We start from the raw sequence: 123,795 nt of genomic DNA on the forward strand, positions 1-123,795 counted from the left end.
AAAGAAAGCATAAGCAGCTCTCATAAGTACATCTCAATCACAAAACAAAATAAAATAAAATATAAGTAAAATAAGCAACACTCAAACACATACACAATAGACCGGCGTCAGCCATCCTCCAAACTAATCAAAAGCCTCTTTAAAAAGCAAAGTTTTTAGCTGACTTTTAAATTTTTCCACACAATCCAAGCAGCGTATTGAAGGAGGCAAAGCGTTCCACAACCTGGGTGCAACAACTTGGAATGAACGGTCCCCCCTAGTTTTAAACAAAGGGTGACAACTTTGAAGATTTGGATTTTGTTTAGTCACAACATAATTCCCATAGTTCCATTTATGTTATTCCAGTTTTGATGACTTTACTATTATTCTAAAATGTGAAAAAAATTATAATAAAGAATGAGTAAGTGTTTCAAAACTTTTGAATGGTAGTGTCTATCATAATTTTACAGTATGTCAACTTCAAAGATCTGAATTTTTCATAGAACTGGGAGATCTAAAATAGTTTTGTGTTGAACACCTGATCAAAATTGTCTTTATTGTTAATGTGACTGTCTTTGAGTTTATCTGTAAACCTCCTAACATGTGAGGGCTTTCCCCCTTTGACATACTTGCTGATTAGGAGAACAGTGTTCTTAGGGTGATGAGAGGTTGTTATGACAACCACAAGGAATGTACACACTCACCTGCCCTCAGCAAATAAAAATGAACCCATCACAGGAATTCATTTCAGCTGTGCTGAAAAAATTTGACTAAATTTGATTTCAGAGCACAAAGAATGTATATAAAAATTATAATGAGATTTAGCAGACATTAGATCTCAGCGTCAATAGAATGCAACAAGTAAAAAAAAAAATGATATCCTTTGTTTATTTGTCAGAGAAATATGATTGTGTTGACACCATTCATGTCGAGGAAAAGTCTGCATGTTTCAAAAATTTTTCAAAATATCTATGCTTCTGTATTCACTCAGTACAAACTACACAACAACATATGGTAAGAGGCGTTTGCTGAAAGTTTGTTAAAGCAATATTTTGTATCCTGTCAGAAAAGGTTCTTCATCACTTTCGCAGAATTTTTACTTCAAGCTTTAACCTTCATAAAAAGGAATACCTCCAAAAAGAAACCTTCCAGGAAGTTCGTCAAGCGATGATTCCTTAACAACAACAACAACAACAACAAAAAGAAAGAACAGAAATTTCTTCAAGGAACCATGCTATATGAGCCACATCTGTTGAACTTTCTTGGGATATCTGAACACCCCTTTGACAGCGACACATAAATGATGTCAATATATATAGATTTACAAATGCTTTTTGACACCAACCAGCATTCCAAAACCTCTTTCTATTAGAGATGCACCGATGTATCGGCCAAACATCGGTATCGGCTGATTTTCACCTTGTTGACTGACATCGGCCTATCTGCAAATATGATGTCATGCACCGATGACAGTGGCCGATGTTTATCTGTTTATATGTCTTGTTTATTTGCAGTTGACTTGGACAACTGTTGCCTACCCAGCTGCAGTTTCGGAAAAGATCCAACAAGTGATACTATAAAACCACCCACAGCCACAGGCTGGACACAACTCTGGCATGACGTAAGAGGGCAACAGATGCCATGCACACGTGTGGTTTGATTTCAAATAAGTGCAAAAAAATATCGGTGTCTGAGCTATAAAGTGCTTATATATATATATATATATATATATATATATATATATATATATATATATATATATATATATTTAATAAAAAATATTCAGATAATTAAAATGCATTACATTCTTGTAGCAGAAGAGTTAAGTGTATAAGACAATACAAAAACTGCTTTAGAATACAATGTATTGTTTACTACCATATTATTGAACATACGACAATCATTAGCATAAAGTTCACAGCAATCCATTTCACAAGTGAATTTGTCAATCAGTTGGAGATTTATTATGAGGGCTTGTTTAAGGACCCGTCAATTTACACCTGCATCAGACATGCTTGTGTAGCGTCTCGGGTGCTTTGCGTCATAATCATAAATATAGTTAAATATAGTTTAATACTCCATATTTAAATACATCTTGAGATCCATTAGTCCCTTAATTGCTGGCCGGGTTTGGTCAGTCGCTCTGGGGCGGATAGTCCATGGCTATTTTTTAGTCCCAGTTTTTTTTCATGGTGGAAAGCAGACATGCATTTCAGATGAGAGGGGTAAACTTTTCAGAAACATTCACCTTAATGCTTTTTCTGAATGTTTGATATGATACAGTGTATAAATATTTAAGTGTATGCATTGAATTAGGGATGACAGGATTAAACAGTTTTACTATTCACCACGATTAAAAATATCACGATTAATTTAACCAGAAGAATTTAGAATCCATGGTTAAAAAACATGAAATGCTTTATTTACACTTTGGCAAAAATATAATATATAATGTATAAATATATATTATAAAAAAGTTTTTCAAGCCAAAATGTGAAAACTCTGTGTGTGAGTGTTGGAGCTGTTGCTATGGTTACGAACGGTGACCATGTGGTGCTTTAATTGCCAGGTGTAGCGAACAGAAAGTGAACTTTCAATTCACGTGAAACTGAAGCTTAATCACACGAATTCCAAAATATAACCGAGGAATTCTATCTACCAGACTCATATCCATAAAAAAAATTACTTCAATTGGTTGTTTGACAACATGTAAATGACGGAATGAAGACAACGGATGTAAAAGAAGTCCTAGAAAGAAACACATTTTACAAACTGGACAGTATGCTCCACTAGTCGTCCTACAACAAAGTTTAAGATTTTAAAGTGATGAATTAAAGATGCCACTTGACGTAATGTTTAAGTGTGCTGACTGCTTGTGGTGCATTTGTGTGTAGTTCCTATCAGCCAGTGAACTTTGAAAAGTTGCATCTTTAATCGTCCTCAATATTTAAAGCATTGCTTCTGTACAATTTCACCGCATTCAACAATAAATGTCAATTTATAGTCCAAAGGTTTATTTGTAAGGTGTGGACAGTATTTCGAGTCTGTTTTCAATTGTTTATGTTGGGGTGTCTGACAGAACAACGGATTGCTTTAATAAACTGATGCAGAAGAAAAAAACTGTTTAATGCTGTGAACTACATGTTGCACATGCACAATAATCTTACATTTACTCACTTTTGAAGCACTCTGTTTACACTTAAGCGCATCGCTGAGCTCGGGATGCACATAAGCGGTGTTGTGCCCTACTGTAGATTCGAGTGTCACTTATGAGTGTGTGTGTGCGCGCTTTATCAGTTTTCTTATTATAGGGCTTCCCTTAGTGTCTACATGTCCCCCAGAAATACATCCACTTAGACAATTGTTAAATGATATGCATTTTTTGCAGCAGTGCTGTTGCATAATAAGAAAATGTGCATATAATTGTAAAACCGGTCAACCACAAATATTTTCTCAGATGGTAATCCAACCGTCAAAAACTCACACCGCGGCATCCTTACATTGAATATACTTTTTTACTTATCTGTGCATTCATTTGAACCATTATTATGCATTGTGTATTGTAATGAAACATTACAACCTCATTCAAATGAATTATTTATGAGGAATTCCTAAAGCAGGACTTGGTCATAAATATTTAATTAGATAACACTTTCATTTATTTCTATTGCTTTATTTTACTCAAGAGTTTACTACTCACAAAATAAATGCAGAAATGTAGCTGGTGTTTTAAATTTTTAAGTTGCCATGTGTAGCAGGTTTATTTGCATACTTATGAATTCCACCAAAAGAAATATTTCTTTTTGTATTACTGGGAGTTTCGTTTTGGGTTCATTCTGCCTGCGCGTCGGGTTAGTGCAGTGCGTGCGTGTGACGTCATCAGACCGGGGACTTGCGTCGCGCAATTTTGACCTCAGTCGGAGCAATGCTGGATTTGACTGAGATGTTAACCTGATGTCACGCAACACTCATTGTCATATTGTTTATGACCGCAGATAATAAACTGCATTGTGACTGCCCGAGCCTCTGAGTCTACTTGAGAACAACCCAGAACACAACGCAGAAAGACAAGACGGGTTACACATGGCAGCCACACAAAAGCATGGAGCGCTGCACCCTATTGCCCAATTCAGAGCAGCATACACCAGCCTATTGTACTAGATTTTCTATGCCACTTGTTCTCTGTGGTCTCTGTTTTACAATGAGTCACACACGAATGTGATACTGTTATTTGCTCTTGAATGCTTCATAGAGATGCAAAGCAATGAGTTTACACAAATTTAGGGCTGTTTTCTTGGTGGTCCTTGGTCTGTTACACCACTGGTTAGTATACAGTACATTTTAGCCTTTCCGATGTACGTAAAATGGGAAGATAGATTTTTGGATATTGTTTAAAGAACTTTCTGGCTTCTTGGTTACTGGTAAAGAACAAGGTCAAGCATGCTCAGGGGTTTAGCCACTAAAGTCAATATTTATACCTTTAAATCTAAAATAACGTAATTCTGATCTGGCCTCTTAAAACTCACTGTGAAGCTAAAAATATGTTTTGTGTAATTATGCAAATATTGTTTATTCATAGATAAAGATTCGGCAACTTCTTCCGAAAAACTTGTTGTACATACAAACATAACATCACTGCCCTCTATAGGATACTCTTCAAAATAATACAAGGATGTGGATCTAAACACAAAACAAGAATGTCAAATAGAGAAGCAAGATAAATAAATAAACGAATGAATGAATGAATAAATAAATAAATAAATAATTAAAGAGTGACACATGTAAAAACTAATAAATAATACATAGGGAGGGAAAAAAATGTTATGTTGTGAATGGCAGACACATATTTAGCAGCTTGTGGGATTGTGTTGTCATCTTCACCAAGTACATAGGCGAGTTTCTGATTTCAGACAGTTTATGGAATGAATGATGAAATGTTTCAAATTGGTTAAAGAATTTTGCTCTAATCGTCTGGTATTTTGAGCAAATAAAAAGGAAGTGCTTCCCATCATCTATTTGGTTTGTATCACTCAGTTTGCATATCCTCTGCTCTCTCAGTAACATGACCTGTGATGTCTTCCTCACTCTATTTCTAGATTATGGTCACTTAGTCTATAATTACACAATCTTTCTTTCTTTTAATTGTTTAATTGATAAGTAATTTGCAAATTTGGTAGTTCTATTTAGGGACGAATAGCATTGAAGTTTGTTGTGGATGTCAAATAAATGTTTTAATGTTTCATAGTCATGCAGGTTTTTGTCAATTTCTTTAACAATAAGTTTAGATTTGTGATTGGGGTTGATATCAAATTTGGTTACATTAAGAAGTTTCAGAGCAAGACTATTCAGAGGGTGTGTACAACAGGGGTTTTGTTTGTAAGGAGGGCTTTATATTTGATTGATTCTAGATTAGACTGTTTGAAGTGATTCAAGAATTGTATAGTAACAAAGTTGGCAGGCATTGTCACAGGAACAGACAACGAGGTGATGACGAACCCAGGTGCAGTTTATTTACATATGTGAAATCTAACAACCATAAATCAAAACGTGAAATCAAAAACCAAACAAACATTTACAACTTGTCTTGTACTTGGAACAAACATTACATTGACAATACTTCACCAAGACAATGGCAAACATAAGGGCTATAAATACTCTGATATGGGTAACAAGTTAATAAGACCACCAAATGAAAATACAAGACTGAAAACAATATAACAAGACAATGAATCATGAACCAATCACATAACAGAACTGATAACAAGTTAACAAGACAATAAACCATTGAAAACAAGACATCACGTGACTAGGGAAACAGGAACTAAACTTTTCATAATAAAAGACATGAAAAGCCAGAACCATCAGAATAAACATGACATGTGACTCTTTTCTGAATTTCGATGTTTAAAGGGTATACACCTTAATCAGCACAACATGCACTGTTTGAGGTGCGTCAATGTACACATACATATAATAATATTGGTTTTATAACTGAATGATATAATTTTGTCCAAAATGTAATTGTAATTATAAAATGCCCTCCTAGCCTTTTCACTCAATGTTTTTACAGCCATAATTAATCCTCCACTTATTTCGATGCCCGGATAGGCCTATCTCTCTCTCTCTCTCTCTCTCTCTCTCTCTCTCTCTCTCTCTCTCTCTCTCTCTCTATCTATCTATCAATCTCTCTTTCCTTCTTAGGGCCACATTATCATTTATATGGCCATTCTTTAAAGGACCAATATGTAACATTGGCATAAAGCATTTAAAATGGCTACAGCGGTCCAAATTCAAAATATTGGCTAGAGTGTCTCCCCCACCCCCACCTCCCCAGTCTCGAAGCTCACCTGTGTTGCCAGGTTGAGGACACGCAACAGGAACCAGCAAACTGACAATAACTAAATTTCAATTTTCCTCAATTTTTGGCGAAAAAGGTTTTAGCGCATCAAGATAAAGCTGATGGAAATGCATGTTATCGCTGTCGACATAATACTTTTCTATTTAACTCTAGCACATAAACTCTAATTTGGAAAAACGTTTTGTCGATAAAATTAGTATTAACACAAAATATAGTGCCGCATGGCAGAATTTACCTCAATGGTTAGCCTGTGTTAATCATGACGACAAGGTATACATCCTTGAAAGACAATTTATTATATGTGATTATGGATTGTACAGATCCGATGCTGCAAACACTTCCATGAGTGCCAAGATATCCATTTATTTATAAAAGTTTCTTTTCCACACCATTCAAAATAATAGATGGCAGTCATGGAATTAGCCCATAATAATTATTATTTATTTATTTTTTTTTTAAAACAGCATTTCTATGCACAAAGATGTTTTAAATAAAAAATAAATACACAATACTAGTAGAAAAGCATCGGTGTGCTTTTTTTGGAGCACTAACATAGACAAATTCGATATAATTATAGTTTAGCTTTGGGAAAATGCCAGCAAAATTCCCTGTATTAAATTAAATAAATTAGCCTACCAAATGAAGTAATTAATGAATTACCAAATGAAAATAATTATATTGTTAGGCCTATAAAATTGCAATTTCTTTACACATACTTAAATTAATTGTACCCCGTTCTGTAGATGAAAAAATTCGGCTGAATGACATTCTCAAAATGTTCTATACTTTTTTCGAGAATATAAACTATCAGAACTATTTGTGCAATGCTGATTTCACTTTAAGAAAACGAGAATTTGAACATCTTAAAACTTCTTTTAAATATTTTAAATCTAACCCTCTTTACCTCGGATCACATTTGCTGAGCTTCTTCAGAAAATGTAAATTGCATTATGATGCTAAAATTAATTTGATATGACAATCAAGTTCAGTTGGTCATTAAAAGTTGCTGGACAAATATGCAGGACATAATGCAGTTGTGATGGCGATGCTTTAGATTAGATGGTAAGATGGAGAGGAAAAATACAATTTAAAATCATTCATAAACCATGAAAAAGAAGGCTTCGAATATCTCCACTACTTCAATGAATATGATATTTACCCATGAGAGCAATCATATTAACCAAATCAGATAGGGATGAATCTACATTATCCATATAAACGAGGATGTGTGATAAGTCAAACGTCCGGATGTCATCAATCGTAAATGAAAGCCAATTATGTAAATCAGACCAGAAGCTTTTAGCCATAGGACATAAATAGAACAAGTGTTCCAGAGTCTCACAATACACAAGGCTCTAATTCAAATCTGATTTTTCTAAGAAAGTCAGCAACCGGATGTTTTTTATCAATTATTTTAAAGTGAGTCTCTTTGACTTTTGGGGAGATGGGCCATTTGATGAATTTGAAATGTGGTTTATCTATGGACAAGGCATTCATATTTGGAACTTGTACACACAATCCTCTATTATAATCCAAAAACATTCAAGATTTCAAAAAATCATTAATACATGTATTATTACATTTACTGTCATATAAATTACATTCATTAATTAGATTAGGTAAGGTTGGTGAAAGTCGTATTCTCGAATACATCAGTGTGTTTTGGATTAACTGTAATAATGGTAACGGGATTGCTTTACACATCTTATTATATTCTCTATATATGCGGTTAAGATTATACTTGAGCAAGAAGGCAATATGTTCCAAGAAGTTACCATTATCATCTAATATATCATTCACAAACATAATATCCTTCTCATACCAATCACTTTTAAATAATGATTTCCTATTAATTGTAATGACCCTGTTATTCAATAGGGTGGATCCATGGGGAGAAGAGTTGAGGGTAAATATAATTTTACAGTATTGGAGAAGTTGTTTGTGGAAGTTTGATAATTTAATAGGAATCTTAGTTACCTCAAAATCACATTTTAATAGAATTCAAGCCCGCCTATTTTATTAAATAAAGATCTAGGTGAAACCACATAGAGTAAGTTTGTGATAAGTATGATTTCAATCATTTAATCTTAAAGGCCCCAGACATTGGTTCAAAGTCCAAGGCTTTGATACCACCCTTATCATTCTCTTTAACTAGCTGTGATTTCCTAATTTAATGGGTTTTATTCTTCCAAAGGAACTGGAAAATAATTTAGTTTTTTTTTTTAAACATTATTAGTAGAGACATAGAGGGAGTGACGTTTTCCCCACTACTTGGTGCAGGTTGCCAGCTTGAACAGGGCCATGACGATTCGCTTTCAGGTCGGAACCGGTGACAACCTGTGATATGTGCAATTTTGAACATATTGCATTTATTCTATGTATAAAATTACATGAATATGGTATTTATATTGGGGAGTGGGCAATATCATTAGACTACATATATTTGAATTTAGTTGTGTGATTTATTTGAGATTTTAAAGAATTGAACTCATATCAATTGTAGACTATGATAAAACATAAACAATAAATAGTCATGAGTGGTAGGAAAGGATGTGTGAAATCTGTCTGTCTATCTATCTTAATTCATTAATTTGTTTTGCTTATATATAAGCTCAAAACTCTAGAAGGAGTGTTAGCTACCATGTCTTAATGTACAGTTAAAGCACAGTGTTACATCTGCTGGCCAGGTCCCCCGCTGGCCATCTTGTATGTTTGCCTGATTTTATAAGTGACCTTCAATCCTAGAATTTCCCAAAGGATGTTCATTTTAAGTAGACAAATCCATGATGAAAATAAACTTTGATTGTTATAATATTTACAACAATCAAAGATTACTTTCATGGTCAGTAAAGAGTATGAAAATGTCAAATGTACCAATGTGGGCTACTAAGTCCTTACATTTCCCACGCAGAGAGAGTACTGATAATGTGCACACTGATAAAGACAGTTCATTAATATAACTTGCATGAGAAGACAAATATACAATGTTACAATTGTCCTCCAACTGTACCCAGTCTACTCTACCACTAGGTGGAGTTAGACACGAGGTACTGTCAGGCTACTACTTAAAACATGCAACTTTGCATTTTTTATTCATCTTTTCTCTTTCAGCACATTCTTCACAGTCTAGCCTTTCTGATGCGGAAACTGTTTTAACCAGCACACATTTTTGTAAAGACTTAAGCTGTGGACAATCAGGTTAATGGTTTTCGTTTTGATAGCTTTACAGTAGGCCCACCCCTATATAACTTTCACTTGTTTTATCTATATTATCCTTTATCATTATTGGCATGCTGATTTATACCATAGTATTCATAAATTTCCCCCAATGCTGTGAAGGCGGTGCTTAAATTTTAACAAATCACGGTTAGACAGTGGTGTCACGTGGTACCTGTTACTTTTCTCAGCAGTGGCCAGGACGTATACACTCAAAGTCATTTATTATTACTGGATGAGAATGTTTAAAAATGCTTTTCTAGATAATGCTGAGGCGAATTTTCATTCACAGGTATGAAACCTTGCAATTATCAGTTTTTATAAAAATAAAAAAAAATAACTATCCAGTGTAAAATGTCTCCAAATGGATATAAAGCATTCTTAGATTTAAATGCGAATGTAGAATTCGGTTTTGAAGGGTCAAGCGCACCCTGCAGATATAAAACTCACAAAGAGTTTTTTGTTACCCACACAAAACTTTCGTATGAATTTAGAAAACTGGAAATATATCACATGTGTCATGTGGAGTCAGTGAAGATGTTAAAGGTGTCCAGAAATGATCAGTTGTTTTTCATGGTGGAAAGCAGACAGGCATTTCAGATGAGCAGGTAAGAATTGTAATTTTCTGAAACGGTACATTTATTTCTGAAACATTAACCCTAAATCTTTTTCTGAATGTTTGATAAATGATACAGTGTATAAATATTTAAGTGTATGCATTGAATTTGGGATGACAGGATTAAACAGTTTTACTATTAACGCGATTAAAAATGTCACTGTTAATTTAACCAGAAGAATTTAGAATCTACGGGGGAAAACCGTGAAATACTTTATTTACACTTGGCAAAAATATAATGTATAAATGTATAATATAAAAGAGTTATTAAGCCTAAATGGGAAAACTCTCTCTCTCTGTGTGTGTGTGTGTGTGTGTGTGTGTATACCAGAGCTGTTGCTATGGTTACGAACGGTGACCATGTGGTGCTTTGCCAGGTGTAGCGAACTGAAAGTGAACTTTCAATTCACGTAAAACCAGGGGCGAAAATTTCATCAAAATGTTGGGGGGGACAATAAACATAACAATTCTCAAGAGCAATTTTTGAAGGGGACACCAAGGTTTTTTTTGTTGTTGCCCCATTTGCATTTGTATTATTTTTATTTCTTAAACAATTATTTACAATACACATATTTTAATGATATTTTAGGGGGGGACAACCCTCAGATGGGGGGGTCCTGACCCCCCCGACCCCCCCGCGATTTCCGCCTATGCGTAAAACTGAAGTAATCACACGAATTCCAAAATATAAAAGAGGAATTCTATCTTCCAGACTCATATCCATCAAAGTGACTTAAATGGGCTGTTTGACAACATTTAAATGACTGACTGAAGACGACGGATGTAAAACAATCAGACAGAAGTCCTAGAAAGAAACATTCTACAAACTGGACAGTATGCTCCACTAGTCGTCCTACAACGAACTAGTAAATGTTATATTTTTAGCTGTGGTGATTTTAAAGTGATGAATTAAAAATGCCACTTTATGTAATGCATTGCTTTTGTACAAATTCACCGCATTCAACAATAATTTTAGTCATGATCGAACTTTAAAGGGTAACTAAACCCTAAACCAACTTTTTTTAGTTAATGATCTGTAAGCATGGGGTTTTATTAGTACTGGTCATTGATTCAAGTAATTGTTTTGACATTTGTGTATAAAGTGTTTTAATTCTACAATATATGGTGTAAAAACGTCTGAGTGCTGCCCTCTTCAGGTTGAACGGTGGCTACTGCAGTTGAATTTTCCTATTGGCTGTTGCGGTACTTCGTGACGTAAGTGGTGACAGCTGACGTAAGCAGGTTCCAGCTCACCACGCCAGATTCATGTACATGTCGTCTTGCGACCGTGTGAGGAATAATAATAACATAGAGTCTGACAACAGCTGTCAATTAATCCGTCACTACGAGTCTCAGGTGCCCCTGATGCAGAAGAAAAAAACTGATGCAGAAGAAAAAAACTGTTTAATGCTGTGAACTACATGTTGCACATCCACAATAATCACTCTCTCTCTCTCTCTCTCTCTCTCTCTCTCTCTCTCTCTCTCTCTGTGTGTGTGTGTGTGTGTGTGTATCAATTTTCTTATTATAGGGCTTCCCTTAGCTTCCGCATATCCCCCAGAAATACTTCCACTTAGACTTTTAGACAATTGTTATATGATATGCGTTTTTTGCATCAGTGCTGTTGCATAAAATGGAAATTCTTATCTTCAAATGTTTTACAACAGCTGTTTAGAGTTGTTACATTGTTGCTCTTAAAAGGGAGATTATAGAATTCTCAGAAATTGATGAATAGAATCTTCTAATAACAATGGAAATCAATGGTCATAATATACACTAAATCAAAAGGTGTGTTCGAATTCATGCAATACTGTGCAGACCGATCGGCTCTGGACTTGAAGCAGTGCCTGTCAGTTAGAAATTTTGTCTGACTTGACACAGTGCCATCAAATTACCGTGAGAGCGATTTTTATTACATTTTTTCATATATAGCCTATATTGTTATTTTTTTTATTTATTTTGCTAATGCAGTCTCCCTGCCATCCCCTGCAGCTGGACACTGGATCCCCTCCAATTCCTCTCATCCTTGCCTTCCCATCCAGACATCCTTCAAAAATTACATGCAACCAGGGTTCTATATGTCATAATACCTCGACGCGACCTTATGTGTAAGCCTGTTGGCCAACTGGCACCGAAATGCATACTTCGTACCCTACTGGCACTGGCACAGTATCTCTCGGTAACTCAGTGCCACCGGTTCTGTATGGCATACTACCTCAGCACAAGCCCTCAACACATATCACCCAGGTTCCCTATTCCTCAGTTTCCTATTTCCGACCAAACAAAACATGTTTTGCTAATGGTTCCAGGGCAAGACAGAACAATAATGGGGAAAGAGGGCAACCTTGCTGGGTGCCCCTATCCAGAGTAAAATAATCTGAAATTAATCAATTTGTTTGTACTGCCGCTACCTGGTGTCTATAAAGTAACTTAATCCATTCAATAAGTGTATTTCCAAACCTGTATATTTCCAAAACCTTTAAACGTTTATCCCATTCTACCATATCAAACGCCTTTTCAGAGTTGGACAGTAACTCTTACACTCACTTGGATCTTTGTCCGTTTTAAGAATCAGACTGATCCAGGCTTGAGTCATGGTTGGCGGAAGCTTTCCATTCTTTAATGATTCCATTTAAACTTCTAACAAAAGTGGAGCCAGTTCCGTAGCAAAAGATCTAAAAAATTCAGTGGCAAAGCAAACTTGCCCCAGAGCCTTGCTTGTAGGTAAGGCCTTAATTACCTCATTATTATCTCCTCCAAGGTTATCGCAGAATCAAGATAATTTTTTTGCTCAGTCTTCAGTTTAGGGAGATCTAATGGTTCAACCATGTTTCTTCATAAGTAGATGAAGACATGGAACTATTAAGATCAAGATAGAATTATTTTAAAACATTATTAATATCAATGGCGGAGTTAAATATTTCACCACTAGTACAGGGAATGGCAGAAAAAGACTCTCTCTGCTTTGTATATCTAGCCAGTAACTTATCCCTCGACTCAAAGTATGACTGTCTTGTCCTGAACAGCTAAAACTCCACCTGCTGTGACAAAATAGAATTATATCTGTATTTCAATCCAGTCAATTCTCTGAGGCCATCAGACGACATTCAGCGCTTCAGCTCTGCCTAACTCCCTATGCCCTTTAATATTCGTGCTTTGGACTTTTTGCTGAATGAGGCATACTCTATGATCCGACACCTAAGAACCACCTTAAGTGCCTCCCAAGCCACGCCCACAGAGGATACCGAGGACCAGTTGGTTTCCATATAAACATTGATTTCAGCCTTTAACATTTGTTGGAATGTTCATACATTAAAAGCGCCAACTATATGATTTATTTTTCTATGGATGTGGCAACACCTCCAAATGACCAATCAACAACAGATGAAATGAGGGACTTATATATATATATATATAAAATCTATTCTAGAATAAATCTTATGGACTGATAAAAAAATGTATAGTCCCTACCATATGGGTTCAAAAGTCTCCAATATCTGTAAGACCAAGACTTTTACACATCCTGTGAAGCATCAATGTTGCTCTAGTGGGCTTACACACTTTTGCTTCAATATGATCAAGGATTGAGTCCATCAAAAGTTTAAAGTCTCCTCCCCATATTATATCATGAGGGGTGCCAGTAGCTTGCAACATCCCTTCAAGATCTATAAAAAAGCCCCGATCATCAGTGTTTGGTGCGAAATATTAGTCAAAATAAGACTTTGCCCCTGAATTTCTGCTAAAACAAAGACTCTGTAGAGCGGAGGAGGGTGGGGCCGGGCTGGAACAACGCACGCCCGGTTCCCAATCAGTCTGATGGGGGCGCGCAAGGGATAAAGGCGGCCAGTGACAACGGTTCGAGAGAGAGAGAGAATGACATGGAGCAGCTCTGTGTTTATGTTTGTGTGTTTTTTGTTCAGTTTATTATTAAAACTATTATTTATTACAACAATTCCAACTTTTCCCAGACACGCTGCAAATCTGCCTGGGTCGCTAGCGGGTTAGCAGATAATTCCCTCTCCGATGACTTCAGATAATCTGTTTCTCGATGTCCCCCATTCTTGTAACCAAATCAGAGAATTTCGTCTCCATTGTAGTGATTGATCGACATATTATTGCAAGATCCTCCAAGTCCGCAACAACCTTTGCCAGCATTGCCGACACGCTCGACATTTGACACAGAATCTCTCCCGCCACACCGTCCAAACTGAGTGCCGATCTGCGGCCCTGTCAGGGGTATAAGTTTGAGCATGTAAATGTCTTTTAATGTCTCGAGAGCCCGAGGATTTTTAATTGTTTGACATATTGACTTCATAGAACAGTTATGGAACAGGGTGTATCGAATCTCACCGGTTTATGACACAGAAAATATAAAAAACTAGCAAAGTGCGTAGAGCTCGCCGTTCACACGTCCGACCTTCACATGGCACCATTCGACTCTTTTTTCCATTTATTTTTGGTACATGAAGGTCACATTAAAATGATCTTGACATAGCAATCTGTCTATGCCATCCCAGATGTGTATGGCTTTCTTTTTTCTGCAGAACACAAACAGATTTTTAGAAGAATTTATCAACTCGGTAGGTCCATACAATGCAAGTAATTGGTGTCCAGAAATTTGAAGCTCCAATATGCACATAATGGCAGCAGTAAAGTAATCCAGTAAAAAATAAAGACTGCAATGGCAAGATGTTCAATAAAAGGAGTTACATTTTGGTCTGTTCTCACCCAAAATCAAATAGATTGCTTTAGCAAAAATGTATTAAACCACTGGAGTCATTGGATTGCCTTTCTTATGCATTTATGAACTTTTTGGAGCTTCAAAGTTCTTGTCACCTTTCACTTGAATTGTATTAACCTACAGTGCTGAGATATTCATCTAAAATTCTTAATTTGTGTTCTGCAGAAGAAAGTATGTATTTACATCTGGGGTGGCATGAGGGTGATTAAATGATGAGAGGAATTTCATTTTTGGGTGAAATATTACTTTAACAGAGTTTAAAAAAAAAGTCTGCAGGGTCAAAAGTGACCATAGTTGAAGAAACTCCTTTATTTTCATGATTATGGATCAGATGACTTAACAGTCATCTGGAATTTTATTTTACATGTCCATGAGTTAAGGGATAGCAAGATACGTAAAAAAAAAAAAAAGAAAAAAAAAAAACGGAAAGTATTCAGACCCCCTTAAATTTTTCACTCTTTGTTATATTGCAGCCATTTGCTAAAATCATTTAAGTTCATTTTTTCCTTCATTATTGTACACACAGCACCCCATATTGACAGAAAAACACAGAATTGTTGACATTTTTGCACATTTATTAAAAAAGAAAAACTGAAATATCACATGGTCCTAAGTATTCAGACCCTTTGTTCAGTATTTAGTAGAAGCACCCTTTTGATCTAATACAGACAGAGTCTTTTTGGGAAAGATGCAACAAGTTTTTCACATCTGGATTTGGGTATCCTCTGCCATTCCTCCTTGCAGATCCTCTCCAGTTCTGTCAGGTTGGATGGTAAACATTGGTGGACAGCCATTTTCAGGTCTCTCCAGAGATGCTCAATTGGGTTGAAGTCAGGGCTCTGGCTGGGCCATTCAAGAACAGTCACAGAGTTGTTGTGAAGCCACTCCTTCGTTATTTTAGCGGTGTGCTTAGGGTCATTGTCTTGTTCGAAGGTGAACCTTCGGCCCAGTCTGAGGTCCAGAGCACTCTGGAGAAGGTTTTCGTCCAGGATATCCCTGTACTTGGCCACATTCATCTTTCCCTCGATTGCAACCAGTCGTCCTGTCCCTGCAGCTGAAAAACACCCCCACAGCATGATGCTGCCACCACCATGCTTCACTGTTGAGACTGTATTGGACAGGTGATGAGCAGTGCCTGGTTTTCTCCACACATACCGCTTAGAATTAAGGCCAAAAGTTCTATCTTGGTCTCATCAGACCAGAGAATCTTATTTATCACCATCTTGGAGTCCTTCAGGTGTTTTTTAGCAAACTCCATGCGGGCTTTCATGTGTCTTGCACTGAGGAGAGGCTTCCGTCGGGCCACTCTGCCATAAAGCACTGACTGGTGGATGGCTGCAGTGATGGTTGACTTACTACAACTTTCTCCCATCTCCCGACTGCATCTCTGGAGCTCAGCCACAGTGATCTTTGGGTTCTTCTTTACCTCTGTCACCAAGGCTCTTCTCCCCCGATAGCTCAGTTTGGCCGGACGGCCAGCTCTAGGAAGGGTTCTGGACGTCCCAAACGTCTTCCATTTAAGGATTATGGAGGCCACTGTGCTCTTATGAACCTTAAGGGCAGCAGAATTGTTTTTGTAACCTTGGCCAGATCTGTGCCTTGCCACAATTCTGTCTCTGAGCTCTTCAGGCAGTTCCTTTGACATCATGATTCTCATTTGCTCTGACATGCACTGTGAGCTGTAAGGTCTTATATAGACAGGTGTGTGGCTTTACTAATCAAGTCCAATCAGTACAATCAAACACAGCTGGACTCAGCTGAAGGTGTAGAACCATCTCAAGGATGATCAGAAGAAATGGACAGTACCTGAGTTAAATATATGAGTGTCACAGCAAAGGGTCTGAATACTTAGGACCATGTGATATTTCAGTTTTTCTTTTTCAATAAATGTGCAAAAATGTTAACAATTCTGTGTTTTTCTGTCAATATGGGGTGCTGTGTGTACAATAATGAGGAAAAAAATTTACTTAAATGATTTTAGCAAATGGCTGCAATATAACAAAGAGTGAAACATTTAAGGGGGTCTGAATACTTTCCGTACCCACTGTATATATGTCAGTATTTGTCATTTATAATGTATCACTGAAAGGAACGCCCTCAAACACCTGTGTATCCTAGTTAAGAAGCCCCTGATACTCTCCACCGTGTGAGACCACGTGTGTGCACTGAGCTGTAGAGAGCACATGTACGCTCATGCGAGAGACGAAACCATTGCAGTCCACTACACGGGTGACAACATAGTCGTACTTCTGTAAAGTACACGCACATTTCTATTGTAACACATGCCGTTTTTGGTTAGAACGTGTTGTCCATATAGCTGGAATTATACGTAGTTTATAAATTATTTCAAAATATAAACTACAAAAACTGTTACAAACAGTTTAATATATATATATAAAAAATATATATTTTTGTATCTCTTTATGCAGTTCATTCGCTTAGCTATAAGTGTATATATGGTTAAGGCAAAGTAAGCTGAAACAGACAGCTTTAAAAGCAATTAGGCCTAAACAAATGATTACACAAGAGAAGTGGCGATTGTGTCATTTGGTTTACCTCAACATTTGATGGATTTGCCACCAGAAGCGTTTACTTTTATATGCGCACTCATAGGTCAAGAATCCCCTTGCCCAGAGAAGTGGGATGTTCCAGTCAAGTTCTCATTTCATTCAAGGTTCATGCAGTCCACACTAGAAGCTTGACGGTGATTGAATAACGGTACTTCAATATACGGAGACAACAAATAGTGTCAGTGAATATTTGAGCGTTGTTTAAAAGTATCCAACTTCCTTAAGCTCAAACCCGTTACGCAGAAATATGAACGCGGAAGAAATATTCAAACGCACGGACAAAACGTGAGGAGGCGCGATGGATGCAAAAGACAGAGAGCGGCAGCGGACACGGGACGCTTGCAAGAGAACCGGTGCGCAAACAGAAAGCGCCAATGTCTTGCGCTCGTTCGATAATGAGATCATGGGAGACGATTTGGACCATCTGAAAAAATTTAGTAATCTTGAACGACGGCTCATGGCACCGCGGTACAGCTTGATCCGTGAAGTTGGAAGGGGCAGCTATGGCGTTGTGTACGAGGCGGTCGCGCGGAAATCAGTAGCGCGAGTGGCAGTGAAGAAACTGCGCTGTGACGCGCCAGAGAATGTGGAGTTGGCACTGGCCGAGTTCTGGGCTTTAACCAGTCTGGAGAAACGCCATGAGAATGTGGTGCAGCTGGAGGAGTGTGTGCTTCAGAGAAACGGGATGGCTCAGAAAATGAGCCATGGCAATAAGCGATCAAAGCAGTATTTGAGGTTGGTGGAGACCTCGTTGAAAGGTAATAGTGATATTTATCCAAGCACTGCCATTTCATGCAAGTTTGCACACAAGTGAATTCTGTGAGTTCTAGTAGGTCAAGGCATGTTTTGTCATGATCTGTCCTACTTAAACAGTTTTGTGTGAGCCTCTTTTTTGTTACTTTGTGACAGTTCAACCTTTAGCAGATAGATATTGATCCCTCACAATGTAAACAAGCTATATTTTGCTGTTATATATTTCGAATTTGTCATTTGAAAATATTGGGTGAGAATCTATTATTTGGCAGTTAATCATATTTATGACGCTTCATCCATGACGCTAGGCGTTCTTGACGTTTTTAATTGCGCATGTCTGTGTGCGACATTACAATGGTTTACATTTTATGTAAGAATGTGGAAATTTTCAGTCAGATTTGTCCTCCTCCATCCCCATCATTGTTATGAAACTCTGAGGTTGGGGGGTGTATGAAGGTAAAATATTGCTAAATAGTTTGCATGCCCAGAGATTTGTAAAAGTTTAAATCAAATTGCAAGTGTAAAAATAAATTGCATGATCACAGAACGTTTTGTGAAGGTGTAAATCAAGTTGCAAGCATAAGGAAAAAATATTAGCAATGCTTTGCATAAATGTAATTCATGTGTTGTGAATCTGTAATAGGGTTGCAACGGTATGAGATTTTCACAGTACGATAACCGTCTCAGAAAATATCACGGTATAGAGTATTACACAATTATTATTATTATATCAGTTACAATGACCCTTAAAGTAGTGAAAACAGAAGTTTTATTATAATTGAAACTAGAAACCATTTTTTAATGGAAGTATGTGTAAAAAAAGTCTCCCTTTTGAAAATAAATAGAATAAATAAGAAAGCTAACAGAATTATAATATTAAACCGAATAATAATCATGATAAAAAAATAGCATGTAACTATAAAATGTTATATAACTAAAGCATGTTAGTTTACATGTCAGCATAGCATGTTAAATTAACTACTAAATGAAAAATAACATACGCTGTGTGAGCTTTTAACGAAATATCCTATGAATATTAACATACTAGGTGCGTGACAGCACAGAAAGACTGCTCCTGTCTGTACCTTTTCTCAGTGGTTCAGGGCCCAGATTTTACATTGGAAATCAAGTGGCAACCCACCGTAGTAAAAACATAACCTGTATTTAATGTATCCTGGGTCACATTTCCTTTTATGTTGCATAGTTTTGTTCATGGTTTTCACATGCATCAAGTGACATTATGTTGTTGACGTCAACAACAAAAGCAATAGGAAGTTTTATCTGCATTTATCTAATGCTTTAAACTAGAAAATTCTCACTAGAATTGAAACTGGTAACATCAGTTTTGAGGTCTGCACTCCGCAATAACAATGGAAGCCCGGCTGTTGCACACATGCGCCACAGAGAAGAGCAGATCATGATTGCTAACTGGTTCTGTTACACTCGTGCGAAAGTGCAGATAAGAAGCCTTTAGCTGATTGCGAGATTATCATTAAATCTGCCTTGGGAGTCCTAAATAGGCTATCACTTGGGCGGCCGATATGTCAATACCGTAGATAAGAAAATGTATGTAATATGAAAAGTCAAGTCAATTTTATTTGTATTGCGCCTTTCACAATAGTTTCATAGCAGCTTTACAGAAGATCAGGCATTAACATAAGATAAAACTGTAATGTATATAATGTTGATGAGTCATCATTGTGTAATTAGATAAAATAGGATTGTTAATTGTGTATAAAAATAAGTAATTAAATAATAATTGTATTAATATCCCCAGTGAGCAAGCCGAAGGTGACTGTGGCAAGGAACACAAAACTCCATAATATGTTGGTTAATGGGAGAAAAATAACCTTGGGAGAAACCAGACTCACTGTGGGGGCCAGTTCCCCTATAATGCCAATATTACTTATGTATAGTGCAAGTCATGGTTTAAAATTATTAAACTAAGTAAGTGTTAAGGGACAGTTGTTAAACATAGATTTTTTATGAACTGTAAGAGTAATGACCAATGTCTTTGAAATCCATCCTGGATTAACTGCAATTGTCCTTGTTAATTGGCTGATGAAGGCTTTTGTTGGCAATTGATAGTCTATGTATTCCATTTCAAGAGCGTAGTCCATCAATAGGCCGAGGTGATGCAGGCAGAGATCAGTGAGGTGCATCGCAGTTCAACCTGGCCAGTAATTTTGGTGAGGTTCGGCGTGGTCCATCCTAAGTACAAGATTCAGACAATGGCATATGAAGTATCTCATGTCTTATGGTTGGAGTTGGCATCAATTCATCCTCTGAAGTCTATCATAATAGACTTAATTGATGTTTGGATGGCACCAGCTGCATTTATTCATCATCAAACAGCAACACGTAGCAGGAATGGAGCTGGATCCAGCCTGTTCTGGTGACCTCAGGATAGGAGTCCCGAGGTTGAGACAGGGAAACAAATAAAATAATATAAGCATAAATGCAATTCAATTTATTGTAGATTTATAGATCATGATCAATGTGTCTGGTTTCTGGTTCCGGCAGACTAAACTAAAGCAGCCTAAAACCGTCAGTTTTCATACTGTGGTATTCCGTGAAACTGGTATACCGTTGCAACCCTATTGCGAATTAACACAAAGTAAATTTGGTGTGTATTCTTCTGACTACTTTTTTTTACACACTTACACTTTTTGCACTGTTTTTGCCCTAAACATGTCCAAAAACATTGCAAACCTGCAAACAGTGTTATGCAAGCGAATAAAGGGTATCTTAAACAGCTAAACAGATTGACAGCATAGATTCAGTCTATGTGTAAAATAAACTACTGCAAACATGTAAATGACTTGTGTTTGTGGCATAATTACTTTCCAGAAATAATCCAATATACTCTGTTCTGTCATCCCTTTGTTGCGATCACACTTTTGGCATGAATTTCTCACTGAAAAGAGTTTTGCAAGCGTGAGGGGGAAGGCTGGTCTACCTACTTCTAGTAACTAATCAAATGAGGTTTTCGTTGACCAGTTTACTTTGATTGGTTTAATAACGTGACAGACAGCTTCTTCTTCATATGGCTGAGCGTCATTCTTGTATCTGTTCTCTCTTAAATATTAATAAATACACATTGTTTTATTATGAGAGTAAAGTTGAGCCAACACCGTTTATTGATATATACATGAATCTCAATCTTTATTTTCTAGCATGAGTCCAGTTATACCAGCTAATTCTATCTATTCACCAAAATGCCTTGCCAATGATAATTAATGGTAATTATATTTAAATCGTGTATATATATTCATATTTCAGTTTAATATATAATAGAGGAGAGAAACCCAGAGGAATGATGCTGAGCCATATGAAGAACAATTAATCTGTCACATTATTAAACCAATCAAAGAAAACCTAATTTGATTAGATACTAGAAGCAGGTAGACCTGCCTTCCTCTCATGCTAACAAAACTATTTCAGTGAGACATTCATGCCAAAAGTGTGAGCACAACAAAGGGAAGATGGAACAGTGTATATCTGATTATGTCTGGAAAATATTTATGCCACAAGTCAATTAAACATTTGCAATAGTTTATTTTACAAGTGCAGATTGAGTCTACACAGTCAATCCGTTTTGCTGTTCATGACACAATTTTCTTGCTTGCATATCGCTAATTGCCGGTTTGCAATGTTTTTGGCCACGTTTATACGAAAAAAAACAGCGCCAAAATTTAAGCACGAAAAAAAGGAAGTCAGAAGAATACACACCAAATTTGTTTTGTGTTAAAACGCAATAACAGATTCACAACTCATAAATTACACTTATGCTAAGCATTAAAGGGGATAAATGCCCCTTTTCAGCTCAAAATACCTCACAGATCTACCATGCCTTTATACCCATTTTGTAGCCCTGTTCCAAATGGGCTGTTTTAGTGTCTGTAGCTTTAAATATAAAGGAGCTGCTGCTCCCTACATCTCGTTCTGGAAAGTGCCTTTCCTGCTGATGGCATGGATACCCCCGCAACAACAATACAGGAGGACCAACATGGCTGCTACTGAAAACACAGGAGTTCAGCTGTACATGTTTGTCACGAGTCGGACCCTGAACAAGGAGAGACTCCGGCAGAAGTCACAATAATAGTTTCGGAATTGTTAGTTGGCGAATTTGTGTAAGTTTTGTAGTGTTATTTAAGCCGTTTTTCTACGATGGATGATGTGTTGTTCAGTGTCTAATGCCAACTTTAGCTTTATCCACTTTCCATTGTAGGAAACCAGGGCTGGACTGGTAATCTGGCATACAGGGCATTTTCCCGGCCATGGGAAGAACCGAGCGGTGACTGAATGGGCCGCGATAAGCTAAAATTAGTTATTCAGAACGGACCACAAAATGGCTCCGCGATATGCAGAAAAGGACGGTGAAAATGGTTTGCACAAACATATATTGATTTTCAAATTGCTGTTGGCACATTGCCATCAAAAACAAAACTAATCCACTGGGTCTTCAGTGGATTCTCAGCGAGAAGATAAATATGGCGGACTGTGTGCTGCTCCCTCAGGTTTTAATTAGGGCAGATCTAAGCAACTCTGGCAGATCTCTTCGCCAGCTGTGGACAGTATCTTTCCTCTTTTGACGTCATAAGGGGCTGAAACCTGAACGGCTTGTTCGAAGACATTGTTTTTTATTGATGGGGAAAGGAAAGAAACAAAGGGATGGTATTTAACCATATTTTGTGGTTGTGTACACACACTGGGGACACATAATTATGTTATATGGATTTTGCATAATATGTCCCCTTTAAATTATTGCTAATATTTTTTCTAAGCTTGCAACTTGATTTACACCTTTACAAAAAGTTCTGTGCGCATGCGATTTGATACGCTTTCACAAATCTTACACTGTGCTTGCAAATTATTTAGGCACTATCTAACCTTCATGGGGTGTGGTAGAGTTGCTGGTGTGGAGGGCCAAAACCTCCCAACTTTCAATGTACTTAGTAGTGTACCACATAAGAACAATAAAGTTAGTTTGATTCTCCATATTACAACTGTGTAAAATGGAGAATACTCAAAACCCATCAGACAGTGGTTATTTAGTACCGATAGTTGAGTCTAATTTGATCACATACACCTTATACTTATTGGTTTGTCCTCTTTGTGTGACAGCTTTTAGATCTGAATCATGAAGGTTGTTGCACTGTAATATGCAAAGTGTTGCTAGAGGCATATTGTGCTTGAAAGCTGTTTCTCCAGTTTATATTTAGTCTACATGGAAGTAAAACAAGGAAGAGATAAGATGTTCACTTTGTATATGGTCAATAGCCTAAATCAAATATTAATATGAGTTTAACTACAATGACTTAATATCTAGTGAACAAAACAAATGGTCCAATGATACAGTTGTGCAGTCCCTATGGAATTCCCTTCACACTGTAGAATGTTGCTGTACTCAAAGTTTTACATCACATGTCTTAAAATGAATTGCAGCAGTTCTGATCGTCAATGTTAGTACGTTTTTAGACAGTGACAGGTGTTATTATGGTAACTTTGGAAAAGTTGTTCACACAGTTGTGTGTCATTCAAAGTAATGGTGTGTTCCATTCAGAAGTGATCATCCCTATGCCCTATTCCCTTCGAAGCCTTTACCATCCACTACGAGAGCTTTGGGCGATTAAAAGGTGTGGGGCTCCAAAATAAGGGTCAGTCGGAACTCACTTTTTAAGTCATTTTTATTGCCAATTCTGTTTGGAGCAATCTTACAGCATGACACTCATGAGAGTTCTCCCTTCAAAGTTCCCTTCTGAGGGTGATTTATCCTGTTTGGAACACAGGGAAAGTGTTATATTTATGACTAAACAGAGCATGTGCAGTTTCAAATAATGCTTGCTCAACATAAGACAACAGGATAAAAATAAAGCCCCTGAAATTGCAGGGCCAAAATTATTAATTACTTTGATGCCTTTTGGTTTGTACAAGGGGATAAACGTAATGTTCTGTAATATATTTGACCTGGTTTAAACCCTTCACATGAGCTAGTGTTTGTTGTTCATATTGGTGCCAGTCCAATCCAGTGAGAAGACACTTTAACAGCTTAAAACTGGTTACACGGCAATCCAGCAACAGTAACTGATGACTCGTCCCTTAACTGTTTCCATTATTTGTAATCCCCTCCATCAATTCTCACCTTTTTAAATACGCTGTGCAAGGTTTCCTTTAAACATGATTAGGGCTGGGTATTGAGTTTGATACATTTTAGGCACCAACCGAATTGCCTCTAAACAATCGAGTATCGAAAAATGTCTTGCCGTTCAGTACCAAATTTTGATACCTAAGGGGTTAATCTCGTCAATGTCAGTGATGAACATCTAGCATGCTAGATGTGCCCAAATCTAAAAGTGCTGGTGATTGGCTGTGTTTAGGCATCAAGGAAAAACACTAGTATCAGAAAATGGTTTGAGTTCCAGGGCTGAGAAAGAATGTTATAAGTAATATTGTTAACACTGTTCTACATTACAGGAAATACTAAACCGTAATAATGAGCCTTTAAAATAGAATTTTTACAAGCGCACGCACGAAGCTCTATGTGCATATACGACACACTAATACGGAGGCGTGCAGTCTCTTGGATCACGTGCATCTAAAGATCTCACACTTTGTTCACTTTTATTTCCACAGAGCAGCTTATTGTGAACGCAACTCTGCAGCCTGTAAAATAATACAAACTATATAAAATAATACAAAATGTAGAAAATAATACAAAAACACGTTCACCTCGAACTATGATTTATATTTCAATCATTATTATCATCATTATAATTATTATTTTTACATTTTACATTTGTATAAGTAATTTTCCGCCTTCATGTTTAGACTGATTCTTGCCTGACGGTAAATGGAAAGGTGGTTACTTATATATATAATTTTATCACTGTACGTTTCGTTTTGTGTGCAATTTGAATTTAGAAATGTATTTGATTTTAAGTTTTTCGTTTTTTAAATAATTATTTAATTTTCAATGCTAAATCAATAAAGCAAGAACATTCATTAATCCCTCAGCCCCGAGATTTCCGATGTAATTGGATATATATATTTATTGTGAAGGAGGGAACTAAACAAATGTATTCACACACATGATATATTTTCCTGGATAGCAAAATACCCGACGGTTAGAGAATGCACGGATGAAGCTTCTTTGCCAGAGAGATGTTCACAACTGTTGTGAAGTCATCTTTAAAAAAGTTGAATATCACATTTTAACATTTAGTTGAAGTTTGAAATCAAGGTGTCTTGCTTTATTGTGTAAGCTAAACCCTAACCATACCGAAAATGAACCCATAGTACCACCTAGCATCAAACGTCTAGGTTACGTATGTAACCTCCGTTCCCCGATGGAGGGAACGAGACGTTGTGTCAGAGAAGCGACACTAGGGGTCTCTCTTGAGCGCCGATATTCACCTCTGAACTATGAAAAAAGGCCAATGAGAGTTGGCAACCAGTATTTGCATGTCCCGCCCCCGGACATATGGGTATTTAAGCGGCGCAAATACGGGAGTTCATTCAGGATTTTTCTGAGGAGCTGGAAATGGTCTGGCCACAACAGTGGCTCGGCTCAGCGACGTGGCAGGGGAGACACAACGTCTCGTTCCCTCCATCGGGGAATGGAGGTTACATACGTAACCTAGACAAGGTGCTGGCCACCAACCTGGGAACAGGCCAAGCCTGGCCGGGCCTCTTTTCTCTCTATGTTTCTCGCAAAAAGCAACTAAGGCCGGTGCCCTTACATGCATTGAGGGAAGGGGGTCTTAGCCCTTATTCAGGGCGGAGAAGACCCTGCGGACGCCACGCCTACCCGAGAGGGGAGGCAAGTTTAAGTGGCAAAGCCATCAGAGGCCTGACTTAGGGCCTATGTGGAAAAGTTGGTGCGGTGGTGGATCCAGCCTCATAGATGGGGAACATACAGCACGGCAACCGAGGAAGCCGTGACTGCCTAAGGGAAACACGGAGTCTGCTCGCCAGAGGGGACAGAACCGTGGTGTTACACACAGGGGGAGTCCGAAGGAGGCCTTACCTGTGGAGCACCTATACCAGTACAGGGTAGCTTGCGGTACCCGCAGTGGCTTGGGTCGGCGAGTTCCTCCGCTGAACTGCGACCCACGAGGGCTAGGGAGGAATCAACCAGTGTCCCAAACCTGGGATCTCCTGGGAATGAAGGCGCACTGTTTACCCTGGTTAGGGGGAAGGGCGCTAGGTGCAAGCGATTCACCCGGTCAGATCGTGGGCATGCTACCGAGTTCTACGGGCTCGGTACCTGAGAAAACACGGGACGATACTGACTCAACTCGGAGATTGTAGAATCTCGCAAAAGTGTTAGGTGTTGCCCAGCCCGCTGCTCTACAAATGTCTGCTAGGGCAGTGCCCCTAGCCAGTGCCCATGAGGATGCAACACTCCTGGTGGAGTGGGCTCGGACCCGCAAGGGGGGGGGGGCACGGCCTGGGTGTGATAAGCCAGGGAAATGGCGTCGACAACCCAGTGGGCGAGTCTCTGCTTCTAGACAGCGTTCCCTTTCTGCTGTCCCCCAAAGCAGACGAAGAGCTGCTCAGAGCGTCTGGTGCTCTGTGTGCGGTCCAGATAAATATGCATAGCGCATACTGGACACAGCAGTGAAAGGGCTGGGTCTGCCTCCTCCCGGGGCAGCGCTTGCAGGTTCACCACCTGATCCCTGAAGGGTGTGGTAGGAACCTTTGGCACGTAGCCCGGTCACGGTCTTAGGATCACGAAAGTGTCTGCCGGACCGAACTCCAGGCAAGCATCGCTAACAGAGAACGCATGCAGGTCCCCGACCCTCTTGATGGAAGCGAGCGCGATCAGCATGGCGGTCTTGAGAGAGAGGGCCCTGAGTCCAACTGAGTCAAGCGGCTCGAAGGGGGGTCTCTGGAGTCCCGTAAGGACGACCGAGAGATCCCAGGAGGGGAACAGGTTAGGCCGGGAGGGAGTTATCCTCCGGGCACCTTTTAGGAACCTGACGATTAAGTCGTGCTTACCAAGAGACTTGCCGTCTACCGTGTCGTGGTGGGCCGCGATAGCGGCGACATACACCTTGAGGGTGGAGGGGGACAGCCTCCTCTCCAGCCTCTCCTGAAGAAACACGAGCACTGACCTAACTGCGCACTTCTGAGGGTCTTCGGCTCGGGAAGAACACCAGTCCGCGAACAGATGCCACTTTAGAGCGTAAAGATGCCTGGTAGAGGGGGCTCTGGCTTGATTGATTGTATCTATGACGGTCGATGGTAGGACGGCTAGATCTTCCGCATCCCGTCCAAGGGCCAGACGTGGAGGTTCCAGAGGTCTGGGTGCGGGTGCCAGAGCGTGACCCGTCCCTGAGAAAGAAGGTCCTTCCTCAGGGGAATGCGCCAGGGAGGGGCTGTCGTGAGGAGCGTGAGGTCCGAAAACCAAGTCCGGGTGGGCCAGTAAGGGGCTACCAGAATGAATTTCTCCTCGTCCTCCCTGACATTGCATAGCACCTGTGCAAGAAGGCTCACTGGGGGAAATGCGTACTTGCGCAGCCCCACAGGCCAGCTGTGTGCCAACGCGTCTGCCCCGAGGGGAGCCTCTGTCCGGGCATACCAGAGCGGGCAGTGGGAGGTTTCTTGGGAGGCAAACAGGTCTACCTGAGCCTTGCCGAACCGGTCTCAAATCAGCTGGACCGACTGGGGGTGGAGCCTCCACTCTCCGCCAGGCAAGCTTTGTCTTGACAGCGCGTCCGCTATCACATTGAGGTTGCCGGGGATGTGAGTGGCGCACAGTGACTTGAGTCGCTGCTGACTCCAAAGGAGGAGACGACGGGCGAGCTGTGACATGTGGAGGGAGCGTACTCCGCCTTGGCGGTTTATGTAGGCTGCGACCGTGGTGCTGTCTGTCCTGACTAGGACGTGTTTGTTCCGAATTAACGGGAGAAACTTCTGCAGGGCCAGAAAAACAGCCAGAAGCTCTAGGCAGTTGATATGCCAGCGCAGCGGGCCTCGGCCTGCGGCTGCGCGCCCGTTGCACATGGTGCCCTAACCCAATTTGGAGGCGTCGGTTGTGACCAGAACGCGTCGGGACACCTGCTGCAAGGGTACTCCTGCCCTTAGAAAGCAGAGGTCTGTCCAGGGTTTGAAGGTTTGGCGGCAGGCAGAGGTAACTTTTACGTTGTGCGTGCCGCGGTGCCATGCTCGTCTTGGGACTCGAGTCCAGAGCCAGTGCTAAAGTGGTCTCATATGCATCAACCCCAGTGGTGCGGCCGCCGCGGAGGATGCCATATGCCCCAGGAGCAGTCGAAGCGCCCAGGGGCAGGAAGTGCACAGCCGTGCAACAGGAGAAAGCCGCTGTTGTGCGCTGTAGAATCCAGCAGCATGCAGCAGAGGGATAGCAGGAACTCGGTGTGTACACGCAGCAGTTGCAGACACGACCATCGGCTCCGAAGAAATTTTCTGAATGAACTCCCGTATTTGCGCCGCTTAAATACCCGTATGTCTGGGGGCGGGACATGCAAATACTGGTTGCCAACTCTCATTGGCCTTTTTTCATAGTTCAGAGGTGAATATCGGCGCTCAAGAGAGACCCCTAGTGTCGCTTCTCTGACACAACGTGAAGAGAGCGACAGAAGGGGAACCAGCGGTAATATCGGTGTTGTCGTTTTCTGACCAAAGTATCGAAATATTATCGTTTAGGAACCGGTAAAGATATCGGTATCAATATCGAACATTTTGGAACGATACCAAGCCCTAAACATGATATAGTATAATCTAACTAGGCTAACTAGTCAAAGACCAGCTGTTGCTTGTTTAAACCATAGTATTTATTATGTCGAAGTAGACTAATTCATGGTTAATGTTAGCCAACCATTTAGATTCTCACAATTAAAATAATACTTGATCTCGCATAAAAAAAAAAAAAATTGTTGTTGAATATGATTGTAGAGCACTGCAGTCTAAAATGGCCACCAAAACCAAAGCAAATGCATAAGAAATGTTGAAAATCTGTGTGCGTCGTTAATGTATTTTTGTGTTCTTTCAGGCGAGCGTGTATTGTCATGTCCCGATGGACCATGCTACCTGTGGTTTGTCATGGAGTTCTGTGAGGGAGGGGATCTGAATCAGTTCATCCTGTCTCGCCGGCCCGATCCCCACACAAACACCAGCTTCATGCTGCAGCTGAGCAGTGCTGTGGCATTCCTGCATCAAAACAACATTGTTCACAGAGACCTTAAACCTGATAACATCCTCATCTCAGAGTGTTCTGGTGTGCCTGTGTTGAAAGTGGCCGATTTCGGCCTGAGTAAAGTGTGTGCGGGTCTGGCCGCTGGGGTTCGGGCCTCAGAGGAGGGATGGAACAAAAAAAAGAACAGTGTTAACATCAACAAGTTCTGGCTCTCATCTGCATGCGGCTCAGACTTTTTTATGGCACCAGAGGTGTGGGAAGGACATTACACGGCCAAAGCAGACATTTTTGCTTTAGGCATTATCATCTGGGCCATGATTGAGAGGATCACATTCATTGATGCCGAATCGAAGCGGGAGCTGCTAGGGACATATGTGCGACAGGGTTCTGATATTGTCCCGGTTGGGGAGGCACTTCTGGAAAACCCAAAGATGGTGTTGAGTATTCCTCAGCGCAGGCGTTCGCATATGTCGGAGGCACTCAGAAAACTTTTGCAGGACATGTTGGCCGTCAACCCTCAGGACCGACCAGACGCATTGGAGCTGCACAACAGAATGGGACAGGTCACCTGCACGCTGTAAACTCTGACCTCTTGTAAATGCACACAAATGCACACAGGTATGCTCTTTTCAGTGCAGTTTCTGTGTACATACAATAGTCGACCATACCAGGCTGCGATGTTTGTAAATGTGACCAAAAATAATTGATTGCGACAATAATTTTAAATATAGTTACCACTGGTGACAGTCAGGTTGTGTGGGTTCAAATGCGGTTTTGTCAGATATTATCTTGTGAGTTATTGAATACATCTTTAAAATGTGCACCAGTGTGTCTCGTTCTGTTGTGATGACAAGCTCCCTGCACCACATGCAACAATAAACCCACCTCGATAGAGTTGTGAACAAATTACTCTTTTGAACAGGGTCTTAATAAATCACCTGAAAAGAACTGATGATTTGAACTCTGGAGCTCAAGTTAGCAGTTTGAATCAGAGTCACTTTCTCAGCAAATAAGCTGCAGTGTCATTAAGTTCACAACTAGGAGCTCAGACATTTCAAAATAAGAGTCCCATGTGTTTTTCTGGCATCTTTATAATTAAAAGTCTCGCATTATGAACCAATTTTTTAATTATAGATTGGCATTGGAGTTGCACAATAAACTTCATCTGGGATTTCATTCAATTTGCACTCTTGTAGTCTCTGTGTCTGGGAAATTGTTAACAGTAAAGATAAATTATAACTATATATATATCAGCCACAACATTCTTTTTTTTTTGCCCTATTGTAAGATAATTGTCATCAGTTGATACTTGCTGCCGATTGGTCATACATCCTAGTGTCAGTTCCAAATTCTACCTACAGCCTTGTCAATGCATAATGCACATGTTCAGTTTTAAAATATCTTTTGTGGAATTTTGTGTATATATTGTGTGAAATTTTAATTCAGTAATGTTGTGTATATTGTATTTGCCATCATTAAATAGTATTTCACATATAGGCATTTTATATCAACATTTTATATTGGCCTACCTGCTGCTGTCTAGATATTGTATAATTTGAAAAATCAATATTGGTCGATCACTGGGACACACAGTACAATCAAATATTGATTATTTAAATAAGTCTGATTGTGTCATGATATGACTCATTTAATGATGATTTTTTTTTTTTATTCTGAGAGCCCCTACATGTGTGCTGAGAGAGTGTCTTTTGTTTTTTTATGTGCATGCTGGGATAGCTGTTACACAACCACACCCATTAACTACCACCCCCTCCTCTAACAATCCTCATCTCATCCCTGGCGCTCTCTCTCTCTCTCTCTCTCTCTCTCTCTCTCTCTCTCTCTCTCTCTCTCTCTCTCTCTCTCTCTCTCTCTCTCTCTCTCTCTCTCTCTCTCTCTCTCTCTCTCTCTCTCTCTCTCTCTCTCTCTCTCTCTGATATGCTCTTTGCCCTGGGGGACAGCCATCATCAGGCAGACCAGGTTACTGGGAGTTGTTCCTAGTCCAGAAATTAAAAGATTTTGTTTTGACATGCCACACAAAACTGACAGTTCCTTGCAGAGACCAGAATGTACTCTAATCTTTCACCTTGAAGCACTCCCTTTAGGAACAACATACTCTGGTCAAAACAAAACAAAAAATCCAACTTGTGTTTGAATTGTTTTCAAACAATTGTGCAATTCATAGAATTATGTAATTAGGGATGGATTTTAGAGTGGAATGTCTATCACTAAAATATTTATTTGTGAGTATTTCTGTATAAAAACTGAAATTTAAGGCATGCATTTAAAAAGAATGTGAATGTATATGAAAGGAATACAGGGATCATGAGTTAGATGAGGGAGCCATAATGAGGACTTTACAGCTGTCTGCATCTCCAGTCTTTTGTTCACCATCCCCCTTTACTCCTTACATTGCTACGCTCAGATAGAAAGTGAATACTGCAAGGAGCCTATTGGTTAATTTGTTTCAGACAGTGGTGTACATGTTGGATATGAGAGAGGGGGGGGGTTGTAACAACGTACGTTTTTTTATTCATTGTGACTGCAGCGTGCTGTTTGGTAGCTATTCCTGACTCAGCACATAGTTTGAGCAGCAGAATGGGGGGTTTATACTCTATGCAGCTGAGAGGCTTAAAGATTAAGCTGCAGATGTTGAAATGCTGACTCATGACAGATAACCTGCATAGATGTTTCTGTTTGTGGTGTTTGTGTCTGTTTTCCAATGCTTGTAATATGGTTACTCAACGGGCAATCTGATGAGATTCTGACCCTTTTGCGAGTCAAGTATTATGCAACACCACCAAGCATGATGACATCACCGCTCTGCTTTCTTTCAGCCCCATCACTCAAAATACTAGGCTAGAGATTACATGACTCCTCTTTGCTTTTTGTATTTCCAGTATTGTTCTCTTTTTCTCTTGCATTTTCTGGTCTTTTATTTTTATTCTGTTTCACTTTGAGCCTTGATAAATTAATAGATCACCCAAAATGGAAAATTCTCATCATTTATTCATCCCCATGCCATTCCAGATGTGTAAGACTTTCTTTCTACTGCAGAATACAAAGATTTTTAGAAGAATATCTCAGTTCTGTTGGTCCTCACAATACAAGTGAATAGTGGCCAGATCTCAGAAGGTCCAAGAAGGACAGCATAAAAGTAATCCATATGACTCCAGTGGTTTAATAATCTGTGTCTTCAAAAGCGATTTGATGGGTGGGGGTAAGAGACAGATCAATATTTAAGTCCTATTCTACTGTAAATCTACAGTTGTACTTTAAAGCCAAAAGTATACTTCGAATGCTCAGCGTATATGCACAGTCAAACTCAAGCCTGTCAAAGTATACTCCATATGACTTTGTACACATTCACAGGCGTTTATGAGACTGGAATATTTCTCTTCTGGAGTTTAGACCCATAAAAATGACTTATAGTCCTTTAGACTCGAGTTATACAAATGCAGGTATCTCCTGATCTCATCACACATGTGCTGTTGACATGCCCATCCACTGTTGTTGATTTTACCTTTGTATCCTGTTATTTAGTGGTGATTAGATCATCATCTAGTGCTTCTTAGTGAAAACAATGACTCAAATGTGAGTGTTTCCACCCTGTGGACACACTAATTAGTGCAAATAATTTGAGGTGCGTGAATGTTCAAAGACACATGGTTAGAAAAATCGGGCTGCACGCGTTCAGTGCTTGCACACTCTGCTGATTACGAGATTTGCATCACACGCTCTGTACGCATCTAATTGAAATGTTCTTTGGGCTTAACTTCCACATTCTGATGTGGAAGTGACTTTCACATTCAGCCACCTACTGGTTAGGGCTGGTCAAAGGTAGAGATTTATATCTTGTTTCTCACCCTCACCTATTATATCTCTTCTGAAGACATAGATTTTATCACAAGTTGTAGGGATTACTTTCATTCTGTATTTATGTTCTTTTTGAACCTACTAAGTTCTGGTCACCATTCACTTGCATTAAATGGCAAAACAGAGCTGAGATATTCTTCTAAAAATCTTCATTTGTGTTCTGCAGAAGAAAGTCAAAACACATGTGGGATGGCATGTGGGTAATGATGAGAGTATTTACATTTTTGTATGAACTATTCCTTTAATGCTTATGCTGTAAAAAGTCAGTCAATGTCAGTCAACGTCAATGTATTCCTGGCCCAGGTGGAATCTGCAGATTTGAAGACTTTTTACATGTTTTTTGTGCTGATTTTTGGGCAAAAGTCATTTAGACTAGGAATGTTTATGATTAATCGAAAATCGATACATTTTCGTTAATTTGATTGACCAAGTTTATCGATTGTCGATGAATTTCAAGACAATACATTCAGTTATCATGACAGCAGACGTTGAAAAGACTGTCTGTACAGTCAACCGCAGCTAGAGGATGCTTGCGTGCTGCATGTCTTATCTCCTCCACAGAAGAAGAGACACAAAGATGCACAGATTAGAGATGAAGTGGGCTCAATGTAAACCATGTTGTAGCGTTTCTCTATAAAGGAATATTAATGTTTTTTGTACACACTGTGATAGAAAAAGTACAACATGACAACAAGCACTGTTGATCTCCTTGATTCATCCTAACTTACAATTACATCTGAGATCATGGGGAAAGCACGAAGACCCATTCAGCTAACATCGCACCATCACCAGCCTGTGTTATGTACTGTTTTCGCAGTGTGTTATTTTATTTGAAGTCCAAAGGTTCGAAATATCCCACAATAAAACAAAGTTTTAATTAACTAAAATATTTTATTTTAAGGGCGTGCCATTGTACACATGTTTACAATGTACACAGATGCTTTTGGAATGTCATATTTTGGTTAAGATGTATCATAAACAACGTTTTAGTTTACTCTGTCAAGTTAACCTTGGCAGATCAAGAGCTTCAAAAGGTTAAACGTAGTTTGATTGAAAACCTGGCTCGGAATTGCACTCAGTCCAGCTGTGTTTAAATGAAGAACATGTCTATCCTCGTGTTGTGCTGTCGCTAGTGTCAAGCAAGCCTGAAGGCCTTTTCACACCAAACGTGAATCTTCGGCACAATTTCTCGCCGCGATAAAGTTTAAATATGAATAATGAATTCCTAACAAGTAGGGATGGGATTATATTGTCATCTTACGATACGGTTCGATATACAATATAGAAGTGGGGGAAAATATCGATATATTAAATTATTATATTTTTTCTCGTGATATTATTATTTAAATTGTTCCACATTATTATGGTGATGGGGAAAAAATTTGGCCAAATCGATCTAGAAATTTAATAACAGTCCTTTAGAAGGTGCAGTTGTCATGCTTTACACAATCACCCTCCCTTACTAAAATTTATTACGATTTTACAGTAGTAACATTAACAGAGTTATTTTGAAAATCATGTTAGTATCATATTAAATAGGCTAACCTTTTAGGTGAAATCATTTATACGTTTTTGTATTGAAACTGTGTTGCAATAAATAATGTTTTTTAAGTGTTTTGACTGTTTTTTACTAGTTCATTTAAATTTCGATGTCATTTTGATATGAAGAATGAATGTTTTTACTAGTGCAAACTAAATTACTGACTTGCATTTTCATTTGCAGTAATTCCATCCTGATATCTAGAATTTGCATTTTATCTAGTGCAAATTCAATTGTTATCTATAATTCATATCCTTCACGTGATTAAATGTTAAACAGCTTGCGATGGTGGGTAATGTTTGAAATGTTGTGTGAGTGACTGGCATTTCAGCTCAGCGGAGTTCACGTGTAGATTCCGCGTGGGTCTGCTAGTGACGGATTATTTTAAGTACTCATTTCTGTTTGTCATTACAAAAATATGGAGTGTGATTTATTTACTTGTATTTTTTTTTATTAATTTCAGGCTTTCCCTTTCCACAACAGAACACAAGGGACCGTGGTACTTGGAAAACTGAACCTTCATCGCTGATTTGATGTGAAGAGTGCAAAGTACTCGACATACAGATTTACATATTTTTTGCTTCAAATAGATTTCAAATTCAACTGACGTTTTGCTTTTATTTTACAGTAGTGATTTAAACAAATCATTCACAAAATGTACCTTATCAGCAAGTCCATAAGTGTTCAGCCTAACTCAATCCTCAATTGCATCACTAAGAGTGAAGTACAAATAAACAAATTTGTGATATAGTGAGTACAATCTTGTTAAAACAAGCAAGCTCTTTATTAGTCTAACTGGGTGACTGGGACTTTACATTTATTTTCGTAGAGCTTCTCTAGTTGCACATCTTCTAAAACAATCATTTGGCATAAAAGTATTTTAAGATATTTTGTTACATTTTATGAGTAATGAAGACTTCAGTTTAGTAAGCAATTGTAATTACTTGTCAATTTAAACCAGTCATATTTCTAGGTTTCAGATGTTTTTTTAATTAAATTTTTATGAATTATTGCATTCTGCTGAACAAGTAGTCATGTTCAGTTGCTTACTATGAAAGAAATCTCTGCTTATTTGCCAAAAACTATTAACAGTACAAAGATGTTCACTCAAGGCACTTCACTTCATTTTGAGCCCAAGGATATATATGCATGATCATTTTTCACTGTGTGGTTGCGTCCACCAGCAAACATGCTCATAGTCTTACACGTGGGTCCAACGAGTTGATCTTACTTAAGTAAAAAAAATCATAGAACAGCTCAATTGAATGTCTTCAGCCTTGCTGTTACACCACTATTAAAGGCTCATTTTTAAACCGTGGTTTTAATTTGCCATTCAAATTTGAATTAATTTGAAGTTGTCCAAGTACAATATTGAGATTTCCTATTAATGCAGAATGACCCTGGTGCCTTAAAGTCTAATAAAGTGAGTTTTCCTTTAGGTTTTGTTTTGTTTTCAGCCTTTTTTAACATGCAGTACATTCACCAAGCTTTTAATATTTGAACACTTTTACACCTGTTTTACACAATGAGAGATTATTTCTTGCCCAAAAAGATTGATTAATTGATTCTGGTGCCCTTTTAAAGTCGTTGAACCATTGGTCTCCAAGGATAAGCAGTGTAAACATCCCTTCTACAGAAACACACTCAGTTTTTTGAGTGTTGGTAGATTTTGCTGAAGTATGATTAAGGGAGCTGTTAAAGAGGACAAGAGTTATTTTTGTTTTACATTATAAATTAATATCTTATTATTTGTACTAATGCATTTCCAATTGCAGTGGATTTCTTTTATTTATTTATTGTGAAATCCCATGTTTCCTTTTTGATAGCTTTTTACTTGAAGCTCAGTAGAGTTGGTAATGTTCCTCAAAACAGGCTGGGATCTTCATAGAGGTACCATTGCTCTCTTACCTTCAGTCATATCTTGACAAGAACTAAATGATTCATAGAGTGTGTTTGATTGTTATTGAGGATATATTTTTTGCCTGTCAGTTTGTGTGTGCTATAGTTCTACCTCAGCACTCTTGTGTTTTAGTAACTAATTCACTAAATAAACTAGCAGTGCTTTCTGTTTTTGTGCTTTAGATGCTTTTATTTATTATATCATATTTTTTTATTGTAATTTTTGAATAATAAATCTAAAGTCTCAAACTGTTTGACCAGTATTTTTAAATTAATGTTTGGATATCTGTCTCATTTGTAACTATTATTTGCTGTCTGCTGTAGAAGAACCTTGAGGCTTATGAAATCAAGAAAAATGAATCACCCTCAAGTTTTAAGTTCTTTTGAGTTGTACTGGACTGTATTGTTCTTTACCTTATCTTAACTTACAAAACAAACATTTGGTTACACTTTTGTAAGGAAATGTTTCTGTTTTCTTTATAGGATAATGACTATTTTCTTTAATTGATTGCATTTCTTTTTCCCCGAATTACATTTAAAAAAACTGTAACTTTCATTAGGCTCAAACTCAGTCCAGAGTTGGAAAAATGTCATTGCATTTTTACTTTAAATGTATTTTTTTTTTTTTTTTGTCCTCTCTATTACTACTGTTTTTTGGTTTTAATGTTTTAGAGTGCTTAAACACTGAGAATTTTGTCATAGCATTCAGAAGAAACAGTATTTGACTGCACTTGCACTGAGGATGAGTCTCCTAAGAGTAGACAGCGTAATAGAAGCTCACTTTCCTGCATTTTCACCTCTTAGACTTTATCTTAAGTTTTTCTTTGTATTTCTTGTGGTCCAGATTTAACTGTGAAACACACTCGTCTATGCAAACTGTCCTCTAACACTGTGTGACGCTGCACTGCTAAACTAGCCTCTTCAGACCTTCGTGGCTTTCTAGTCTCATGTTGATGTTTTTTTGTGGGTCACTTTGTGCTTTTTGTGAAAACTGAAATGATTTTAATAGATTTTTTTTCCCCTTTCTGTTTTGACGTTGATTTTATTCAATAAACCATGAAAACATAACCTTCTTATGTGTTTTTCATATTTATAAGACTTAAGCTTTGCGTTTCCTTATGAACACTCCTTTTTCCACTTGAGATATTTCATATTTAAAGTTGTTGTAAAGAATACTGATTACAGGGTACCCATGGAAAACCTGGAAATGTTTTTTTAAATTTGAATTTAAAAAATTTGTATTTCTCCAGAAAAAAGTCATGATGTAAAATATCAAAAAAAAATGTTTTTTTCGTGAAAATTTTTTTACATGGTCACTTTACTCTTTCATTTTCTAGATTGTGCCCTTTGTAAGTGCTTGTGTAGTCTAGAACCTGCTAGAGTGGTGCAATCAAATTAATCACTGGCTTAGTTACAAACTAGCTAGTAGTTACTAAGCCCTTTAGCTGCGTTCACACTGCCAACGACACGCAGCGACAAAACAACCTCATCTCATTCGTTTTCAGTGAGAGCTGGTGACTTTCGGCAACAAGAGCGACATTGACCGTTGGCGTCCAGGAATGCGACAAAGTTGAGAAATGTTGTACTTTATGCAAATTAAAGCGACTTTCGGGAATGACAACCAATACGAGAGAAGATGGTAGAGCTCATGTGATCCCAATATTTTAATAATAATATTCATTGTAATGAAACAGTGCTGTTTAGACTCTCCATACACACCACTATAGCGACCTAAAGCTGCGTTCACACTGTCAGCTGCATGTCGCCAGTAGCTACTTTGTCACTGCATGTTGCAAGTGGCTGGCGGTTAGGTCGCTAGTGGTGTGTATGGAGAGCCTAAACAACACTGTTTGTTTAAAATATATATTATTATTAAAATATTGGCATCACATGAGCTCTACCATCTTCTCTCATATTGGCTGTTGCTCCCGAAAGTCACTCTTCATTTGCATAAAGTTAAACATTTCTCAACTTTGTTGTGTCGCTGGACACGCCCACATCCGGTCGCCATCGCTTGTGTTGCCGGAAGTCGCCAGCAGGGTCATTTTGTCCCTGGCAGTGTGAGCGCAGCTTAAGCTCTCCATAAACGCTACTAGTGACCTAACCGCCAGCCATTGGCGACATGCAGCGACAAAATAGCTGGCAGTGTGAACGCAGCTTTCATGTGAACTTTATGTAATAATTTACGTGAGAATTTACGCACAGCTTTTGCAACCCTGCCCAGTGGTGTTCGTTACATTGATCGCTATAGCAAGACAACCACTTGTTGGTTGATCTAGATCAGAGGTCAGGAGCCACAAGTGTCTCTCACCATTCACCAACACATGATCGTTTAAAACTTTCTAGAGATACTTTTCCAACAGAAAGTGTGGGTGCGATTGCAAAGCTTGAAGTCAATGACTCTGTTTTGGTTTCCTTTCTCCCAAATTTTACAGCCTACTCCTGGTGAACAAGGTTTGAAATGAACATCCGCCAAATGCAGATAGTTTGCTGATGTACCAGCCACTGTGGAAGGCGACCTGAAAGACTTGTCGGAGATATATACAACAAGAAATTAGACACAAAGACACGTGTTTGATGAAACGTGATTATATTTTGAAGACCAGAGAAAGAAAAACCGCCAATGCACGTCTGATTTGATGTGTGCACAGTGATATGTGTGCAATGAAAGCACTTCTACAAAACACACACATTCATAGAGTTCTGGGACTGGTTTCCCAATAACTATTGAGCTGTTAAGACAATTTTCTACGAGCGATTTTATGAACATTCGTTATTTTTAATGTGCAATCAGGGTGTGATAGCTATATCATCCGCAAAATGTTAGAAAATTTAGAAATGTCTTTTGTTAAAGTTTTTCAATATATTAATTAAATAGCCTATTAAAGCAAAATCAGTAAAGCAAAAATATTCACCGACCTTGGGGATTGATCATATAATTGGATATTGATATTTTAAATGCGATTATCATTCAAATGTTTTTATATATCGCCCAGTCCAAAAGGGAAGTAAAATGTTTCATGATGTAATTTTATGGAGACCCGCACAAACACGTGTACTCAATTGTCCCCTTAGTGAAAAAAGACCTCTAGATCATCTAGATAAAATATAAAATATTGACTTTTTATTTCCTGACATCTGTACTGTAGCTTCGTTTTGATTGACAGGCGGATAATGTTTGTGCGCTAATGCGGATACGCGACAAAATGGTTAAATACAATTTATAATTCCGCCAGTGTCCGTCAACAGTGGGACAAAAATCGTCTTTGCATAAAAATGTCGGACTTGAAGGGTACATGTATCCGAATTGAGCACTGTCTAGTAGGCTATGTCATATAAAGTTTATTAATCAAACAACAATAACAAGGAAACGAGAAAACCACTCTGAAGAACTAGCTTTAAAAGGATTCATGTAATAGAATGAAACAGTGAAATTTTTTATGATAATATTTTTAAATAATATTGTTAGTTTATATATATATAAGTATAAGTGGTCATATATATATAATACTGACCCGTGATGTAGAGATTGTATTGATTTGTATAGTAAATTACCAGGAAAGTAGAGATGATAAAATATTTTAGAATTATGTTCGGCCTTTATAACGTTTTTTCTAATGCCTGATAGAAAAGTATCAACAATTGCCGAGCAATACTTCAGGCAGAATGTTCCACCAGTCACAAACTTCAGAAAATTGTACATCATACATTAGAATGAGAACACAACTATTTCTGGGCTTAAAAGATACAAGAACTAAATAAATGTTGAACATTGTATCTCAAAAAGAAGGACAATGTGGCCCCTCATGTGCTACTTAAAGAAATAGTTAACAAAAAAATGAAAATTCTCTCATCATTTACCCTCATGCTATCCCAGATGTGAACAAATTATCATGCCATCCCAGAAATAAATAAATAGCAATAAATTATGCCATCCCAGAACACAAATTAAACATTTTAGAAGAATATTTCAGCTCTGTAGGTCCATAAAATAGTGAAAATGTCAAAATGTTGACGCTCCAAAAAGCACATAATGGCAGCACAAAAGTAATCCATATGACTCCAGTGGTTAAATCCATGACTTCAGAAGACATATGATAGGTGTGGGTGAGAAACAGTAGATGGCGATATGATTGAAGAATGTGAATCACCAAAAACAAAAGAAGAAGAAAGTGCAAGTTAAAGTGGAGATTGACTGAGCGGGGAGGAGAATTTATAGTAAATTTACTTAAATATTGATCTGTTTCTCACCCAACCTACAGTATCATATCTCTTCTGAAGACATGGATTTAACCACTGGAGTCACATGGATTAGGCTACTTTTATGCTGACTTGTGTGATTTTTGGAGCTTCAAACTTTTGGCACCCATTCAGTTGCATTGTATGGACCGAAAGAGCTGAGATATTATTCTAAAAAGCTTGATTTGTGTTCTGTTGAAGCAAGTCATACACATCCGAGATGTCATAAGGGTGACTAAATGATGAAAGATTTTACATTTTTGTGTGAATTATTCCTTTAAAGCCCGATGTGGCCACTGTACCAAACAAATGATCTACCCTCTCTATTGTGCAGGATATGACACCCCAAGTCACCCTATTTTTTTTGTGGGAATTGTTTTTTTTTTTTTACATTCCGTGTATTGTTTTAAACATGTATTATGTGAAACAGTACCTCTCTCTGTCTGCATTAAGGGACATTTAGACATTACACACAAACTGATTTTAATGTAATTGAGGATCATTGTATTGAACATAACTTTTTCATCTTTTCATTTCTGTAATCATGTCACCCTTTTATTTTATTTTTTTTAAATCAGATTCATGAAGTGTTTACATTATCATAGATACGTGATGTATTTTAAAAGTTGTCAGTCACAAACACCTATAAAATACCTATACTTTTTATTCTTTCTGGCAAACGAAAGGGAATGTAAACTATGGTATTTGTGCTACATTTTTAAATTGCAGCATAGAGTTTTTATTATAAAGGGGCATAGATTTCCCAACTCAGTACTCAATACTCACAACTTATGAGTACTTTTAAATGATCTACTCTTTTACTTTTACTTGAGTAGATTTAGGACAGGTAATTTTACTTTACTTAAACTACATTTTTAAGATATAACAGTACTTTAACTTGAGTATTATTTTTCAGCACTCTTTCCACCCCTGCCAGCTACAAAGTACTTGTTTGATTTTTTTTCAACTGATATTACAAAGGGCACATTATACTAATCTGTCCAGACAAGATAAATCCACTCTTAAAACAAAGTGATCACCCTCTATAGACTGCTGTTATCCCTTGTATTAGGCATTCATGCATAAGAGGACATTTGGTTCCCTTACATCAGGACCCAAACACTTGCCTATGTTCTCAAACCAACAATATCAGCTCTGACATTTTAGATGTAATCTACTGTCAGATCTAAGAATAAAAAGCACTAACATGTGCATGTGTATATATAAAAAAAATACAGTATTCTGGCTCTACCCAACAAGCCAAACAGGTCAAATTGCTGTATGTTTTCTGTATACTGTACAGTATTTAAGCTTGGAATGAAGTGACAGACAGAAAGTGGATTGAAAAGAATAAGAAGACATAGGGGATGGGGAATGTTCAGTCTATGGTTATGGTATGTTCTGGGGGAGAGTCCCCTGTTTGTGTGTTAGTAGGATGGATGTGTTAGGGAGTCTTAATACCCAGAAGAAAGCGGGGAAAAAACTTTACGATGGAGTTCATTATGTAACCACATGTGTGTGTATTGGTTTGTTGGTTGCTGCAGAACTAAATATCTCTATTTTGTAAATAACATATTTAAATTTGTCTAGAAAATAAAGTAAATATGAATATGTTTCCCAATTTATTCATGAATATCATTTTTAATAGATGCATATAGAAGACTGACCTTCATAGGTCATTATCATCTTTGATATATTTAATTGATTTTAACTATAGAATAATTATATGTTGTTGGTCATACTTCACAATTCTCTAAACTATTTAACTGTATTTTTGTGTAGGTTTTTGAGTAGTGGGGTGCCATGATTGTGCTTCAGATTGTGTGACAGTCAAGCGACTACACAGTGAAGAAGTAAATATAGGATAGACTTTAGCTCATGTAGGTCTTCTATATATATATTGACAGTGTTGATTTGTTTGTGTTTCTGTATTTCAAACCATACAATTGCACCCACTAGCAAATCAGAATATTGACAGAATATTTTGAACGTTTAAACATAAAATCATCTACAAAATGTTGCCTTTCATAAGGTTCATAACCTTTAACAAATCAGTATATAGTTACCCGTTTACTCATTTTGCAGGTCTTTTTTAAGAATTTGAGACAAAGTTAAAACTCATTGGTATTAAATGGAGACTCCAACTTCATTTGATGGCAGTTCTGAATTGTTAACGGTATAAATGGGTGTATCTGAACCATATTTGAACTCTAGGCCCTGATTCTAGTGGCGCAGCATGGAGGATAATGCAAGGTAAGTCCACAATTACATGTAGCCATATCAACAGATTAATGAAAATGAAAGACATTTCAATAAATAATAATATTAGATAAATGCGCAGGCATTTTGTCGGGTGTTTCCATGTCATTCACCACTACCTTATTAGACACATGCACTAAAACCTGTTCTTTATGCACAAGCAGGTAATCTGGCAGCTACCTGAGTGTTTTGTAAGTGGCCCAGGCTGTGTTGTTAGGGGATGAACGGAGGAAGGGTAGTGTTTAAATAGGGTGTCATATAGGGATTACTCTGCATGGAAGTTAACATGAATAGCATTAAACATTGCTAAACATGCATTGCTCAGTTAGAGGTTCTACTTAACTGTGTTTCCATTTTAAAGGGTTAGTTCATGCAAAAATGTTAATTCTCTCATCATGTACTCATGTACAAAAAGTGATATTCACCTACAACCCCAATTCTGCAAAGGTTGGAACAGTGTGAAAAATGCTAATAAAAACAAAAACGAGTGATTTGTAAATTATAATCAACCTTTGCTATATTGAAAGCACTACAACTACACATTATATGATGTTTTACCTTGTGAGTGTTTTTTTTTTTTTTTTTTTTTTAAATGTACAGTAACATAAAATCAGATGATGCAGGCCAATCTAGCACCCACACTCTCTGCTTAAACAGTCATGCGCTTGTAATCCGGGCAGTTCGTGATTTGAAGATGTCCTGCTGGAAAATGCAGGTACATCCCTGCAAAAGACAGTGCTGGATGGCAGAATATGATGCTCCAAAATGTTTACATATCTGTCTGCATTCAGATTTGCGAGGTACCCATGCCATGAGCACTGACACACCCCTGGCCGTACAGACACTGGCTTTTGGACCTGACCTTAATAACAGTTTGGATGGTCCTTTTCCCATTTGGCCCGGATAACATGATGGCTGTGTTTTTCAAAAACCTTTTTAAATGTGGACTCTTTGGACCAAAAAACAGTTCCACTGTTCTACTTTCCATCTAAGATGAGACCAAGACCAGAAAAGTTGGCAGCACTTCTGGACAGTGTTGATGCAGGGCTTCTGCTTTGCACAGTAAAGTCTTAACTTGCATCTGTGGATGCAGCAGCGAGTAGTGTTGACTAACAACGGTTTACTAAAGTTATCCCAAGCCCATGTTCATGATTTCCATTACAGATGAATTACATTTTTTAAGACAGTGAGAGTCTGAGGGATCAGAAAAAATGTGCATTCAGAAGTGGTTTTCGTCTTGCCCTTTACGCACCGAGATTCGACCAGATTCCTTGAATAACTTTTTAGGAGCGTGTTGCAATCATCTTATCTAAAATAAATGTACATTAAAAAATAATCCCAAGGTAAAATATCATAATGTATAGTTGTGGTACTTTCAATATAGCAAAGGGTGAATATAATTTACAAATCAATCCTTTTTGCTTTTATTAGCATGTTTCATACTGTCCCAACATTTTCGGAATTGGGGTTGTAATATTGACAACAGAAATTGACAGAATTTGAGGATCCATCCAAGCTGCAGAGTATTTGTGTTTGTTAAAGTATTACAACAGATTTTAATCTCCATTGAAGCTACAGGTTTGTAGGTCCCTTCGAACAATTTCTGGGACTAAGAAACAGTATTTACATTGTTATGGTCTATCTGCTTTGGTAAAAATGTTTCTGGAAGCTTGCAGGAGAATGCAGCATCATGAATGATGCTTCACCGGATTTAGGTCAGTCTAAATGAAGCATAAATGCGTCAGAGAGTGTAGAGTCAGTAGAAGAAGGTCCTTAACACTGGGATGTGTCTTAAAATAACACTGTTTAATCCATGGACACTTTTCCAGTTAGCATCTAAATTATATTGTGCTGATGAATAATGAGTCTGTTTTGGATGATTGACTGCATGCAATCAGAGCAAGTTCGGGTTCAAAGTTTGGGATTTGGTGTAAATATATTATCAAATAAATACATCTGTATTTATTTGAATTTTTACATCGATTCTGGTTTAGTGTTTAGGTTTAGTGCTGAACATAGTGAAATTAAGTATAGTAACAAGGATGAAGGCTCTGCACCTACAAGATGATGATTGAAAGCAAGGTACTTACTGACCATATAATGTTAAAATGACAAAGGTTACAGCATGACCTGTTTGCAAGTTATAAGGGGCTTTGAGTGAACACATATTTGTATTCTTCAGGCAGAGAATGGTTTATGATTTGCTGTTTGAGAGCCTGAGCATCAAAATACCACAAGGAAACACAAAAGCAGCCTTGCCGAGACAAATATCTGGAATAGTGTGCTGACTCATCCTCTCTGTCTCACTTCTTGAAAGCTTCTACACAATTGAGACATATCATCTAATTCAGTAAATGGACACTTAAAGTGATAGTTTACCCAAAAATGAAAACTCGTATAAATTGAAATCCTCTGTGGAACACCAAAGGAGTTAAAGGGATGAAAATGTCCTCATCATTCACACTCACCCTCATGCCATCCCATAGGTGTATTAATTTCTTTCTTCAGCAGAATACAAATGAAGATTTTTAGATGAATGTCTCAGCTCTGTTGGTCCATACAATGCAAGTGAATGGTGATCAGACCTTTGTAATTCCAAAAATCACAAAAAGGATACATAAAAGTAATCCACATGACTACAGTGTTTAAATCTTCAGAGGTGATATAATAGGTGTGGGTGAGAAACAGAACAATATTTAAGTCATTTTTTTAATGTAAATCTCCACTTTCACTTTCAGATGTGAATAAAGTAAATGGATAAAGTAAATGGTGACTGGCGCTAACATTCTACCCAACATCTTTTGTGTTCCAATGAATCATAATTAATACTGAAAGCATAACAAAAGAGACTAAAATAGGTTTTGGTGTAAATATATGATTGTTTCCACGAAATACTTAAATAGATAATACAATTCAAGACAAAGTAGAACACACTCGATTTTCACATCGTGGTTATGATAAATAAACAACTATTTGAATTAAGTATTACAAGCACTGCCACCTTGTGGTAATGTAAGAGAATTGCTAAATGGTGCGTTTGTCAATGTTGGGTGAGGTGGTAATTTTAAGAGCCATATTAACTGTAAATGTAGGGTAAAGACTTACAGAGGCACTATGCTGTGTCATATCAAATTAAGATATAAGCCCTGAGCAGTTTAAAGAAAGGGCTGGATATACAAAAGGATTATATAGTGCTGTTTATGTAATTCAGATGCAAACAGGTCTCACCAGCCATTATATCACTCTCATAAATAAATGATTTTTTTTGTACTAATATGGAACATTCATTTGTATTTGTTATGTTTAATATTAAGATGATTAATTATTTATTTTGACAACAATATTCTAATATTGATTTGTTAATAATTTAAGAATTCAATTCAAAGCTTTGAGATGCAATGATGGGGAATGTAATGCAATGTGACAGCAACTGATTTGCAATGCAAAACAAACATACAGTGTTTGTTTTCATACCTTTGTCAGAACAACACAGACAATGTTATCGGTGCAGTGCAGTAAACAGCAGTCAACACAAGCGTGAAGCAATTTTTTAGATTGGGGGAAGATATCCCCTTTAAAAGTGTGCATATATAGCTAAAATGTAACATATTTAGAGATGAGTTTAGCATGTGCAGGATCGTGATGCGTCATCCAACATATTATTAGTGGAAACAAATGGAAACGTTTGCTAATTTAGTTCTTATAGCACAAAATTACAAATCATGAAAAGGGGTCATCTTACTTCAGGAGTCAAAATAATCTTTTCACTTTGAAATTAAAACTTTTTTTTTACTCAACAAATCTAAATGTGTTACTGTGTCCATAAATCCCCATTTATAAATAGACATAACTTTTAATAACCAACGTAAAATAAATTCATAAATCACCAACCAATGACAAAAAATAGATAATTATAAGGGGTGCCGTTTGAAAATTTAACGTCACAAAAACTGGTTCAATTTTGTCAGATTTTACAACAAAATCTGCTCAATTTGGCCATATTTATGTAAATGAGCATTTCATATTTTTTCTCTATTGTTTTATAAATTTATTGTGTGACACATACTTACAAATAAATATTGAATCTAAATGTTAAAACTAAATGTAAATTTTAAATGTTTTATATAAATGTTAAATATAAATATTAATCTTAAATGTAAATGATAAATCCTAAATGTAAACCTTAAATCTAAATCCAAAGGTAAATATAAATATGAAATATACAAATTAAATATAAATGTTAAATCTACATTTAATTCTTGAATTAAACATTTAGAGGACATGCAAATAATTACGTCCCTGGTCTGTCGTGACTGATGACGTAATCAGTGGTATTACCGTTTTTGGACATATTCAAAACAATGTTGAAGAGGTCAGAATAGAAGCAGTAGAGAATAAAGTAAGAGTATGAGAGAAATGAAAAGAGTGATAAGACAAGAAAAAGTTTAGAGCCCTATATATACAAAAAAAAAAAAAGACTGTGCCTTTACCAGATTAATACCATGGCACTGAATGATTATATTCATATTTCATGATGCTGTCATAGTATCAAAGATACCATGGTTTTACTATGACACATGTCAAAAACATGGGATTATCTCAGACCATGTCTGAAAGAAAAGAAATAAGCGTAAAATATGGTTCTTTTTGTTAGGAATAAAACGGAATAGGCTATTAGTCAAAAAGGAAATAATAGACTAATTATGTTTATAATACAAAACAAATGCTTAAATACTCAAAAAGCAAATAATAAGTTAAGTATACTCTTTAAAAAATAATAAAATCAGTTCCCTTTTTTAACCTTTCACCCCTGTTCCTGCTGAGATCTTTGCAAGCCATCGGTAAACAGCCACATGCTTTCTAAGATATCGGCATCGGCCATCAAAAAACCTCATGTCGGTAGACCACTATATTTTTTATTTACATTTTTTGGGGAAAACAAAAATTCCTATTGCATTCACTGCCCTCAGTCTATTGCTCAACTGAGATTTCAAAAGAAAAGACATCCAAAATTTTGTGTATCAAATAGCAAATAGTGTGTATCAGGTGTGTCCAATCCTGCAAACTTCGTGTGTTGGAGCAGGTTGGATATAAACTCTGCAAGAAGGCTCATTGAAGACACTTCATGAGTGAATCTGCCAATGCATTCCATTCTGAAGGGCTCATCCCTATGCCCCAATCCCTTTAAAGGTTTTACCTTCCAGAGTGAGGGCTGAAGGGTGTAGGGTTCAAAAATATTGGTAATTCGGAATGCACTTCAACATAGCCAATGGACCCGCTGGCATCTACAAAGGCTGACACTAATGAACATCACCTGCACCAATCAGAACTATTTATAGGCCTACATGATTTTGCCTCGATAACAGCTTTCATTGCAAACCAAAAATGTATAATTTAAAACATGATTTGAAATCATGAAGAAGTGTAAGCTCCATGTGTAAAAAGTTGTATTTTAATAAAACATTTACTCGTAAACAAATGTGCAACAGTGCATGTTCAATTATTAAATAAAATGCCACTTCGTATAATTATTTTATTTAAACTTTTTTTAAATAACAGATGCAGTGAATTTACAGTAAAAAACACTAGCATTTGCCAGTTTCAAAAAGAAAGCCAGAGGGGCCAGGGTAGCTCAGCAAGTAAAGACGCTGACTCCCACACCTGAAGTAGCAAGTTCAAATCCAGGGCTTGCTGAGTGACTTCAGTCAGGCTTCCTAAGCAACCATTTGACCTGGTTGTTAGGGTGGGTAGAGTCATGTTGTGTTAACCTCATGGTTGCAGTGAATAGCGTGAAGCCTCCACACCTGCTCTGCTGTAACGCACTCAACAAGCCACATGATAAGATGTGTGGATTGATGGTCTCAGACGTGGAGGCAGCTGAGATTCATCCTCCACCATCCAGATTGAGGTGAGTCACTACGCCACCACAAGGTCTTAGAGCACATTGGGAATTGGGGAGAAAAGGGAAGAAAAAAAAGAAAGCCAGTAGTTAAAAATAATTTAAGAAGTTCATTATAATGAATAACAGGTTTTATAAACCATGGAGATGAAGGGAGTTTACATGTTTTGTGTATAGAACCAGATTGTGATTGTCATTGCAGCTGGTTTAATTTACATTACAATTGGCAAACTTGCAGATTTATATAGCCTGGTTCCGGTTGGCAGCGAAGTGTCCATCAGTTGAACCCAAAGGAAAAGCTATTTTTGAAGGGCCCTTCGAAGCAGATATTTATGAGCCCTTAGGTTTGGAACAACCCTTCAACATTGCAGCCACGATCATTCCCCCTTAAGTGCCCTTCAGGGGCGGATTTATCCTGTTTGGAACGCAGGGTCATCTGCCACTGTCTGCTGCTGCCTTGTCACACTGCTTTAACGTCATCAGTCAAGACAGCCCAGGGGCGTTATTAATTTACATGTCCTCTAAATGTTTAGCTCAAGATTTAGATTTAGATTTAACATTTAGCCTACATTGACTCCAGCCAGGTCTCCTAAGCAACCAAATAGGCCCAGTTGCTTGGGAGGGTACAGTCACATGGGGTATCCTCCTTGTGGTCACTATTAGCGTTTCTCGCTGTGGGGCGCAAGGTAAGTTGTGCGTGGGTCGCAGAGAGTAGCATGACCCTCCACATGTGGAATCTCCACAGTGCCATGCACAATGAGCCACGTGATAAGATGCGTGGATTGACGGTTTCAGAAGGGGAGGCAACTGAGACTTGAAAAAAAATGTTTTTTGCCTACATTTAAGATTTACGTTTAGGTTTAACATTTAGATTTAGATTAAAGATTTAGATTTTATATTTATTTTTAAGTATTTGTTACACAATAAATGGCTAAACATTTTTTGGAAAATATCAAATGCTTATTTACGTAAATCTGGTCAAATTGTGCAGAATTTGTTGTTAAATATAAATTGTAGCAGTCTTTTTAACATGTTTTATTTTACAACTGGCACCCCATACATTTAAACTCAATAATGTTCAGATGGAAAAAATCTCACAAAAGTTGATGTTCACCTTGAGCATATGGCTGAACCCAAAATGATGTATTGTAAGTAATCTTTCTGCTGGTCAGAGTAGATTGTGAGGGAGGTTGATACGCTCGATGACCTATATAAGAGTGGAGAGTTGAGATCCTTTGAAAATATGGTTCAACATTTTGGGATTCCCAGGTCTAAGTTCTTTAGGCATTTACAGCTGTTGTGGGGGATGTTTGTTGAATGGAATCAATAAAATGGTTAATCATTTATTTTTTTGTTCAGATTTGTTCAGATCTGAACATATTAAGTTGTTCAGATTAAAAGTCATGATTAATAAATGCATTCAATAAATGTGTTTAGATGAGATTTAGTGACATCTATATATTCCCTGTACACCAACGTCTGCATCGCCAAGGACCCTTCTGTCAAGCTCCTGAAGTTTGCAGACGGCACAACTGTCATCGGTCTCATCCAGGATCACGATGAGTCTGCAAACAGAAGGGAGGTTGAGCAGCTGGCTGTCTGGTGCAGTCAAAACTTCCAGAGTGATGAAAAGGGCTGGAAAATCACTCTGGACCCCACTCACCCTGCCCACTACCTTTTTGAACTGTTGCCTTCTGGCCGGCGCTACAGAGCACTGAGCACCAGAACTGTCAGGCAAAGGTTTTTTCCCTCAGGCTATCCATCTCATGAACAGTTAAAACTACCCCAATGAGCAATAATTATGTGCAATACATATTTATCCAACATATCTTACCTCTTCTGCCATTACATTCACTTGCATCTGAATATAACAGACTTGTATTTGTATATATTGTTTGCCTTATTGTGTCTTATTTCTATATATACTTATATTTTCTATTCTCTTTCAAATGTTATTCTATTTTTTTTATCTCTGTCTTGTTGTTGTATTGTTTGTGCAAAGGAAGATTCTGTCACCAAGACAAATTCCTTGTATGTGTAAGAATACCCGGCAATAAAGCTGATTCTGATCTATAGTCAAGAGGAAAATTAAAGGTGGGTGTGTGTGTGTGTGTGTCTCAGTCAGTCAGTCAGTCACAGAGCTACGTGTAATTTGTCAAGAAATGTATTTCAATGTCATTATTTTGAGCGGTGTTTAAAAAAAATCGCTCAACATCAGCTTTAATGTTTCTTTAGAATGTGTTTTCAAAGGAAGTCCAGCAAAATATTGTTATTTATTTATCATTTTAAAAACTGAGTGACAGTTTTTAGAAAGGCCATGTTGTATCGCCAAATCGTATAGCTAAATACACAGGCGTGCCGCTAGTTGACTTCTTGTTGATGCCGCATTGCCGCCGTCGCCAAACACGTTGGGGCTCGCGACCGGAGAATGTTGCTCGTTTAGTCAGTGAAGCGCCGTGACGTTACGCAAACTAACAAGATTCACTTTATTGAAGAGCATTTGGAGTGGGAAACTAACTGCAGCACGCTTTGCACTCCTCAGTCTGTTCACTCCGCCCAGGAACCGTAAGTTTATAGAAGGAAGCGCAGAGGCAGAGAGAAGAAACGCCGTTGTGCCAGCTTATTAGAAGTGAAGATGGCTGAGGGAAAAATAGGTGCCAACCTCGGGGGCAACATTGGCGCGGGAGCGGGCATCCTGGCTAAACGCTTTCAGAAATCAATGAACCGAGCTCAAGAGAAGGTAGGTGGGTCACTGGAGTTAAGTACCTTTTCTCTCGTGTCATGCTGTTCTTGGTGTGTATGTATTTGTGTGTGTCTGTCTTTGCGCCTTCATATTTACAGTCCTAAAGAAACAGGCACACATAGGATTTACTTGTCATGGATGTGTTTTAGTTGTAGTGCTGTTTCAGATGCAGTTGTGTAAATGCAGCACAATGACTGCCACTTCCTGCCCTCAATCACTTCCTCCATAGGCTATGTCCTCTCACCTCCTCCACAAGTTTGCACTTGGTTTTAACAATTATTTCCTCCCTAACTTATAAACAGTTTTCAATATTTTTTTTTTATGGAATTTAATTGTTGCTAAATAGTTCCCACGACCATTTCTGACCTTCCTCATTGCAAACAAAAATGTGGAACCGACTGGCGGGTTATGTTTCAGTAGCAATACAGTGACAACTATTGATCCTCTGTCTGATATCATGTCTTGAGTGTCTGAAATCATTGACCATGTATGCCTTTATTACAGGTCCTGCAAAAGTTGGGGAAAACCATGGAGACTAAAGATGAGCAGTTTGAAGAGAGCTCTGCCAACTTGAACAAACAGCAGGTACTTGAATATTGTGTCTGAAAGTGAGACACTAAAAATGAGCGTGAATCATCAAATCTACTATAGGTTTACAGCAGATTTACAAGCAAGACACAATCTGTGTTTACTGGGGTGTCCACTCAATTATGGTATAATGTTGCTATTTAAAGGAACAGTAATTGGTGAGTTGTATTGAATGAACACTGATAGAATCATTACTGAACTAAAGTAGCACAGGAAACTCCACCTTAAGGTGGTGTTTAAATTGTGACTCAGATATCAATGCATCTCTCCCTAGCTTTGCACATGCAGCTCTAAAGCAACTGCATATCATATGACCCATGTATTTTCTGTTTTAAGAATGATATACTGCACATTTTCCATTTCCCAATGTTAAGTGCCTATTCAATCAGAATAAACATAAATAGTATTTCTTATAAGTGTTTCAAAATGCAATGGACTGTAAAGGTGACCTTTAAATAAACAACAGTCTGTTTGCATGATGTGTTTATTTTCTTGTTCTGACCAGGCAGATGGCATCAGGCTCTATAAGGATGTTAAGGCTTACTACAATGCTGTTAAAGGTACTCTCTTACATTATAACAGCAGCCATCAGCTACTGTATTTGATAAACATTTTGAAATGTACAGTATTTTAGGCATTTTGGTTTACTGATTGAAACTTTTGAAACAATATAAATAATTTGAATCTGTTTAGCCACTTCTATAGAGCTGTTAATTCCACTTGTTTTATAAATAGAAAAGATTTCAGATGAATTTAAGATCAATGTGCAGTTCATATTTATCTCAAGTTCTCAGGAATCAAGATAAAATTTATGAAAATTTTCCTTCTTCAATTTGGTCAGCTTTTGGCCTCTGGGTGAGAGTGAAAGTGAGATGGTGGGTTGATCTGATCATGATGAGATGACCCAGATGGTCTTAGTTTCTCTGATCAGCTTTTGGGGAAGTGAATGTTTGTTAATGGAACTGAAAACGCTCATTGTGTAAATTTCTACAAGAATAGTCAACCTTCCCTCTTAAAGTACTGGTAGATGTAGAGAAGACTGATATGAAAAGGAGACTGAGTTTGGGGAAGATAATGGTTTTATTGCTCAGAAGACATGCATGGTTTTGATTTAAAATGAAAGAAAATTTGGTTTCCTCAGAGACATAAGCAATGGTATTTGATTGTTATTTTCCCCCCTTAAATGGATAGTTCACCCCTGTTTTGTTATTATAACCTCATAATGCTATCCTCCTTTTTCTTAAAAGGACAGTACACTCAAAAATGAAACTTATCTCATCATTTACTCTACTTTCATGCCATCCCAGATGTGTATGACTGACTTTCTTCTATAGAACACAAACATAGATTTTTAGGAGAATATCTCAGCTCTGCTGGTCCATTCAATGCAAGAGAATGGTTCCCAGAACTTTGAAGGTCCAAAAAGCACATCAATGCAGCATAAAAGTAACTCTTATAATATTTAAATATCCACTTTCAAACAGCCCTCCTAAGCACTTTTCTCACTTAAAGAGTTCTTTTTTTTTTTAAGTGATTCACATTCATTGTGTATTTCACCACCTCTTGGCAGGAAGAAGACTTAAATATTGATCTGTTTCTCACCCACACCCATCATATCACATCTGAAGACATGTATTTTACCTCTGGAGTGATATGGGTTACTTTTATACTGCCTTGATGTCTTTTTTGGCCCTTCAAATTTCTGGTCACTATTCACTTGCATTGTGAGGACCAACTTGCTTGTGCTTCATTTTTGGGTGAACAGTCACTAACTCAAAAGGGAGAAATTTTGAAGAAATGCTCAGTGTTGACATACAATGGCAGTTTATGGTGACTACCTCCTCAAGCTTCAAAAGAATAATTCAGAAGTCTAATAAGTTACTGTATGTCTTGTTCTGAAGGCATAAGATATAGTTTGGTGAGAAACAAACAAAAATGTATTGTATTATTTCGTGAAAATCTTCACCGACTGTTGGATTTCTCTGGCCCACGTAGACACTGCAGATAAATACGGTTGTCAGTTCACCTTTTAGTGCTTAATTCTGTTCTGTACACACACAGTTCAGTAATTAAAAGGATTGACAACCTCATTCTACAACTGAATTAACACCCAAAAAATTCAGGCAGTGACAACTGCATTTAAATTATCCTTTTAAAATTGTTTTTAGGAAGCCAGTGGTAACTAAAATCATAATATTATTTCATATTATTTCAAATGCATATTTTGCATTTAAATATTCTTCTAATTATTTTTAAATGTATATTTTGAAATGTTATGATTTTTCTATTACTAAACATGTTTAGTTTGGACCAAAGAGCACAGTTTCATTAAGCAGTGAACATGTTGTGATTTTGGCATACTGGGAGATTCAAATTGTCAATGTTTTCCCTGCCAAACTTGTTGCTGTGAGACATTACATGATACATTTCTGCTGTTATATGTAGTTTTAACCCATATTTAGTGAAATATATATGAGAGAGAGAGATATAAATTAAGCAAAAAAAGAAACTTTCCTTTTTCAGGACACTGTATTTTAAAGATAATTTTGTAAAAATCCAAATAACTTTACAGATCTTTATTGTAAAGGGTTTAAACAATGTTTTTCATGCTTGGTCAATTAATGACCATGCACATGTGGAACGGTTGTTAAGACACTAACAGCTTACAGACGGTAGGCAATTAAGTTATAAAAACTTAGGACACTCGAGACCTTTCTACGGACACTGAAAAACACCAAAAGAAAGATTCCCAGGGTCCCTGCTCATCTAAGTGAACGTACCTTAGGCGTGCTTCATGGAGGCATGAGGACTGCAGATGTGGCCAGGTCAATAAATTGCAATGTCTGTACTGTGAGACGCCTAAGACAGCGCTACAGGGAGACAGGAAGGGCAGCTGATCGTCCTCGCAGTGGCGGACCACATGTAACAACATCTGCACAGGATCGGTACATCCGAATATTATACCTTTGGGACAGGTATAGGATGGCAACAACAACAACAACTGCCCGATTTACACCAGGAACGCACAATCCCTCCATCAGTGCTCAGAATGTCTGAAATAGGCTGAGAGAGGCTGGACTGAGAGCTTGTAGGCCTGTTGTAAGGCAAGTCCTTACCAGAAATTACCGGTAACAATGTCGCCTATAAGCACAAACCCACTTTCACTGGACCAGACAGGACTGGCAAAAAGTGCTCTTCACTGACAAGTCGTGATTTTGTCTCACCAGGGGTGATGGTCGGACTCCCGTTTATCATCGAAGGAATGAGTGTTACACAGAGGCCTGTACTCTGGAGTGAGATTGATTTGGAGGTGGAGGGTCCGTCATGGTCTAGGGTGGTGTATCATCGCACCATCGGACTGAGCTTGTTGTCATTGCAGGCAATCTTAATGCTGTGTGTTACAGGGAAGACATCCTCCTCCCTCATGTGGTACCCTTCCTGCAGGCTCATCCTGACATGACAATCCCATCAGCCATACTGCTCGTTCTGTTCGTGATTTCCTGCAAGACAGGAATGTCAGTGTTCTGCCATGGCCAGCGAAGAGCCCGGATCTCAGTCCCATTGAGCACGTCTGGGACCTGTTGGATCAGAGGGTGAGGGCTAGGGCCGTTCCCCCCAGAAAAGTCCAGGAACTTGCAAGTGCCTTGGTGGAAGAGTGGGGTAACATATCTCACAGCAAGAACTGGCAAATCTGGTGCAGTCCATGAGGAGATGCACCGCTGCACCTGGTGGCCACACAAGATACTGTTACTTTTGATTTTGACACCCCCTTTGTTCAGGGACACATTATTCCATTTCAGTTAGTCACATGTCTGTGAAACTTGTTCAGTCTTAGTTGTTGAATCTATTTATGTTCATACAAATATTTACACATGTCAAGTTTGCTGAAAATAAAAGCAGTTGAAAGTTTCTTTTTTTGCTGAGTTATATTATTGCTTGAAACTCTCATTGCAGTGTTGCAGTAGTTGGTATTACCAGATTAATGGGAGGATTTAATAATTTTTGTTTTTCAGTCACACCTTTATTACTTGCTACAGCTTGTTGGGGTTAAACATAAACTGCTGGGATAACTTTCCAATTATGTATAATCTTCAAAAGAATACACAGTCACCACAATGTATTGTTTTATTCTCCTTTCTTCCCAGTGATGCATGAGTCATCTAAGCGTTTATCCCAGACTCTCAAAGATATCTATGAATCTGACTGGCATGGTCTAGAAGATCTGCCTGTCATTATGGAGGTGAAATAGACCTTTTACTAGTTTATAGTTATGCTTGAAAATTTTATTTTCCTTACCTGTCGTCTTCATCTCTCTGGCTTTACCTTACAGAGTGAGGATCTCCTGTGGAATGACTATGAGGAGAAGCTGAGCGATCAAGTTGTTAGAACAATGGAGAATTATACTGGACAGTTCCAAGATGTCAAAGTTTGTACATTAGAGCAATCAGTCACAGCACACAACCATGATCTTCCAAGTTATTTTTCCCCCCTTTCAAGCTATATATGCTGTACAATGTGTTTTTGAAAGGTTGTCAATCTCCGGGTGCAAGATTATTTTATTTTTATTTTTTCACATTTATTGGTTAAAGCCCCGTACAGGAGCCCTGAGTTATTACTGGCAGCCTACTCATCTTCACAGGCAATATGATAAGGATTAGGAATGGTTGCGAGGTTAGGGCCTCTCCTGCCTGCCGGGAACAATTCCAGGCACCTTTTGAACAATGGGCTCAGTGAAATGTAACTATAGCTTTAAAAGTCTAAGTATACTGTGTTCTTGCAGGAAAGAGTGGCTAAACGAGGAAGGAAGCTGGTAGACTATGATTCAGCTCGACACCATCTGGAGGCACTACAGAACTCCAAGAAGAGAGACGAGGCAAAAATAACCAAGGTGAAAACTGTCATTATTTAAACATGCTATAGCTTCAGAAATGTTTATTTTTCATGTGGAGTTTTCAAAAAATAGCTCTTTGTTTGAGTGGCCCAAGATGGCACCATTGGCTCAACTAATGGTGTGAGTTTGGGGTGGGAACCCAAATGTACCCCAACCACAATGCCTGTTTTACAGAGCAAAGGGAGGAGTGTTTGGGGAAACCTTTAATTTTGCAATTTCATTTGGTGCTGCAGAAATTACACACTTCCCTGGTAATATCACTAGTTAATAGTTTATAGTTAAAGCTCACTAAATCATATGACCATGACTGGTGCTGATCTCTTCTCAGGCAGAGGAGGAGTTCAATAAAGCCCAGGAGGTTTTTGAAGACATTAACAAGGAGCTGAGAGAGGAGTTACCTGTTCTTTATCAAAGGTTGGTACAACTTTTTCAGCCAAGATAAAACATTTGGCTAACTGTATTCAGCTAGTCACAAGTCACTAAAATGATTACTAATACTACTCTACTTAATCTGGGCAAACTCTTCCTGCTTTCAGCCGTATCAGCTGCTATGTCACCATGTTTCAGAACATCTCAAACCTGCGGGACGTCTTCTACAAGGAAATGAGCATGGTAAGAATGAGATGATTTTTTGGTTTGTGTGAATAATAAATGATTGTGCATTGTTTCTCATACATCAAAATGTGTCTAGTACAATAACAAACAATAAGTACGCTAACTGTAAAGCACTTTAATGTACTTGTGGGATGCCCATCTGTATGCATGCAATTACAAATATTTTCTGTTGAACTGGAGGTGTTTTAATGATTGCAAACTGTACAGATTGTATTTGAAGGAATATTCTAGTGTAAATGGTTATAACAATTGAAGATCTGTTAATCATAAACAGAGAAGCTATGTTGATAACCAAAATAATTTGATCCATGTTATGCATGTATGATGGAAGACTTATATGTCAGATTGGATCACTTTCAGAGAGGCAGACAGTGAGTTACGAGTTGAATTGTTTAGCTTTTCCTCATTAACTCAAAACATTTCCTTTTGATTAACACTGTTGTCTTAATTTTATAACTCAATTTCAGCTTTCTTTTTCTGTCAGTCCCCATGTGATTTTCAAAATTATTACAAAACATGAATACGTGAGACTATAAGAAAAAAGATTGTGCAGATGGGAGTTGAATGTAGCTGAGTTATGGAATTCGGTTTCATTTTTCAGTTGAATCATGACATTTATAATATGATGAAGAAGCTTGAGGATCAGCACTCAACCAAGCCCTTCATTGTCAAAGGCCTTAACAGGTAAAATCTCTTATTTACATAGATTCATATTTCTGTTTTTGTATTTTATTTGTTTCTTTGACAATTTAATTTCCAATAATTGGCAATTTCCTGTTATTGGCTAAACTTAAATATTTCCAGAGATCCAAATGTACCTTAGTGGTCTTTATTGTCTTTGATATGCCTTTTTTCCTTCCCCTGTGATTAGCACGAAATCTAAGAAAAGAAAATCTGTTACTATCTCTGCTCCCATCCCGTGTAACACTGCCTTCCCTTCTGATCATCCTGCCATGAGCAAGCTCAGCATGCCTGACACTCTCACACACAAAGACACACACTCAGACATTCCTTCAAAGAGCACAGGGAGTGCATCATCTGAAATATCAGACTCTGAATCCAACTCCTTTGACAGTGAACCCAATACACCCAAACGGCAGTCTTTGTGCTCAGAGGGTGAAGGGGTTAAGTCTGAGGGAGCCAGTGAAACTGAATCAAAAACTAGCACTGATGAATCCATACACACAAATGGCCAGGAACATCTGACACAAAGTTTGGCATCCACTGAGCAGGCTGAAGAGGATGAGAGAAAATCAGTAGCTTCATCTGAAGACTGTCCTATATCAGAAGACACCCAGCATGCATCTACGGATGGCGACAATGAGTTTAAGCGCTTATCTGCTGATGAAGACAATATTGTTCCTGTCCCCACTCCTCGACTACCCAGCACCTCCAAGAAAACTGAGGAAGGGATGGATGAAAATACGACAGGAGGTAGTGAGTTGGAGAAAGCAAATGAAGTCGTCTCAGGCCAAAAGGCAGAGTACGAAAATCCTCCCGGTTTCCTATACAAGGTACAGTGCCTCTTCCCAAAAAGGGTTATGACAGTGTCATGTAGTCATTGATTTGTATTTGTGTGGGTAAGCATTTCGTGTTTTTGTTTTTGCAGGCTGTTGCCCTGGAGAGTCAGGACTCCGATGAAGGTGTGCTTCTGCTGTTTGAAAAGGGAGATGTGATCCTTGCATATGTTGATGAAGAAGATAAGGTGAGGTGTATGGAGTGGGAATGCAATGTGGTTAAGGTTCGTCATCATTGTGCCCTTAAGCTCTTAAAGGAAAAGTTCTTAAAGCAAGAATGAAATTCCTTCATGTCGATCCAAACACAGATTTATTTATTTTTTACTTCTGTAGAACACAAAAGGAGATATTTTGAATGTCTGAACTGTTGTTTTCCATACAACAAAACATATAGGGTCCATGTGCTATCAAGCTCCTAAAAGGGCATACAAAACACAATAACACAAATGAAAACACCATAAAAGTAATCCAGATTGTTGTTGTGTGCTTTGTTTCTAGTCTTCTAAAGCCATACTTGTGTAATGAATAGACCAAAATGTAATCATTATTCACTGAAATTTAGGAGTTCCGTGACTACTTATTTTTAATAGTCGACTAGTTACACCCATTAGTTGAATGGAATTCGACTAGTCGTGATGTCATTCAATCCCAAACCGCACACCTGACGGTAGGCATACAGTACATCGAACTGTAATGTTGCTAAAAGTGAACAAAAGTGTCTGAACCTGGATTACCTGTGATGCCAATGGACTCGAAGTCAGATGTCCCAACCCACAAATTTCACTTTCGGGATGTATTCTGTCAGGTCATCGGACTCCAACTAAAGGCGGTTTTCTAACTGACACAGAATTGTGTTCTTGAAGGAGCAAACGGCATCCAGATCAACGTATCGCTAATATTTTGGTTATATTTTAAGGACAATTTACATATATTGCAGAATGATGTAGCATGTCATCTTTATCCAAGTAGCTTTTGTAATTTTCTCAACATTATCAGTGTTGATACAATTCTTTGCGCATGTGCAACACAGATACAGAGAATACGAAAGATTGTTGAGCAGAGCAACACTGTAACCAAACACCAGTTCTGAAATCAATGGCATAGATTTGGTTTCAACTAGATGTCTTCACGGGTCCAGCCTGACCCAAGACCTGACCTGGGACCTGTTCAGGTACGGATCCACGTTTTTATTCGGTCAGCTGGGTCCGGTCGGGTCCCATTCTAGTGCTGTGTCCCGGGTCTGTTTAAGATTATGTGTAATACACGAGTCAAGCCGGGAAGACCCAGCCATGATCAGACCGTGCTGATGTTGATGACTTGCAACACTGTAAAATTAGTATGAGAAAGTGCGGGCCAGGAAATAAGGTGAAAAATGGAGCGGAGCCACAATGAGCTAATTGACGGCAGAGCGGAGTTAAAGATCACAAATTAGCAATACTAAAGTTAGCAGCCGTGGCAATGCGCGAGCAATCGTTATTATAGTTCAAAAGTGCAAACTGCAAAGCTGATTCTAAACAAGTCACGTTTGTCATCCGTCACCATGACAGCAAGTGCACTTATGAAGCTGAAATAATCAGTAGATTAGCTATGCTGTTTCAATCAGCAAGAGAGGAATCTGGATGGATTATATGCATCACGGCCAGGCAGAGGGGAGAAGGCTACTAACGTTACATTAGGTAAGACACAAATCTTTTGCTTTCACTACTTGTAAATTAACTTGTTAATAGCAATCAGCTGTGATATCGGTGTCGATCGGGTCTGTGTATCCCGGCCAGGTCCGGGTCTCAGCTTTCGAAAAATTGACTGGTCCGGGTCCGGCATTTCTCAGTTCTGCATGGGTACGGGTCCAAGCTTTCAAATAATGGGTCCAATTCAGGTCCATGTAGTATCTTTCCAGGTCTCTTTGTGTTCGGGCACAAATTTTGGACCTGTGAATACCTCTAGTTTGAACATTGATTGGGATGTAATGTTTCATTACAATACATTACACAATGTATTATGACATTTAAAATGAATGCACAGATAAATGAAAAAAGTATATTCAATGTAGGGATGCCGCGGTGTGAGTTTTTGATGGTTGGATTACCTAAATTTATCTGAGAAAAATTTGTGGTTAACCGGTTTTACAATTATATGCACATTTTCTTATTATGCAACAGCACTGCTGCAAAAAAATGCATATCATTTAACAATTGTCTAAGTGGATGTATTTCTGGGGATATGTGGATGCTAATGAAAGCCCTATAATACGAAAACTGACAAAACACGCGCACACACACTCACACAAAGGAGGTAATAAGTGACACTCGAATCTACAGTAGGGCACAACACCGCTTATGTGCATCCCGAGCTCAGCGATGCGCTTAAGTGTAAACAGAGTGCTTCAAAAGTGAGTAAATGTAAGATTATTGTGGATGTACATGTAGTTCACAGCATTAAACAGTTTTTTTTTTTCTGCATCAGTTTATTAAAGCAATCCGTTGTTCTGTCAGACACCCCAACATAAAGAATTGAAAACATACTCTAAATACTGTCCACACCTTACAAATAAACCTTTGGACTTTAAATTGATTGTTGAATGCGGTGCAGAAGCAATGCTTTAAATATTGAGGACGATTTAAGATGCAACTTTTCAAAGTTCACTGGCTGATAGGAACTACACACAAATGCACCACAAGCAGTCAGCACACTTAAACATTACGTAAAGTGGCATCTTTAATTCATCACTTTAAAATCACCACAGCTAAAAATCTTAAACTTAATAGTTTGTTGTTGGACTTCTAGTGGAGCATACTGTCCAGTTTGTAAAATGTGTTTCTTTCTAGGACTTCTTTTACATCCGTTGTCTTCATTCAGTCATTTAAATGCTGCCCACAGCCAATTTAAGTCACTTTTTTGATGGATATGAGTCTGGTAGATAGAATTCCTCGGTTATATTTAGGAATTTTTGTGGTTAAGCTTCAGTTTCACGTGAATTGAAAGTTCACTTTCAGTTAGCTACACAAATCCAGGCAGCTATATTACAACATCAAGTTCCAAAATAGAGGAACATGTTCTAGCAGCAGAGTTGGAATAATCCCTATAGTTTATAAGTTAAATATTCAGCAAGCATGTACAAAATGTTGGGTGTCCACAATATGTATATGTTGGCCATATAGTGGAAGTTTTGTAGGAGTTTATTCTGTAAATGTGTTTTCATTATAGTCTATGCACATCTCTTGTTATCAATAAAAAAATGTATTACTATGCATTGAAATAAATGTCGATGGAAACCTAGCTATTGACGGGCAAGATTATCAATAAATAGTTACTTAAATTTCATTCATATGGACTACTTTTATGGTGCTTTATTTGTCCTTTTTTTTTTTTTTTTTAAATGTATTATGAATTTTTTGCTTTAATAACTTAATTGTTCATCATTATGAATTAATACTACTATTTAACATTCTTGTAATGTTTTGTAAATTCTATGTTACAGCCGGTGGGCACTGTCTGGGCTGTTAGAGAGCAGGACTGGATCCAGTACAAGGACCTAACCCTTCTCTCAGGCATCGTCCAGGAGACCTTGATGCAGTGCATCACCTCTGACTAAAACATGTTCTGAAGTCGCAACTTTGGATGTAGGATGGCATCAAATGAACCAGAACTCCCCAAACAGCCTGCTGCAACACTGTCTGAGTGCCCTCATGACTGGATGTTGTAATATGAGCTCCGTCTAACCTTTCCTCTAGACATGATAGACAATCTGTTTACTTAAGGATATGGTGTCCTTACAACTTCCTGTTGCCTCAAGACAGCCACACACTCTGTTTTCAGATTTTTGATGGTACTTTGTGTCTTTCTTTTATAGATTATAGATTAATATTGATAACTGCATTTGTGTTGTTTGTGGTTTGGGAATTTTCAGTGTCTCATTTGCATAAATGTAGCCACTGATTTTGAATCAGGAAAAAATGTTGTTTGGAGACACTGAAGATCACAACAGTGTGTATGTACTATGCAAAAAATATTTCCAAAGCATTTTTAAGCATTGAGTATTAATAGATTTTCTGGGGTTTTGTTGAATTTGATGTGGTTGTTCCAAAGGTCCTGTTTCCATATGTATTTTAAGATTGAAATGATGTGCTGTAAGTTGTTTCTGATAAAGTTCACAGTGCTAAATATATATATATATATTTAGCAATTATCTACCAGGCTCTTCAGTGTTTACAGGACCAAAAAAATGTGTTACTGTAAGTATGTGTCTCATGAATGTGAAGTAGGTTTCTTGTATGAATAACAGACAAAATATTTAGTTTTACTACAATAAAGTTGACCGTTGATAAAAGAAAGTAGTATAATGATGCTTTTATTGATATAAGTGCTAAGTATTTTTGTTGGCATTGTCATTTGAATAGCACAGTATTATTCAGGAAATCATTCGCCATTACATTTTTAACTAAAACAAACTGTAATGTAATGTTTAAGATGTAAGTGACATCTAGTGGAAGTTTACATACATTTCCCGTGCCAGTCTTCATGCGTATGACACTGTTTTTCTCTTACAGTTTTTCTCAATCGATTTAGCAAATTTACTGAAACAAACGTAAAATGGTCAAAAGTATAATCCACACATCACATGATACATTTAGCACACCGCTCTCTGTGACATGTAAAAGGTGATTACTCAATCAAAAGAATTAACTCATGTTTTAAATGTATATAAATCCAACAATTAATAAATCATTGACATCAAAACAAAAGGTTCCTTTATCATTGCTTTGACCAAGACAGTCAAAATAAAAAGACATCTTGTCAAATGACAGTGTACCTACTCTGAAAGTGTGATTGTTACCCACTATGTAATATTGTCCAATTGCTAACATTGTATATGTAGGCAGCTGAATAGTATTGATGTCAAACAGTCATGGCACACACACTATCAACAAAACATTTATTCAAACATTTGTCATCGTATGTGCACACTTTACAGCCAACCGAAAATACGTGAAGAAAGCTTGTACAGAAAAAAATACATTCAACAGCAAAATTCAGGAACTACAACATCTCTCCTCTTTCTGGCCGCTTCACCTACATCAAATCTGATATCCTCCCTTGCAATGCAACGATGGAAAAATATTTTGGCATGACGCAGCCACCCCCTACAACAATCTGCTGTGATATCCTCACAACCAGCATCCATTGCACCCAGTAAGGACAACTGGTCATGAGAACGGTAATCAGAAACCTTCCATCTCTAAGCAGAAAAGAACTCCTCAATGGGGTTTAGGAATAGGGAGTATGGTGGGAGAAACTCCATCAAAAAACTTGGGTGGGCAACAATCCATTCCCTGACTGTATTTGAACGATGGAATCTTTAAGTTGTCCCAATCTTTAACATACGTTGGCAAGTCATTTCCCACACCATTCCCACATATGGCAGCAAACATTGTAATGTTCTCTCCATGCTGGACTGGCACATCAACAGTGGCTCTCTGACCAATAATATTACGGCCACGTCTCCTGACTTTGGTCAAGTTCAATCCTGCCTCATCAACGTACACAAAAATGTGTGGAGATTCATCAGCCTCCAGCTCCATCACTCTCTATAAAAGATAGTAAAGCAATTTAGGAAACAATTACAGTAGATATTGTAAATCAGTTACACAAATCCCACATTGTGTAACATATTCTGCATATACAGGTTGTACTTGTCAATACTGAAAGACAAGGCTATTACAGCACTGTGTTGTTTACAATGATAAATCCTTACCTGTACATAAATTGCTCTAAATTGTGAGGAAATTGAATTGTTCCCCGTCTAGCCTAAGTCTATCCATCTGACAACATTACAACAATACCACATAACTATTATGTATCTAATATATGTGTGACAGGTTATTGTGATTGTTGGTTGTTCTATTTAGCATGTAGGGATTTACAAAATGAACATGTGTATAATTGCATTTGAGAGTAATATCATTCAATAACAAATGAGTGCAAACTATTTTGATCTGCAAGGCTTACTCAATGCATTTTGTGCCAAAGCAATTATAAATGACTATAGTCATGTGAACAAATTACCTAATGTTCATATAGTTAGAGAAAAACTGTAAACTTTGTCAAACTATACTACCACAACAGCTACCACAAAATAAGGAGGAATGCCCCAGCTTTGATTGCTATTTTTCCACTGAGAATAGAGGATGAATTTCACCAAAATGACATTATCTTCAGAAAGCTACAGACTACAGCATCATCAACAGGTGATTGCACATGCTCCATCTCTCTCTCTCTCTCTCTCTCTCTCTCTCTCTCTCTCTCTCTCTCTCACACACACACACACACACACATATACACACAGATTGTTGTTTCTCCAATAACATGTTAGAAACAGGCTTGGACACATCATTTGTTTTGCAATGGCAGATTCTGATCCGTGGCGTAAAAAAGTAGTTAAGAGCACAAATATGTATTTTATGACTACTCTGTACATTTTATGTTTTATATATATATATATCAGAAGGGTGCTGGTTTCATCCCCACAGCCACCAACATTGTGTCCTTGAGCTATATATATATATATATATATATATATATATATATATATATATATATATATAGCTCAAGGACATATATATATATATATATATATATATATATATATATATATATATATATATATATATATATATATATATATATATATATATATAGCTCAAGGACACAATGTTGGTGGCTGTGGGGATGAAACCAGCACCCTTCTGATTATAAGTTATGTTCTTTTACTCACTACACCACCACCACTCCATGAAAAGGTCCTTGGCATTCTAGCTGTCAGTTTGTCCAGATACTCAGGTGACATGGCTGTCTTGTCGGGCACTTCTCTCGCACCTTATAGTCTAGCTGATCCCACAAAAGCTCAATGAGTTTAAGATCCATAACACTCTTTTCCAATTATCTGTTGTCCAATGTTTCTTTGCCCAGTCCAACCTTTTCTTTTTGTTTTCTGTTTCAATAGTGGCTTTTTCTTTGCAATTCTTCCCATATGGCCTGCACCCCTGAGTCTTCTCTTTACTGTTGTACATGAAACTGGTGTTGAGCGCGTAGAATTCAATGATGCTGTCAGATGAGGACATGTGAGGTGTCTATTTCTCAAACTAGACTCTCTGATGTACTTATCCTCTTGTTTAGTTGCACATCTGGGCCTTCCTCATCTCTTTCTGTCCTTCTTAGAGCCAGTTGTTCATAGTTGTGTACACCTTTGTATGAAATATTCCGTTTTTTTGACAATTTCAAGACTTCATTCCTCAAAACAATGAGTGACAACGTTAAGATTCATTTAACGAATCAAATAGCTTTCAACTGTGTTTGATATAATGACAAGTGATTTTCTAGTTCCAAATTAGCAATTTAGCATGATTACTCAAGGATAAGGTGTTGGATATGGCTGCCGGAAATGGGACCGGTCTAGATTTGATCAAAAATGACTTTTTTTCAAATAGTGATGCTGCTGTTTTTTACATCAGTGATGTACTGACTTAGGCCTATACTTTGTGATCAGTTGAATGTCACTTTGGTGAATTATAGTACCAATTTCCTTCTGAAACAGAAGGAATCTGTACGTTATTCCAAACTGTTGTCCGCAAGTGTATATATTTAAATAAAATATAACAAATACAAAACAGTAATATTAGTCAAGCGCAATTCTAGCAACGTTGGAGTTCCCATAATTATGAATGTCTCAGAATGTCGTTTCATTGTTTCTTCCCTGTCCGTAGGGGTCGCTATTCTCTCTAAAAAGGAGGCATATTTTTACTTTTGCTCATGTACTATCGGAGAGCAACAAAACCCAGCGGGGATATGGTGCTGTAAATGACAGTAAAAGAGAATTGATCGTTTGAGTCGTTGTTATCGCTTGTAAAACCCCAGTGAATGACATTTCATCACAAGTTTTTTGCACTGCAGCTGGACCAGCGCTTTATCCAGGTCAGACGAGCAGATGTTTCATGAGAACTATTTTTAGTAACTGCTCAGCTTTTTGTTGTGTAGAATCTTTTATTTTTTTTTCAGGATTTATAATTATAATTATTTTTATTTTTCGTGCAGGTGTTGATTTGACGTCAGTGATGGCGATCAAAAAGACCTACATAAGCGTGGGCTACGCGTGTGTTGGGGTGTTGGTGGGATTTTCGGCTTTTCTAGTCTGGAATATCGCATACAAACAGCCGTGGACTGCCGCGATGGGTGGACTATCAGGTACCCTTGGCTGTGTCTCAAAATCTAGCGAGTTGCCTACCTGGAGAGCATATTTGGGCTTTTCGTGCCAGTCTATGGTGCCTATAAACATTGCTATCTAGATACGCAGCTCACTCCTTTCTTTTCTTTCTTTCTACTTGCACACTTGTTTTCCCTCTTGCTAGGTAGTTTTTTTCTTTGGGAAGACTAAGTGAAAGGAGTAAAATAAAGGCAAATCTTTGTATAACCCATACATAAATAATATATGCAAAAGCGTTAAGATTTTGGCCTAAACCAGCAGATAACAAAGACACTTCCCCACTTTGATCTGTCACAGTGTTCTTCAAACTTTCTTAACACACGCATTACTGGCCTTTGTGTTTATGTGTTGTGTAAGAGGGCTACTGACCTGATTCATACAGCTTTGTTTTGCACGTTGTTCATCATTGTCCTTTTCCCCCTCAGAAATATTTTGCAGAATTTACATTTAGTCATTAGAATATAGCATGTGATTTGTCACACCAAAGTCAACAATATCTGGAGCAATGCACCGCTAAGCTCTAAAAGTAGCTGGAGTAGTAAAGAAGCTTTAAATTACTATTATTATTAAATGTAAATGCAATTACTGTGGATTGGTTAAGTGCTCACAGAAATGGTCTTTTCAGTTATTGGGTTTTATCGTTTAATCCACCTTATAGGGGCATTAAAGGGATAGTTCACCCAAAAATGAAAAGTCTTTCATGATTTACTCACCCTCAGGCCTCTTGCCCTTATGTGGATTTTGGAGCTTAAATATTGTGGCAACCATTCACTTACATTGTACCTAAAAAGCTGAGATATACTTCTGAAAATCTTTGTTTGTGTTTAGCCAAAGAAAGAAAGTCATACACATCTGGGATGCCATGAGGGTGAGTAAATAATGAGAGAATTTTCACCTGCTGAGGCCGGGATGATGCCACCTTTCCATGCTCATTAAAGTTTTTTGTCAATATCAAGATTTTAGTTTAAAGTTTTGTGAATGTGTGAGTGTAGATATGAATAAGTTTTTCACTATTTATAATCCCCTTTTAACTTTTTTTGCAGTTTACTTAATTTGTCCTGCTGACCAAATACATTTTAAGTACACACACACAAAAAAAAATTAACTTCAATGGACTCTCTCAATATGAGATCATAAAACTGCATCTATAATAATTATAGAATTTCTAAAATTATTCTCAATTGTTCCAGATGGAGTATAGCATTAGTATCCTAATTTTACTGCATGAAGCATGATAGGATTTCAGGTCATTTGTGAGAGTTAAACATAACATCTGATGACCTGCACACACTGCTTTAGTTTACAATGGAAATGTGGTGGTGTCATTGTTTTGGCTTTGTTGTGTAAAATCACAAAGTGCTTTTCTGCAAATCCAAGAGCCTTTGCAGAACTGAGAGAGAATAGCGCTGTCATAAGAAACAAACAGGAGCACAGCAAGTCTAAATGGATGTGAGAATGACAAACCAATAAAGAATGCAGAGTCACTGAGATTCAGGCATACACATGCAAAACCATGCACACTGCACAGTTGATCATTGCTTGAAGTATATTTATGTATGTGTATGGGTGTGTATGTACATCTACAGGTGTTTTGGCACTATGGGCTCTGGTCACACACATAATGTACCTTCAGGACTACTGGAGAACATGGCTGAAGGGACTGAAGTTCTTCATGTTCATAGGCATCATTTTCTCTGTGCTGTCAATCATTGCGTTTATCTCCTTCCTCTGTGTTGCCATCTCCCACAAAGAATGTGAGTAAAAACCATCTATTCTGAAGCTGAGTGTCACAAGATGTCTTTGTTTTTAAGCAGAGATTATATAAAGGGATAATAGTTCACCCACAAATGATAATTCTCTCATCATTTACTCAATCTTATGCCATCTCTAACTCTTATGAATTTCTTTCTGTCACAGAACAAAAAGGAGGATATTTTGAAGATCTATGAGGTGTTTTTGCTCATACAATGCAATTCAATGTGCTTGAAAAATTTCAAGCTCAAAAAAGGATATAAAGGCAGCATAAAATAAATCCACATGACGCTAGTGGTTTAATCCATGTCTTCTGAAGCTACATGAATAGCTTTGATTTAGAAACTGACCAAAAGTCTTTATTCACTATAAATCTTGACATCCACAGTCTCCTTGGCACTCGTGAGAGAAGCTCGTTCACACACTTCCATGCACTTTGACACAAGGCAAGGTTTGTTGTTTTCATGCCCAGTTGGGATACTTTGAAAATGCTGATGCAAGTTAAAATGGTCGAGTCGCAAGTTGAGTTTTATTGTGAGATTTTTCTTAAAATGTACCACAGTCACCAAAAGGTTGATAATAAACATCTCATTGATGTTCAGCGATACCAGGATTTAATACCTGGCAAATGCGTGCAGAGGCAAAGCATCACGATCTTGAAGCATACATTGTGTTCCATTCGGGATGGATGTCAAGATTTATAATGAATAAGAACTTCTCACCCAAAGCAAAAACATCCCTTCAGACAACATGGATTATACTACTCTAGTCAAATGGATCATTTTATGTTACATTTTGTCCTTGGAGCTTGAAAGTTTGGACCCCATTGACTTGCATTGTATGAACAAATAACCTGTATACATTCTTCAAATGATCATTGTTTGTGTTTATTTGGCTTTGGAACGACAGGGTAAATGATGACCTATTGAAATACATCAGTGAAGCTCTGTCTGCCACTGTATAGTGTATTTAAGGAATATTCTGGGTTCAATACTAGTTAAGCTCAATCAACAGCATTTTGCCATAATATTGATTACCACGAGTTTTTCTTGCCTCTCCTTTTCTTTAAAAAAAAATAAAAGCAGAAATCTGGGTTACAGTGAGGCACTTACAATGGAAGTGTAGGTGGGCCAATTTTTGAATTTTAAAATACTTACTTTTTTAAATGTATAGCCACAAGTCATACATCAAAATATGCATGTAAACATTATTTTTGTGTGATAAAATCACTTGCTAACCTTTCTGTGTTAAGTTATAGCCAATTTTAAAACTTCATTGCCAAGACAATGTAATGTTAACAAACCTAAACCCCTAAAATGACTGTAAAAATTTAAATTTAAACAACTTTATAGCACAAATAATCCATGAGTAAGCTAAGACAAGGCACTGCAGATGAATAGGATAAACAAAATAACTATATTTCAAAGTTTAAGACCTTTTTTTGTAATTATTTCAGTTAAGTTTCTGTATTTTTGTATATTGTCAATAATTTTTTGCAGTGTTTTTTCATGTAAAATGAACGAAATAGCAGCAACAGCCCTTCTTCAGATTAGTGTGAAGATTTTTGTTTATTTTGAAGTATTATGTATTCCAGTAACACCAAAAGAATTCAATCGATGTATTGCCTTGTGCAAAATAAACAAATTATTAGTGAAACTATGTCCCTCTCCTTGGTGCAGTCATTTATTCTAAATATATACTTGAAACTAGTTGCATATAAAACATGCACATTGTGGCAGAGTTTCCTGTGCTGTTGCCTGCTCTTGTGATAAACCTAGTGAATATTAAAGAAGACCATTGTCTCTGTGTGAACCAATTATTTTGTAGAGATCTGTTGAGTATGAAACAATTGCATGAGTGTGAGGGAATTAAAATAAATTGGCAAGGAAATCAGAGTTGTGTTAATACATTTAACGTTTTAAGAAAATATATATTTTAAATAATTATGAGAAGTGCCCTTTTTTTCCACTTGAGCCCCTGCCCCCCTGTGCACGTCCCTGGGCCAATGTATTAACATGATTTTACTAACCTTATACCAAGCAATTGTATCACACATCTTTCAATCTTGTGGCTATTAAATGGTGTGTATTTAAGCCTCACTGTAACCGCTATTTTTTTTTAATAAACGAGGGACAAGTTGAAATACATTTTTGTGGAAATCAATGTTACACTGCAAATACTGTTAATCAAGTTTAACTTGCACTAAAACAGGAACATTCCTTTCAGATCTGAGTGTTACAACACCAGTTATACATTTTAACAACAAGTATGAACAGAAGAGAAGTACCAGTCAGATCAATCTCAAAAAAGTTTTAAAGAGGAAGTGGCTTTCTGCACATTAAACTGACAGGAAGGCATTTCTTCTCTCTTTGAACTTTAAAAACTCTCTTAAATGTGTTTTTTTGTGTGTACAGCCTTGAAAGATCCTGCCAGTCTCTTCCTGTCGTGTGTGTGGAGCTTCATAAGTTTGAAATGGGCATTCCTGCTGGCCCTCTATTCTCATCGATACTGCAAAGAATTTGCTGACATCTCCATCCTCAGTGACTTTTAAATATACACCCACAATAGCACACTCATGCCCACAGACAAACAAGCATACATGCTTAAAAAGTCTTGGCTGTTACATTGTTGAATGGATAAAGAGGAAATTAAACATGATTGGCATTAGAGGGCAAAACGCAACTTTCATATCCGCAGGTCAGAGAGGGTGAAACGGGTGTTTTCGCCTGGCAGTCATTGATGCTCTATGAGAGTTTGGGCATACCAAGATGGCCGCTCAAACACTTCCGGTGGCTTCACCTCCAGCTAGCAGTTTACCATTGCATCAACGATTCAGTTTTATCAATATATACAGTGCATCTGGAAAGTATTCACAGCACTTCGCTTTTTCCACATTTTGTTACGTTACAGCCTTATTCCAAAATGTATTACATTTGTTATTTTCCTCAAAATTCTACAAACAATACCTCATGACAATGTGAAAGTAGTTTGTTTGAAATTTTTTAAAATTTATTAAAATACCGGCTGCCATATCACCCTGCGGCTATTGCGTGGTTGCCCACTAAAGCTAAGCAGGGTTGAGCCTGGCCAGTACCTGGATGGGAGACCTCCTGGGGAAAACCAAGGTTGCTGCTGGAAGTGGTATTAGGGAGGCCAGCAGGGGGTGCTCACCCTATGGTCTGTGTGGGTCCTAATGCCCCAGTATAGAGATGGGGACACTATACTGTAAAAAAAAAGCACCGTCTTTCGGATGGGACGTTAAACCGAGGTCTTTACTCTCTGTGGTCATTAAAAATCCCTAGGGCACTTTCTCGTAAAGAGTAGGGGTTTAACCCCGGTGTCCTAGCCAAATTCCCCCATTGGCCCCTATCTATCATGGCCTCCTAATAATCTCCATCCCTGAATTGGCTACATCACTCTACTCTCCACCAATAGCTGGTTTGTGGTGGGCGTTCTAGTCTCCCAGTTCCTGCCGCTGAAAAACCACACAGCATGATGTTGCCACCACCATGCTTCACTGTAGGGATGGTATTGGCCAGGTGATGAGCGGTGCCTGGTTTCCTAAAGACATGACGCTTGCCATTCAGGCCAAAGAGTTCAATATTTGTTTAAATCAGACCAGAGAATTTTGTTTCTCATGGTCTAAGAGTCCTTCGGGTGCCTTTTGGCAAACTCGAGGTGGGCTGTCATGTGCCTTTTACTGAGTGGCTTCCGTATGGCCACTCTACCATACAGGCCTAATTGGTGGAGTGCTGCAGAGTTGGTTGTTCTTCTGGAAGGTTCTCCTCTCTCCACAGAGAAACGCTGGAGCTCTGTCAGAGTGACCACCGGTTCTTTGTCACCTCCCTGACTTAAGGCCCTTCTCCCCTGTTCACTCAGTTTGGCCAGGCGGCCAGCTTTAGGAAGAGTGCTGGTGGTTTCAAACTTCCATTTACGGATGATGGAGGCCAATGTGCTCATTGGGACATTCAATGCTGCAAAACATTTTCTGTGCCTCGATACAATCCTGTCTCTGAGGTCTACAGCCAATTCCTTGGACTTCATGGCTTGGTTTGTGCTCTGACATGCACTGTTAACTGTGGGATCTTATATAGACAGGTGTGTGCCTTTCCAAATCATGTCCAATCAACTGAATTTACCACAGGTGGACTCCAATCAAGCTGTAGAAACATCTCAAGGATGATCAGCGGAAACGGGATGCACCTGAGTGAAATTTTGAGTGTCATGGCAAAGGCTGTGAATACTTATGTACATGTGATTTTGTTTTTATTTTTTATTTTTAATAAATTTGCAAAGATTTCAAACTTCTTTCACATTGTCATTATGGGGTATTGTTTGTAGAAGTTTGAGGAAAATAATTAATTTAATCAATTTTGGAGGCTGTAACATAACAAAATATGGAAAAAGTGAAGCACTGTGAATAATTTCTGGATGCACTGTATGTATATTTATATGTGGTTTTAACACATTAGACTAGGTTTAATTACCGTTTTAAATGTTGGACTCTTTAATATCCTTTTTTTGCAAGCATATGAACAAAATCAATATTTCTGAGCCTTTTCACCATGTGTGTTTTGTTTATACTTGCCATTTCTGAATGAGGTATTAAGATAAGCCTTCTGTCTTTCTCCCTGCTGCTGTTCTCTTGTGGTAATGTTTTACTCCACTCCCACCAATGGACACAGATAAGTGATGGATTTTTGTATCTCAGCTGGTGACCAGCAGATGTCACTAACAGACAGTTTTGATTCTGCTACTGCAGATGATATGATAGCATTTAGGTATGTGACTGTTAATTCTTGAATAAGCACTTTATTGTATTGTATGTAAACCCTTAAATGAGCTGATGAATCTGGCTGTGGGAATCTTGCTACTTTACTGTTAAGGGACACATTATTATGTTGGAAAGCTCAAAGCATTTTGTTAATGTTTATTGCTCTTGTTTATCTTTATATAACTCCTAAGCATTATAACAGGAGCAACTTTTTTTTTTTTTTTTTTTTTCTTCAACAGCACACTTTTAAATTAAATTAATAATCAGAACCAAATGATTAGCATAATTTTGTAGCATTTTTTTTTTTTCACAGTTCCAGAATTGCCAAGACACAAAGGGATAGTCATTTGACAATGTAATTTTTTAAAAACTTTTTAATAGTCTAATGTAATACTATCACACCTCTGGTAGTTGGTTATCACCTGCCCATACTGTCACCTGTGTTATAGGACTGATTATAGGTTTGTATAGATTCACTCATATAAGACTGCATGCATTTGTATTATTATGTTAATCTTTCTTTTTATATTTACATATAGATTGTGATAGAATGTGATTTTAGCGTTTGCCTAACAATTCGGGCAATTTTATATACATCCATTATATCATGTCATGAAATTGGTAAATTTATGCATGCGTGGGCAGCCCATTAATAAAATAACACTTGTGACACATCATTACAAATCACCCTTGATTTCAATAAAACGTTAGAAATAGTAACAATATGGCTTTATTTTAATCCTTAGAACAGTAAAAACAGTTGACAGTGTAAAACGTTGTAAAAAGTTTGAATGATATACACTACTAAAATTGGAATGTAGCAAACAAGAGGAATTTGTTGTGTTAAAGGGTTAGTTCACCCAGTTTAAATTAAAATTATTTCATTATTTACTCACCCTCATGCTATCCCAGATGTGTGACTTTCTTCTGCTGAGCGCTAACACAGAATTTAGGAAGAATATTTCAGATGTGTTGGGCCATTCAATGCAAGTGAGTGGTGGGCTGAACTTTGAAGCTCCGACAGGACATAAAGGCAGCATAAAAACAATCCATACATCTCCAATGGTTTAATCCATACCTTCTGGAGGGATATGATAAGTGTGGATGAAAAATGGATAAATGTTTAAGTCCTTTTTTACTATAAATTCTTCTCCCTGTCCAGTAGGTTGGGATATGCACGGAGAATGTAAATTGGCACAAAATAATGTGAAAGTGGGGGGGACCCTGGGTAGCTCAGCGAGTTTGAATTCTAGTATTCTGAGTATTCGAGTATTTTGAGTAACTCCAGCCAGTTACCCTTTTTTGGAGTTTAAAAGTTCTGGACACCATTCACTTGCATTGTGAGATATACAGAGCTGAGATATTTTTTCTAAAAATATTTTTTGTGTTTTGCAGAAGAAAGTCATACACATCTGGGATGGCATGAGGGTGAGTAAATGATGAGGGAATTTTCAGTTTTGGTGTAACTATCCCTTCAGTTGCATTTCACACAAAAAAATGCTTTAAACTGTAATTGTAGCACAACAATAAGCATTAACAACAGAAAATTAAAACCCTTATGAGAGTGACCTAAGATAAAGTACCAAAAAGTATGGACCCTCCTACTCATTCTTTATTCTTGATTATTTTCCACATTTTAGAATATTAGTACTGTTATCAAAACTCTTAAAATACAGTTCCCATTTATGGTGACCACTTTTTAACTGTTGAATGCATACATTTAAAAAGTTAAGAAATGTGTACATGGACACAACTAAAGGGCAAATGGTGAAACAAGATGAATATGCTCCAAGTACAATGTATCCAATCTTTTGACCGATACTGTAAGTCGAGGCTTTCGTGGCCTTTCAAATTGACATAGCAGAGCACAAAGTACTTCACGACTAAATGACTGATAAATTACATTGAAGGATATCATCCTTAAATATTAATTCAAGAAAAAGCCATCAGCATTTTAACAATAGCAGGTTCAGAACACGCTTTGATTTTAAAAAAACATTTGACAATAAAACATCTCAACCACAATGTAAAACTCTCAGGATAATTTTTTTGTTTTTGTTTTTTGTAATGAGTAATAAATGTAGAGTGCATTTAACAAAAACTTCTAAATACTGTATATATTCTTAAGACTAGTTTAAAGCATTAAGGACTGATAAATACTTTCATAGTCTGCTAAAGTATAAAACTAACAAACAGTATCTCAGTGTAACATAAGTACTTCTGTTTGAATACATTTTCAGTTTGGAGAAGACTTGTGTGGGAGAACAATCTTTCACTTAATGCCTCTTACAAATGTTCACTTCCTTCATACATGATATCCTTGTTTGAAATTGCCCTGAGACATCATGTGCAAGCTATAAATGTATATAACATAATGACTCACAAGATTTTATTACATGTGACATGACATTGAAGCTCTCTTGTTGCTCAGAGAGGGTCTTATCACTACTTATTTGGCAACAGTTGTTATGGATTGTCTCCTGTCTTACACAACAACGCATTCACACAACACAGGCATACTAACTTCAGGCCTCTATGGCACTGGGTGTCCATCCTCTTCTTGGAAATGAATATGAAATCTTCCAGCATATAATTAGGAGAAACAGTAACTGGCTCCTACATTAAATGATCTTCATCATTCTCCATTGGCTCATTTGGGAAACTACAGATAATATCAACAAATAACAGTGGAAAAAAATAAGTATTTTAAGATCTCTTGAAATCATAAGTTGGAGTTTTGTGGCTTTTTGCCTATCTAAAGGCTGCAAAGTTAGTGCATGTTAGTTTTGATGCCATCTATATTCTTGTATACTCCAAAAATGTTGCCATTTTGTTTTCCTCACATATGTGCATTTGTAATTGATAGACTTTCTCTTTCTGAACAATGTACAAATGACTGTTGAATTGTTTGCAGGGCCATATATAGATTATTCTTCAGTAAAATGCACTCTAAATAGTAGGCTAGTAAAATGTTAAATTACCATTTTTGGCCATTAAACATACATCTGTAATAACATATTCACATATGCAAGAGGACAAAACATACTGTATACTGCATACCTCTCAATAAATACCAACAACAAACTTTTCTTTTGTCAGCCGGGGCTTTAAACCTGAGTCTTTGGTTATTATATGGTTGACTTACCAGCTTCTGTTTGAAACAGTCATAGTGAGGCCATCCAGGGCTGAAGCAGCACCACTGCCCACCGAGTAGCTCTTCTCTGCTTTTACATATGGCAGAGACACAGTGTCTAGCATAGCCCTCACTGAACTCCAGTACTGACCTGAGAGAGACAGAAACAGCTTAACATGGAAACGTATGTATGTAGCAAAATGAAACAAGACATGAAGGATTCTCACTCTGTACACGCAGAACTGTCTCCAAAGAGTCAACTGCATTATCACAGGGTCTCCTCAATAATTCTTCTTCAGCTAAAGGTTCAGGCTGAAAACACATGCACATGCACATTCACACAAAAGGCAAGGTATTGTAACATAGGGCCCTATTTTAAGAGTGCTAGCGCAAATTGATAATTCGTATACACAAAGTCAGTGGCATGGCCATGAAGTTTTGGTATTTTCATGCAGGCGCAAGTGGGTTTGGCAAAATTGCGCATGCAAAGTGCTAATGGGCTGCACCATCTGCATCCTATTATACTGCACAGTCCATTCCCTGTTAAGCACAAGTGATTTAAACAAAGACAGCACATTCATTAGAATTTGGTAGTGTAAATGGACTGTATGCAGTGAATTAGAAGAATAGACCTACATTCTTTTGTGCATTAACTGTGTTCTTGTTGAATGTCAGGCATATTTCTTTGACAGTGATACATGTCTTTTATATGTATGGAAAATTTGTTTTTCATCAGAATTTGGATGTAGGCTCCATTTAATTATAGAAAATGTAAGTATTATTAGTCATATTGATCAAGTGACTCAGAAATCATGGCTAGCATTAACAGTTATTTTATCGGACTTCCAGGTTAGGCTGTGGATTTTTACCAGTCAATTTTGCTTTATAATTTAATTAACCTATTGAAACACACACAAAAAAAAAATGATTAAAATTACATTACAAACTAAACAAAAAAATAATTAAAACAAAAAATGTGGTAATTTTTTTTTTATATAATCACCTCCCCAAAAAATTCTAAAATGTAACCCTCTCCAAATTCATCCATTGGCCTCTTTTGCAGTGACTTCAAAATCACTCTAAGACAACAGGTGAAAAAATACTAATACAGATTAGATCATAAATACTATTGTTTTCTTTTCTCCCCAGTTTGGAATGCCCTATTCCCAATGTGCTCGTGGTGGCATAGTGACTCGCCTCAATCCGGGTGGCAGACGATGAATCTCAGTTGCCTCTGCATCTGAGACCGTCAATCCATACATCTTATCATGTGGCTTGTTGAGCGCATTACCGCGGAGACCTAGCGTGTGTGAGGCTTCATGCTATTCTCCGCGGCATCTACACACAATGCACCATGTGCCCCACCGAGAGCGCATTATGGTGACCACGAGCAGGTTATCCCAACGTGACTCTACCCACCCTTTCAACCGGGCCAATTGGTTGCTTAGGAAGCCTGACTTGAGTTACTCAGAACACCCTGTCATAAATACAATTGTAAATATAAACATAATGATTGAAAAGTAAACCATGGCCTCTAGTAAGTTTAACACAAATCTCATACATTTTTGTTTTATATAACGGCTACAACATTGATTATCAGGGGCCGTATTTGATGTTCCACTATATTACCTGCTGGCGGAATCTCTAAACTGAAAATTCAGGAATTAATTTTAGACTTTGCGCTGAGAATAGAGGAGCTTATAAAACATCTTAGCACAATAGCCCACAGTTTGCACACATACACCCACAGATACCACAAACAATCATACTCACGCCCACTTGTGCTTTGCACTGGATTGAAAATTGTGCTTAGAATTAGCACTCTCACGAAAATGGGAAAAGACATAGCACACGTCGTTGTGCATAGCAATATACAATATATTACCCCGACATGATTGAAATATAAAAATAAAACTAATCACCAATGCTACAGTGGGTATCAAATACAGATGATGAGGGAGTGATAGTAAATTTAGAATCTTTCTCTCTTCTGACTGTCATAATACATCTCTATCTATTTTTTCCTCTTTTGGAAAGTCGTGGAAATGTAATAATGGATTTTGTCTTTTGCTGTTGGAGCAAATGCAAACACAAAAATAATATTTGCTGTGGTCTTCAATTCACTGCTACAACAGTTTAGCGTGCTATAGTTTACTTCCGTGTTTTAAACCCAGAAATTGGAAAAGGGTCCATTAAACACTTGTACATTTTGGCATATGTATGAACAAACCTCAAATCCCACGAGAGCGTTGACACAGGCCTGGGATGCATCACAGAGAGAGGAGAGGTCATAACCTCCCTCTAACACCAGCACTACACGACCTTCAGCCAACTCCATTAACTTCCGGGTCAGGAGTCCAAAACCTGAAACATGTACAGGCCACATACTGTAAACCTGAAAATGTTCAAATGCATTTTAGATATAACATTATAATATATATATATAAAAAAAAGTATATTAAAATTATTCACATATTCGGTCAGTGGTGCATGTTATACTTAAATGCTTTTTACATGTGGTATAATGGTTGCTGGTAAAGAAAATAAAAGCCACAAAAAGCCTGGGAGTTTGACATGTTGGCTAAATCATGGCCATAATTTGGACATCCATTAGTGGTGTCAAGTAGAGGTAAACCGATATATTGGTTTTACAGATTAATCGGCTGATAGTTGCTTTTTGGAACTATTGGTTATCAGCATAAATCAATGGCAATAGTTGCCAGTATATAATTTTTTCTATTATTTTGTGTTCCTCTATGACCATTTCGGTGTGATTTCAACCATGGCATGATTGTTGGTGCCAGATGGGCTGGATTTGAATATTTATATAACTGCTGATCTTCACGCACAACAGTCTCTAGAGTTTATGGTGCCAGAAACAAAAAAACATCCAGTGAGCAAAAGTTCTGTGGACAGAAATGCCTTATTGATTAGAGAGGTCAATGGAGAATGGCCAGACTGGTTCAAACTGACAGAAAGGCTATGATAACCCAACTGTATAGTGAGCAGAATGGCATCTCAGAATGCACAACACATCAAACATTGTGGCAGATGGGCTAAAACAGCAGAAGACCACGTTGGGCATTATATTAGGACCATAGTGTTCCTAATAAAGTGCTCAATGAGTGTAGTGATTCTATAGCAATATACGGTATTGTAGATGATTGTAAAAGTGCATGTTTTTTTTCCCCTGGGTGTACGTTTGAGCTGGAAGCAGAGACATTTCAAAATAAGAGTAATTCAAGCTTGTTTATAATGAAAAGTCCTGCATTATGCACCAAAGCGGTCGATTAATCAGTTATCAGCCTTTTCCACTATCTTAGTTATTAGTATCTGCAAAATCCACTATAGGTCGATCACTAGTGTCAAGAATGCTAAGTCAACAAAAATAGTCAAATCAAGACAATATTAAGCTCAGATAATATAATCAAAAGTGCAAAGGTGTGGAACAATACTCTGGGTGTGAATTAATACTAAATAACACAAACTTAACAGCCACAGTGTGCATTTCTATTACCTACATTTAGCTGAGACATTGTATCCACCCAGAGCAGCTGGGTGACCCTCAGCAGCATCAAAACCAGCTGAAACCAGGACCATGTCAGGAGAAAACTCACGAGAAATTGGCATAACTACTGTTCTGTAAAGAGAGATAGAGAATTCATTAAGTGCAAAGTGTGCAATTTTCAAGCTTGATTTTTACTTTTGATATTAAAATATAAGTGGTGCTATTATACAGTATTTCTATAATAATTAGTATAGAATATTTTGCCTTTTTATCGTCCACAGGCGATATCGTAAGTCAAATCATTTAAAATATTAACAGCATACCTGTTCTCAACAAGCCACATGGTTTGAGGAGTCAATGATTTTTTGCCTTAGCAAGCACCGATTATCAGCCTGGTCTCATGACATTTTTGTGAGCATTGAAACATTTTTGCAAAACTGAAATTACGCGCGTCATTACACGTTTGGCTGCGGTTTTCAAGTGAAAAGTCCAGCGGGTGGGATGCCAAAAGAGTGAAATGATGTTGTAATCAGACAAGGTTTTTAAGATGAATTTTAGATGGAGGTTTTAATAAGTAAAACGTACCTCCCTAACCTTTTTGTATTTACCCTAAACCTAACCAATAGTGTCTGAAAAAATAAATGAGAGTTTAACAAAACAGACAAACTTACACTTAACCATCACCTACACCTAACCTATAGTGTTTTATAATGTAAATTCAAAAAGAAAAAAAAGAAAACACACATTAACTGATGCTACCACGTCATTTTGCGTTGCTTCTATACCACTTTCATATCTTTGGCTGGACTTGAACCACTGCCATCGATCCTAAAGTCCAACGCTTTATCAGGTGAAAATAAAAATCAACAATTGTACTTGTGATTTGTGTGACACTGATTAAAACACACAGTTTATGTAGGGCCTCTAGTGTTCATTTCACCAGGAAACTGCAGTGAAATGTGGAAAGCGGGACGTAAAAGACAGTTTGTAAAATGTATATAGAGTGACGTTCATTCTATGAGACCAGGTTGACACTAACAATTGTTTCAAGCAGGTTTCTCAAAGGCTCCTACTTCATCCCCTAAAGAGTACCTGAAAGCAGCTAGGTATTCTGCATCACCCATTGGAGGATTCAACCCTCCTGACCAGGCCACATTTACATTATAGCCTTTACCTTCATCAGATCCTACCTGAGACACACAATCACATGCACAGAAGCAACAGTTATCTAGCAATAAAGTCACATAATCAATGTTCTTACATGGCTATATGCCAACTCAAATCTCAAACACACTTAATAACTGACTATCCTTTTTTCGAGGGAAGTTAACAAAACTAACCATAATAGGTTCTCCAGTACCAGGGAAGAAAGTGCCATTATCATAGCGATGCAGAGATATATAGAGAACACTAGGATCTGTGTAGAAAATCTTCTCAGTTCCACTACCATGATGAACATCCTGAGAAAGAGAAGAGGAAGGCAATTTTTATAAAAAATAAATACATAAATAAAAGCACCTTTTGGACACTCAAAGTTCATAAAGTATTTCACTCACTATTTATTGATTTTCAGTGATGTATAACATTTGTGTATATGGGTGATTATTACAAAACCTGTCAAGAAATTGTCCTGGTCCTATTATACTTCAAAATCAAAAGAAACAAATAAGAAATTACATTTTGCATGTTTAAAAAAATTGTCATTACTGCAATGCAAAAAATTATATTCATTATGATATTATTATTACTGCAACATGCACAAAATCATATTTAAGCTGTAATGTAATTATACATCATAGTAGTACTCTCTTGGTACCATATTTAATTTTCACTGCATTTAATTTACTAAATAAAATAAAAACAAATTCAACTGCATCTTTTCTATGCAATACAGTGAAAAAATTATTGTGTTATGTTACTGAGAATCATCATTGAAAACAATGGAAATAGTCAAAAGTAAAGTGTTCGGACATGATACGGTGATGAAAATTTGGGAGTAAAAAATCTTAATGGTCCTTCATTTTCTTTATTCAAAATATGATTTCATTTTTATTACAAAATAATAATAAATGTGTGTGTGTATGTGTGTGTTTGTAAATGAGTGCATCTAATGATTTGTTTTGCATAATAAGAAAATGAAGCCTATTATTGACACCATTATTTAGTATCTGCATTGTTATATTATTTCTATAACAATTATGGACATTTGTCTATGAATGTCGCAATATGTGAATGTATCAAGGCATAACATTTTTGAGTTTGTTTGGTAATTATCATTATTCTCAATTATTGTTCTTGAGTATATTAATAATTAGAATGTCATTTCTGCAATACAATGATTTTTTCATTGTATTAGAGTATTAGAATACGTATGCCATTTTTTTGCATTACAGTAAAGAGAATGCAATTTTTTGCATTACGGTGAAGAAACTTTCGGCTGAAAATGTGCTTAATTGTCATGATATAAATGTCAGAGTGATAGCCAAATTATACTGGCTCTAAAGCAAGGTTTCATTTGCATTAAGTAAAATATCATTTCTAATTTCTTTCTTTTGATTTTGGTATAAAATATAACTCAGACATGTTCTGGACAGGTTTCATGAGATTCTCCCAAATACATTAGATACAAATAATCTGTGTTTGTGTTTTACCCAATCCACTATAAGGATCCTTTTAATGTTCAATCTGTCCTGAAGCTGTTTAGCAGCAATGGCCACAGAGTTAAAGATACTGAAGCCACTATAAACATACAGAAGGAGAGAGATCAGTTTTTACAGTGACATTTAAAAATACTGCTGAATGTGTCTGCACTTATGAGCAACTCACTGTGTCTGAGAGTGTGATGCATGATGTCCTGGAGGCCTGACCACAGCAAAGCCATTCTGAGACAAAGAGAGAGAGATGGAGTTAAAGTCTGAACTATCACTGCCTTGTGATAATGGGAGAAGGAATTATGGATTATTGGAATCTCACCCTTAATTCTCCATTAGCCACACGCAGGGCCAGTTCAATCACACTACCAACTGCCATCTTAAGTGCCGTTATGCTGGATGTGCCATTCCATACCATATCAAGATCCCTCTGTCAATCACACACAAAAAAGTTCTTATGAACTTTCCTTGCTTGGGTTTCCCTTCCTTGCTTTTTCTTTCTATCTTAACTTTTCCCTTACAAATCCCATGGAACTGTGATATAGGGAAGAATGGGACTAGTGGTTTATTTCTGAAAAGTCAATTTCTGTCTATGCATCTGTCTTAAAACTTCTATTGAATGTTTCCTCCATTATTCCCCAGGAAAAAAGATGCAGCTCATTGAACACAAGTGGAATTTTGTGACAACATGCCCCAATAGCGGGGCATTTCATCACATTATACGGAGTACAATGGACTCTGCCGTTAAACAGCCTGTTATAGGCTTTTCAGCACCAGTAAAACAATTCTGAAATACAAAACAATTTATGAAACAGTGAAAATTTTAAAGTAATGTACAAAAACAATGGAATGATGCAGTTTCAAAGTGTTAAAACTCACCCCCTTTCCTCCACATGGCTGTGTCTGAAACACCTCTATATATGAAATGGTGGCAGGATGTTAACAAATTTAAAAAAAATACAAATTGAGAAAAACATACAATAATATGCATTTCAAGTATTTCATTCACAGTGTATGCTGTGCAAGTTAGTGTTTTTGTGAACATGTTTTATGCATACCCATGTGGTTGGGCAAATCTGTTTCTGAGAGCTCAGTGAAGAGAATAACATGTTTCTCAGAATGGACGGACTGTAGTTCCTTTAAACTGGCCAACCTACCCTTAACCCTCTAAAACACAAGCACAAAAGGCACAATAAAAGGATGCCAAGTTGGGTGTCAAGACAGCTATGTCCATTAGATCTGCTCAGCATTGGTCTGTACCTCACACTGATTCCTGAGTCCACACTCCAGCAATCTTGACCAGATACTCTTAATTCTGCCAGCATGCTCAGGGTGATTGCTGTTTTCTCCACAGTCACACTCATGTTTCAGCATCTGAGAGTCATACACCAAGCCTACACACACACACACACACACACACACACACGTATTTATGATTTTCTTTGATTATATAATCTTGAGGTAACAGTAAATAGATAAAGCAGGTTTTCTACGCTTCATGATCTGACATACAGTACTGTGCAAAAGCCTTAGTCAGGTGTAAAAAATGCATTTAATGTTGTAATTAATTTTACTTATCAATTGACATCATACAAAGTGCAGGAATCAATATAAAAAAAACTATATTAATATTTGGTGTGACCAACCTATGCCTTTAAAACAATAATTCTCCAAAGTACACTCGTACATAGTTCCCCTTCTGTCACTCGATGTAGTGACACTTCTCTGATCTTTGAGAAAAGGCCAATGAAAATTGGTGAGTGGAATTTGCATGCTACTCCCCTGGACATACAGGTATATAAGAAGCTGGAATGCAAACACTCATTCAGACTTCTTCTTCAGAGCCGAGCGGTTGTATTTCACTGAGCTGAATTGCTCTGCCAGCCATTCATCTCTCGCTCTTACTAGCTGTTTGTTTTTACACAATGCAGCGGCTCTCCCCCTCTCGCAACGGTGTTGCGCAGAGAAACACACCTGGGCACTTCAGCAGCAAAGAGCATATTTTCTAATAAGAAAAAAGTATATTTTCTCTAAAAGAGAACATTTCCTACTAAAAGAGTGATACTTACAAAAGTGTCTTTTAAAGATGCCTTTTCATTTGTGTGTTTTTCCTGGTTACGGTCGCTATCTCTCCACTTCTGACGGCCACGATCGCTGTCTTACGTGCTTGGGTGCTACCCACACGGAGATGGCATTCGTGGATGGTTCATGCCCTCATTGCGAGCCACCCCAGCAGCTACCCGGCTCGGTCCTTCTACCTACGGGTATGAGGTGGAGTCGGTTAGCACTGGGGGCAATTTGGGGGCTTCAATGGGAGCTTCTTCACCGGGAAATGCTCCATGGACCTCCCATTCCCCAGCACGCTCGTATGCCCGGTCGAGTTCTGGGATGAGACTCCGCCACCTTTGGCTCAACATGGTCGAGTCGAGAGGCTGACAAGGTTCGATTCCTTGATGCCGCTGAACAGGTTGGCCTGTTCAGCGACACTGTTGGAGACTTCGCCCAGCAGTTTTCGACAGTAAGGAAGCAGACGGAGGCTATTCAGCACATCTTGCCCCGGTGTGGCTCAAGATCCTGCACCCCAATCTTGGACCTGGGCTTTGCAAAGACTCCCGTTCAAGATGCTGACACAAAAACGCATCTTAACGAGTGTCCGGAATCAAGATTGGTTTGCGGTGGTAGACCTGAAGGATGAGTACTTCCATGTCTCTGTGCCGCCCCCTGCGGAGCAGCACCCACTCTACCAGCGGTGTAACGGACTCCAGGGCTCTGACCAACGGCGCCTCTCTAGCAGACATTTGTAGAGCAGTGGGCTGGGCAATACCTAATCTCACTAATCGTCCCGTGTGTTGTCAGGTTCAAACAGGTAAGTCTCGGGACAGCTGGCCAGGTGTACCGCTTGAGTATAGCTCCTTTCCCCTCCCTTGAGTTGAAGATGTGCGCTCTTCTCCCAGTCACGTTCATAAAAGTGTGGACCCTGGATATCCTTCCTCCTTAGCCCAGTGGCTTGCGAGTTTTCAGAGAAATTCGCCGCCGGCCCAGTACATTTGTCATTAGGCCCTTTACTAGGGTAGGTGCTCCACATGCATTCATTATCCTGTTGATAACCACGTGTGATGTATTTTCCGCAAAAGGGTTTACTGATGTAACCTCCATTCCCTGATGGAGGGAACGAGATGTTTTGTCCCTCCTGCCACAACACCGAACTACCCGCTGAATCGGCCGCGACCTTGTCTCAGCTTCTTGAATGAGTGTTTGCAATTCCAGCTTCTTGTATATTGTGGCATGCAAATTCCACTCAAAGATCAGAGATGTCTGGGGCTCCCAGGAGCGACCCCTAGTGTCACTACATCAACACAACGTCTCGATGTAGTAAAACGTCTTTTTAGATTAAAAAAAAATAAAATGTATGAGATGCATAGTGTCCAGCTATAAATACAAAGCAGTTCCATCTGAATACCTGTGGTGTTTGCATGTGTTGTATGCTGACAAATGTATAGACAGTGTAGACATTTAGGTCTTGTCCACACTAATATGTGTTCATTTGAAAACGCATCTATTTCTCTCCATTTTGGCCTTTTGTCCACACTGAGACAGCGTTTTTGTCAGCGAAAACTGAGCTTTTTGAAAACACACTCCAAAGTGGACAAATTTGAAAACGCAGTTTTCGCGTTGTAGTGTGGACTGTGAAAACGGATACTTTGGAAAACGATGATGCATTTTTAGTCATGTGATCTATCCAACCAAAACAATCAAGATGGCGGCCTGTGTTATAGCGGTGCTGTTGTGCCTGATACTCACTTTGATAGCGTTGTTGAAAAATAAATGTCACTTTGTACAGCCATCACATTGCATTTCTTCAAAGGCGAAGGGAAATTTACTCGGAATTGTCCAGCGACAGGACACGAGGACAATTGTGTTTCAGACCGTACATGCAATGGGGATTTTCGCATGCGCAGTGACAGGATTTAAGCATGTTCATACATTTCAGTGTGGACGAGCAACTTCTGGAAAACGCTTGAAATCGTACAGTGGACAGAGTGCGTTTTGAAATGAAAATGGCATTTTCAAATGTATCCGGATTAATGTAGATGTAGCCTTAAACTGTGTAGTATGTTTAACATTTTAATGTAGACCATGGTCCCCCTGGGCCCCAGTGAGGCTGCCTCGCCCACACTGCCGGTAGCTATGCCACTGGTTGTATTGCCCATGGTTCTACTTCTATTCTATTTTGTCTTCTTCTCGAACACTCAAATGGACATGCCAATCTCCCTTATTCTACTTGCAAAATGAATGTTTTGAAATCTAAAACTGACTTACTATTGACACACTAAAGAAGATGATATTAAATAACTGCCTTAAGACAAATGTTTTTGTGAATCATCTAATGTGCCCAAGACTTTTGCACAGTACTGCATATGTGAAGAAATATGAGGTTGCTGTATTAGACATCCCCTCTCCTCTTACCTGTGGTGTGGTGTGGTATGTTCCTGATACTCTGGGTGGACAGAGGTGAGGTTAAGCATGAAGGCAGAGTTCTGTTATAAGTGTAGTAGCCTGGAGAGGAATGAGCATGTATAAGTTTCTGGTGAGTCATTCTGTTTGGCTGGTGATTACATTCTCCGAGGCTCTGTGCTTCCAATTGATTACTGCAACTGCTATGAAATGGTGATTCAAACAGACTGTGTCCGCCCACATTTGCATTCCCTTCCTCAACCCTCTTCTTTTCATGCAAATCTTCAGGAGACATGGACCACACTCTGCGAACAAGCACCTTCAAAAGAGACAAGAAGTGTGATAATAATATACTGTATATTCTAAAATAATATAAAATATTACATATTTTTTATTTTGTGCGCATGTGTGTTCATGCTTTGGCAATGTTGTATGCAAAGCAATCAAGCTGATAACATACAACCCCAATTCCGAAAAAGTTGGGACTGTATGGAAAATGCTAATAAAAACAAAAAGGAGTGATTTGCAAAACAACAACACTTTATTTTATGTTTTACCTTGTGAATTTAATTTTTATTTTGTTTAAATATACACTCATTTAAAAAAACACGATTTCGCCTAGGATGACATCTGGATGGCAGTTAATTTTGCTCCAAAATTTTGTATATATCTTTCTGAATTAATGGTGCCCTCACAGATGTGCATGTTACCAATGTCCTGGGCACTGGCACACCCCCATACCATGACAGACACTGGACCAGATGGACCAAAAGCCAGCTTTTCCTCTTGGCCTGGAGAACACAACGGCTGTTTTTTTCCCAAAGAATGTTTTCCACTGTTCTACTTTCCAAGCCTCTGTCATCGTATCCATATATGCAATAAGTGAAAATAGCACTGGTCACTGGTCAGTACAGACCAGCTATACTGAATGCATGACAACAGTCCAATGGTACATGTATAAATTATTAAAAACAATCCATATGCTTTGAAGAAAAGACATGGGAGATAAATATGTGAATTTAACTTCCTTCGGACTAACATCTGATGTGGTGGCATTAGTAAGAAAGCTTATTAGTTGTATGGGTTCGAGTCCACCTTTCGCCTATTTTAGTATTTTCCCCTTATCGATCCATATAAGCGAAGACATACAGTACACGCCATCGGATCGGTCACTTATTTTATATAAAATGTAACACATAAGGTCTAAATAAAGTATCTAAGGGGACTATGATATCACTAAATATAAACACAGCATTTTCATCATGATCATTAAAGGTTAGGCAGTGCAGAGAAGGGGGTGGACGTGCACACGCACACCTTTTCCAGTATGAAATGTGTAGATGGTGGCTTTTTGTAGTCACTCGGCATCTTACGGGCCACCAAAACGAGGGGCGCAGTAACACATTTCCTGGATGAATTACCATTTTTAAAACAGTAAGATCATAGGGATCGGAAATCATGCACATTCAAAAAGTGATTTTTCCAGCAGGACAATGCCAAATCTCATACTGCCCGGATTGCTTGGTTGTGTAAGCAGAGAGTGCAGGTGCTAGATTGGCCTGCCTGCAGACCTGACCTATCTCCAATTGAGAATGCGTGGTGCATTATGAAGCACAAAATACGACAATGAAGAAATACGACTTGCAATTGTGCAAGTGAAGACCTGAAAAATGTATGAATGTGGGTAATTCAATTGTCATGCAATTGTTACATTTATGTGCTTTTTTCTACCTGACCTAAGCATTAAAAAATTTTTTTTTCTGTTTTAACCTATGGTAATATTTGTTTTACTTTGAATCAATACAGTAAATTTAGATGTACCACATGAAGCACATTTTTATATTAAATCTGAAGTGTGGAATAGCGTCAACAAACAGAATTGCAAAAAAATAAACATTATATTCAAACATTGTTTTCAGCTATCTGAATACATCCTTTGCCTCCCATTTGTTTAATTAACAGACTGTCCCACCCCAATCTCACTGTCAGGCCACTCAAACAAACTGAAATACTGAAAGTGCCATAGAGCCACAGTGTTTTCAGTTTTTGGTAAATTAACCTTTGAATGGTTTATTATAATTGACAGCATATTAAGCAGGGATTGGAGAAAGTACATTTAACATTGAAATGATTACGTACATCAGCTTAAAAACTAAAATTTCAGGGTATACATCTTCAGTATTCCAAATGCAGTGACACAGATAAAATATAAAAGTGCCTGAGTAATAAATACAAGTAGTTCATTTAAAAAATGGTGGTCACACACAGCAAAAGTTGCCTAAGTAGGTGCCTAAATAAATAAATAAACCTATGAGCATTCCTCTCAAAATGTCACGTTTATGGTGAGATTAACATCGTAAACTTTTTAAACTAATTTGACAACATGCGGTGGTGATACACTATTGTAATAATTGATGCATGCGGTCATGAATTTAAAGACCCTCCCATTAATCCAATACTCAATACAGTACATGGTTTTGTGTCTCAGTGTATCACTTGAGATCAGATCACCCAAGATGTATCTCAATGCCAGGTGTAAACAGGGCCAGTATATATCTCACCTTTTTTGGAAGAGTGTGTTGCTGGATTCTCTCCTGTGGCCAGGAGTTGGGCTGTTGGTATGCAGGGAGTGTAAATGTAAGACTCTGTCTATGAATGTGTGTGTTGTGCTGGATAAAAGATGGTGCTGATTGGGTTTTGGCCAAAGCCCTATGGGACAACACTGCACATGGCACAGGAACTGTGAGAAAGAAAATACATATCATATACAGCTTTTCTGGTGACATTCATTAAAAGATTGATTTGTAGGTGCGCGTTACCTGTAAGAACATGTGGATGCACTGTAAGAACATGGGGATGAAGTGGCTGTAAATGAGGAGAGAATGCCCAACCTTGTTGCATGACAGGCAATAGGATGGGGTTCTGGGCACCAATGTGCAGAGGAGATTCTGCCTGTTGCATATTGTCGCTCACCAACTAAATGATTAGAGTTAGGGTTAACACAACATTATAGTCACTTCACAGCTGCCCTCACAGTCTGTTAATCTACCAACCAACAATACACTTCCAACAGGGATGGATAGCGCTAGTGATGTCACACGCTTAAATACTTCCTCACCAGCTAAATATGTGGCGCTAATAAACAACCAGGAGCACGATGTAGCCATAATAAATGAGAAAAGTCTTTCTTCTGTGGAACAGAAATGAAGATGTTAGGCATGCATCTGTCACTATTTACTTTCATTGTATGAAAAAAGAAAAAGATGCAATAAAAGTGAAAGGTGACTGAGGCTGTCAGCCTAACATCTCCTTCATGTTCCACGTAAGAAAGAGTGAGAAATGATGACAGAACTTTCATTTTACGAAACTTTCCCTTGAACTAAAAAATAAACTAAAAATACTGTATAAAATGTGTGTCAAGGGCAAATAAATATGTATGAAATTCCAAGACCGTAGATTAAAGAGCTCTGAGAGCTGGGCTTTCACATTTCATGAATGAACATGCCTAATGCTAAGCAACCACAATGCTAATCCATACCATAGTTGAGAATAATAAATTTAGGCACATAAATAACCTGCATGCAAAGTTTGGTGACGTTCACCTAAAAGTCACAAAGTTATTGCTATTATAATGAAGAAGAAAAGGAATCCAAACTAAAAACTTTGCTACTTGAACCCCTGAAATCAGTCTTATGGGACTATATATATATTTATGGGACAGTCAGGTATGTTTGCATACAAAAGGGCGAAAGTGAGAAAACAGCGTGAGAGAAAACCAATAACAAACCTCTTTTGAAATTGGTGCACAACAGGTCTGTTGATCTAGAAGTATTTTCAATAGTTTGTCTGGTGTTGAACTCCCCATGGATACTGAAACAGTGCTGGGAGAGGCACCTACAAATTATTTATACACACCAGCTAAATACAGGACTGCATGAACGATCATGGTGCATAATGAGAATTTTATTCACCAAATTGTTTTTTTACTATACTTACTATAGACAATAACTTCTGGAGGAATTATGTTTTGCAGAAAATAATTTGGTTTAAATAAAAACGTGAAGCATTATCTGTGTCAAAGTTATAGTGGGTCAGAAAATCTAGCTCTAAAGGTGGGGGTGAACATGATTTTACTCTGAGCTGAAGCAGAAGTATGCAACTCATGAACTATGAATAAATATTTTTACACACCCATAGCGTCAGATGCTTGGACAGAAGGGGGCGCACTTGTTTTACGGAGCAGTGGGTTCAGTCTGCCCAATGCGCTTCTCTTTGGCCGCACCTTCAGAATTGGCTCTGAGACTGCACACACACACACACACACACACACACACACACACACACACACACACACACACACACTTAAAATTAGGGTCTAAAGGTATGAAACATTAAATTACATTAAATTACATTTATTTAAAGTACTTTTGTGTATTTATGTTCACATGTGAATGTATACATGTATGCATATCACCTGTTCTTCGTAATGGATTGTCCTCCCCAAAATAGTGGGATAGATACTGGAAATGGTGTGGATCCTGACTTGGCTTCCTATTCATGGAAAAATAATAATGCCTCACCTTTTCACAAAATCCTGGTAATTAGAATACAACCTTAGAGTGACAAGGTTTCAAGAAAAGATATATTCCAGTATCTTTTTTTTTTAATTATTAAATTATAGAGTGGCTTCACATAGAGAGTAAAGAGACAACAATTGTTATATATAAGTTGTTATCGTGTCCAACCTGAGGTAACTGTCAGGAGTAGCTGCAGCTTGGTCCAGCCTACTCAAAATATGCTGCTGTAGCTTTTGTTTCACCCAGGGACTGGCAACTGCACCTGCCAATCACAACAATCAACAAATCAGACCAGTCCAGGCGGACTATGTTCTCAAAAAGTTACTGCAGTTGTTCTCAATCTCAACTGGTGGGTTGTGAATCTGTTCTGATACAAAAAGAAAATAATACAATTATACGAACCATATAATTTTGGATTGATAGAATAGCTAACTAAATAGGTACACTGGCGGCCAAAAGTTTGGAATAATGTACAGATTTTGCTATTATGATAAGAAATTGGTACTTTTACATGCAGCAATGACATCATTGCAGATCCTTGGCATTCTAGCTGTCAGTTTGTCCAGATACTTGGGTGACATTTCACCCCACACTTCCTGTAGCACTTGCCATAGATGTGGCTGTCCTGTCGGGCAATTCTCTCGCACCTTATAGTCTAGCTGATCCCACAAAAGCTCAATAGGGTTAAGATCCATAACACTCTTTTCCAATTATCTGTCGTCCAATGTCTGTGTTTTTTTACTCACTCCAACTTTTTGTTTTTGTTTTTCTGTTTCAAAAGTGGCTTTTTCTTTGCAATTCTTCCCATATGGCCTGCACCCCTGAGTCTTCTCTTTACTGTAGTACATGAAACTGGTGTTGAGCGGGTAGAATTCAATGATGTGCTCAGCTGAGGACATGTGAGGCATCTCTTTCTCAAACTAGAGACTCTGGTGTACTTATCCTCTTGTTTAGTTGTACATCTGGGCCTTCCTCATCTCTTTCTGTCCTTGTAAGAGCCAGTTGTCCTTTGTCTTTGAAGACTCTATTGTACACCTTTGTATGAAATCTTCAGTTTTTTGACAATTTCAAGCATTGTATAATCTTCATTCCTCAAAACAATGATTGACTGATGAGTTTCTAGAAAAACACGTTTCTTTTTTGCAATTTTTGACCTAATATTGACCTTAAGACAGTCTATTGCATACTGTGGCAACTCAAAAACTAACATAAAGACAATGTTAATCTTCATTTAAAGAACCGAATATCTTTCAGCTGTGTTTGATATAATGGCGAGAGATTTTATAGTACCAAATTACAATTTAGCATGATTACTCAAGGATAAGGTGTTGGATATGGCTGCCGGAAATGGGACCGGTCTAGATTTGATAAAAAATGACATTTTTTCAAATAGTGATGGTGCTGTTTTTTACATCAGTGATGTCCTTACTATACTTTGTGATCAGTTGAATGCCACTTTGGTGAATTAAAGTGCCAATTTCCTTTCGAACAGCAAAATCTGTACATTATTCCAAACTTTTGTCCGCCAGTGTATGTCAACTTTAAAAAGAGAGGAGAACACGCTTCCGATATATTTTGTTTGTTTAACTGATGTCAAAGGATATGGATCTAATAAAAATGCTGTATTTTTGTGCAAATCCATCTGTCACTTAGGTAGAAGCTAGAGAAATTAGGCAGATGCCAAAATGGACATGTTGAGTGACATGCCCTCATCCTTAAAACACATGAACAAAATTACAGAAGGTTATTAAAAATATGACCCAGAATCACTGACTACTGAGAGCACGAAACCACTGAAATTCAAGAGACATATAGGAACCTATAATAAACCAATTAAAACATTTAAATTGTAACTAATTTTTCTTATTTTGTTTACTTTTGTACAGATAAAAAACTTTGTATTGTATTGGGCTGCTTGATGTCAGATAGAAAAACTGTGTCCTGAAGCAATACTAGTTGAGAACCAATGAGATATTGCTGTATATAAGCTATACTGTATATAACTTATACTGCTTTTAAAGAATTTATGTTTAGCTTAAGGTTTATGTAACTGGGCCAGTTATATGGAAAGCTTATGCAAAAACAATTAATTTAACAAAAGAAAGAGAGCATAAAGTAATAACGGTATTCAATAAACAGTACTATGCAACAGTCTTAGGCACATTAAATGTTTCACAAAAACTTTTGTCTTAAGATGGTTATTTTATATCTTCTGCTTTAGTGTATCAATTGGAAATATCAATTTAAGAATTCCAAACATTCCCTTTGTAAATAGAATAGAGGCAGAACAAGGAGCCCAACAACAGAATGTGTGGCCCCCACAGAGCCCTGATCTCAACATCGAGTCAGTCTGGGATTGCATAAAGAGACAGAAGACTAAATAGATAGAACTGTGGCAAGTATGTGGTAAGCACAACCTATCTGCCAACAAGCTTGAAAAATTGTGTGCAAGTGTACCTAGTAAATTAGTCCTGTTTTAAAGGCATAAGGTGGTCACGCCAAATATTGGTTTAGCTTTTGTTGTTGATTTTTATGTTTAATGCACCTTGTAAAAAGCTAATTGTTAAATAAAATAATATTCATGGTATTATTTTTGAAAACGTCCTCACTATATAGAATTTTTCACAACTGGCCTAAACTTTTGCACAGTGCTGTAGATTTATATAACCAAAACTTTTACTGTTAAAAACGAGATGAGTGTACTTTGTTCACTCTTCTTTTTAATCAAAAGCTGGTTCAGTGACTGTTTTCTCTCTTGTTCGGTCTCCTTCCCTCTCTCCTGCCTCCTGTGCTGCAGTTGAGACATCTGAATGAAGAGATAGTAAGACAGAATGTCAGTACTGATACAGGGATGCAGCAATGCAGTGAGAGGTCAAAATGTTGCAGTTGTTCAATAAAACTTTGGAGCACAACAGTGTGTGGAAAGTTACTATTTTTTAGATTGTTGCAGATTGCACCCAACCAGATTTGTATACACGCACACTTCTTCCATTCATTCTCCAAACTATATGGACATCAACCATGCCAACATATTTAACACAATCATTAATGATCAAGTATCTCTGAAGTGACACTAATTATGATATGAAACAATGTTAAAAAGAAAATTATAAGGCAGAGGCTATTTGCAAATATCGATAGATGCCATTTACACTAAGTGTAAATGGCAACCAAAAGCATACAAGTTTTAGATACTATTTACACCCCAAATTAAATACATAGAGTGTAGGGGCATCACTTCACTGCAGCATGTTTATTGTGTTTGTTTAGAGTCCAACAGACACCCTCCCACCCCTACCCCTAAAACTTAACCCTAACCTTACCTTACACAAATGAACCATGGTGTAACAGTTACCTTGTCTCGTTTTGCCCTTACCTCTTCTTTGCCCATTTTGTCCCTTTTCGTCTTCCGTAAGTTTTACTTTTGTCCCTTGTTTAGCTCCACAGTCCCCTTGTTAGCGTTCATGTTCTCTGTAATTAGTTTCACCTGCACTGTTCGTTTTCCCCTATATACACGCTGCCCTTTCGTTTCACACTTGTTGGTTAGTGTTTAGTTACCCCTTCGCTTTGCCAGCTCTAGTATTTCGCTAGCTTCCCCTGTTTGTACTACTCGCTGGTTTCGTCTCTGTGTATACTGATTTCCCGGCTTCGACCTAACGCTCCCCTTGACTACGCTTCATTGGATTTGCCCCTTTGTTGTATACTGATTTCCCGGCTTCGACCTTACGCTCCCCTTGACCACTCTTCTCTGGATTCGCCCTTTGTACTTTTGCCTGCTTTGTCAATAAAGCTGGTTACCCCGACATTGTGACTGTCTCAACTTGTGATCGTTACAGATCTGTAACAGTTACCTTGTCTCGTTTTGCCCTTACCTCTTCTTTGCCCATTTTGTCCCTTTTCGTCTTCCGTAAGTTTTACCTTTGTCCCTTGGTTAGCTCCACAGTCCCCTTGTTAGCGTTCATGTTCTCTGTTATTATTTTCACCAGCACTGTTCGTTTTCCCCTATATACACGCTGCCCTTTCGTTTCACACTTGTTGGTTAGTGTTTAGTTACCCCTTCACTTTGCCAGCTCTAGTGTTCCCCTAGCTCCCCTGTCTATTCAACTCGCTTGTCTTATCGCTTGCCATATTCTGATTCCCCGGCGGCCACCCGCCTTTCCGCTATGTTCCCCATGACCTTGCCTTGTACTGCCTAATTGGCATCGTGGACTGTTTAGTTTCCCTTTGTGCCCTCGTGGACCTTCTTATTGCCCCTCGTTGCCCCCTTGGACTGCCTGTCTGCCCCTCGTTGCCCTCTTGGACTTCCTGCCTACCCTCTGTGCCCCTTGGACTGCCCTCTCGTTCTTGTAAACTTAATAAAATATTTAATTTAAATTTAATTTATATAGTAAAACCATGGTTAATTGCATTAAAACTATGGCTTCTCCCAAAAACAATAGTTATTACAATATTACTATAGAAAACCATGCTTAATTTTACCCATACCAAACCTTTCTCTCAACTCCCTGACCATTACTGTGACCAAATCACTGCGAGGAAATAAACCTTTATATTAATTTTTATAAGTTGTACTAAAGGAAATATTAAGAGTGGAGGCAGACAACAGGATGGTAAAAACTTGGGAAAAAAGGGGAACTGAACCCAGGTCGTCCGTACGAGAGAAACACATCCTAATTTGAAGCGACACTGGGAAGTACAGTATTTAATTTCAGTGTTTCCACCAGACTATGTGAGTGCAGATAGCTGCACTGTGTGCAGGTGCTATTTACACCTAGTGCAAAATTTTCAAAGTCCTCTTTGGAGTTAACAGATCTTCCAACAAAGATGCATGAGCATACTCTAAAGCGTTCTGCACTACAGAGCAGACAATAGCCTACACTGTTCACTTCTGAAACCAAATAGGACCATGTTTTCACAATAGTCCATCTATAGTGTGAGAAGACATTTCATTTTATGTAAAGTCTGCTCCTATGCAGTTTTTTATGAGCATACACATACTGAAACTTCATCACCATTTGCTTCAAGCTACCACAGAAACCATGTTGCACTCAATCTGGGCTGGATCGCTATGGTAACCCTCCAGCTGATGAGGAAGTGCTCTATTAAACTGTGCATTGAAAAAAAATCCACTTCCGGAAGCTAAAATTAGAATTTGTTTGTCTGATTTATGGGTGATTTATGTAAGTATGATATGCTATTATCATCCTATGATTTGCCTGACCTATATTTTACTTATGGGGAAAAGTTTAAATCAAGATGACAAAGTCATGACAAAGTACAACAAATTCAAATAATTAAAAAGAGCAGAGAGAGTAAAAAGAGTAAAATCAGAAAAAAAAAGCAAAAAAAAAAAGGTTAATAACTAGATAAGAATGTGGGCCATTACAAAAATCATACACTTTTCAGGGTTTATAGCCTATGTAAAGTCACAATACAAACAGAAGACAAACTAGGTAATTTAATATGGGATGAAATTAGACTCAAAATGATTAACAAATGCTTGCATACTTGACAATTTGATATATGTTTGATAAATAAGATGTTCCAAAATCAAACACAACATGGTCTTCTGAAGTATTGAATGTGCATTTGTGGATCAAATGACACTCATGCATTCATTGATGTCTATTTGTGTTGATTCTGTTTGATTCATTTTAATTTTGAGACTTTAGTTTATCAGTTTTTACCATTGCCGAATCACACACAAGCAACTACCAATGGATAAGTCCTAAATTTTTTCATAAATGTGTGCAAATCTACCCATTAATTTGTGTATTTCACAATGTGTATTTCAACCCTCAAAAAAAATGCATTTCAACTTGTATCTGTGAAATGTATAATTAAATGAATGTGTTTGAATTTTTACAAGTGTTCCTTTTTGTAAACCTACATCACAATTTGTGTGTGCAACCAAAGGCAGATGTTCCAAATCAAACACAAATTGTTCTTGTGAAGCATTGAATGTGCATTTGTGGAATAAGAGATACACACATTCATTGACATCTATTTGTGTCTACATGGCTGTAGCAAGTTATTCTGGGACCTCTGACTGCATATTGCCCAGGGCCCCTTTCCTATTAAAAAATACAGTTTAGAATTTGTTGTGGGACACTAGAATCAGCCTCGCTTTCAGAGCCATGAAGATACAGCACGGGCACTCGGGCGGGTGATGGGCACCCTCGTGGTCCAGAAACGCCACCTTTGGCTAAACATGGTCAAGATGCGCGATGTTGACAAGGCCTGCTTTCTCAACACCCGTGTCTATTTTACTTATGGGGGAAAAAGAGCTTGGCCTCTTCGCTGACACTGGCGACGACTTCGGACATCTCACACATCAGGCCACGTCGCCGCCCCAGAGTAGCCCGCGCCCCGTCTGCCCACCAAGGTCGTCCCCCTGCGTCCAAGCAACAGGCAGCTCCGCCTCAACCCGGGCCCAGCTCTTAGCCCAGCGTTGAGCACCCCGCAGGCAGTGTACGCCCCTCGTCTCCAGGACACCCTCTTGGACCCGGAAACCTGAGACGGAAGACCCGGGCAGTCAAATGTTCACTCTGGAGCAGGTATCAGGACCACTCCATCCCACGGTGGAGGGTTGGGAGGAAAATCTTTATTTTTCTTATTTTCTTTTGCCGCGCTGCGGTACCCACATTGTCAATAAAAGAGCGATTTTCTCATTCCCTGGGTCAGTGCTTTCATTTCTGCAAGAGAGGTTGGAGGGGAGGCTGTCCCCCTCCACCTTAAAGGTGTATGTAGCTGATATTGTGGCCCACCACAACGCAGTGGACTGCAAGTCCTTGGGTAAGAATGACTTGATTTTCATGTTCCTTAGAGGCACCCGGAGGCTGAATCCTCCCCGGCCAAGCTTGTTCCCCTCCTGGGATCTCTCATTGGTCTTCTCTGGCCTTCAGAGACCCCCCTTCGAGCCACTTGACTCAGTCGAGCTCAAGGCCCTCTCCTTGAAGACGGCCCTCCTGATAGTGCTAGCTTCCATCAAGAGGGTTGAGGAACTGCAAGCTTTCTCTGTAAGTGACACTTGCCTGCAGTTTGGTCCAGCAGATACTCAAGTCATCTTAAGACCGCGTCCGGGCTACATGATCAAGGTTCCTACGACCCCTTTCAGGGATCAGGTCGTGAACCTGCAAGTGCTATCCCAGGCAGAGGCAGATCCAGCCTTTTCGTTGCTGTGTCCGGTACGTGCTTTGCATATCTATTTGGACCGCACGCAGAGCTTTAGATGTTCTGAGCAGCTCTTTGTCTGCTTCGGCAGACGGCGGAAAGACACCGCCTTCAAACAAAGGTTAGCTCACTGGGTCGTTGACACTATCTCCCTGGCCTACCAGACCCAGACCGTGCCCACCCCCTTGCGGGTTTGAGCACACTCGACGAGAAGTGTGGGATCCTCATGGTCACTGGCCAACGGCACCTCCCTAGCAGACATCTGCAGAGCAGTGGGCTGGGCAACACCCAATACCTTTGCGAGGTTCTATAATCTCAGGGTTGAGTCGGTCTCGTCCCATGTTTTGTCAGGTCTGAGCCGGTAGAACTTGAGCAGAGGCTATTGCACTACAGAGCAGACAATAGCATACACTGTTCACTTCTGAAACCAAATAGGACCATGTTTTCACAATAGTCCATCTATAGTGTGAGAAGACATTTCATTTTATGTAAAGTCTGCTCCTATGCAGTTTTTTATGAGCATACACATACTGAAACTTCATCACCATTCGCTTCAAGCTACCACAGAAACCATGTTGCACTCAATCTGGGCTGGATCGCTATGGTAACCCTCCAGCTGATGAGGAAGTGCTCTATTAAACTGTGCATTGAAAAAAAATCCACTTCCGGAAGCTAAAATTAGAATTTGTTTGTCTGATTTATGGGTGATTTATGTAAGTATGATATGCTATTATCATCCTATGATTTGCCTGACCTATATTTTACTTATGGGGAAAAGTTTAAATCAAGATGACAAAGTCATGACAAAGTACAACAAATTCAAATAATTAAAAAGAGCAGAGAGAGTAAAAAGAGTAAAATCAGAAAAAAAAAAAGCAAAAAAAAAGGTTAATAACTAGTTAAGAATGTGGGCCATTACAAAAATCATACACTTTTCAGGGTTTATAGCCTATGTAAAGTCGCAATACAAACAGAAGACAAACTAGGTAATTTAATATGGGATGAAATTAGACTCAAAATGATTAACAAATGCTTGCATACTTGACAATTTGATATATGTTTGATAAATAAGATGTTCCAAAATCAAACACAACATGGTCTTCTGAAGTATTGAATGTGCATTTGTGGATCAAATGACACTCATGCATTCATTGATGTCTATTTGTGTTGATTCTGTTTGATTCATTTTAATTTTGAGACTTTAGTTTATCAGTTTTTACCATTGCAGAATCACACACAAGCAACTACCAATGGATTAGTCCTAAATTTTTTCATAAATGTGTGCAAATCTACCCATTAATTTGTGTATTTCACAATGTGTATTTCAACCCTCAAAAAAAATGCATTTCAACTTGTATCTGTGAAATGTATAATTAAATGAATGTGTTTGAATTTTTACAAGTGTTCCTTTTTGTAAACCTACATCACAATTTGTGTGTGCAACCAAAGGCAGATGTTCCAAATCAAACACAAATTGTTCTTGTGAAGCATTGAATGTGCATTTGTGGAATAAGAGATACACACATTCATTGACATCTATTTGTGTCTACATGGCTGTAGCAAGTTATTCTGGGACCTCTGACTGCATATTGCCCAGGGCCCCTTTCCTATTAAAAAATACAGTTTAGAATTTGTTGTGGGACACTAGAATCAGCCTCGCTTTCAGAGCCATGAAGATACAGCACGGGCACTCGGGCGGGTGATGGGCACCCTCGTGGTCCAGAAACGCCACCTTTGGCTAAACATGGTCAAGATGCACGATGTTGACAAGGCCTGCTTTCTCAACACCCGTGTGTATTTTACTTATGGGGGAAAAAGAGCTTGGCCTCTTCGCTGACACTGGCGACGACTCGAAATCTCACACATCAGGCCACGTCGCCGCCCCAGAGTAGCCCGCGCCCGTCTGCCCACCAAGGTCGTCCCCTGCGTCCAAGCAACAGGCAGCTCCGCCTCAACCCGGGCCCAGCTCTTAGCCCAGCGTTGAGCACCCGCGCAGGCAGTGTACGCCCCTCGTCTCCAGGACACCCTCTTGGACCCGAAGCCTGAGGCGGAAGACCGGGCAGTCAAATGTTCACTCTGGAGCAGGTATCAGGACCACTCCATCCCACGGTGGAGGGTTGGGAGGAAAATCTTTATTTTTCTTATTTTCTTTTGCGGCTACGTGTACCCACATTGTCAATAAAAGAGCGATTTTCTCATTCCCTGGGTCAGTGCTTTCATTTCTGCAAGAGAGGTTGGAGGGGAGGCTGTCCCCCTCCACCTTAAAGGTGTATGTAGCCGATATTGTGGCCCACCACAACGCAGTGGACTGCAAGTCCTTGGGTAAGAATGACTTGATTTTCATGTTCCTTAGAGGCACCCGGAGGCTGAATCCTCCCCGGCCAAGCTTGTTCCCCTCCTGGGATCTCTCATTGGTCTTCTCTGGCCTTCAGAGACCCCCTTCGAGCCACTTGACTCAGTCGAGCTCAAGGCCCTCTCCTTGAAGACGGCCCTCCTGATAGTGCTAGCTTCCATCAAGAGGGTTGAGGAACTGCAAGCTTTCTCTGTAAGTGACACTTGCCTGGAGTTTGGTCCAGCAGATACTCAAGTCATCTTAAGACCGCGTCCGGGCTACATGATCAAGGTTCCTACGACCCCTTTCAGGGATCAGGTCGTGAACCTGCAAGTGCTATCCCGGGCAGAGGCAGATCCAGCCTTTTCGTTGCTGTGTCCGGTACGTGCTTTGCATATCTATTTGGACCGCACGCAGAGCTTTAGATGTTCTGAGCAGCTCTTTGTCTGCTTTGGCAGACGGCGGAAAGACACCGCCTTCAAACAAAGGTTAGCTCACTGGGTCGTTGACACTATCTCCCTGGCCTACCAGACCCAGACCGTGCCCACCCCCTTGCGGGTTTGAGCACACTCGACGAGAAGTGTGGGATCCTCATGGTCACTGGCCAACGGCACCTCCCTAGCAGACATCTGCAGAGCAGTGGGCTGGGCAACACCCAATACCTTTACGAGGTTCTATAATCTCAGGGTTGAGTCGGTCTCGTCCCATGTTTTGTCAGGTCTGAGCCGGTAGAACTTGGTAATACAGAACAGCCGACCGGTGATCCAGTGTGCTCTCTCTCCCAGGTTAGCCACTAAGCTCTCGCTTCCTGGATGTTCTTCCTCCCTAACCTTCTGGCCTGCAAATTCAGCGGAGGAATTTGCGACCAGACCCACTATGAGCAGCAAGTGCTCTGTACTGGGGTAGGGCTACACAGGCAACTCCCTGTGATGTATTTTCTGCGGTACAGTCTACCTGTAGGCGGACCCGCGTCTCCCTTGGGCAGTCCCTCTGCCCCCGGTCGCTGTGTTTGTAGAGCTCCTCCCTCATCAGGTAGGACCCACCACCGCGCCACTCCCACATGTGGCTTGACAACCCATGTGGCGTATTGGCCACATGTCACCTCCCCCCAGTCTGGGCAGGATGTGGTCTCCGCAGGGTCTTTTCCCCCTGAAAGAATAGGAACGGGAAAGATCACCTTCCCCGACGCATTTCATAGCATTAAGCCCCAGCTGCTTTATGCTCTATGACGAGAAACATAGAGAGAAAAAAGGCTGCGGCTGGTTGGCTTGCTCCCATGATAGTCATGTCGCCGGTTCCCCCCTTAGAGGTGCTGGGAACCTAAGAACTGTATATGACACCTTTTCTGGGGGCATTGAGGAGGGTTACGTGCGGCCAATACAGTTCCTTCTAGCACGCAGTAGCTAGCTTGCACCTCTGTCAGCAGTTCACATAACACAGTCTAGTGCAGGGGTCAGGAACCTATGGCTCGCGAGCCACAAGTAGCTCTTTGTTAAAAATCAAGTGGTTCGCCGGGTCTCTCACTATTCACCAACACATGATCGTTTAAAACATTCTAGAGATACTTTTCCAACAGAAAGTGTGGGTGCGATTGCAAAGCTTGAAGTCAGTGACACTGTTTTGGTTTCCTTTCTCCCAAATTTTACAACCTACTTCTAGTGAACAAGGTTTGATATGAACACCCGCCAAATGCGAATTTTTCATGCCGAGTATTTTGCTGATGTACCAGCCACTGTGAAAGATTGTTGGAGATATATATAACAAGAAATCAGACATAAAGATGAAACGTGATTATATTTTCAAGAACAGACGAAAGAAAAGCCGACGATGAGCATCTGATTTCATATGTGTGGGCCGTGAGATCAGATGTTCACAAGTACAATGAAAGCGCTTCTTTAAAACACACACATTCCTAGAGTTATGGGACTCGTTTCCCAATAACTATTGATCTTAACTGTTAAGAGCATTTTCTACGAGTGATTTTCTGAACGTTCGTTATTTTTTATGTGCAACCAGGGTGTTATATAGCACCCGCAAAATGCGACGAGACTCAATCCAGTTCGCTAGCTCCTCTCCAAATGAATTTCAAGCACGAGTAATTTTGCTCATCTAACTGCAAAAGGTGTCTCAGAGTGACACATGACAAGAAATGCTGTTAGTCACAAAGACGCGCTTGAAGAAACACAGTTTATTATATTTTTAAGAACAGACAAAAGAAAAGCCATCAATGCTCATGTCTGATTCACTGTTCAGAGGCGTGCAACGGGACCCTGTCTCGTGAAACAAGCGCGTGTAAAGAGTTATCACTCCCTTTTCTCTGTTTCATTCAACTGAAAACTGTTTGCAAGAATAATGTAATATATGAGAATACTGCAAATGATCTCCGATCATCTCATGAGGTACTGCGAGTTTAGTTCACTCTTACACACTGTGAACGCAACTCTGCAGGTTCAGTAATATATACAGGCATCTTTGTATTAAATAAACAAATAAACAAAGACGAAAGTGATTAAATCATAAGGAAATACAAGACACGTTCGCAGGGGGATTGACTATATAGTAGGATATTGATATTTTAAATACAATTATCATTAAAATGTTTTTTACATATTGCCCAGCCCAAAAGGTAAATAAAATATTTCATGAAGTAAAATTTAGTAATTTTATGGAGACCCGCACAAACTTGTGTACTCAATTCCATATTGCAACATGTTACCTATTAATATTTGCATATTTGTTTGTTTTTGAGTAATCTATGGGCAATAGAAACATTGTATTTAATTGAAAAACTTAGTAGATTAGTAAATTATTCATTTGTGGTTTGGCTCTTTTGAAAAAATGCATCAACAAAAAATTTCAAAATTGTCTCTTTAGTGAAAAAAGTTTCCTGACTCCCGGTCTAGTGGATGGCGATTTTAAATGAGACCCCTTGTGTCACTACATTCGACACAACTTCTCGTTCCCTCCATCAGGGAATGGAGGTTACAACAGTAACCATGACGACTGTTATTGCTTCCCTCCCCTATTTTACTCGCATCAGTCAGCAGCCTGTGCACTTTATTTCTGAAACGAGGGGAGGCAGTCAATCTGAGTCCTGTGCAGTTATATAAAATTATAAATTATGCTGCCAAATTCAAGGCTTGTGACATTGTACATGCTGCTGAGACATTTTCTTAACCTGCTTGATCAGCCCTGTGTACTAATGATCTACAGATCTGAATTCATCAGGACAGACAAAACAAATCACAGATGAAGATTTTAATCACAGGTTAAATTAAGTGGTGCAACACAACTCAAATTAAAATAAAATTTGGACCAACAAACCCTGGATTAGCTCCAAACTGTGTTAATTTAATCCTTATTGGTGCAACCCACCATGAAACTTTTGTCTACATAATTGTCAAGGCATGAGTACACTTCTTAATGTTGTAGAATCCAAACACATGGAACTGTTGCATCCTTTCTTAGCTTTCACTTTGAGAAGCCATTAATTCTTGGTCTCATGTAACACAATTAGATTGATCAACTCATACTGTATTGTTTTTAAATTGTTATTATTTACAGATGACAAACTGAAGAGTACATACCATAAATACTTCACATTATTATTATTATTTGCTTTTTCTCCCCTTTTCTCCCCAATTTGGAATGCCCAATTCCCAATGCACTCTAAATCCTCGTGGTGGCGTAGTGACTTGCCTCAATCTGGGTGGCGGAAGATGAAACTCAGTTGCCTCCGTGTCTGAGACCGTCAATCCGTGCATCTTATCATGTGGCTTGTTGAGCACGTTAATTTAGACATAACAAAGTTTCATGGCAACAACCTTGTTTCATTGTGTAACATTTTAAACAGGTTTGTGTAGTTATTAATTATTTTAAATGTATCTGTCCAGATTGCTCTTGGCCTTGCTCGAGGTATCTATCAGTCCCAGACAACGACACCATGCAGTAGCAATAATGAAGGTTAACCTCAAGCAAAATGCCACAGAGCTTTAGCTGTGATGTTCTATTCTATTGTTTGTGTGTATATAAAATGAGCAGAAAAAAGTGAGAAAAATACTGGCACACTGCTGATGTTCCAATTTAATGAAAATGTTTCACCCAAGCAGAACATACAACCTGATGAAGACCCATTCAGAATCAAAACATTGTCATTAAACTGTAAAGTTAGCAGTGTGCAAGTATTTTTCCCATTTTTCCATGGATATCAATTTGTAGATGTACACATGCAATTATTAGAAGTGTGTAAACTATCCTTAAGTGTATTTTTTATATTCACCCAATTTTTTTTTTTTTTCGTAGCAACATAAATTACAATTTGAAACCTAGATTATCACCCCCTTTTCCCCATAAAGATGTACCGCATTCATTAGCTGTACAATGAAATTATGTAAAAGACACTATTGTAAAAGAGTTTAAGAAGTTGTATATGTCAGGATCTGGGTTGTTTCTCTCTCACTACACACACTCATTCACACACTCATCTCACTCACACACCAGCACACACACACTTACATGTTTGCACTCTGGCATCACCTGTTGATCATCTCAATCAGCGCTCGCGCTGATTTGCAGTGACACCTGTTTCTAGTCTTGTCTGATTACTCTGTCTACTTCTGGTGTTTGCTCTCTCTGTTCTGTGTCGGATTATTGTGTGTGTTACGCGTTGTGTAATGCTCTCTCATCTGTCAGCAGTTACTCACCACGTCTTGTCATGTGTAGCTGCGCTCGTCTTAGTGTATCCTGTTATCTGCTGTGGTGAGTTTCTACAAGGCTTACTCTGCTCAAGCTACTTTCTTCAAGGACCAGTACCTTCTGTTCGAGTGAACTTTCTGCTCCACGTTTCCACTCCTGTCAAGTATCCTCTGTGTAGCTGTCTTCCTGGGGAGCATCATTTGAGTTCCAGTTCTGTGTTATCCACTACAGACTTCCTTTGTTGTTGACCATTAAAGACTTTGATTTGAGTTACCTTTTGCATTTGGATCCTTTTGTTGCACTCTGACAGAATAATCCGACCAAGGATGGATCCAGCAGAGGAGGAATCGTTTTTCTCTGCGGTAAGGATTCAAGGAGCTATGCTGGGTCGACACGAGGAGGAATTATCTGCTGCCAGACATGCGGTGGAGAGTTTGGTTGCACAGGTGAATGATTTATCTGCTCGTCTTCTCCATGTGCACCAGGAGTCACCAGCAGTTCAGAGTCGTCCTTCTCCTCCAGAACCTCGTGTGAACAATCCCCCATGTTATGCCGGTGAGTCGACTGAGTGTCGAGCCTTTTTGACTCAGTGTGAGGTGGTGTTTTCCCTGCAACCATAGACTTACGCAAGTGATTGCGCTAGTATCGCCTTTGTGATTTCGTTACTGATTGGGCATGCGCGTGAGTGGGGAACCTCCGCTTGGGAAGCAGGGACACCCTACTGCAGTCGTTTTGATCTCTTTAAGGAGGAGATGATTAAGGTCTTCGACCAGTCTGTTTTTGGTCGCGAGGCTTCACGTCTTCTGACCACCATTCATCAGGGCAGAAGAACTGCAGCCGATTTCGCCATTGAATTTCGCACCCTGTCCACCACATGCGAGTGGAATGAGCCTGCCTTGGTTGCTCGTTTCCTGGAGGGTCTGAATGTTGATTTGAAGGAGGAGATTTATGCTCGCGGTTCACCTGACCAGCTCGACCAACTGATAGAGCTGGCGATTCGTCTTGACAAGTGCTTTGAGCAACGGCGACGTGTTCGAGCAATCTCCGCTACACCTAGTGAGCCATCTACTTCCGCTGCTTCCAGACCAGACCCTGAGCCCATGCAGTTGGGTAGCATTCGCCTCCAGGCTGAAGAGAAACAACGTCGCATCTCCAACAGACTGTGTCTTCACTGCGCGCGGCTGGCCACTTTGCCGCTTCATGTCCGTTAAAAGCCAGAGCTCGCCAGTAGACCGAGGAGTACTGGCGAGCGCTACTGTGACGTCCTCTCCATCCAAGTCCCGCACCATCCTGCCCGCGGTTCTTCGTTGGGCTGGTTCTACTGTTTCATGTTCCGCGACTAATCGATTCAGGGGCTGAAGGGAATTTTATTGATGAGAAATGGGCTCGGGAACATAACATCCCTCTAGTGGACTTGAACAATAGTACCACCGTCTTCGCCCTAGATGGTAGTATTTTGTCTGAGATTCACCGTGTCTCCTGTCCGGTGAGTCTAGTTATCTCTGGAAACCACCAAGAGACTATTTCTTTTCTCATTTTTCAGTCTTCCTATACCCCCATTGTGTTAGGACATCCCTGGCTAGTCCAACATAACCCTCATATTGACTGGGTCAAGAATACCATGTTGTCTTGGAGTCTTTCATGTCATGTAAATTGTTTAGTTTCTGCTATTCCTGTGGTTTCTTCTGTTGCTGTGTTACAGGAGGAGCCTGGAGATCTGTCTGGAGTCCCGGAGGTGTACCACGTTTTGCGAGTGGTTTTCAGCCGCTCCCGGGCCGTTTCCTTACCGCCTCACCGCCCTTACGATTGTAGCATTGATCTCCTTCCTGGCACCACGCCACCCCGCGGTAGATTATATTCTCTCTCTGCGCCCGAACGGGAGGCTCTAGAAAGATACCTCTCCGAGTCACTTGACGCTGGGATTATTGTCCCGTCCTCCTCTCCTGCCGGTGCTGGGTTCTTCTTTGTGAAGAAGGATGGCTCGTTACGTCCCTGCATTGATTATCGGGGGCTGAACGACATAACGGTCAAGAATCGTTACCCCTTGCCCCTTATGTCGTCGGCTTTCAAAATCTTGCAGGGTGCAAAAGTCTTCACAAAGCTGGATCTACGTAACGCATACCATCTCATTCGTATTAAGCGGGGAGACGAATGGAAGACCGCTTTTAACACCCCTATTGGTCACTTTGAATACCGCGTTCTTCCTTTCGGGCTGGTCAATGCTCCCACTGTATTCCAGGCGTTAGTCAACGACGTCCTGCGAGACATGTTAAATGTCTTTGTGTTCGTTTATCTAGACGACGTCCTCATTTTCTCACACTCTCTCGAAGTACACATCCAACACGTTCACCGAGTCTTACAACGACTACTCGAGAACCGCCTTTTTGTCAAGTCAGAGAAATGTGAATTTCATTCTCGATCGGTCACGTTCCTGGGTTCGGTGGTCTCTGCTGAGGGTATCAGCATGGATCCCGAGAAGGTGCGGGCGGTTCTCGATTGGCCTATTCCGGATTCTCGTGTTGCTCTCCAGCGGTTTTTGGGATTCGCTAACTTTTACAGACGATTTATTCGTAATTTTAGTCAAGTCGCGGCCCCACTGTCTGCTCTCACCTCGACCAAGTCTCGTTTCGTTTGGTCTGAGGTGACGCAAGATGCATTCGATCGACTCAAGAGGTTGTTCACCTCCGCGCCCATTTTAGTCACTCCGGATCCTGAGAGACAATTTATAGTCGAGGTCGATGCCTCCGATGTTGGGGTGGGGGCTATTTTGTCACAGCGATCTTCTTTTGATGACAAGGTTCATCCGTGCGCCTTCTTTTCCCATCATCTTTCGCCGGCTGAGTGCAATTATGACGTGGGTAATCGGGAGCTTTTGGCAATTCGGTTAGCTCTGGGGGAATGGCGGCACTGGTTGGAGGGAGCCAGTGTTCCATTTATTGTTTGGACTGACCACTGGAACCTCGAATACATCCGTTCCGCCAGGAGACTTAACGCTCGTCAGGCCTGCTGGGCGTTATTTTTTGGTCGTTTTGACTTCTCGATCTCGTTTAGACCAGGTTCCAAGAACCTTAAACCCGATACTCTCGCGGCAGTTCGGTTCTTCAGTGGAGGCTTCGACCAAGGAGGTTATTGTTCCCCAACACTGCGTGGTCGGAGCTATCGCCTGGGGAGTTGAACAGGCCGTAAAAAGGGCTCTTTCACACGTTGTCAGACCGCCTCGTGCCCCAGAGGGTACGTTATTTGTTCCCGAGACCGCTCGTTCAGCCGTTCTCCAGTGGGGTCATGCCTCTAAATTAGTCGCGCATCCCGGTGTTAGGGGTACCTTGGCCGCTATTCGCCAGAGATTTTGGTGGCCCACTAGAGAACCGATTCGTCGGTTCGTAGCGCCGTGTCCTGTCTGCGCCCAGACAAAATCAGGCAACTCTCCGCCTGCTGGCCTTCTCAGACCACTTCCCATTCCGTCACGCCCATGGTCGCACATTGCTTTAGATTTCGTTACCGGTCTCCCATCATCCGCCGGCAACACGGTTATTCTCACTGTGGTCGACCGTTTTTCTAAAGCAGCTCATTTCATTCCTCTTCCTAAACTACCGTCCGCTCGTGAGACCGCCCAAGTAATGGTTGATCACGTATTTAAGATCCATGGTCTTCCTTCGGACATTGTTTCTGACAGAGGGCCTCAGTTCGCTTCTCAGTTCTGGAGGGAATTCTGCCGACTGATTGGGGCATCCCCCAGTCTGTCATCAGGATTCCATCCTCAGACTAATGGGCAGGCCGAACGAACAAATCAGATTCTCGGACGCATGTTGCGCAGCTTGACTTCACAGAGCCCTGCCTCTTGGTGCGATCAGTTGTCCTGGGCTGAATACGCCCATAATTCTCTGCCGTCGTCCGCTACTGGGTTGTCCCCATTTGAGAGCTGTCTCGGTTACCAACCTCCACTTTTTACATCACAAGACTCTGAGACTTCCGTGCCTTCCGTACAGGCCCATATTCAAAGGTGCAAGTGTACTTGGAGGAGAGTGAGATCGGCTTTATGTCGCACTAGAGCACGAACTTGTAGAGCTGCGAATCGTCGTCGGGTTAGAGCCCCTAGATACGTATGTGGGCAGAAGGTGTGGCTTTCCACTCAAGATCTACCTATACAAGAGGGCTCACGTAAGCTTATGCCCCGTTTTGTCGGTCCCTTTGCAATTGTGAAGGTCCTTAGTCCGGCAGCTGTCAAGCTAAGATTATCTCATCAGTTACGCCGGGTACACCCCGTATTTCATGTGTCTCGTATTAAGCCTATCATTCGCACTCCCACCCGTCCCACCCTTCCTCCTCCACCTCTTGACGAAGAGGCTTCCATTTTCAGAGTTCGCAGGCTGCTTGATGTTCGCCCTCGAGGGTGTGGCCACCAGTTCTTGGTGGACTGGGAGGGCTACGGTCCTGAGGAGAGGCGGTGGATCCCGGCCCGGGACGTCCTGGACCGCTCGCTCATCGAGGATTTCTACCGGGCTCGCCAGGCCTCTCCCTCGGGAGCGCCGGGTGGCGCTCATTGAGGGAGGGGTACTGTCAGGATCTGGGTTGTTTCTCTCTCACTACACACACTCATTCACACACTCATTTCACTCACACACCAGCACACACACACTTACATGTTTGCACTCTGGCATCACCTGTTGATCATCTCAATCAGCGCTCGCGCTGATTTGCAGTGACACCTGTTTCTAGTCTTGTCTGATTACTCTGTCTACTTCTGGTGTTTGCTCTCTCTGTTCTGTGTCGGATTATTGTGTGTGTTACGCGTTGTGTAATGCTCTCTCATCTGTCAGCAGTTACTCACCACGTCTTGTCATGTGTAGCTGCACTCGTCTTAGTGTATCCTGTTATCTGCTGTGGTGAATTCCTACAAGGCTTACTCTGCTCAAGCTACTTTCTACAAGGACCAGTACCTTCTGTTCGAGTGAACTTTCTGCTCCACGTTACCACTCCTGACAAGTATCCTCTGTGTAGCTGTCTTCCTGGGGAGCATCATTTGAGTTCCAGTTCTGTGTTATCCACTACAGACTTCCTTTGTTGTTGACCATTAAAGACTTTGATTTGAGTTACCTTTTGCATTTGGATCCTTTTGTTGCACTCTGACAGTATATGTGCATAAAATGAAATGCCTCTTGAGCGAAATGACTTGCATTTGAGTCTATTTTTCATTTTTTTTTTAAACACTTTCTTAAAATCTTACTTTAAATTCTGTGGTAAAACAACATTTACATATTTAAAGGGATAGTTAACCCAAATATTAAAACTGTCATTGTTTACTAAAATCCCATGAAAGACGTTAGGAGGCACGCAAAGAAACTAGAGGAGTCATGGGGGTAAATGATGACAACATTCATTATATTATACATGTCTCAGCAGCATGTACAATGTCACAAGCCTTGAATATAGCAGCATAATTTAAGAAAAAAGGTCGACCGCCTCCCCTCACATCAATGCTACTGTTGTGGTCAGAAATAAAGAGCGCAGGCTGCTAACTGAAGCGAGTATGAGAGAGGAGGGAAGCAATGACAAACTACTGTTGTTTGAAAGTGCTCTCGTTAAATGCTGTATTAACGCTCTCCTTCTGTTTGAGAGATCCGTCAGTCCCATGTCTCCACGTGTAAACAATGGGGAAGAGGGTAATTGCTCTGTCAACAAGATGAGCCATCGTACTCGCTAATGTAACTGATTATTTTTAAAAAAGGTTTAAAGTTTAGTGCAACAGAATTATCAGATTCCTTGTTGGCGCAACACACTGTCAGTCTATAAACTTGAAGATTAAAACAGCAGACTTTAACACTGACTGTTGCCAGAAACAACGACATGTGTTGGAATCTTATTAACTAGAAGGTACTGACATATAACACAAATGCATTGTCACCAGGACTTGCACTCTAAAATGGGCTTTTTTCACCTTTTAAAATATGCTATTATCCTTAGTTATATGTGAGAGAAATTGAAACAAACATTTGATCCTTTCTGCTGATGTCAGCCTCTGTTTGCTTGAAGCATGGAGCGCTTGCTCATTGACCATGTGAATAAACCATGCCCCACCTAATGGTATTTCTGTAAAATGAGACTGCCATCGAGTGGTAGCTGCTTTGCTCACATAAAGTTACTTGTGGATCATGCAAAGAAAAACCAGTGGAAAGGAAGTCTCAAAATTCAAATGAATCAAAGGGAATCAACACAAATAGATATCAATGAATGTGTGTGTGTATCTCTTGTTCCACAAATGCACATTCAATGCTTCACGAGGACAATTTGTGTTTGATCTGGAACATCTTCCTTTGGTTGCATACACAAATTGCGATGCATTTATACAAAAGGGAACATTTGTGTTCACAAATTTGTCTCTATTTGTACAAATCCCAGCACATTCATTTAATTTTGAATGTCAAAGACAGCTGCCTTTCAAACTGCCTTTGAAAGGCAGTTGTCTGTGGATTGTAAAATACATTTGTAACGTTTATAAAATAAAACATTAGTTAATCATTTTGAGTCTAATTTCATCCCATAATTTAAAGGCTTGATCGATATGTATCTATCTTGAGGACCCTTTTATTAAACAAACGAACACATTAAACATTTAGGGAAAAGATTACAGGTAAATTTTACCTTTTCTTTTTTAAATGACCTAAAATAGTAGAATAAGCCTACTTAAATGCATTTTGGAAAACATATACAATCTGAGTTTATTTCTGCAGGGTTATGTTGAAACTGAGGTATATGTGTGTGTTTTCAAATGTAAAATTTAGCATAATGTTATGGGAGGAGAGTAATATTACAATTCTTCCTTTAATGTAATTTGAATCTGAAAAACGGATCTCCCGATTTCAAAGTTTGGAGGTTGCGAAACCCTGCACAGCTTAATGCGCGATTGGCAAAATTACATATAAAGTCTATATTCAAGTAACCGAATCAAAATCAAAAGTTTTTGCACGTGAAGCTCCTTACCTATCACGTCTGCATAGTTTTTCCGCCTGTAATCTCTTTCCAGATCAAATTGTTCCAGATTAGATTGCTCATCTGAACAAAACAAGGCATCTGCACTCTCTTCGGCTGCCTACTTTACTGGATAACTTAAGCACGGCAGATGTACAGAAATCTGAATTCAACCAGCTGCAGATAACTACCGGACCCTCTACAGAGTACTACAGTGAACCCTCCCCTCAGGATGCGGTGCGCACCGTGATGTGTCTATTTGACGCACTTGCTCTGCAATTTCTCAAAGCGGCCCTTCACACTGGTCGCATTTTTCTGTCAGTCTGCGCTGTTTAAGCATGTGTTAGCTAGACGGACGTCGCTGATTTTTAGACACCGTGTTAAGTATTTAAAAATGGAATCAAGGATCATCAAACTATTTATTTGCATTAGCAATAGCATATTTTGAAATACTCTGTATTTTTACTTTTTTAACTTCTCGAAAACGATTTAAAAAGTGAATGTCCTTAAAATGACTTTAAAGCTAAAACTCTAAAACGTAAAAGTTTGTGTGCATTTTCAGCCCCGCCCCTTTTCTGCGCTCTGCTCTTCCGAATTTTGTCATCTAACTTCCTGTTTGTATTGACGTTACTAAGAAGCATTGATCAAAATGTGGGAGCACAGAAAGTATTCTTCACCAAGAGGTGATGGTGTTGTTTTTTCTGTCACTCTAAATGTTCTGTTTCAACAACAGCGGAGGTGAATTGGACTTTGCAGATCACATTCAGTCACACTGCAGTTTTTCATAATACAAGATTTTAATTGTTATGAGTGTAATTCTGCTTAATTTTTATGTTTCAACTAAATCATTTGTGGTAAAATGTGTAGTTGACATGAAATTTCCAACAGTGACAGCTCAGATTATTACACATGCAAGCTCATAACATGAAAGAAAATTACAATTTACTTTTTATTTAATTTTTCTCCCTAATTTGGAAAGCCCAATCCCCAATGAGCTCTAGGTCCTCGTGGTGGCATAGTGACTTGCCTCAATCCGGGTGGCAGAGGACAAATCTCAGCTGCCTCTCTGTCTGAGATCATCAATCTGCGCATCTTATCACATAGTTTGAGTGTGTTACTGTGGAGACAAAGCTTGTGTGGAGGATTCATGCTATTCTCCGCGGCATCCATGCACAACTCACCACGTGCCCTACCGAGAGTGAATCACATTATAGCAACCACAAGGAGGTTACCCCGTGTGACTCTACCCTACCTAGCAACCAGGCCAATTTGGTTGCTTAGGAGACCTGGCTGGAGTCACTCAGCACGCCCTGGATTTGAACTCGTGACTCCAGGGGTGGTCTTTAATCGCTGAGCTACACAGGCCTGTACAATTTACTTTTTAAAAGTAAAATTTCACCCTCCATTTTTTAGAGGCATAAATGTGCTAAAAAATTTTGTAAATGTAATATAAAATAAAATGTACCATTTCACATGTATATGTGTGTATGCATAAATATAGTTGCACCCTTCCCCATCCCGATTTAATGCTCAAAAAATTCTACTCACCTTAGCAATAACACAATGGGTGAATGTCACGAAAAGATGGCCAGCTTGAGGTGTCGTACAGAGATATTTTAATTATTTTATGTTATCTCTTGGAGTTTCATGAGCAAAGAGGCACATCAGTTCATCCACAGCAGGAGTCGGTTGGATCTTGTGGACAAATGAATGAAGAACTCTTGTTTTAAAATCTCCCCACTCCGCTTCCAGTTGTTATGACATCCCCTGAATACTTTAAAATACTCATAATAACTTTTGACAACTCTATAACCTGCAAATCCACTTTGCTAGCTAATTGCACTTTGACATAAACACCATATCTATATAGTGACCGCTGGATCGGAAGTTCAGAGATAACATTTTCAAGATGGCTGCGCGCTAGTTTTTCTGGTACAAAAGGTAAAAGCACGATGTGATTTTGTCAAGTTACATCTAACTAGGCTACATTGTGCTTCCTCTCATCTCAATATATCAACAGGTGTTTGAATCCCTCTTAGTTGTGCATTCAAAATTATATTATCTTAAGCCATGATATGGCATGGTTTCCTGCCACAGTCACGTAAAAAGAAGCGTGTGAGTTAGAAAGATAAGGAAGGCAGGGCATACATTAGCTATATCTGGCGCACCCTTACTTACCATCTGATGTTCTGTACAGTAATTCTGGGATAAAGACAAAAGTTGAAATAGCTTACCAATAGGAGTCAGTATGAAGAAAATATGTGGATAATAGATGAAAATGCAATTACACAAAACTTTGAAGACAGAAATATCACTAAACTTGCTTTGCATGAGTGTTCTGCCTGTCAGGAAGAATGTATTGGTCGCAACCAAACATACTACAGTAATGCAAAAGTATTTTGCACATACAAAATAACTGTTGCTGTGTTATTTCACTATGTTGTTTTAAGAGTTACAGAGATTTATCATACTATGAGATCTAAAATAGATCTGGCAGACATCAATAATCAGTAGTCTGTAACATAATCAGACATCTTACCTGCTAGTTATCCTTTCTCTCTTACTTCACAACATTCATCGTTTTGTAGAGTCATATAACAGAGCAAAATTTAAACACATAATCTGAGTGCAGAGCAGAACAGAAGTATTCTTTTTAGCCCTTCTCTCTTTTACCCTTGATCTGTCTCCACATTCACACACTGACTCTTTAAACTGGTTAATAGCTTGAAATATAAGGCAATTCTCAGGCAATTTAGAAGAACTTGGTGGTTCTGTGGCTTTTTGACCAGACCATGATCAGCTGCCACCACTGCATTTGCAAGAAAGAGACTAAAATGTTAATCTGGTTATTTAAATGGTTACACTTTTTACACATCAGTACTTTAAAGGGGACCTATTATGCAAAATTCACTTTTACATGGTGTTTGTACATAAATGTGAGTTGGCAGTGTGTGTACACAACCACAATGTTAAAAGTCCACCCACTCCTTTTTCTTATAAATCTATTAATCCAAAACAGTGTGTCAAAATGAACTGTTTTCGTTTCTGCTCTAAAGTGACGTCCACCCTCCTCCCCTGAGTGATCAACACACTGTCCGCCATTTTTTTCCACGCTGGAGCAGATACAGTGAGAAGAATAATGTTGCGGCTTCGTAAGCGTCATAAGTGTTCTGTTGTTGGCTGTAAAAGTGAATATAAGAGTCTTCATGTACTCCCGGCATCAGAGCTACTGAAGATGCTGTGTACAAGCTGGACTGGTCTTCTGGCATACCGGGCATTTTCCCGGTGGGCCGACACACTGTGAGGCCGATCAGGGCCGGACTGGCCATCGGGAGAACCGAACGGGCCGAATGGGCTGCGATAAGCTAAAACGAGCCGCCGTGTTATGCAGAACTGACCACGAAACGGCGCCGCGATATGCAGAAAAGGACAGTGACATGTTTGTCTTTGCCGGTACCTGGGCTCTATGCTGAGACTACAGTGAGGACAATGTGGTATTACTCAGAAACACATATGAGCAGACTGCCCCATATAAGAACTATCTCAGGCCACTTGCACAACCACCTGCAAATGCATTCCCATATTCACTTACAGAACTAGCCTAGCCCATGGGTGCCCTTCGTATTTTGATACTACAAAAATACATATTTTGTCTGCTGTTCCTGTAATAGTGCTGACCTCACTGCATTAATTTCCATTTGCCCAAATCTGTATATCTGTTTCTGTGTTCGAGTGTAAATGACATTTCAATGACACAGTGACATTATGATGCAGAGCCAGACTGAGGAGATACCATGCAACTGGGGTTTTCCGCCTGTCTTCTGCGTGGGCGAATATGATGGTTTTATTTGACTGTGCTGTATTCATTTCTAACAACCTGTTTTAATCAATTTAAGCTTATTCTGTACATTATCTCAACCATACTTAGTAAATGCTGTTAAGCACCCTGATATCACAATGGTAGAAAGTGGAAATGATATGCGTGTCCTGTCATAAAACATGATTATTCAAAGAACGCATACATTTTAAATATTTTTCATAATACAGTTCTTATATAACTTACAAAAATTTTACATCTGCTTTAAAGACTTGTTAATGTTTGAGCTTGTTGCCCTGGCTGAAGTGATCTGCATTGGTTTGAAGTTGTTTGTAGAGTGTGAGGTGACAGGTATGTCACATGATGGCTTACTTTATGGGTGAATCTCATGAAACCAAGAACTTTTCCTGGTCATATTTCACCACAAAATCAGAAAGTAAGAACTTATTAGGCACAAAGAAAATGATGCCTTTTTAGGACCATATACAGGTGCTGGTCATATAATTAGAATATCATCCAAAAGTTGCTTTATTTCAGTAATTCCATTCAAAAAGTGAAACATGGATAATGTATACATTCATTCCACACAGACTGATATATGTCAAGTGTTCATTCCTTTTAATTGATGATTATAACTGACAACTAATGAAAAACCCCAAAATCAGTGTCTCAGAAAATTTGAATATTGTGAAAAGGTTCAATATTGAAGACACCGGGGGCCACACTCTAATCAGCTAATTAACTCAAAACACCTGCAAAGGCCTTTAAATAGTCTCTCAGTCTAGTTCTGTAGGCTTCACAATCATGGGGAAGACTGCTGACCTGACAGCTGTCCAAAAGATGACCATTGACACCTTGCACAAGGAGGGCAAGACACAAAAGGTCATTGCTAAAGAGGCTGGCTGTTCACAGAGCTCTGTGTCCAAGCACATTAATACAGAGGCGGAGGGAAGGAAAAGATGTGGTAGAAAAAAGTGTACAAGCAATAGGGCTAACCGCACCCTGGAGAGGATTGTGAAACAAAACCCATTCAAAAATGTGGGGGAGATTCACAAAGAGTGGACTGCAGCTGGAGTCTGTGCTTCAAGAACCACCACGCACAGACGTATGCAAGACATGGGTTTCATCTGTCGCATTCCTTGTGTCAAGCCACTCTTGAACAAGACACAGCGTCAGAACACAAAAAGGACTGGACTGCTGCTGAGTGGTCCAAAGTTATGTTCTCTGATGAAAGTAAATTTAGCATTTCCTTTGGAAATCAAGGTCCCAGAGTCTGGAGGAAGAGAGGAGAGGCACAGAATCCACGTTGCTTGAAGTCCAGTGTAAAGTTTCCACAGTCAGTGATGGTTTGGGGTGCCATGTCATCTGCTGGTGTTGGTCCACTGTGTTTTCTGAGGTCCAAGGTCAACGCAGCCGTCTACCAGGAAGTTTTAGAGCACTTCATGCTTCCTGTTGCTGACCAACTTTATGGAGATGCAGATTTCATTTTCCAACAGGACTTGGCACCTGCACACAGTGCCAAAGCTACAAGTACCTGGTTTAAGGAGCATGGTATCACTGTTCTTAATTGGCCAGCAAACTCGCTTGACCTTAACCCTATAGAAAATCTATGGGGTATTGTGAAGAGGAAGATGCGATACGCCAGACCCAACAAAGCAGAAGAGCTGAAGGCCACTATCAGAGAAACCTGGGCTCTCATAACACCCGAGCAGTGCCACAGACTGATCGACTCCATGCCACGCCGCATTGCTGCAGTAATTCAGGCAAAAGGCACCCCAACTAAGTATTTAGTGCTGTACATGCTCCTACGTTTCATGTTCATACTTTTCAGTTGGCCAACATTTCTAAAAATCCTTTTTTTGTATTGGTCTTAAGTAATATTCAAATTTTCGGAGATACTGAATTTGGGATTTTCATTAGTTGTCAGTTTTAATCATCACAATTAAATGAAATAAACATTTGAAATATATCAGTCTGTGTGGAATGAATGAATGAATATAAGTTTCACTTTTTGAATGGAATTACTGAAATCAACTTTTTGATGATATTCTAATTATATGACCAGCACCTGTCTATATATGCAGGCAAAGAATGCGGATCTAAGTGCAGCTTTATTAAAATAAACAAGAAAACTCAAAATAAAGGAAAACACAGGAAAACTAGCACAGAGCATAACAAAACATGCAAGAACTGACAAATTAACTGGGGGAAACAAGGGCTTAAATACACAAGGGAAAACACCTGGGGAAACTATCAGGGAATGAGAAACAATCAGGGGAAAACCAATCATAAAATTAAACTACAACGGACAACAAAAACCTAACAGGAAACAGGAACTAAACAAGAACTTCAACATAAAAGCACAAAAACAAAAAACAACAGGGAATATTTGACATATATATATATATATATATATATATATATATATATATATATACAGGGTTGGGAGGGTTAATTTTGAAATGTATTCAACTACAGATTACAGAATACATGCTGTGAAATGTAATTTGTAACATATTCCAATAGGTCTGGTGTATATGTCCTGGAGGGAGGGAAGCTCACCTCCGATGATGTTTCTGGCAGTTCGCACCACCCTTTGCAGGGCTTTGCAGTTGTGGCCGGTACTATTGCCATACCAGGCGGTGATGCAGCCAGTCAGGATGCTCTCTAAAGTGCTGGTGTAGAACCGTGTGAGGATGTGGTGGTTCATTTCAAACTTCCTCAGCCGTCTCAGGAAGAAGAGGCACTGGTGAGCCTTCTGCACAACGGCATCAGTGTGGACGGACCATGTGAGTTCCTCAGTAATGTGGACACAGAGGAACTTGAAACTGCTGACTCTCTCTACCGGTGCTCCATTGATGGTGATGGGGCTGTGTTCTCCGTCTTTCCTCCTGAAGTCCACCACAAGCTCCTTGGTTTTACTGACGTTGAGGGAGAGGTTGTGCTCCTGACACCAGCGTGTCAGAGTGTGCACCTCCTCTCTGTAGGCTCTTTCATCATTGTCAGTGATCAGACCTACCACCGTCGTATCGTCAGCAAACTTAATGATGACATTGGAGCTATGTGTTGCCACACACTCATGTGTGTACAGGGAATACAGGAGTGGGCTGAGAACACAGCCCTGCGGGGCTCCAGTGTTGAGGGTCAGTGATGAGGAGATGTTGCTGCCCATTCTAACCACCTGACGTCTGCCTGACAGGAAATCCAGGATCCAGCTGCACAGTGAGCTGTTTAAGCCCAGAGCCCAGAGTTTCTCATCAAGCTTGGAGGGCACTATGGTGTTGAATGCTGAGCTGTAGTCTACAAACAGCATTCTCACATATGTGTTCCTTTTTTCCAGATGAGAGAGAGCAGTGTGTAGTGTAGATGCAATGGCATCATCAGTGGAGCGGTTGTTGCGGTAGGCAAACTGTAATGGGTCCAAAGAGGGGGGCAGAACAGAGCAGATGTAATCTCTGATTAACCTCTCAAAGCATTTGCTGATGATGGGGGTCAGAGCAACAGGATGCCAGTCATTTAAGCAAGTGATTGTGGCTTGCTTCGGTACAGGCACAATGGTTGATGTTTTAAAGCATGTGGGGACTACAGACAGGGAGAGGGACAGATTGAAAATGTCCGTAAAAACACCAGCCAGTTGATTCGTGCACGCTCTGATGACACGGCCCGGAATGCCATCTGGACCCGCGGCTTTAAGGATGTTCACCAGTCGGAAGGATCGGGTTACATCCACAACAGAGACGGAGAGTGAATCAACCTCTGTAGCGTCAGCCGCGAGTGCTCTCTCCGCGAGGGCGGTGGTGTTGTCCTCGAAACGAGCATAAAATGTATTAAGTTCGTCCGGGAGAGATGCAGCGGTGTTCACGGCGGAGTCTTTATTCCGTTTGTAGTCCGTGATGGTATTAATTCCCTGCCACATACTTCTAGAGTCAGCGGTGTTGAACTGACCTTCAAGTTTGTGCCTGTACTGGCGTTTGGCTTCACTGATAGTGTTACGGAGGGCATAACTGGCTTGTTTACGCTCCTCCGTGTTAGAAGAATTAAAAGCGGAGGACCGCGCATTGAGTGCCGCGCGAACATCGCCGTTAACCCATGGTTTCTGGTTGGGGTATATCCGTATTGTTTTGGTCGGAACAACATCCTCTACGCACTTCCTGATGAAACACGTTACGCTGTCAGCATAAACCTCGATGTCGTCATCAGAGGTGGACCGGAACATCTCCCAGTCCGCGTGATCAAAACAGTCTTGTAGCGCAGAGTCTGATTGGTCCGACCAGCACTGGATCGTTCTGAGGGTGGGTGCTTCCCGTTTCAGTTTCTGCCTATAAGCAGGTAGAAGTAGAACGGAAGAGTGGTCCGATTTGCCAAATGGGGGGCGGGGGAGGGATTTGTAGCCATACCGGAAAGGAGAGTAACAGTGATCTAAAACCCGGTCCTCTCGTGTGTTGAAGTTTATGTGTTGATGGTATTTTGGTGCTATTGTTTTAAAATTAGCTTTGTTGAAGTCCCCGGCAACAATGAACCCAGCCTCAGGGTGCGCGGTTTCCTGCTCACTTATACACCCATACAGTTCCCTGAGTGCCCGGTCTGTGTCGGCTTGTGGGGGGATGTACACAGCTGTGATGATGACCGCTGTGAATTCCCTCGGTAGCCAGAATGGTCGACACAGAAGCATGAGATATTCCAGATCAGGAGAGCAGAAAGACTTGATGAAATGTACGTTCCTCTGATCACACCATGATTTGTTGATCATAAAACATACACCACCACCTCTGCTTTTACCTGAGAGGTCTTTCGCTCTGTCCGCTCGGTGCACGGAAAAGCCCGTGATTTCGATGGCCGAGTCTGGAATCTCCGCAGCCAGCCAGGTTTCTGTAAGGCATATAACGCAGCAGTCCCTCGTCTCTCGTTGGAAAGAGATCCGCGCTCTCAGCTCGCAGAGTTTGTTGTCCAGAGACTGAACATTTGCCAGTAGTATACTGGGTAGCGGGGGTCGATTTGCACGACGTCTTACTCTGATGAGAACGCCGGCTCTTTTTCCCCTTTTCCTTCTGCGTTTCCGCGGCCGGGCAGCCCAGACAAAGGGCTTCGCCGGCGTGTTTGTAAACAGCGGGTCGGCGTTGAGGAATTTGAAGTCCGGTTTTCGATGTGTAATTGTAGAACCTATGTCCAAAAGCGTTTGTCTGTCGTAAACAATAAGGCAGACAACATCCAAGACAAAAAAACAAAGAACTGTAAACAGAACAAACAATAAACTGCAGTGCTGTAACGGAGCTTGCAACGCAGCAGCCATACTCTGCGCCATCTTGATATCAAAGTGATATCTATGTGATATCAAAGGTCTTACTAGAACAAAAATAAGTTATGATCCAAAGTGAATTTTCTTGTTAAAATAAATATGATCGTGCTGGTAACATGTGCATGTAAAATGGTTAGAAATAGCATTTTATCCTAGCGTAAAGCTGACAATTTACACAAGGTTTTTTTCTATTTCTTCTGCTCCAAACTTACTTCAAACGTCTGCTCAAATGAATGTAACACATCATAAGAAAATGTTTTACTGCTGTTCAAATGCACTTTAGATCGCATCATTTATATGTATAATGTAATAAAGTTTTTTGATGTAATCAAAATACTTTTTGAATGTAACTGTATTATAAATACAAATGATTTAAATTGTAACTGTAGTGGAATACAGTTACTTATATTTTGTATTTTAAATACGTATTCCCGTTACGTGTATTCCGTTACTCCCCAAGCCTGTATATGTATGTATATATATATATATATATAAATATAGCCTTTAATTGACATTACTTTCATGACAATTAAGCACACACTATGAGAATAGTGAATTACCATTCTAAGTAATGTAAAACAAAAATAATTAAATAAAATGTAATATCTCATTAAAGTAATGTGAAAAAATATATATATTTGAATTGTATTATTACATCATGGTAGATTCTCACAAATGTATTACAATATTCATCCTAAAAGGTCGCTAAAAGGTCATTGGGCAATAGCCTTCCAAGCCTTTGTTGACATTAGAAGAAAATTAGAATAAAATGATCTTTTTAAACTATTATAAATAGTTAATGCCCATGGATTTTTTTTGTTCCAAAAGTATTCTAGGAATGTTTCAGGCTCAAATGACAGCATTTGTTGCATAATGTTAATTACCACAAAAAACTAAAATAACTTTTCCTTCCTTTTCTTTTAAAATGGAAAAAATCAAGGTTAAAGTG

General features: G+C 39.0%; 4 protein-coding genes across 8 annotated transcripts; 3 read left to right on the forward strand and 1 right to left on the reverse strand.

The window, feature by feature from the left end:
* Positions 1-17,607: 17,607 nt before the first annotated feature.
* On the forward strand, positions 17,608-37,762 carry LOC127654131 (serine/threonine-protein kinase 35-like). The gene is made up of 3 exons (XM_052141142.1): positions 17,608-18,238; positions 29,251-30,012; positions 35,274-37,762. The coding sequence occupies exons 1-2, from the start codon at positions 17,779-17,781 to the stop codon at positions 29,973-29,975; spliced, it is 1,185 nt and encodes a 394-aa protein (XP_051997102.1). The 5' UTR covers positions 17,608-17,778; the 3' UTR covers positions 29,976-30,012; positions 35,274-37,762.
* A 13,736-nt stretch (positions 37,763-51,498) lies between these two features.
* LOC127653569 (bridging integrator 2-like) lies at positions 51,499-64,184 on the forward strand. Its single transcript, XM_052140282.1, has 12 exons — positions 51,499-51,846; positions 52,354-52,434; positions 52,943-52,997; positions 56,583-56,677; positions 56,768-56,863; positions 57,218-57,325; positions 57,657-57,742; positions 57,865-57,940; positions 58,545-58,627; positions 58,815-59,457; positions 59,553-59,648; positions 62,939-64,184. The coding sequence occupies exons 1-12, from the start codon at positions 51,742-51,744 to the stop codon at positions 63,050-63,052; spliced, it is 1,638 nt and encodes a 545-aa protein (XP_051996242.1). The 5' UTR covers positions 51,499-51,741; the 3' UTR covers positions 63,053-64,184.
* A 3,075-nt stretch (positions 64,185-67,259) lies between these two features.
* On the forward strand, positions 67,260-74,479 carry LOC127653966 (heme transporter hrg1-A). Its single transcript, XM_052140852.1, has 4 exons — positions 67,260-67,428; positions 67,549-67,698; positions 69,304-69,471; positions 71,884-74,479. The coding sequence occupies exons 2-4, from the start codon at positions 67,569-67,571 to the stop codon at positions 72,018-72,020; spliced, it is 435 nt and encodes a 144-aa protein (XP_051996812.1). The 5' UTR covers positions 67,260-67,428; positions 67,549-67,568; the 3' UTR covers positions 72,021-74,479.
* A 119-nt stretch (positions 74,480-74,598) lies between these two features.
* Positions 74,599-116,390, reverse strand: LOC127653964 (histone deacetylase 4-like). Of its 5 annotated transcripts, XM_052140849.1 has the most exons (24): positions 116,273-116,390; positions 115,912-115,935; positions 115,282-115,428; positions 95,271-95,373; positions 92,736-92,829; positions 92,465-92,541; positions 92,182-92,292; positions 91,778-91,884; positions 90,810-90,966; positions 90,552-90,730; positions 88,003-88,309; positions 84,796-84,929; positions 84,594-84,702; positions 84,415-84,449; positions 83,858-83,965; positions 83,711-83,766; positions 83,536-83,623; positions 82,225-82,344; positions 81,977-82,074; positions 80,898-81,016; positions 79,607-79,740; positions 77,604-77,688; positions 77,389-77,527; positions 74,599-76,905 (listed from the first exon to the last, which is right to left on the reverse strand). In XM_052140849.1, exons 4-24 carry the CDS (start codon positions 95,371-95,373, stop codon positions 76,860-76,862), a joined length of 2,406 nt encoding a protein of 801 aa, XP_051996809.1. In that variant the 5' UTR covers positions 115,282-115,428; positions 115,912-115,935; positions 116,273-116,390; the 3' UTR covers positions 74,599-76,859. The 5 variants fall into 5 exon arrangements, 4 of the variants coding, with proteins under 4 accessions (XP_051996809.1, XP_051996808.1, XP_051996810.1 ...); XM_052140848.1 differs by lacking the exons at positions 115,282-115,428; positions 115,912-115,935; positions 116,273-116,390 and adding an exon at positions 113,746-113,918; XR_007971881.1 differs by lacking the exons at positions 74,599-76,905; positions 77,389-77,527; positions 115,282-115,428; positions 115,912-115,935; positions 116,273-116,390 and adding an exon at positions 113,746-113,918 and having other exon boundaries at positions 77,605-77,688; positions 80,894-81,016.
* Between the last annotated feature and the right edge of the window lie 7,405 nt (positions 116,391-123,795).

Source organism: Xyrauchen texanus, chromosome 13, assembly GCF_025860055.1.
Source record: "Xyrauchen texanus isolate HMW12.3.18 chromosome 13, RBS_HiC_50CHRs, whole genome shotgun sequence".
Lineage (NCBI taxonomy): Eukaryota > Metazoa > Chordata > Actinopteri > Cypriniformes > Catostomidae > Xyrauchen > Xyrauchen texanus.

Bases quoted from the DNA above. Each gene is read 5' to 3' on its own strand.
- LOC127653569 (XM_052140282.1), top strand. From the start codon at position 51,742: ATGGCTGAGGGAAAAATAGGTGCCAACCTCGGGGGCAACATTGGCGCG. The intron at 57,326-57,656 runs GTGAAAACTGTC...ATCTCTTCTCAG, and splicing joins ACGAGGCAAAAATAACCAAG to GCAGAGGAGGAGTTCAATAA. The intron at 59,649-62,938 runs GTGAGGTGTATG...TCTATGTTACAG, and splicing joins ATGTTGATGAAGAAGATAAG to CCGGTGGGCACTGTCTGGGC.
- LOC127653966 (XM_052140852.1), top strand. From the start codon at position 67,569: ATGGCGATCAAAAAGACCTACATAAGCGTGGGCTACGCGTGTGTTGGG. The intron at 67,699-69,303 runs GTACCCTTGGCT...GTACATCTACAG, and splicing joins CGCGATGGGTGGACTATCAG to GTGTTTTGGCACTATGGGCT. The intron at 69,472-71,883 runs GTGAGTAAAAAC...TTGTGTGTACAG, and splicing joins TGCCATCTCCCACAAAGAAT to CCTTGAAAGATCCTGCCAGT.
- LOC127653964 (XM_052140849.1), bottom strand. From the start codon at position 95,373: ATGTCTCAACTGCAGCACAGGAGGCAGGAGAGAGGGAAGGAGACCGAA. The intron at 92,830-95,270 runs GTACACTCATCT...TGTGATTGGCAG, and splicing joins TAAAAAGAAGAGTGAACAAA to GTGCAGTTGCCAGTCCCTGG. The intron at 84,450-84,593 runs GTATGCATAAAA...TTTCATATATAG, and splicing joins AGATTTGCCCAACCACATGG to AGGTGTTTCAGACACAGCCA.
- LOC127654131 (XM_052141142.1), top strand. From the start codon at position 17,779: ATGGATGCAAAAGACAGAGAGCGGCAGCGGACACGGGACGCTTGCAAG. The intron at 18,239-29,250 runs GTAATAGTGATA...GTGTTCTTTCAG, and splicing joins GGTGGAGACCTCGTTGAAAG to GCGAGCGTGTATTGTCATGT.